Source organism: Acanthochromis polyacanthus, chromosome 13 (genome assembly GCF_021347895.1).
Source record: "Acanthochromis polyacanthus isolate Apoly-LR-REF ecotype Palm Island chromosome 13, KAUST_Apoly_ChrSc, whole genome shotgun sequence".
NCBI classification, from domain to species: domain Eukaryota; kingdom Metazoa; phylum Chordata; class Actinopteri; family Pomacentridae; genus Acanthochromis; species Acanthochromis polyacanthus.
In genome coordinates, this window is record NC_067125.1 from 35,809,926 (window position 1) to 35,954,104 (window position 144,179).

A 144,179-nucleotide genomic window follows, 5' to 3' on the forward strand; every position below is an offset into this window, starting at 1 on the left:
TGGAGTTTTGACACATTGAAGTGCTGTTTGGATGCAGATGTTTGGTGTTAATCGGCTTAATGCAAGGAGCTGATTCCATTTTAGAGCTCATTTGGTGCAACTTTTAAAATAAAGTCTAATCCAGTTTCATCCTCTGTCAAATGGCACCTTTACAGATTTGAAGCATTTTGACTCCATCTCCTGGACAAGAACATTAACAGCAAGCACCAAAGGCAGTAAACAGGAGATTCAAGGATTAGTTTGACATTTTGTCATATATATCTATTCTATTTCTGGCTCAGACTTAAATAATCAGACGTAGAAGAAATGCTCAGTGCCTTTACCTAGCATAGAAACAAAACTTTAACACTACTGTAGCTGCTAAAGATAACTAAACTTTTAACCACTTTACCAGACATGGACAGTAACAGGATACATATTACAGCTTTATGTACTTAGGACACGTGTCAAACTCAAGGCCCGCGGGCCATATCCGGCCCGTAATACAATTATAACCGCCCCGCGAGATCATTTTACATTGATTTATTATTATTGTTATTAATGGCCCGACGATATGAAGCGCTGATAACACACAAACTACAGATCCCAGAATGGAGCGCAACAGCTGCCTTGCCAAATGATCGGTTACCTGGGAACATTTCCCTATTGTAACGTCAAAGCTAGCCTTTAACAATGGCGAAAAGAATTCTGAAAATCATTTCTGAAATCAGGCATCTAAACTTATACAGAAAATCACTGAAGACCTAATTTACTAATCATTGGAACAGACGAGTAGAAACAAGGTTTAAGAAAAAAGACATCTTTAATTTTTTAGGTATCCTCCACACACGCCTCTCATCGCAGCTGTCTGGGGAGTATTTACAGTGATACTGAAGCTTTTCTCTCAATTCCTGAATTATGTCAGACTCTCCTGTGTCACAGGAAATAAACCAGAACTGAAATAAATAAGCATTAGTCCAACATGACTTCACGTTTTTGCGCCACTTCCACCTTCGTGTTGCTCCCAGGTGGAAATAAAAGCAGAAACTGCAGAAATTCTCCCGGCTGTGCAGTCAGGACTGAAAATAGTGACTCAGACTCCCACAACCATCTGGAGAAGCTTGACAGTTCAACATACTGAATTTTTCAGTCTCAGACGGTCACTCCTTCTCTGTGAGATGTGGCTCCAGCAGTTTCTTGATGTGCAGCTCCTCCACCAGTTGGTCCACACAGACCTTAAACACAGGCTCAGGCTCCTGAGAGACAGAACGAATCACAGTCACAGTGTTATTAATACAAAGAGAAACAGCAGCTCAACTGCTTTGTTTCTAACTAAGCAAAACACCAGAACTCATGGCTGGTCATTTTTACTTAAAAGGGTTCAATGTTTCCAATAATGAGGTAAAAATATGAGAAAATAATCTGTGAACTAAAAACTCAGGCTTCAGACTGCTCTGTGTTTTCAACGATTTTTTACTTTGGCAATGAGCTGGCATCACAAACTTCTTAACACAGGCATAGCATGCCAATGACTACGTTTATATGCCATCAATATTCGGGCTAAGGTCAATATTCCGGTTTCTGAAACATTTGGAATAACCCGTTTACATGCCTAAACAGACAGTTACTCCTGTTGTGTGGCGCTGTGCTGACGTTGTGTGGCGCTGTGCTGACGTTGTGTGGCGCTGTGCTGACGTTGTGTGGGTTTCGCCATGTCTGTTTACCTCTCCTTGAGTATTTCCGGTGGATCGCGCACCAGACGCCACATACAAGTAGTTGCCGTACTCAAAAGACCAAGATTCCTTTCGGATGAAACATGCGCAGAAAGCAAATGAATGTTTCTTTCTATGGGGATATTCCGATGTGCGTTTATACGACGAGATATTCGGGTTAGAAAAGGAGTAACCCAGGGGTCTTATTCGGGTTTTTAAAAACCGGAATATGAGCATATTCGGGTTTCTGCGGGTGTTTACATGGCCGTACGCAACCGGGTTATTGCTAATATTCCGGTTAAGAAAGGGTTTTTGACTGCATATAAACGTAGCCAATGAAGTACAGGAAGTAGAGCTCTGAAGACACTAAGTGTTGCCGTTCTGCAGGCTGGCTAATCAAAGTAGACTTTTAGAGGGGCAGATCTTCAACAGACAGGCACTAAAACAGCTAGTTTCAGACAGAGAATGAAGTGATGGGCGATGAGCGATGTCAAACTCATTTCAGTCCAGGGGCCACAAAGAGGGCCGCACTAGTAAAATCACAGCAAAATAACCTATAAAGCACCACAACTCCATTTTTTCCCTTTGTCTTAGCTAAAAAAAAGCACATTCCGAAAATGTTCACATTTAATGAATTATAGTTTTTGAAAACATTCTGATCATCCTGAAATTTCTTCAGAAAAACACGTTAAACTTCAACAGCAGTTAATCATTTACATGTGCATTGCAACATACAGCGCACAGTTTATCTACAAAGGTACAAAACATTCAGTCACAGCTATCTGGAACTGAACAATCTAGTATTTTACTTTATGATCAAAACAACTTGTCAAGGTCTACAAAATAAATTATTTAAAATTTACAGTTAATGTCTTCTCTCTAATTTCTACCCTTTGCAATGTCGTCCCACACAATGGACCATTTGGCGGACTGGTTTTGGCCTGCGGGCCTTATGTTTGCCACCCCTGGGCTACATAAAGGGCTGGTATTATACAAATAAGGATTATTAGGTATTACAACTGTACTGTAAATATGATGTCATGTTTAAATGTCAGAACGTCTAAGATCATCACGAAAACGACCCGTTACCTTGTGCTCCAGCTGCCTCTGTTTCTCCACAGCCTCCTCCAGACTCAGACCCACCCACTCTGCCTCCTCCTCTGGGACCTCAAACTGCTGCTCAGACAGAAGGAAATAAAACAAACACCGCATTTGGTTTTCAGTTACAAAACCTTCCGAACACATTTAGGACTCTGACTAGACTCAAACCCATGTGACCCACCTTGTATTTGTCGTAGATCTTTTCTCTTTTGTCGGGGTCGTCGGGGTAAAGATCTGTGTTTCTTCGTGCCAGGCGAAGCAGCATGGCCCTCTTCAGGTCCATCCCCAGCTTGGACTGCAGGTCTTCCTTTGGTGTCTAAGAGAAGTTCGACATAAGAGTCACATGGAAGCTCAATCAGGAGAAGGAACTTCACTGTACCATGTAGTTTTCTCTTACTTTAAGGATATAGGAGTCGAAGCCAAAGGCAGCGTCGATGAGGTTCATAGTACGAGCTGTGACTGTGATGGTGAACTTGTGGTCCAGGATTTCGCTGTACAGCTGTCTCTTGAACAGCTGTGGTTTCCAGGTCTTCCGCAGACGGGTGGACATCTGCACAGAGACACAGTTTAAACCTCAGTTACTATTAGAAAGATAATCTGTGGAGTGACATCTGGAGAACAAAAAGTTGAAGTCTTCTGACCCAGGCGCTCCACAAAGTTTGGAAATAAGCACAGATGACAATCAGAACCACATAAAGCTGGTGATTCTTGGGTGGCAATTTTTTAAAGATAGTGTTTGAATGTCAAACCGTCGTCTTTCAATAACAGGAAAAAAACTGTATATGTGACAACCATTTGAGTGTGAGAAACACTGACAACTTGATCCTAAATGAAGAGAAGGATTTTGGAGCTTAATGTTAGTCTAGTGGATAGAATTGGAGCAGGTTTTAAATGTCAGAAAGCACTTAGGTTATCTTAAGAGCTAAATAATTTCACATCATTAGTCAAATACGGTGAGAATTTTAACATTTTGAGGTAGTGTGACTTTAGAAAAAAACACAGTGAAGATTTTCTTTTTTATGAAAACAAAACCAACTTTGAAAGTCTCATCTTGTACTACTTTGCTGTTCGGATTTTTTTTTTTTATTGAAATCAAGATACATTTTTTTAATGACCTTTCTGCTTTTCTGGATCCTTCTGGCTGGATATAAGCCATGTAGGTTTTTACAAAACCGAGCCACTTGGACACTCAGTAAAACAAATGAATAGTGGCACTGTATAAATGAAAAGCTACATGACCACTGCCACATCCTTCATAATAATTTCTTTGAGTAATCTGTGTAAAAATTATCCATCCATCCATTCTCTATACACCGCTTTATCCTCACTAGGGTCGCGGGGGGTGCTGGAGCCTATCCCAGCTGACTCAGGCGAAGGCAGGGGACACCCTGGACAGGTCACCAGTCTGTCGCAGGGCTACATATACAGACAAACAATCACACTCACGTTCACACCTACGAACAATTTAGAGTAACCAATTAACCTCAGCATATTTTTGGACTGTGGGAGGAAGCCGGAGTGCCTGGAGAAAACCCACGCATGCACAGGGAGAACATGCAAACTCCATGCAGAAAGATCCCAGGCCCAGGCTGGGATTTGAACCGGGGATCTTCTTGCTGCAAGGCGAAAGTGCTAACCACTACCCCACTGTGCAGCGTTGTAAAAATGATATTAACAGAAATTGTTCAAAGGGGAAATCAAGACCATAACTTTCTGTGGTAACATCAAGACAGAAAATCATCTTCCTGCCGACTCACTTTGTCATCTTTGGCGTATCTGTAGCCTGATATCCAGCCTTCTCCTCCCCACAGGCCATCCTGGGAGTGTGGAGGGTAGTAAACGGGGATCGGGACATCCTGCACCCGTTCCTTCAGCCCTGTCTTCGGGTTGGCTCGGTACTGGACTCCCAGAGGCCTCCAGTGGACGGGTGTGGGCTCTTTCTGCTCGAGGGACTTGAGGTAGTGTTGAGGGAGACGAGCGTAGATGCCCTGCTTCAGTTTCAGGGCATCCCAGATTTTGGGTGGGTACTTATGGAGAGGCATTTTTTAACAGGCAAATCTGAAAGAAATAAGAGGAACAAGACAAAATATGATCACTTAGTGTATAAAAACTGGAAAATAAACATCATAATGTTTAATTGTTGGCTTTGTGCATTTTTGAGTAAGTGTTTTTCTACAATATAGGATAAAATTATTTTGCGAAAAATGGAAAAATCACTTTAGGGTTCCTCAACATGGTGATTGACTGGAGCACCTGGACCAGTTCCCCTGTTTGCCCATTTGGTATATCAGTGTTAACATTTACATTTTTCTGTCTCTAGACTGATAGTTTTGGCACTAATAAAGTCTATAAAAACGATTCCAATAGACTCAGGTAGCCTTTGATAGACTGAATAGCAGACACGACCAATCATTAATATCTAACGTGACGAGGACAGTTAAAGTCTGCCAACAGATTATCTGACACTATAACTGAGTTTACAGCTCTGGTTGCTTTAACAACAAACCTTTTCAAATTGATCAATATTAATTAACAGAAATGATCTCAGAAGTGCAACTGCATAACTTTCATACCGTTAGCAGGACACTCACTAACGCAGGCTAACAACGGAGCTTCACGGTTGTTTATTTGCATGAAGAAGGCTTCTACAAATCTGATAGACCATCAGTAATGTGTTCAAAAGTCCCTACCGGGAATTAAGAAAACCGTGACCTCCACCAAACACAAAGTTGAGTTTTAAAGTCCACGTTATTCCAAATTCAGGCAGGCAAGGACACCGTGCATCCTCCGGTACACAAGCTGGTTTCCGGGTTTTTCGGCCCGCCTATATTGACGAAGAAGCTGATTGGATGGCGGGCGAGCGCTTCTCTCAAATAATTGGGTTATGCGTACTGTCAATCAATATTTTTCTTCCGGGCAAGGTGGATGTAGTTTCACAATAATCCTGAATATCGGGCAGTAAATTCAAATTTATTTACTTTTTATGTACTACTATCTATCTATCTATCTATCTATCTATCTATCTATCTATCTATCTATCTATCTATCTATCTATCTATCTATGTTATAACTGTAGATACAAATATGTACGACCAGAATTTGAACTTCAATCACACAGTTGCTAAACATGAGTACCTGCATCAAAAATATGCACATCATTTCTTTATAATAAACGTGAGTATAGGTGATATCTGTGCTCGGAGCGCATTTTTTATTACATTAAAACATGAAATGTAATGACATTAGGCCGTCTCAAAAGTAGTTTACAACTTACATTTGTATAACAAATATTTATTATTGCAATAATTGCTCAGTGTGCACTAAGTCTGTTCTTTTTTAATTAATAAGAATTCATCTAAGGCTTCATGTTCTCTAATCTGTCATTCTGTTGCATTTGTTGATGTTTCAGGCTCATGCTGTGGTGTCATTTCAGTATTGATTTACTTTGGCAGATATGTTAAAGTAAAAAATTTGGTAATGTAACAGCACTTCAGAACTGAAAGTCAGTTCTTGCCATTCAAATTCTTCTTTTTCTCGGTACAATTATTTAAGTTGAGCAATTCCAAATTTTGCACGTAAATTTAATTTGGTAACGGTACTGCTGCTGCAATGCTTTTATTGTGAAGGTCAGAGTTTGACAGGAAGATATTTTAATTGTTGAAACGGAAATAACGAAACTGCGTTGTTTTCCGTAACCTCAGCACAAAAGCACATGAAGGGAGTACAGTAACAATACTTCATATACGCATTTTAATATCATGCTAAACTCCGAACGACAATCAGTCGCCCGAAAGGTGGAATTGAACCACTCTGCCGCTAAGCAGCTACAGGTTTGAAGCCTGCACCCCGGACCACCGAGGCTCATCCGGGCACTTCTAATGAGGGCTCTCGGGAGGATAAATACCTCAGACTAGCGACATGCACCTGACTCATGGTGTTCTCTGAGCACTGTGATTTGTCTGAATTGATCAGAGACAGATCGTGTATACTAAATGCAACTGTAAATAACAAGTTTTATCTTATATTTCCGCCTAATAAACATGAAATAGAGACATTTATCCGAGTCTACGCTGCGTTATGCAAATTAGTCGCATTCTCATTGGCTGCCTGAAAATACAAAGGTGAACCAACGTCGCGTCATGACAGGCGACAGACACAGTTCAAGTAGAAATCAACTCAAAAGCAGAAACCGTAGACTGCATTTTTTATACTGTATAGCGCAGAAACACAGGTGTAACTGATGCCAGAAAACTATTCTTCAGGATGTAACCATTTAGGCCATTTGAACCATGTCTTTCTTTGTATATGTATCGTAATATAAATGTGAAACTTCATGATTACATAAGCTGAAATATTTGAAAATCTTAAAACATGAGGAAGGTCTATGTGTGAACTGTACAAGAGAGCTTTGATAAGATTGCTTTGCACACTATTAAAAGTAATTTTAGGATGCAAATTCCCTCCACTTACTGAGAGGCATGAGGAAAAAATTCAAATTGATTCCTTTTAGTAACTTTTTCATAATGCCACCCAGTTTTTCTTAATAGATTTTCAAGTGCAATAACATAATGACAACACTGGTTTTCTCAAAATATTATTTCAAGTACTATAACTTATCTTTTTAACTTTTATGTACAATTATGCACACTATGCATGATCCTATAATTTTGGTTCAATTATCTATCATGATATACACGGCCCATCCAAAAAACAAAAACGTTGGACACTTAAACATTTCATTAGACCACCTTTAGCTCTGAGAAAGACACATATTCACTATGGCATCATTTTGATAAGCTTCTGCGAAGTCACAGCATTTCTTTTTGTCCAGAGATCTATTAACTTTCTGCCCAGATCTTATGTTGATGATGCAAGAGTTGGACCTCTGCACAAAGTCTTCTCCAGATTTTTCTGTTTAGCCTCACTGATCAGTGGCTTTCTTAGAGCTACACAGCTGTTTAGTCCCAATCCCTTGAGTTCCCTTTGCATTGCGCTTGTGGAAATGCTCTTACTTTCACTATTAAACATAGCCTTGAGCTCTACTGTTGATTTCCTACAATCAACTAAAGAGTTTGTTCCGACCACATTTCCTCCTCCAAGATGATGGTTCATTACTATCCTTCAGCTTTAATAATACGTTGGACAGTTCTTAACCTGATTTTAGTAGTTTCAGAAATCTCCTTAGAGGTTTTCTTTGCTTGATGTAGGCCGATAATTTGACCATTCTGAGACAGATTAACATCCTTTTCATGACCACAGGATACGTCTTCCAACATGATTGTTTAATAAATAAGAAGCGACTCACTGCATCAGCTAGGGTTAAACAAGTTGTTGCTGGTGAAACATATTCATTACTGCAGTAATTATCCAATGGACGGCTCTTACCTATTTGCTTATTTAAATCAAAGTGACAACTTTTTTTTAGACAGGCAGCGTATCTACACATGTGAAAGGTGTACGTAATCTAATATTATCATTATTTTCACTTTTTAATGAAAAATGCTAAGAACAGTTACCTAATATTTTTAAAAAAAATGAGTGGCCCATTTAATATTATCATATCACTAGGTCATTACTAATAATGTGTAAGTATGTATTAATTCATATACTATTGTGTTGAAGAATCTATGATAATGTGTCTTTTTTATTATTAGCAACACTTCTGCTTCACCTTATAGGCTCATTAGACACACATCAGTGTTGTCATATATTCTTGTTCAGTTCAAACTTTGCTGAGAATGCAGAGTTTCTACTGTAAATGAAGCAACACAATAAAATAAAGACTTAATTTTCACATATTTTTACTTGACATTGCACACAAATGTTTGGAGTAGCACCTTGGTAATGTCACAAAACTAGAAAAATGCTTAAAAAGAGATACAATGAGTTAGTTCCCCCCAACTTTCTCCATCTTCATCTTCGCATTCACATAGATCTGATATTTTATTCACTTTTTCTGCCCCATACTCTGGCAGCCAAAGGTCCAAACTCATGGGATTTATGGCATAATGGTGGCCCTATTGGTACTTAACATAGCAACAGTACAGCAAAGACAGTACAGCAAAACACAAATCTTGGTCAAAATATCATTGCTTTAGATAGGGGGCCACAACCTTTGGCTGCCAGACTAGCAGAGTGATTTCTTTGGTTGAAACTGACAGTCAGAGGAAGGTGTTCTCGATGACCAGAGTCTGAGGCTCTTCCCTTGTTTCCCCAGACGGTGGTGCTAGAAGGTTCCTGGTCTCCTCCTTCAGCAGAGAGCAGCACATACTCCCAGCACAGGCCTTTCCACAGGCGAGGCTGCAGGCCAGGGGAGGAGGCGGGGAGGGGTCCTCTCTGTGGATAACGAGGGAGGCATCACTGCTGCCGCCTGCAGAAAAACCAGAGCAGGAGGCAAACTCTGGCTGAACGGTGCAGCAAGTCACTCCAACACTCTGAAGCACTTTAGTGACCCCCGACAGCAGATCAGCACACCTGGACACATGTGGAATTATTCTGCATTAATGAAATGTGGAGCAGAACAAAACATATCAATGATAACTAGTTGATAAAACACCTAAAATCTAAATGTATAATTCAAAATTGTTCTAAATGTGGTGATTTAACCCTCCTGTTGTCGTCAGTCACCAAAAAATATTGATTTTTTGTCTGAAAAAAATCCCAAAAATTCAACAAAAAATTCCCCAAATTTCTGAAAATTTGCAACATGTTTAGGAAGAAAATTCCAATAATTCCTTAAAAATTTCCTTTGAAAGTTTTATTTTAGCACTTTCTCCTTGCAGCAAGAAGATCCCCGGTTCAAATCCCGGCCTGAGCCCGGGATCTTTCTGCATGGAGTTTGCATATTCTCCCTGTACATGCATGGGTTTTCTCCGGATACTCCGGCTTCCTCCCACAGTCCAAAAACATGCTGAGGTTAACTGATTACTCTAAATTGCCCGTAGGTGTGAATGTGAGTGTGATTGTGTGTCTGTATATGTAGCCCTGTGACAGACTGGTGACCTGTCCAGGGTGTCCCCTGCCTTCACCCGAGTCAGCTGAGATAGACTCCAGCACCCCCCATGACCCTAGTGAGGATAAAGCGGTGTATAGAGAATGGATGGAAGCTTTATTTTTAAAAAATCCCCCAAATGTGGCAAGAAAATTCTTGTAAATATTTTTTAAAGATTAGTAAAAATCTTCCCAAAAAATCCTAAAAATATCTAAAGTGATTACATATATATCAGTAAAACTTCTCATATTTTCTTAAAGAACATTCACCAAAAAAATCGACCAAAATCCAGCAAATTTTGCTGGATTTTGCTTCAGGACCACTAAGCAGATATTGTATTTTTTTGTTAAGGATATACAGTGTGTGTGTGTGTGTGTGTGTGTGTGTGTGTGTGTGTGTGTGTGTGTGTGTGTGTGTGTGTGTGTGTGTGTGTGTGTGTGTGTGTGTGTGTGTGTGTGTGTGTGTGTGTGTGTGGCTCTGTGTGTTCAGCGAAGTGTGACTGAATGTGTGACGTTGACAGCTAGTAAGAATTTAAGTATTCCTCTGCTAAGAACTTGACATTCTCAAACAGTAGACGGCAAATTCTCGCCTGAAGTAGTTCATACTGTCTTTTGAGAGGCGATTGTTGAAATGTAGGTGAGAGTGATAGATAGATCATGGACATATCTTGCTTTTAGAGAATCTCTGCTGTCTTTTTAGATCTTGCTGGATTTTGGTTGATTTTTTTGGTGAATGTTCTTAAGAAACATTTTTTAACCCACCAAAAAATGTTCAAAGATTTCCCCAAAATGTTGAAAATGTGGATATCAGAAGTTTCACTGTGGAAACATATTTTTTTTCCACATTTTCAAACTTTAATGCGGGTAAATTTTGACCCACAGGATGAGACGAGGGTTAAATGGAAAGACTCAAAGATGCTGTGGTGCAGTCAGACCATTCTGCACATTTAGCACAATAGAATAGTCTGACTTTGTAACACTAATTGACTGTAAATTCTCAGGAACACCAATGCAGAGACAAACTTGTTCTCTTCACCTGTGTGCAGGAAGCCCAGCGTAGCAGTGCACATGGACAGAAGCCACCAGGAGGGACTCGGTCAGCTGCCAGATGTGGAGGTCGTGCACAGCCTGCACTCCAGGAACACTCGCAATCTTCCGTCCAAGATCAGACACACAAATCTGTGGAGGTGAGGCCTGTAGCAGCAGCAGTCCATAGCGATACACCTGCAGAGATTTACCAATGGAACAATGGCACCATCAATATGGGTCTGGATTCGAATTTCCTTGTAATTCCTGGGTTTAACTCAACATTTGGTCTTGAAACATAAAATAACCAGACAGCGCCTGACCTGTGGCAGAGTTGTGGCAAGCAGTGTGATCACAGCCAGCAGAGAGAGGCCCGGATCCAGGTAAACCAGGACGTTACAAGCTCCAGAGCTGTGCAGGAACCGTGGGGCAATCAGCAGCATCACCAGGCTGTTGATCAGAGCCAGAAGAGACGTAAAAAGTCCCCGAATGGCGAAAACGAACGACGGGAGGCAGACTGGCCGCTGTCTGCTTGCTTCAGGTCTCTCAGTGTGACGTGATGACTTGCAGGTTGGGGAGGTTTTAGATGCATTTTGACTGTCTGGAATGGGTGAAAACAGCAAAATGTGAATGTTACAGGAGTATTAGCATGTGTGAGATCAGGGCTGATAGGAAATAAAACGACTTGAAAAACCATTGCATGTACCATCATTTTTTAAACAGAGCCCTCAAAAAGCATTTCATGTGAAGTTGAAACAAAATGCGTTAAATCATGATCAAATAATTGATAAAAATAGATTTTTCATAGTGATATTTATGCACAAAATCACATGCAACTGCTGTAGGCTGATAAACAATACCATTATTTTATTGCCCATTTAGTGCTTCCTCAAGTGACAAAAAGTTCTCTGAGACACAAACAGTATTCGTTTTGATGGAAAGGTCATTCTTGGAAGTAGCAAAACAAGTTATTTTGGTAAATGTTATGGAGCTCCAAATGAGATTATATCTTCTTCAGCAGATCAAATTTCCCAGTTATGGATTGCAGTCTTTAGTATGTACACCCCCTGTCAAAAGTTTTGAGACGGGTTCTAATTTATTTGAATGAGAACGTGTCTAAAACCTTTTGACAGGGGGTGTACATAACTTATCAATATATAAGCTCAGCGTTTGCAATTTCAAGACAAACTTTATCTACCATGGAAGATTGTGTGGTGTGCAGAGCAGCAATTAAGGGATTTTGTGGAGATTCTTTTAACAGCATTTTGGATTTGACACCTGCAGATACACACTTTGCTGGACACAAACAGAAAATGAGATTTTGCAGCAAAACCAAGATGTAAAAAAAAACACCTGTGCATTAAACAAATGTTATTTTTTACGTGTCTCTTATCTAAGGGATACTGAGGAGATAAAACGGCACACTCTCTCTTACCAATGTGTCCCCAGCAGATGTTGTATTTCTGTCTCTCCGTGACGTCTGTTGAAGAACTCTCACACTTGAAAGCCTTCAGATCTTCAGCGCCGCTCCCTTCTTCACAGTCATGCAGGTGGACTTCAGGTTGTTGATGTGGAGTTTGGAAGTCGGTGTCAGGAGCTCTGGAGGGTCCTGGATTACAGAGGACAAACGCCCCACTGTGGAGCGAGTCGTCCACAGCAGACAGGACTAGCGATTGGCCGATGTCTTGGGATTCCTCCCGGCCTATGGATTCCTCTTCAGCCAAGGCTGTGGGAGTCGAACAGAGGAATGAAAAACAAACATGGATGCTGTTTGATCTTCCTTACAGCTGAATATACACTGAGCAGCTACATTATAAAACATCAGTAAGAGCAATATCATCATCTGGACATCATACTAATGTGTCAAACATTACTTTTACATAATGTTAATATAATAGCATTCTTTCACACTAGCGAGCTTACACTTTTTATTCCATCTTATACTGGACATAATTTTGATGGAAACAGGATATTTGGTGATAATAAATCCCATGTGAAACTTTTTCTATTCTGTACCTTGTAATCATGCTTGTACCTTGTTAGCATGTTCATATGATGTTTTTTCTGTGCTTCACATGAGACAACAATGTACTGATGATCGTCTCAAATACACGGCTTCAGTCCTCCAAGGTTTCACACGTAACAAATCTGAAGCATCAATCCTGTCAACTTGCAGGTTTGAGCTTTCAGTGTCACAGTTTTTCTTCAGAATTTGCTGAAGAAAAATTGCTCCATTATCACAATTTTCCATTGAGTAGTGCAGAGTAGTTTTACAGTTTGAGGTGAGCTGGTGTGCTCAGGCTGCAGCAAGTGTCGGAGGAGTAGTGGAGAAAGATTAAGGGACTTCATGCACTAAAACAAGTAACTGTGTGGAGTTATATTTACGTCATTTTAAGGCGGGATTATTTTTGCAGAAAAAAACTTCTAAATGTAACTTTGACAAACAGAAATCAGTTTGAGGGACTTTAATATACAATAATAATTATAAAAAAAAATAAGTTTTGTAAGGTGTTGGAAAGTCCACATTCTAGAGACCAAGATTAAAGTAACATTTGTTATTGACATTAAAACATTTAATGAGTTGTCAGCTATTGTATGTTAGGTTAAACTCAACAGAATCCTGGTCTGAGTCTGAAACTGGGTGTCCAAGTTGAAAAGCAGAGGATTTAGGATCCCTCATATCTGGTATAACATCAGCTTAGTTTAGCATCAACACTGATAACAGTTTGTTTTTGGATGTAACTAATGATGTATAGTGTGTTAATTAATGGACTTAAGAGCAGCTGATTGGTGGACTTTGTTATCTTTGGACTACGTCAGGCTGTTCCCCCTATTTCTAGTCTTCAGGCTAAGCTAAGCTAACACGTTTACCATACTGTTCAATCAAGTCACTGTTTTTTGGAGACACTTTTAAGACAACAAAGTACAAAATTAGCCCAGATAAGTTTAAATATTGCTACAGTTTTATTTATGGGGAGATTTTCCTGTGCAGTTTACATATTAGGGATCATAACCCCACAAAAATTTATAAAATCCAACTTTACCAGATTATAATACATATTAAGGCCCTACAGCACAATTATTATGGAGACTAACATACGTAGAATCTAGCAGAAATATTAAGGCTAAGACCCTACAGCATAATTACTCATAAATATTAGCCAATAATGCATCTTTCTTGTAAAAACAGAGTGCTCCACACATCTTCCAGCAAAATACAGCAGAAACAGGTGCTCCTCAGTTCAAGGACAGCATTTTCCCAGAGTACAAAAATGAGGCTTTTATTGTGGAAACAGTAATAGTTTGCAATAAAAATAAAAAGCTGTGAGTTTAGCAGTGTCCTCCACTTCGCTTTTGCACTCTGGGAAATGTATCAATCTTCTCATCTTAACTCTACAAGATTAGTGTGCTTCTGATGATATCAAACTGTTTCTTCAATATCAAATTAATGTTATAAACCTAATTAGAATAGTGAATTGGTTTTGAATTCATATGACTTCCATTTGACTTCTTTATTTAGGGCGCATGCTCACCCAACTGGAAATTAAAAAAGCAGCTGTGTGCAGGGGAAAAAACACTCCTCCTTTAAGCTCTCTTTTCCGTGTTTTTGTACACCGTCCACCACTCTTCATACACTTTACCTTCGTGGTTCACTTGAATGTGAGATTTAGTCTCCAGCTGCCTGCTGCCTACCAGCCTCTCATCCTGCAGCTGATCCCAGTTCAGCCAAAACACCAGCATCTTGTGGAACAAACTGGCAGCTCCGACCACCACCAGCAGCAGGGGGCGCTGCACTGGGTGTGGGTCCAGACAGAAGTTGACGATTTCCATTAGGTAGGACGTACACAGAGAGGCCAGCAGGAGGGCGGAGATGAAAGCCCCCACAGCCAGGATCCTGCTGCTGGGGTAGGACAGACCACAGGCTGGAGCTCCTGGAGGGGAGGTGTGGTTGACCAGTGTAGCTGCCTCATGTTTGCTCTGATCTGGGATGGTTGATGCTTCGGTGTTGGTCTGGATGGCAGCTGGAGATGTGATGGATGAATCTGGTGAAGAGGAAGAAACAGGTGGAGGAGATGCAGAGGAGTCCAGCGAGGAGATCAGAGATTTGATTGCGGTCTGATGGAGAGGAAGAGCCATGTGCATGAGGAGGAAGAGCGTGTGGAAACCATCTACCAGGGTGATGAGGGATTTACACAGCTGACTGATGGCGACCTCACACATCAGCAGCAGCACGGTCCCTCCCAGCATGCACCAGTGTAGCAGCCTCATACCTGCAACTGAGAGCGCAGAGCTGCACTAAGACACATTCAGACACACAGAATCACCTGTTCTCACAACATTCATGTCACGTGTATTTAAAAGAGGAAAGAAAATACACTACTCAGGTATGATCTGACCTAATAAATCCTGTGTATTTTCTCTGATATGTCTCTCTTTAGAGACATTTTCTTTGATGAGAAGTTGTCAACAACTTCAACAACAGTTTCTTGACTTTCTTTTGACTTTCTTGTTATTACACTGCCTGTTAGTGGCGTACTGTGTGAACACTATCCTCTATTGCTTCAGGTTTGAGGGGCATTGTAGATTTATCTTATCTTATCTTATACAACTGTTCCATTTATAAGGCGCTGTGGAAACATGGGTTTTATCTACGATTACCTTAGTGTTCTGGTCTCTCAATTGTCAATGTTTTTAAATGTTTTTTTTTTAAAAATTAAATAGTGATTTCTTGTATCAGGTGATGTGGTCATGTGACCTGGTTTCAGCCCTTATCAGGCACACCTGTGCCCTATTGCTGTATTATGCTCTGACGAAGGCTGTGTAGTGGCCGAAACGCATAAACTGCCGTCCATGACTTATTAAAGGACTTTTAGGAACTCAGAGTGCCTCGGACTTCTCTTCTTTTTGCTGTTTGAATGGATTTTTCCACTAGATCCTGAAGAGCACCCATTATACCTCTATCTATCCACTGATGCACTCATCTTTTGCCTGTTTTTATCGCTAAAACATTTATTTGGAACAACTGTAAGCTGTTGTTGTTGTACTCTGCGCTTATTTCAACCATTTGAAATTAACCTGTTGTCAGTGAAAGCTGAAGATTCTGATCCTTAAAGTCAAACTGAAAGTGAAAAGCTCTGAAAAGTGCACAGTGACGTACTTCGGCAATGAGTTGTTTTCATATAAAATTCTCTCCTTATGTACACTTTGTTGTGAGATGTTGCAAATGCATCTGTTGCATTGGAGGTCAGGATATTAGCAACATCAGCACACACTACTCACACATACCAGTGATTAGTAATAGTGCACCCTGAGCATGCCTCCTTCACCCTGCAGAATACAATGTGCACTTAAATGGACCAGTAAGTATAAATCTATCATGTACATTGTTCTGAGTTAAGCCCTCTTGCATAATGAATGCTCTTGTGAGGATACTTAAGACTTCTACTTGTAAAATAACTTTTCTACTCTGTGGTTTTCGTACCTCAACCAGCATATAAGCCTCAAAAAGCTTTGCACAATCAGCACAAATGCAACAAATGTAGTCAAAAGTTGAATTACCCAACAGAAGTGGAAGGCCCCGGGCCAGCAATCAAAGGCAAGTTGGATTCCTGGCTATGATCTATGCGCCAAAATCAGAAAAATGTCATTCATCGTCGTGCTCACCATCTCTCCCTCTCTCTGTCCCACCACACTCCTCCTCTGCTCTAATCACAGTCATGTGAGTCGGGCAGGGGGGTGGCTGGTATCGTCCTCTCCTCAGTTATCCCTGTTTGCATTCCCTCCTCGGCTCGTTGGTGGGACGTTCACACAGCCCGCCCACCCTCCGTACACTCCCCCCAGAAGATCAAGTGAAGCTAATTTGCACTAATTAAATCCCCATAGTGTTGTCGGGATTACATAACCAGATCACATCAGAAGGTGAGACGTTCTGAGCTCTATTAGCCCTCAAAGCATTTCGGATGTCTGCTTCTAGTTGAATATTAAAGATGCTTTACAGACGGACTCACCAGAGGAGAACAGTCTACTATACAGTTATCTATCTATATCTTAGTAATATTTTTATCTCTGCGGTATGCTCTAGACACAAGCTACTGATGTTTGGATTAGAGCAGTAAATCAGAATAAACAGTAAAAAGAGAAAACACTATCTGACTGATGTTAAACAAATCTAATTAACTTTTGTACTTTATCCTGCTGACTTGTGCTAACCACGTTATCATGTCATTTACTGCAGGGGTTGGCAGCCAGTTTCGTTTGTGGGTTAATTTTTAACACTTCATTGGGGGGAGGGCAAATGTTTTCCAGGTAAGGTGGAGACGCCAGCAGTGTATGTTCTCATTTGTGACTTGGTTTAATTCTTTAATTGAGGGGCTTAGAAGCATAGTGGTCTAACCCACAAACAATCCAAACTGGGTTTTATATATTTTCTGGACTATTTCAAGGTCTAGATTTTAGTAACAAACTGGTCTAACCCACACAGCCCAAATAAAGCATTACAGTGGTGTTTCAAATGTCAGAACATTCTTGAAAACACAAAACTTTGAACCCATTTTTCTCAAAATTCCAGAAAGTGGGTTAGTCCACTCTCCTATTCTAGGATTGCATGATGAGTTACAGCAGTGAGCTTGGATGTCTTTTGCTGTGTTGCTCTATACAGATACAGAGTAGGTTGAAATAGATGCTACATAAGCCATTTGTGATTTAAAAAAATATATTGTTAAACCCAGATTTACATGATCAGTTGATGCTAAGGTAAAAACATCTCTAAATGTCAAAATGTCTTTCCCTTCTGATTCATGGTTCTTTCGTTAAAACGTCATCTGATTGAACTGTAGGGAAATTATGCAGGACATCCAGGATTTTTTCCATTATCTTGGGTTCAGTGGTAAATTTTCCAAGCTAGTATTTGCTTATCAGCAGACACTGTATTCACAATTTAATGCACAATTATAAATCTTGCTGTGTAAACACTGAATAACGTTTGCCACACTCCAAACAAGGGTGTAGCCACAGTGTAGAATATCATGACAGATTTTAGTCAAATCAACTTATCTTTTCTACTTTACAGAATGTAAATATATGAGTTTTACTAATTTTGAGTTAGCTGTACCAGTAAAGTATTTTTAAAGTTTTATTTTCATACCACTTTAAAAGTTCAAAACATAATGCCTTATAATTTGAGGCATTTTGACTCAGATGAATAAATGAATGGATGAGAGCTCTCTCAATTCAATACATTTAGTTTAGAAAAAGCAAAATTTAAACTTGAACTGACTAGAAACCTTGAAGAAACTGTGCGATCGTAACCTGTAAATCTCAAGGTAAATTACCCTGCTTTTTTTTTGTCTATTTTACTTTTATGAAATATAATTCACAAAATTAACATTTTACTGTATTGAAGGAGACTTGAAAGTAGTGATTAAAACCATAAATTCATTAGAAAAATGTTCAGTCATGTAACAAATCAAGTGAGAAGTAGAGTCATTTTCTCATTTGCTTCTATGAAATCCAGTTCTTTTTGCAACCAGAGGAGCTGCCCCCTGCTGGCCATTAGAAAGACTGCAGCTTTAGAACATGTTGCATCACTTATCAGGCCCACTGGCCATGTCCATCATTACATACAGTCTATTGACAGAACTAGGGTAGTTGTTTCCTCATTTACATTAAACTAAGCCAGCTGTCTCCCAGCTTTAGCTTTATAGTAGATTATTATTGTCATTATGTTTTGATGTCACTGTTATTAGCGTTATTAGCTTTTGAAACTCTGTGGATGTGGTGCACCCTTTCTGTCCCCCTCTCATGATGGGTTGGATGATGCTGCCATCCCGTCAGCCCTGCTCTTGTGTGCAGGGGTTTGTTTCACTCCACTGACTGCAAACCAACAGGCCAGATAGGGGCTGACAACTCAGATAAATCCCTACTGTTCCACAAGCATGCCAGCACATTCCTGAGGCGCAGCTAAGCCCAAGGAAAGACCCAACGAGGAAACATTTGATCAGTTGCCACTGTCCGTAAAACAGAAAGAGGGGCCACAGTCCTGGCAGCATAGTTAAACCTTCAGCACCCACAAAGCTGCCTGTAAAACTGTGTGTTCTTTCCCATGGGAGTATTACTTTAAATTGACTATCTACCCGACACTTTAAGGCAATCTGATAACACAACATTGATATTTTATTGTCAAATAAAGCTGTTTACACATTCAGCAGACATGGAGCAACCCCGTGGTTGGGTCTCTGTTAACTCCTGACCAAAAATATGTTGCTTTTTACCTGCTAAGTGCCCCGTCATTTTTACCAGCTATAATATGTCAGAAGTGAGTACACCCCCTTAAGTTGACAAGTACAAAGTTTCGTTATATGAACAGTCAAAAACAAATACTTCAGAAAGACAATATTGAAAATACCTGAAAAACCTTGAAACACAAACTCAATGTAACACAAACTAAAACTTATCACTGAAATAAAAATAGATTGAATACAGCTGTAATTACCCATCAGTCTAACTGCAAGACAACGGTTATAAAATGATCTGTCAACATCAGAACATTTACTCAGTTTTGTACCTATTTGTTATTCTGCATCATGGCTCCAGATAGAAAAGAACCGTCAGAAAATTTAAAAATCTGACCATGAAACTTCACAAAGATGGAAAAGGATGCTTTAAGATTAATAACCAACTAAACATTAGTCACAACTCAGTTGCAGCAGTAATCAGAAGCTATGGATTGAGCCACAGTAGCACTAATCAGAGTCACAGATGGCGTCCTGAAATGAAGCCATGGGAAGTGCACTGCTTGCACAATCTAGCTATGAAAAACAAATGGCCAAATGTTTCACATAGGGGTTATCATTGCAAATCAGAGTTTCTGTGGTGGCACAGAAGGACGCTACATTACATCTACCTCCATGCACCGCAGCCGAGACAAGTATTAGTATTCAGTAATAAACTGCAAGACTAAATTTTGTTTAAGAACATCAAGACAAGCCTGATGATTGTTGGTAATAAATTTTTAGTCAGATGTGGCCAAGACAAATGTATTTTGCTTTTTTGAGGCACACTTCACATGAACTTGGCCAGGATCACCACAGTGAGTGGATAATGAATAAAGTGGACACATTAAGTATTAAAAAAACAAACAAAACAAACAAGATTTGACTCTTTGTAATGAAAGATGTGCAGACTTTAGTTGCGTTGAGTTCCTGCTGTGTGGCCTGAAGTGAATCTAAACCGTGAGTTTTTAGTTTTATACAAGAGGAAATAAACTAAAGTTCAACTTAGAAATGACATAATTACTGAGAAGTGATATGATTTTGAATCATTTGACATTTAAATAACACTGGACAAGGATACACATGCTGTCGTATAATGGAGAACACCACTGCACCACGGTGTTGTTATGTCAGACAAATAGGCTGAAATATGAGACAATCTAGATACAAATCTGTTTTTTGGTATCTGGATGTATTTAAAACATCAACAGCCTGGCTTTGTAATTTCATTTCAGATCGCTGCAAGATATCTTGCAAAGTTATAATTTCAAAATTCACTGTGAACACTGTTTCTAGAGTCAAAATTATTGCCACATTAAAAGTTGTAGATAATCTCTTAATTTAAAACCCACAACTGCTGGACAATAAATATGTTACTTTGACAGATAGCTTCAGTTATTATCAATACCACTGACTTTATTATAGATGAAACAGTTGACTCGCCATTTAACTTTAGTCAGCTGTATTTTTTGTTTCTATGGCATACTTGAACACGCTTTAATTTTAGAACTCTTTCACCAGTGTCTTGCCAACTAATGTTTTCCTTTTCTGCCTATCTGTATTGTATTTATTTTTGTGTAAGTCACTCCTTAATGTTGTTTCTTCTGAGCAGCTGCTGCTGTTATCCCGAGAATTTCATTTGCCCAGTTTGATCCACTGATCCTCTGTGTGGATGAGAAATAAATTCCTTTAAACCTTCCTTCACCAGGGCACGATGCAGTCTATAGCCAGTCAGTATTTAACCAAAATATTCATGGAAAAACATACCTGATCCTGCTCCAGTGGGATTCTTCACTGAGAATAGTTTCTTTTTTACCTTAGAGGGAGGAAATTAAACATCTGTGGAGCAATTTCACAAGAAGAAAACTGATGGATTCTTCAGCCTCTTGCCCTGAGGCGCACAATCACATGTTTCATACCAATGTGGAGCAAGACGGTCCTCAGGCGCTTCACCGGCCATATGATTAGTCAGGAAAACAGAAAACAAGAGGGAGACACAAAACTAGGAAATGTTGAATTTCACCCAGAGTTTCACAGGATCCTCAGAGATGCAGCAAAACCAAAACTGTTGGTCCGATTGGATGGATTGGTCCGAATTCTGTTTGGTACGTCTGTTTTGTAAATTTTTTCCCAACTGCATAATGAGCAGTGAAAATAAGATCTGATCATACAGCCAGTCCACAAAGAAAACATCCACCCTATAAAAATCAACCAAATGTGAAATAAAACCTCCCTGTTCAAACTTAGAAGACGTCAAAACTAAGAAGTACACCATGTAACCACCACTGTTGTTTCTCTACTTTACAGCCACAGACACTTAATGTTTACTCTGTGACAGTTTCTGACAGAGTTCCGTTTGGGAGGTGAGACACCTGATTTCAGGGTGTCCCCACCTGCCAAAGCCCATGTTAACACTTGGTTATGTATGAAGTAACTTCCATAGATAGTTAAGATCAGAAAAACATGATGCTTCAACACAAAGAAAAGCTTTTGTCTGTGAAATAACTAGGTAGTTTAGTCATTTCTGGCCTCTAAAAAACATGATCATGAACCAAACAAGAGACAATGTGTACTGGACCAACCCTGTGTGAGAGTTTTTTAGAAATGAAAAAAAAAAAAATAACAAGACGTTTTACCAAACTTGGACCGCCTGGCGACAAAGATGACCCCTGTGACCTTGAAACGGAGGTCAAGGTCACCAAATGCGAACTTGACCTGTGTCTTATTATGGTACACCTGTGTACCAAATATGGTGAGGCCACATCAATATTTGATCGAGTTATCGCACGGAAACCAAATTGTTACAGACAAACAAGCATCCAACCAACCAACCAAGACCATGCAGCTCAAAACAATACCTTCCGGAAAACGCAGTTTTGCGGGGCGGTAAAAATGTGTTTTGGTCCTTCACAGCACTTTGATATGGTTGGGATGTGTAGTACTGAAAGTGACTCATAAAAATAAACATTTCTACTAAAATTAAGCAGTAATTATCTCCCTTCAAAAAATAACCTTAACCTTAGCGTTTCAGGCTAACTTACGCTACATCATAATAATAACCGCCGACTTTTTCTCACGTTACTGTACAGGGTGGATTAGTGGCATGTGGAATTCCCACAGTAACACATACAGAGGCGAGCTCCCACCCTGTACTCCACACCCTCACCCCTGGAGAGCCTCCTCACCCCGAGGAGGGTTCAGACGAGCAGAGAGCCTCAGGAGGAACTTCAAGAATCAGAGTCCCCGTCACTCTGCGAAGTGCCTCATACTGATCTCAATCAATGTGTAATTCAGTCATAGAGTGACTGTTTGTCTCAGTTTTATGCTCATTTTTAAAGGTCTTAAACACAATAAACTATTCCAGATCATAGGTGGGAAACAAAAGCAGGGATTTAGAGGAACATCTGGAACATGAACATGATTCTGGGTCACACAAGGATGTTTTTCTGCTTTAGTAAAGCTCAGTCTGAGGCCACAGGCTGGGAACACCTGGGGACACTTCATGAATAAAACATGCAGCTGTTGTGCATTTCTAAGCCATTCTAGTGTCATGGCTCAGTCATAAAATATTAGTTTTTTTGACACTTTTCTCCAGATCGAAATATCTCAACAGCTATTGAATGGATTGCAAGGAAATTTTGTCCTGACTTTGGTGATGTTTGGACTTTATGTTAACATAAAGTTAACAAACTGAACTAAAATGATAGACATTATTACAACACTGAGGATATTTGATGAAAAAATAACCAAAAAATAGCATAAATATTTAGAGCACAATGAGAGATAAAGACTTAAATGCGGAAACAGAATCAGAATTTAAATGAGCGCTGCAACTACGCAATCACAGGAATTATCTCAAACACATATTTTGAATAAAATTTTCCGTAGCATTCACAGAAACTTGGACGCTTTTTTCAAGAAAATATGGCAAATTATGTGGAAGTATCTGAAAACCAGTCAAGTATGGAAGCCTCACATTAGAGGGTTAAAAAAGACCATTTTCAATATAAACAGCATTATAATGAATATAGTGCTGCATTTAAATGAATATTTTATTCAGTTTAAGTTCTACAAACATGTTAATGATGTGGAAGTTCTTAATTCCTCGACATGGGACAATTTGTTTTTGTTTTCCAGTATTCTAACTGCCCGAAACAACCAAAATAAACCAAAATTAACACATAAAGCGAAGCAAAGAACAAAGGAAAGTCTGAGAAATACGTGTTGTGCCAGAAAAAAAAAAAGTTCTATTCCTAGTTTTCTATTGTCAGGTTGCATACCACTGGTGTAAAGTCATGAAGATACTGAAGTTTTATGCATAATTCAAAAGAAAATGTTTTTTTTTTTTTGTATTTCGAGTAAAATCTGAACAGTATTTCTCAGTATTTGAATGCAGTTTGAATAAAAAATGTGACTTTTTGAAGGGTCCACCCTTCACAGTTTTAGTCCGTGAGGAGCCAACTGTCAGCATCAAAAACACAACTTCTCTGATGCCCAATTGTCACAATATGATTGGCATTGTGTGCCAATAGACCTTTTCTCAGTGTCTGTGTGTTAAGTATTGCAATCACAATAGCTGTAATTATCTTTTTTTGAACAAATAGTGGAGATAAAAGTATGATTTTAACACCCGTGTACCGCTTAGTATTGAATTAACCAATTCTGTCTTTATATGTGCAGCTTTTTAGATTCTGATCTGCGAGATCTTTTCACAGAGGTAATCCAAACTTACTTAAACTTTTCCTGTTATTCATGCATTCATGTACAGTTTTCAGACATTCTGAAGCCCCAAACTGAGTAACTTCATTGAAACATTCAGTCTTTAGTCATTACATGCATTTAATTGAGAGGAACAAATTTCGCCATACATATCTTTGTGATTACCAGCACATTTCAATTAAGTTAACATATTATTAAAAATTTCTAAAAATTAAAGCATTACAAACAGTGGGGGCAAACTATCTGTTGGGTGGAGAAGAGCAGGAGGGTGGAACGCTGCTCCGTTCAGAAGAAAACACACCTGCCTGTATCTGCTTCAGGGAAGGAAAAAAGAAACCAAAGCAGGGAAAACCAGCTCTCTCTTCACAGACACACATGAAGCTGACATTTCATGTAAAGTTTTGCTGTCTTGCTCTGAAAATTAAAACAGGATGTTGTTCAGACTGTGATCTCCTTTAGGTCTGTAGGAAAACACCAGCGCCCCCTTGTGGCCACACCTTCACCCAGCAGAGTAGCTTAACACAACAAGGAGTATCGACGAGGACTCTTATGTTTGCTGCTTTCCTTGCGTTTGCTTTCACTTCTGCACCCCGACTGCTATCAATAGTCAACCAGTCAAGCATATTTAGCATTATAGATTACCCGCCCCCTCCCAAAAAACAAAACTAAATATTTGCTCTAGTCTGGATTTGAAATATACATCAGAAAATGAGGGTCAACTTTAAAAGCAGCCCCTAAACAAACAAAACAAAAAAGATAAAAGGAGGAGGGGGTGCAGATGAAATGAGGAAAAATAAATCAGAGAAGGCTCATATAGCTATAAAATAAATACAAAATAACTGATTTTTCAAAGCAGCAAAAGAAAAATAAAGACTGAATGTGAAGAGGTGAGACTGAAGGCAACATGAATGAGGAGCAGAGAGGTGAGACGGCACAAAGTACCAGCAGAAAACAGAGAGACGGGAGGAAACAGAGGGGAGATGACGGCACAGATCAGGCTGCTTCTCTTCAGAGAGGTTCACACGACGATGACCGGTCGAACAAAACAATAGCGGAGTCTCGAGCTGCAGAGAATCAAGGAAAAACAACTTTTCGTTAAACCGTAAGAAACTCAACCAAAAGCAGACGTGTTGCTTTCCGACAAGTTCCAGCGTGGAGCAAATAACAGCCTTTCAAAAAGCCTTCTTGCCGCAGCGGAGGCAAGTGGGCTGCAGCTCCTCCACGTCAGATCAGAACCAAAAGAGGGTTTGGGGGGATTCCTGAGGGGCCAAAGTGAGCAGAGGACGAGAAAACAAAGAGGAGGGAGGTCACTTTGGCAGAGGTCCCTTAGAGTTTGTTGTATCCAGGGGGGGGAAACGACGGAGGAGAGTGGGGGGGGACACAGACGTAAAATGTTCACATTTAAACAGACACGGTAAGATCTTCAGTTTCCTGGGATATAAAAGCCTTTCATCAGCGACCTACGCCCACCTCAAGAGTTTAAAGCCAGCAGGTGTGCTCAGCAGGGTCCACCAAAGTTCATTTCTCATCATCACCGTTATGTCTTTGTGTAGGTGCGTTAGGAAAAAACTTTATTTGCTAGATTTTTCCCCCGACTAACAGTGGAAATCTACAGAAGAGAGCACATAGGGGCTGTGAGAAAAGGTCTGTGTTCTGTCTTTGGTTAGTGTTTCATCCTCTTCTCTCTCACAGGCAGTTTGAGTGTAAAGACTGCAGATTGACAAAAATGTAGTGACAACAGGGTGATTTTATTTCTCTCTTTCCCCCCATTTTCAATGTGCATATGTGTGTGTTTCAGTGGTTGATGTAGTGTGGATGTAGAGGGTTCCATATTTGTCACGGTCGAGCTCCACGGGTTGATTCTGTCCTTCCCGTCTCTTCCATAATTAGCTCGTGTTTTCATGTATAGAGTCTCGACTGTAACACTGGACCTTCTGTCCTTTATGGAAAGGTTGTGTTGGTGGTTGAGTCAAACAAAAACATCGTAGGGCAGCCGGGCGTGTTGTAGAGCCTGACAAACTATCCGAGTGCTGTTTTCACCTGTCCTCAAAGTCCCTGTGGAGGCAGAGGAGATGAGATAAATTAGTCCTGGATGTAGCAGAGAACAATCTTTAAACCAAATTTAATGTCAGATCTAACCATCCATAGATAAATAAGTCATGTGGCATTAATATTTGAGGAGACTTTAAGGCACAAAACCACGGACTTTTGATGCACAATTGGTAAAAGGTACAAGGGACATAAAAAGAAAATGTAAAATTCAAATTACAGCACTCTCTAATGACAGTCATAAAGCATCTTAGTCAGAAACATTGTCTCTCTATTAAACTCTTCTTTAAAAGCCACTATGATTGAAGAAGTACAACTAAAAGACTACATCTCTAGCTTTAGAAATTCTCCATTTTCTTCAAGGGAAACACCTTTGCTCCATCAGTCTGTGCACAATGTGTGTTAATTCATGCTTCCTCATTTCCTCTCTCCTCCCGTAAAAATGCAATCATGGAGGATCCTCCAGATGTGTAAAGACGCCTTGAGGAAAGAGGAAGCTTCTGTACTAGTTTATAGAGCGATGAAGCACATGTCTCCTTGTGGCTCTTCCTTGTATCCCTTTCTCACATCCTTGTTGGGAGGAGATGACATACAAGGAAGAAGAAACACAATTAAGAGCCACAAGACAGAATGTTAGCATAAAGAAAAACACCCAGTGCGATGTCAGGAGTCATTACAGCACTTCTGTAAGAGTTCATGCAACTTTTCCTGCAAATACAAGGGTTGACAAAAGAAGTGCATGCACAGCGTGTGCATGGACGTGCACAATGCAGATGTGAAGTGAGATCAGGAAACACAAAGTGTAAAAATATGCCGACTCGATACCAGTTTATACAGATTTCCTACAATATTATTTTGAAATAAAAATCAAGCGTGAGCTCAGCTGAAGCGTCTCTAATAATGACTCACACATTGAAACTGCATATGCACAACTAGACAGCATGGTAGGCTAACCATGAAAAGGCAGTCTGTTGGTAACCTTTAAAACAATAATGACTCACAATCGGTATGTGTGTTTGTTTTCGCTGCCTTTTTGTTGGACCCAAATTTGGTCATCTCACGGTTTCAAGTTCCAAGATTAGCTGCCTGATGATGGCTGTATTACAGCTCCCTGGAAATGAACCTCCACATATTGGTGAGTTTAGTGTTACAGCAGCAGATAAAAGGCCAGAGAGCTACAAGTAGTTCTAAAAAGGGGACACTTTATGCCTTTTGTGATTATCTAGCCTTTTTATTCAGCTATATATGGTCAAAGCTTGGAAACTGAAGCTGAATGCATGTTGAAGTTCTCCCTGCAAGTGAAGAGCTGTAAAAAGCAGACATTCTGTAGCCTTTGTTCCTAACTTTGTGCAATCTTCACCTGCAGATTGGATTCAGACTCAAACACATAGAGCTATATTTAAGAAGTTGACATTTTGAGTTTAAAAAAATGGGACAAAAAAAGGTTTAAACACAAACTAACCTTAAGGGTGACATAAAGGACAAGTATAAGAAGAAGTTATGCCAGCAGACATCTAAAACAGACCTGGAAAGGCCCAAGATATACCCTCTTTTAATTCGGCTTAATACTGTTTTTCTATTTTCCTACTAACATGTAAATAAATAAGAAAGATAAGGATGTGGTCTATAGGCCAGTGGGGTGTTGTCAAAGGACAGAAAGCAGTGGCAGTATAAGATGGAAGAAGGGGTTCATATTGGATATTTAAGGGTTTATTCGACTGCATTTTTATTCAGATCTACTTGTTCCGCGTGAGAACAGACACAAAGAAGCAAAATTCAAAGAGGTCAGGAGGGGACTTTTTAGATAAATGTTTACTTCACCACCTCATGGTGCGTCTCTCCCCGTCTCCAGACTGGCTTCTAGCAGCAGCTCCTCCAGCTCCTGTCCACAGCTCACACTCACTACACAAAGGACACAAATTACACCTTAGCAAACAGGCTGTGTCTTTATCTAAATAAACATCAATTGTCAGTGATTACAGGGACTCACCGTGCTCCATCACGCAGCTGCCGGGCTTGGGGCTTTCAGCGTCGAGAAGGTGGAGGGAGAACTCAGACTTCAGGCCGTTGGGCAGAGCTGAACTCACCACCTCCCCCTCCAGAGGCTCGGCAAAACACTCGCCCTCGTCTGCAGAGCTCTCATCAGCCGACTCCTCCTCCTCTACCTCTGGGTCGAGACTCTTTGAGGCCTCTTCTGCTCCAGGGTTTGAATCCTGTGCTCCATCCTGAGTGACAGATGGTGCCTGCTGATCAGTTTGGACACTGACAACAGGCTCTGCTTCTTGCTCGTCTGCCTCTGTTTGCTGCTTTGGCCTTGGTTCCTCTTGGCTCAGCTCCTCTTCCTCTGTTAAACTGGGTTTTTCATTTTCTAAGCTCACTGGTGCTTCCTGCTTCTCCTGCTGTGGCTCCTCTGTTTGGTTTGGTGACTCCTCTGACGCAGACGCTAAGTCATTCTGTAGCTGTTCAAGTGCAGATGTTAATAGTTGTTGCTGTGTAGCTAAACTACTCTGGGGTTGATTTAGTTCATCTGAGTGTTTACACTGTGGGGGCATCACCTGTCTACCATTTTCTACATGACCCCCCTCCTCCTGTCCTTCCACGTTTGCTTCTACTAAAGCAGGCTCTGGCTGGGAGCTTTTAAGGACCTCTGTTACCCCTTCAGTGACCTGAAATGCTACAGCCTGCACTGGTGAGGAATTTGAAGGTAGGGCAGGTGCTTGTAGACTTGGATCTGTCACATCTGGGTCTAAAGATCTGGCTGACACATCCTCTACAGGTTGAGGTTTAGACTGTGGCTCTAGTTTGTGGGTCTGTGCAGTATTTAGTGTGGACTCTACAGGTGCTACAGGACTCTGATCTGTCATTTTACAGTCTGTTGACAGAACAGGTGAACTCTCCTCTGCGTCCTCTTGTGTCTGTTGTGTTTCTGTAAGTGTTTGAGATGTGGGTGGAGGCTGTGTCTGCCGAGTCACTGGTGGGTTCACGTCTGCAGGCTTCTCTGAGGCTTCTTTAGTCTGGCGGCCAGCTGCAGGTGCACTCGTCTGGAACTGCTGCTCAGGCGGACTCTCCACTCGGGTCACCATAAAAATCTTGTGACCCCTACCCGGGCTTGAGACGGATATACAGCGTCCGGGAGATGGAGGGGTGCCGGGGGGAACTGGAGATTCTGTGACAGTGATGCCTGAAATGACACTCGTTCCTGCAGCAGGTGAGGCAGGCGGGGGTGAAGACGTACATGAGGCACTGAGGGGCGACTGTGCAACACCTGCCTGGGTTTGAGGAGCGGTCTGGTTTGAAGGAGTGGAGGGGTTTGAAGTGGAAGAAGACTTTGTTACCACTTCAGCTTCCTCCTCATCTTCAGTGTCGGAGTCTGACTCCAGGACTTGAGGAACGCTCGTCTCTGAACTCGCTCCCGACTGGCTGCTTGTCTGTCCTTCATCTCCTGTTGTTTCACCTCCTTCTCCTCCCTCTTTATCCACTCTTTCCTCTGATGCTGCTTCTTGCTCCTCTTCTTCTTCCCTGGTCCCATCTTCTGTGGCGATTTCAGCCATGGAGGCCGACTGTCTCATCTTCTGCTCGGTTTCCTCCTTTTCCTTGGCCAGGATGAAATTTCTTTTGCAGCCATTCTGGATCTCAGCCAGCAGGGCGCGCTGCGTCTCAATGAAGCTCTTCACCTGAGAGACAAAACAATACGTGTCAAACACGCAACATGAACAATATCAGACTGACAGTATCTTCCCTCTTTCCCAAATGTTCTTTAAAAGCAAAGAGTGGGGGTGCCTTGCTGGCCTCAGGGTGAAGAAGACCTTTGATGTCACTCCCCATCTGTCTCCCTTCACTACCTGTCATCGCTCCACTGTCAGCTATCTAATTAAAATATCACTAAAACAAGGCAGCAGTAAGGTGTTATTCTGTGTTGTCAACAAATGAATAAATAATAAATAAAATACTGCTAACACTTTCTGCCTTCTCTACCCAGTATGCAGCTCTTTAGAGACAACGTTCTGTACATATATTTTAAACATGCTTAGTAATTCCCTGGAACAACTGGGTGCTACAGTTTTTAGTAAATTTTATGGGGTTTCTGGGGTTTCATTTAAACTCTGGATTTGGTATTCTAGTATTTACAGACGCAGAATGATGTGCATAAGACTGTCTGCACAGTCAGTACAGTTATCTAATGCAACAGTGTGGCTCAATGATTTGTTTTTAATCATTTTTTTGGGCAACAATAGAGGTTTTTGGCACCGCACAATAAACCACATCAGGCTTTGACTACGCAGAAACTAGTTTTTCATATATTCAAGTCATTGTGGGTTTTGGCATTTTTCAAGTGATTTGTTGACAACAGGAGAATTTGTATATCGTCAAACAACACACTTATGGAGACAAACAAACGGAGCATGAACTGAAACATATGCATAATTTTGCCTCTTTCGTCAATCCCCTTCCCCATGTCTTGGTCCTATGCTTACAGTTTCTTTCTTGGGTTCCCGGTCGAGGTCGAGGCGCAGCAGAGAGGTGTTGACCTTCAGGGCGAGCGACAGGGCCATCAGGCCACCTGTCTTGATCTCATTCTCTCGGAGGTCCAGACGCAGAAGCCTGGGGCTTTCTGCAATAAATTCAGCCACAGCAACAGCTCCTGCAGCAGAAATTGACAGAAAGAAGCAGCAGTCAGAAATGCCAAAATCCAATAAAAAAAATTGCTGTGGAGGCACAGACACACACACTAATTCTCACCTTCGCATGACAGCTTGGTGGAAGCAAGACCCAGTCTGAGCACGGAGCGGTTGGCAATCAGTCCGTCTTTCAGCTTGTGGACGCCTTCGTTTCCAACTGAATTATGGCCGAGGTTCAGAGTCTCCAGACTCTGGGTGCATGGCTGAGAGAAACAATGTACAGATTAGTTATAAAAAAAATCATAAAAACGTATTAATAAAAACATACTGTGTAGAATAACTTGTGAATGATTTCTGGTCTGTGGTTTCCTTATTATCATTCTGAATATAGTGTGTGCTAACTCTGTTGTAGAGATGCTGTACATTAACCCAGCAAACTCTTATTCCCCTGTGTTAGAAAATGTAATAAAATATCGTATACTGCATTTACTTTTTCGTCCAGCATGCATCATTTAGCTGTATTAATGGATCTCACAGTTACTCTATAAAAGCCACATAGTATTTCAAATACAGTTTGTTTTTAATGTTTACAGTATGTGTTTATGAAGAAGCTTTTGCATTTAAAGTATGTACAAATTTTTCTTCTTGTGCGTTTATTAACAATAGTTTTAATATTATAAGATTATAAGTTGGATACAGATTGTATTTCCTTGCAGGCCACAGTTTAAAACCTAATAATAAGCTGACTTAAGACTTCTGATCACCCCCCTTCTGTTAGCGACTGCTAAAATGTTGCTGCAGCTACATCTAAATCATGCAAAATTTTTCATTTCTGTGTCAGAAATTTCCAGTTCTCTATTAGTTTTGCCACTGTGCAGGCTTTCTCTCCTCATATTGATTCCTGTTTAATGCCCAGTGTTACTATGTCATTGCATTTTGGCAATGGGACATTGTGGTTTTTTCCAGGGTTATGAACTGGCAGCCAGCACAGTTCTGGAAGTTTCGTTATTATTATTGGTGGTTTTAGGGCATTTTTGTGCCCTGCAACATCTAACGAGCCTCAGCGGAAACACGCTCAGACAGATTCTCTTGGAAGAGCTCAAAATAACAGTATTAAATAAGCCAAAAGGAAACCATCATGCCTTCTAAATATAAATGAACCACTGTGCTATAATTCTTCATAATTAACAACATGTGAGCGTCTGCTGGCCTAGTGAACTTTCATTCCACTCTATGTCCTGATGATTATTTTTATATCCATTTTATTGTTAAAAATGTGCATATCGTATAGCTTGACAGACATTCCACTCTCTATGCGAGTCTTTTTGCACTAAGGGTTTGCACAAATATGTCTTTTTTTCTTGGCTACTCCTTGACTGACGCATTTGATGACTTATGCACACACAATTACGTGTTACTCTATTTTGGAGTGATACATTCTATAAAAAAAGGCACTTTTGTTGACAAATCTTCACTTTATGAAAAGGTTTCTAAAAAATTTAGTCATCTATTGTTAAAAAAGAGTGAATAAAGTGGATTTCACGGCTCATTTTAAGCTTCAATGTATCACTGTTCATGTTGATCAAAGGGGAGTCTGAGGACATCGCACTGAGTCAACAAAATTCAGACCTCATAAACCACCATCAATAAAATTGGAATAAGGCGATCAAGGAGCATGTTATTGATGCAAACACTGTTATGTATGACTTTTGTAAAACATTTAGTGGTGCCATTATTATGACTAAACCACAAAATGAGATTTGATGACTAAAAACATCAGAAAATGGTTTATCTTCCTCTGACAAGGGAGAGAATGTAATGACTCAGGAGAGTCTAAATGCAAACATTGGAGTAATAAAACAATAAACTGATGTCCCTCAAGGAAAACTGAGTGCCAGAGATAATGACGCTATCACTCAGTGACAGAAATGCGACCAGTGACTTCAGCAGAGGATTATCTCCTGTAGACAGCTGTGAAATCAAACAAAGCTAAATTGTGAGAATTTTGTTTGACCAGAACCTGAGCTCACATCTGTTCGCTCAGCGGGATATGACAGCTCAAAATGTCAGGTACACTAATGAGGAGCGTACGTGGAAACGTCGAGTCAAATCGGACGTCAGAGCAGCTATTTACACGGCACACGAATCCCTCACCCACACACCCCTCGCTCCCAGCGTTACACAAAGTAACTGGATAGCAGCGTCTCGAACAAAATGCAAATATGAGTCATCCATCTGGCTAGGTGACAATAAACGCAAAGTTCTCAGTCTTGCTTGCTCTTAATATGATTCTCCAGGCATCAAGGAGGTTGAAATGCGGCCAACGTTTATGTTCTAATCAAGTCTTGAGGCGATACTGTAATCCTCACTGCCTCTGGATGATCATTCGTCATTACTCCAGCTAAGGTGACATTTTTTCATGGGGAAATTCTACAGATCAGTAAACAAACAAACAAACCAACAAACAAACAGTCATGCCCAGTGACTAAGCTAGACTTAAAATGCGGACACGTGGAAGTGGGCTAAGCTTCAGCTGTCAAACATGAGTAAGACCGAGATGTAACACAGCAGATTTCTATTTTGATCTCTTCTCTTGGAGAGTAATGAGGAGAAAATTGAATTCTGCATCCCTGCGCTGTTAAACACACAGTCAGTGTTTTCCTCTTAAACCCACTGGTGAGTGTGTGTGTGTGAGTGTGCAGACTGGTTTTATTGTCCCTCAGCGGGTGTTTGTGTTCATGTACCAGTGCAGCAGCGAGGTAGCCCATGCCGTTGTGTGTGAGCTGGTTGTTCCATAGCACCAAAGTGACGAGGCCTTTCCTCTGCTCTTTTAGTCCTTCACACACGTAGGCCAGACCTGTGATGACACAAAAAACACGCAACAGGCAGAGCTATTATTCATGTGGTTATATAAAAATATCTGTTGTAATAAACATCATGTATACTAAAATAAAACATCTAATTTTAGGAAGCTTGGTACATTACCAACAGCTACGTTGCAATCGTCCTTTCCTATTACAAAAAGTATTTTTTAAATTAGTCGTAGTCACAGTAGGACCTCGTTTCCTGCTGACTGCAGTCTGAAGTGTTACCTTTCAGGAGGAAATGCAACGTATTCACATGGATGAGCACATAAAATCTAGCTGCAACACAAACTTCTACTCGAGAATAACCAACAAGCTAAATTTACGAGTATTACATACATTTAACGTTTAACACCAACATCACATTTTGTGTATTTGATCTGTCTTAAGTGCTCCAGTCTAAATCTGTTCAGAAAGCCAAAATAAGCTTAGTGTTGTATTAGTGCACCCATAAGTGAAGTTTAAATATTTCAAAAAATTAAACAGAGAAAGTGACAGTTAAGGCGATGTCATAATCTGTCACAGGTCACACATCATTAAGTTGGGGATGTGTTTAAAACCTGTCCGCCAGCTTTTAAATAAAGAGAGGTGTTGTGAAAATATCAGATTAGGCCCAGTTGTTTTACTGGTTTGTACCAGGAAGCAAGCTACAATTCCTTCTGTACAGCATTTGCATATGTGCAATGCATTTCCCATTTTATTTTCCTATTTGTTTAGCTCCACATTTGTATTATTGCTTGTTATACAATTTCTAATTATATGATTAGATGCTGAATTTGTGGCTTACTTTCACTGAGGTTACGCAACTTTCCCGTGGGGAACAATAAACTTTCGTCTGATTTTGTGAAAATACACCGAGGTGTTCGAATAACGAGCCAATCTCTTCAGCAAAATAATTCAGCTTGAGAAAATAAAGGCAGCAAACAATTATGCGGCTGTATTGCGGTGCTACTGCTCTCAATCACTGTTGTGTACCAGAGTCTAGGATGTGGTTGTTGCGCAGGTCCAGGATCTGAATGTTGTAGTTGAACTTGAGCAAGTTGCCAAGTTGAGCTGAGTCTTGCAGGCCGTTGAGCTTGTTGTCTGCCAGGTACAACTCGCGCAGGTTCATATTCATCTTCAGAGCCGTAGCTGAGAGGAGAAATCAACGACAAAAGCAAAATGAGTCGTGAATGGTTGAAGATTCTGTGTTAAAAGTTTCACTGAAGTCGGGGCTTGGAAAGAAAAAAAAAAAACAAAACCAAAAACCTCCTCTTCCCTTTGTACATCCTTTTCTATCACCCCGCGGGCATTTTGCCTGTCTTACCCAGTAACATGAGCGGTCTGCCAGACAGGCCAGCGTTTTCCAGGTGGAGGACTGCCAGGCTGCCACTGATCCTGAGCGCTCGTGCTACAAAAGGAGCCGAGTGGTCCAGCAGAGGAGTGTTACGGGCATCAAGATACTGCAGAGAGCTCGTCTGAGGGGGAAACACCAAGTGAGGTACAAATTATTTGATATGCACAAGCTAAAGCTGAAATCAATCTTTGTAGGTGACTTTTGAATAAGGTGACAGACACACTCGGTGTCCCCTACGTTGGAGTTGGACGCCTTTGATCTAATTCTCAGTGTAATACCAGCGCTTATGGTTGCATCAGAGTCAAAACATTATATATTATCCTCAAATGAGCAAACGTGAGGATGACAAAGTGTGTGCTCACTGAAACCCAGAAAAAGGATATGACAAACAGTTTTTTTTTTGTCTGCTTAACCTTTTAAGCCCATCGGTCGGTTTTGGAGGTTTGCCGTTTTATTTAAAAACACCGAAACGACAGCATTCTTCAAAGGAAGGAACTGAAAAAAGGGAAAGTTTTTCCACTTTCCACTTTTTGTTAGTCCTCGTATCAATCATGTGTGATTTATTTTGCTGGGAAAGACAGTCAATTCTACGTTTAAAAAAAAATCTATATATTTAATCAAAATCCCTATATTCTGCACATCTCAATTTAAAATATGCAAAAAAATTAACCTTTTGCAATTAACCAATTGTGTAACAAACATGACATTCTGTGCTCATCTCAACCAGGAAGCCGTGACTGAGTCATTTGACTCCATGTTTCTTTTTAATTTTTGTAAAATGCACAATCAAGGAAAGATTTTTTTTAATGGTTTCTTGCATTATAACTGTGTCACACTGCACAGAACATTTTAGTTTTCTCTCTGCTTCTGGCCACGGTTGTGCAGTTTCCATGAAGGTGAATGACTTTATCTCAAAGTGAAAAATGAACCCATTGTGAGGAAAAATGTGACCGGAGCAAATAAACATCCAGAAACCATTTGGGGTTAAAAGGGTTAATCCAAGTCCTCATCTAAGGAATTCAAGGACATGCACTTGTCAAAGCTTGAGTTAAATAAGATGCATTTGCTTTGCTGCAGTCAGCACAGACTTTTTATTGACGCTACGACACAAGCAATCTCCAAGCTGCAATATGTGTGTGGTGTCTCCAGGCAGGTCTTCATTAATCACCAGTCATTCAAAGCTCGGGGAATGCCTTCTGGTACAAACATCGATCAGGTGACAAATCAGCTGTTCACATGGTCAGAGTTATGATTACAGTAGGACTCATTTTACACACAGTCATCGCATCGACACAAACTGTGATTAAGAATGCGTTGCTTTTCCCTGTAGGAGGAAGTAATGACCCACATCTAAACTAATAAGCAGGCCACAATACTAATGATAAAGACTGCAAAGTAATTTGTGGCTCTGGAAACAGATTAAGGTTGGTCACGGCGTTGCACTGCTGGGACACCACATTAAACTTCAGCTAAGACAAATATAGATAAATTCCACAATCTAGTGAGCCAATACACAAGAAATAACGTTTTTCATTAAATGTTAATTCACCTACGTTGGTTTAGGATATGTATGCCTTTAATGTATTTTCTCACAGTTTCAATATTTTACAGACAAAAAAAATAAACAAAACTTGCTGTGGAAAACCTGTTTTGAGTGATGTCCCTTTTCCTCTCACACACATTCAACAGCTGCTCCATATGGTTTCCACATTATGTATTCTCCCTCATATATTGAATGATGCGTGATACAGGATAAGAACGTGTTTTGATAGCCATTTTTTGTATTCTTAACAGTAATAAGTTCGGGCTGACGTCAAAGAACGAGCAAGCAGAGGGCGACCCTTATGTTTGAGCACCGGCAGAAAACGGCAGTGTTGCATGATGCTAAAGATAGAAGACAACAAACAGTGCAAAGATCCTTTGTTTTTTCCCGCTGGGCACAAAAACAACAATTACAAAAGTAGAGAAAAGACATTAAGACAAACCGGCTACAGTTTGACTTTGAGGCTGTAGACGTTCCTCACTAAAAACAACAGAAACACTCAGACCAGATGACCGAGTTTTCTGAGGAACGAAATCTTCCAACAATGCTGTCACTTAGTTAATTCTGTCATTATTTAACCTGTTACTTCTTTAGTATTATTATTTTGACTGGCTCCTACTTTAGCAGATACCAAACTGACAAAAACTCAGTCTAGTTGCTGATGGCATTTCAATGTTATATATATATTTTTTATTTTTGTGTTTATTATTTCTTTTGAATAAGTTTATCTAACATTAGAATATTGTTCTGTTCTTAGGTGTGTTGCAGCACTTTTTATTCACTTTACTTCTCTGAGTTTAACACTGCTTCTTATTGTTTGTCATATTTATGTCATTAATTAAATTGCACTGAGCTGTGCATCACTTTGTAGGTGTGATTATGTGTTCAATTATCTTATAGTTTACTTTGTGGTGTTGTAGTTTTTATTTTAACCCTCTGAACTTCAGAAAACCATCAGTGGGTTATCATAGAAAGAAATTGTATAGCCAAGACCAATCATGGAAATTTTAATTTGCTGCCAGTCCTTGGTATAACTTTGCCTGGAAAATCGATTAAAAATGTAAATGGTAAAATATTTATTTTATATAGAGCCCCTATTTTTTTTCTCATTTTTGCAAGAACCAGTGGGCATTTTTTTGTGATATGATTATTCAGAAAAATTCAACCTTCATTTTTCCCCTCTTTGTTTTTTTGATTTATGGCATTATAACGCTGTTAAACTGCACAGAAAGACGTGTTCTTCTACCCATTACTGTGACAGGATCAAATAATGACAGAAGCATAATTTTGTAAATGTAATGACACAAAAATAATAATTACTGCAATATGTTGATGTTACATACAAAACTTATGCAAAATAAATAGTATATGCTATAAAAAAAGTTGCGACACTGATCAGCCGACAGTAGCAGAGCTAACTTTTTGTCAGGTCAAACTGTGGTCGGTTTGTTATAAAGTCTTTTCTCTACTTCTCTGCTTTTAACATCTCAAAACCACTGTGAAAAGAATTATCATTTTAAAGTGTTGTCTCGTATTTTTGTAGATCCATAAATAAATTAAATCCAATCTTAGTCCCACCCTCTCCCTTTTCTGTGTTTGCTGTTATGAGCCAGTGCATGGGAGGATGATGCCTCACCTTTCTCATCATGTGAGCGGCAGCCTGCCATCCTCGTGTGCCGATGTGCTTGTTGAAGGAGATGTTGAGATGTGTTGCTGACTCATAGTACTCGATCATGTCAAAGAGGGCTGATGCACCCTGAGGAGCACACAGAGAGAAACGGCAGCCGAAGAAATATATTAAAAATTACAAGCTTTAAAAGCAAAAATCCAAGTTTACACAAATATCACAATTGGTTACAGTGTCAAAAGCCTGATGTTACAAGGTACAGCCTGGAGCAGCTGTGGTTGCCACGGTAACAGTCCCTCAGGACAGGTGAGAACCGCTGAGGTGTTTCCATGAGGGCCTCAGGTGTGAGTAGAGATACTACAGCTGGACGGACAAGTTCAAGTGTTTCTGCCACTGTTTAGTGTTGCAAAAAGACATTTAAGGTTCTGCAGGATTCTCAATAACAGGGAACGCTTTTACATTCTGGATGAGAAACAGAATTAGGGCAGTTGAGCTGCAACCAGTGTTTGAGGAAGTACTCAGATCATTTATTTACCAATACTGTAACGTATAACACATTCATTGCAAGCCAAAATTCTGCATTCATAATGATTTACAAATAAGGAAAAAAGGTTATTAGCAAAATGTACCGGTTAGACAATAAATAACACCTGACTAATTATTCATGCAGATTCATCAGTGTGTAAGCAGGAACTAGTTTTCTACCTTGTGACCAGGGGTATTTTAATCCAGTGGTTCCCAACTCAAGACTCTGAAAACTTTACTTTTTGTGTGAAATTCAGTTTACTTCATCTGTTTGGTCAGAAAATATTGAATTAAATAAGTGTCTGACCAGTTAAGAAAGGAAATATCTCTTTAGTAGGCGAGCTAACAACGCAGAGACATCTAAAAAAAAACTGCTAACAGCCACTACCTGACACTGCAACTATTTAATAAATGTTGTGGAGTAACATATTTCCCTCTGAAGTGTAGTGGTATAGAAACAGAAAACATTCATACAAAGTAGAAGCACTGTTACTAAAACCAAACTTAAACACTTCAGCAAACCACCACTGGCTACAACTGAAGGATATTGTTACTATATATTAAATTTCTTTTTTGGTTCTGAAAAAATCTTTTATTCTTTTAAATATTTATTTTAAATTCACATAGTAAAGAAAAGCAACAAGTGTTCACACTTAAGACGCAGGCTAATGCAAACACGTGTGCTTGTGAAGCATAGTTAAAAAAAACAAAAACAAAGGCAAAAGCTCGTTGATCATCAACAGGTGACCGGGTTGTTCAGTTGTAATTTCAGATGTATTCTAGAGGTAATATGATGACTTTCACATTTACTCAAGGCTGAAAAACGGTGCAAAATTATCAGTGCTGTGTGAACTGTAGGGCACAAAACCATGTGAAACGAAGAACAGATGCAGCACTAAAATATAATATCAGGTGACGCAGGATAAGGTCAAAATGCGCTCATGTGATTAGACTGTTCTAATCTCATTTTGCTTTTTGGTGGAGGTGTGGGTGAGCGTCTCTTGCATTTATTACTGATAAACTGACTACATAAAGGTGTTGATGACACTGGAGTGGAGGTAGAGGGCTGTTATTTAGCAGTTCCATATTTTAAAAATTTGCCTTCAAAACATACCAAATATTAGCATATCTTAGCAGCAAAGCATGCCACTGGCTCTTACGTGTGGATTCTGTATTTCTTGTTTCTTTCACTCAGTAACAATTACAAGCAAAAAATCACGGATGGATTAGCTTCTGTGCAGCCAGCTTTAGGATGTGATCCAGATTAAAATATGAGTGCATGAATTTTTCCTCCTCTAAGGCTACTGCACAGTGTATCTTAACCTTTGCCCTCTGTGTGAGTCTACACTAGAAGACATTACTGAGTATACACTAGTGTGTTTATCTACAGGGAGGGGGAAGATGAGTCACATTTAGTGCAATAAAATCCAGCTTGTGATAGCGCTCCCCATGCCAGCTCCTCCGCACGCCTCTTAAAACATCTCTCTGAAACTATTTTTCTCCTTTCATCTTCCCATATCATTCCCAACAAGACGCCACAACTGCAGAGGAGTCTCTGCCAAATCAAGCCATCCATCGTAATCTCTCACACCCACTTCGAAAACGAACCCATCCTCCATCCTTTTCCATTCGTTTTCTGTCCCACCATCTTCTCATCTCAACCAGTGACACTTCCTCCATTTTTTCTCCTTTCAGACTCTCATTTAATCTGAGCCCAAGGCGAGACACTTGTCTGACTGAAATGCTGCTGCTCTCTGGTGACTCAGTCACTGACTCATTCAGCCACTTCATTCACATTTCCGGGGAAGTGCTCCACGTTGGCTGAAAAAAGTGCATACGTGACTCTGCATTTGTTTTTATTTCCTAATATTACAATCTGTTTTTTTCTGTATACATAACAGAGTTGATTAAATCCAGTGCATCTTGTTTTGTGCACAAATAACGAAACCTATGACTTATGGATTTAAGGTTTTTATGCTTTTAGACAATAACTTTAACTGTAACGAGGCTGGATCTCCTCTTTTAGTTGAGCTCTAGTGTTTTTTCAGCACTGTGTGAAAATCACAGGGGATTAAGGAGGCCTTTAAATTCCCTTGTATTAATGGACATGAAACACCATGATCTTTATCTCTGCTTATTTTTGCCATCACTTGAAATATAATCCATTGCTGCTGTCAGGTGACACTTCACTTTGATTGATGTTTGAAACTGTGTCTGATTGTTTCAGGGCAGCTGGAATTACACAATAAAATGTTCCGGCAGGCAACTCTGTAAAATCTGTTCCATTTAAGAGTGGAATTTGTGAGCTGACCTAAATGTGGTGAGGTGTTTGTCACGGTTGCCAACTCACATGGCTGAAACTACTGTATAGCCTTCAGGCAATACGAGAGAACGCCCTACACAGAACAACATTCAATCACAGGACTGACACTATCAAGACCCATTTACAAGTGGTTTTATGTAATTTTTATTTAAATAACAATAATAACAATATGACCCACAGGTCTCTGCATTTATATCCAATAATAAAATGTGTTCTTGTCACCCTAGTTGGACCCACATTGACTTGTCAATGAGCATGGTGCATCCCAGGTTATCTGAAGCAACGTCATGAATGGGTGTCTTTAACAGTCTGAACTCTGAGCAGTTTCTAGCTCCTGTTAAAGTTTTACTTTTTATTACAATATAAAGTCCTGCACCTCAATGGAAGCAGCACAACCATGGCCAGATGTAGAGAGAACTCAAAATATCCTCTGCGCAGTTGAAAAAAGTGGCAATACAATTAAACAGAAACAAGACGACATGGTCATCAATATCCCCCGCCACATGTGACGTCTACGAGTCTACATCCAAAATAGTGATCAAGGGCCATAACTCTGTTAAATATTATCGCACAGGTCTCATTTTCGAACTTGATCAAGGTGTCCATGGTGTGAAGCTACACACTAAATTTCGTAATCCTAGCTGTAATAGTTTCCGAGAAAAGCTGTCCCCTTCATGTCGGACGGACGGACGGAAGCACGGACGGACGGAAGCACGGAAGCACAGACGGACGGACGGACGGACGGACGGACGGACGGACGGACGGACGGACGGACGGACGGACGGACGGACGGACGGACGGACGGACGGACGGACGGACGGAAGCACGGATGGAGGCCAAACCTATATCCCCCTTTTCCACTTCGTGGAGGCGGGGATAATAAAAAGAAAAATAAGGTTGAATACCTTTGAACATTTATTTATCAAAAAACTGAAAAAAACAGATCCATATATACAATTTTTTTTCAAGTGCTAACAGGTGTTACATATACTGGAATAAATGGTGGCTCTCCATACTACTCAGATTTCTAATTTGTTGTCACATTTCTCTCCTATGTGCTCTGTGCAAACAGTCTGCAGCTCAGCTTAAAAGTCGCTGAACTTTTTCACATCACTGTTGGTCAGTGACTAAAGAGTTCTTAGTTGGCAAGAAGAACTATATTTTCTACTTTTTTCAGAATCTGGTTGCTGCACATAATTTAGTGGTTATGAGAGAATATTCTGATATTAAGCGTAGATTAGGCAAGTTTTTCCAACAGAATTGCATCATTTCTGATTAGTTGAAGGACTGCTATAAAGTTGAAAGTCAAGTGATTATTTCTGTTTTTACAGCTTCTTAGCCCGTTAAAGGATGTAATTTTGGTGATTTTCATAAAACACGCCTTTTCAACCTGTTGGCAGGTTTGGTGGTTGGAAAGGCATAGTTAGTTTGTAAATTGCTTTTTTGTGAGGCAAAACTTGCAAACTACTGTTGTGATTTATGTTTTTTGCGTTATTTTGCGGCTGACCTGCTTAAACTACAAAAGGTAGAGTCGGGCAGACATTTAAACTAGCTGGTAAGATTATTTTCTAAGGTACTGATTGCATTTACATCTGCTGAGATCAAATCACAACAGGTACCTTGTCTGACTTATCAAATCATGTGCATGGCCATCCTTAATAACGTGCATGATATAAACAAATGGGGACCGATTTTTAAAGATAACTATAGCTTTAATTCCTCTTTCCGGTGATTAAAAAATAAAAAAATTACATACTTAACCGATAGTCTGGAAATAAAGAGAAAGCTGCCCAAAAATTCTCAAGTCTACAAGAGTCTCTGAGGACAGAACAGGATGATAATTAAAAAGTCTTTCCAAGTGTGCTGAAAAACATCAGGAGAGTGAGATTTAAATTATTTCTGTGGTTAAAGTGAAAGTGCTGGCATGGCTTTGCCAGACAGGAATAAAATGAAAAAAATGAGCAGTAACTAAAGTTAACCTTACAATCCTTAAAAACCTTATCATGAGTGACTGTGGCTGAAGGCAGAGCTTGTGTGCTCTGTGTGATGCAGCACTGTACAGAATATTTGGAGCTCTGTGTGACAGGAAGTGGTCAGAACCAGTGTCCCTGAGCTCCACACTGCAGCCCTGTCTGTCTGTGCATGTGTGCAGCCCAAACATCTCTAATGGTGTTTACACAAGTGGACATCTGGGGTAATCAGAAAAGCCATGACAAACACTCCATATCCTGCCAGTGCAGGATTAGTGGGAAAGATGATCATAGTGTGACTGAATGTAGAAAGCAACAATGACAGAAGGTCAATAATGACAAAGAGGCAGGAGGACTTAAAAACATCTTACATCTTCATCCAGGTTGGTCTGCTCCAGGTCTATCACTTTAAACTGGACCCTTTTCAAAATCTCCTCCAGAGACTCGCATGCTTTGTAGTCCAGCTTCTCACCTGAAGACCAGCACACACATTTGGTCAATCAATGATTAGCTGCAGTGCATACATGCTGCTGAAAACATTTGTAAAACCTACCTTCCAATATGACATTCTCGGCTACTACAGATTCCCACAAGCAGAATGCATAGTATCGTGTGTGACTGTTGTGGTGGTTTTTGGTGCTTACCTTTTAGATCCAGGCATTCATTCCGCTGTGTCAGGTCTTTCAGTTCCTGCAGAAACAAAAAGAAGGAACGTCAGGACTTGACTTCTCCACTGAGGCAAACTTTTCACATGTTGAAATTTGCACATCACACAGGAGGCATTTCAACAAATCAGTGCTGGAGATAAAACACAGATGTTGCGCAAAACTAAGAAACGTTTTCTGCAAAGAAATTTATCAGCAGCACACATTAGCTGAAGGCACTGCTGGGATATTTCTCTACTAGTGAGTTTCATGAAGCACTGAAGGCGATTGCTGAGTGAGCCCTAATGATGGCAACTTTAATTGGAGCAGTATATTACATCAAGGACTACGCCATTTCTAAGACCAGTTTTTCAGTGTGAGTGGGACACTGATGGAAAGCTGAGAAACCAGCCTTGATAACATGTTAGCGATGCATTAGTTTGCAAAAACTGCTGTTAAAGCGGTTGTCTACAGTTCTTCAACTAACACCTCACCGTGGCTGCTTTTATCATTATCACTGATGAAGCTCTGCTAAACCACTGAACTATGGCATTCCACTAAAGCTGCTGCACAAGAAAATACTTCCCTTAGTTAGACTGACAGAAAACTTTTAATACAAAGCAGAGGCAGAATAAAATGTTTGGTTTGCATTAGCAGTGACATAGCACAGCTCAGATACAGCTCAACGTGTTTGGCGGGCTGAAGAAAGGTTCTGTAATCAGAAGTATGAGCACAAATGTAGGAGTGAAACTAAACTTAAAACCACAAAAATTCATTTTGAAACTACAAAAGTACGTAGAGATGGACTTCAATATTTCTTCATTCCAGTGCTAGAAGCAGTACATTTGAGGGCGGGGATTATGCTGTGAGTCTGTGTAAAGCAGAGGTAATGCATGTGTTCATGGCTAAGCAATTCTCAGGATCATTAACTCTCTGAACCCCCAAACCCACCAGCAGGGTTGAAGGACATGCTGTTTTTGAAAAAAAAGCATCAACATTTCACCACTTATCAGAGCCAGAAACTGTGAAAACAGGTAGAATTACACAATTTTCAACTTTTTTTTCTAGTCATTAATCTAATCATGTGACCAACATTGAAGTGACAAAAATTCAGTGACTTTTTTATCCTAAATGGGTGAGACTGCAGGCCAAAGTAGCTACGAGACAAGAATGAAAACTAAGTATAATATAAAGGAATATAGTAAAACACACTGACATGAGCATGAAAACACCTGAGATGCTGCTGAAATGTGCTTTGAACACTCAAATGGTGAGCACATGTCATGTAGGAGCTACTGAACCTGATGTTAATGTGTGTGCATTCGCTTTGGCCATCATTTATTCTGTGATGTACTCCACAGCATCACTGATCGGAAGGTGAGAAACTATTTCACCTCTTGCCCCGATAACACACCCAACCACCCACACAAACAAGAAAACAGAGAGTGGTGCCCACAAAACTATGTACCAGCAAATCCCTCTCTCTAGTTGACTGCCCAGCCCATTCAGCATGAACTCCATAACCCCTGCCCTCCTGCCATTACTTATGTGTGTGTGGCTGAATGATGATGTTGGTTCAGTTGTGAGTTCATGGCCTGTTGTATGACTCAATAGGTCCCATAAACATAAGTATTGTTGTAAATGTCACATCTAAAAAGCTGTATTGTCACAATGCAGACTGCAGGAAACAATATCACACTAAATTGTGCAGGAAGAGATAATTACATTAAAAATGTCAACAAATTCTGAATAGGTTTTGTAAAATGTGGATAATTTATGCCACATAACTAGATGTTCTTTAGCATCCATAAGGTTTTGACTGTGTAAACAGAAACAAATACACATTTGGGTCAATTTAACAGCAAGTCAATCTTCACCTACAATTACCGTGAGCACCTGTCAGTGAGAATGATTTTATCAGTTTAAATTCCTCACTGGCAGAGCTGCCAGAATCCAAAATAGTACATGACGCACAGTGTGCCTCTGCATGAGTGGTGGTATGGGTGCGTGTGTGTTGTGGGTGGACAACATTAAGCTAGAGCTTCATTTTCTGATCTCGTTCATTAAATGCTGCAGTGATCTATGGTTCTAGCATGTTACATGTACGCTATATATTTGTACTGCACACCACAGAGCCATGTAGCCTAAGGACCGTCTGCAAACCCAATTTACTATTAGCCTGAAAACAAGGAAGAAAAACGACATGAGTTTTCATATGGGAAAAGACAGATGGTGATGTATGAGAAAACCCTCCTGTGGCCTCCACCTCCGCTCGAGAACAAGGCAGGTACAAGGTCCTTGTTAACGTGCAACTGGTTGCACCATGTCAGAAAAAAAACCAAAACAAAAACAGTCAAGCTATGTCAGCCAAAATTAGTGCTCTTCTAAAACTCCGATGCATGTGTGTTGTATATTGCTTTTTAAAGTTTAAAAATCTGAAGTTTACTATCAGAAAGTGTACAACGCGGACTCGTAACAAACAGTGATAGCAGTTTTACGATTACTACATCCATGCAACTTCTATTTTCTGTGATTAACACCATATTCAGGTTGCTAATGAGCAAAAACACTACAGTTTATGTATGGCTTCCATTATCTAGACGCTGCAGTGGCTATTTTAACTGTCTACATCAAGTGACCTCAAAATGCATCAAAATCAGAGTAGAAATACTCACAAATGTTCCAGGCATGTGACATTTCAACACTTTATATCACTTCAGAATACAGTTAAGTGGTCACAAAGGGATTTATGTGATAATGCGAGTAGAGGGTTTATCTCCTTAACTGGGACGAGGTGTAGAAGTGCATGTGGTTGGTGCAGTAAAAGATTTAGCAGAGAATTTACTGTATGTTCTTTGCAATTTGTGACAGTCTCATCCCTGATGTACATTATCAGACCACAGGGAAAGCATGTTTCTGCATATTCAGAAAAAGCAAGCGTTCTCACAGGCTGCGTGTGAGACATTGCATAATAGGGAAACCACTCGTCCCTGGGGGAATAGCAGCAGCAGAAATGTGACACAAGGCTACCAAGTGTTCAGGTTTTAAGACTTTGGTGGGAGTTACTGCGGAACAGGCATTCAACACGCAGCTGCTAAATAGTGACCCTTATAAACTCACAGACACACAAACAACTGGGCTAGAAATGTACATAACCTGTAGGGCCGCTGGCAAAGCGCCACGTGTACAATCCAGTTGGACTTACCGGTAATAAAGAAAGCATTTAGAGTGAAAGAGGAAAAAAAAACAGTAACTGTCTGAGCACTTCTTGCTGTAACTAGTCCCTCTCACTGACCAGCCATTTGGTCTGTTTATGTGGCTGGTTACTGCAAGGATGACTAAGCAGAAATGAGAGGACCAACAGACTACAGTGGTAGGGAGGGATGGAGAGAGGCCAGACGTCACAAACATGAGTAATCACAAAAAAGCAGGACACAGCGGGTGGACAGAGTGGAGAAGGTGAGGCACCTCTGCAGTGACGAGAAATCGCAGTTTAGTCAACTGCCAGTGGAAATGTACCCAAACCATGAGACTAAATGAAGCTTACAGCAGCAGCTTTGCACAGTGATGCGCATTTCCACAAGTAGCCGAGATGTTAACCCAACCTCTTTCTGTCAGCTGACCAGGCATGTGGGGATTTCTTTGCAGGGCCTTTTGAGTCACGCTTCCATCTGAGTCTCACTTCCCTTCAACATCATCACTTGCAAACTCGTGAATCTGCAGGTACAAATGTGCAAAGCTCGAGTGGAGAGGCCCAGTGAAGGGTTTATGGTGTGTGCTCAGCAGTAGTGACATAGCAAACAGGAGAAAGTGCTAATGTGTCCATGCTGCAAGGCCTAGCACTGCCAACTCCTTCGTTCCATCAGTCTGGCTGGAGAGAAACTGGTTTGGTTACAGCGGGTTCAAACACAAATACAAGGCAGGAAACAGGCTTCCATATGTTTGCACATACACCGTTACAAAATATCAGAGTTATCACATCAGCCATTATAATTTCCAGTGATGGCTGGAGGCCTTTAAGCCAAAGAAAATTCCATGTCCATATTAGAAAGAGGGTTGTATTTTAACAGGAGTCTGAGACTTCAATGTGAAACAAATTGCTCTATATCATATTGTTAGTGGTCATTTTATTGCGAGAAGAGTAGTGGGAATCGTGCCCCCCACCTGGCAAACAGCGGAAATATTGTCCGTCTTTGCTAAAAACCAACAATTACATGGTCAGTTTTACTGTCTTGTGACAGGACAAATTCATGCTTCGCCTCTCAGGCCACAAAAAACAAGAATGTGCCCTGAAATCATTGCAGAAAGGTCTCCTTAGTCTGACTGTATGCATGTACCATTGTCTAGTATCTTTCCAGCATCTTTAAGCCTGAGTCATAAATGGGCAGTAATAGGAGGACATGTTTTGTTTTGCTTACCCATTCATTCATGTTTCCTCTACTTTCTGCCCCGAAACACATCTGACATTCAGTAGAAACAACTATCACATATGGCAGCATTTGAACATGTTGTCTATACCAACACAGTCATGCATGTGCATCAATTCACTTACAAAGGCACGAGGTCGGTAGAAATACAGAAACAAACAGCCCTGAGGCTTCCACCACTGGATTTGATGAAGTGCTTATATAGAGGGATTACGGGGCACATGACTCTGCTGGCTAGCCCACAAGAGACGGCAGGAAAAAAAAAAGACATGAATAACTCGCCGGCCTCTCGGGAATAACAACCACCCTTAGGAAAAGGGAACAAGGCCCACCTCTACTGGATACTATCACATCACTAGTCCAGAGTCATGCCATGGTGCATCATGCCATGCCCTCAAACCACATTAACAAGCTTCTGAAGAGTTTTCATGACCAGAAGAAAAGGCTCTGGATGTAATTCTTGGAACGAAATTTTGTTCAGCCTCATGAACAGGAAACTACGCACCTACAAAGGGCCTTTGGGTGGAGCTACTGGGACTTCCTAACTGTTCACAGGCTGCCTGCTCAGCTCTTACTTGGACAGTGAAGTCTAGAGTTGCCATAACTTGATTAATTTCATTTGTTGTATTTGTCCTAAAGCCTTCATACACATCTACAGTATCACTCGTAATATTCTAACCTGTTTTAATCAATACCACAGCTTGATGCTGCCAAATTAATATATTACATCACAGCCACATTTAACAATTATTCTAATTATTTATTAATTTGTAAATTATTGAGCTGATTAACTGTTTCATCAGTTGGTCTATAAAATATCAAAAACTGCCCATAAAGCTGATGTCTTCAGATTGTTGTTGAAAATATGTAAGACTTTGTCAAACCCTAACATTTAAGGAGCTGGGACCAGTCTCTTTTCATATAAAAATAAAAAAGCTAAACAAAACAAAGAATGTAATTTACAAAATTGTTCCTAATCAATATGCTGACACTGTGGATTGTTTTACAGAAAGTGAAAATGTAAAAACATGACCTCTGGTTTTATTGTATGTGAAAGAAACATAATTTGATTTAGTCTCTATGGATGGAAGCTAGAGAGGGTTTTGCTGGGGGGTGTCCAGGAAAACCTGCAGGGTTAGTACAAATGTTTGAGCTCTTTATGCTCTCCCTGTAAAGCCTTTGCGGTCAAAAAGCAGTTGTTGGCCACTTTATGGCAGCAATGCAAATGCAAGGACGGTAGTAGAGATAAATTGGACACATCGAATTACAGCAAAAGGGGAAAAATAATCAGGAGCTCAGCATGCTGGGGTTGTGACTGCTTTCAACTCTGACAACAGATTTAGGAGCTAATTATGGCGTTCAACTAGAAGTGGGAAATAAAATAATTTCAAGTAAAAATCTGCCTCCTCATTCATTAAAGCTTCTACTTGAAATTTCTTCCAATTTATACTTTCAAAAGTTTCAAGTCCATACTGGCCCTGCCATTCAGCACCTTTCCTCTGACACTGTATCACATTACAGCATCTTCCTTTCCTAACAAACACGAACTGAATTACAAATTACGTCAAACTATGTGTGCGTTCATCTGCGTCTTTATGTGTTTGTGTTAAGTTGGGCCTTACCTGTATCTGTTTGAGCACTTTGGGTATAGGTTTGCAGTTGAGTTTCTGACAGGCTTGCTTGTAGGAAGAGAGGATCTCCTCCACAGTCACATTCTGAGCTGCAAAACACAAACAAATTCAGAAAGTTAGGATTCATGTTATTGGTGTGGTTCTTTTTTTATTTATATTTGTCTTTCTCTAGTATCAAAATACACATACTCAAGCATAGAAAACAATCACACCAAATGAATATTGAGATGAATGAAAAGGTCACCAAACATGTCTTGCTCATGTTATTTTCTGCATCCGTACGTAGCAACAATGTGTTGATAATCTTTTTTGTGTTTGTACTTATTTACTTTCAACAAAATACAGCTGCACAGCTAACACTTGCATGCCTTAAAGCCAGTAATCCAATTTAACTATGTGTGACAGCATAAGTCATAAGCATGACAGATTTCTTTTGATGGTTTCTTATAATTGTATAATATGTCGGGTCGACTGGGACAAGATCAAGGCAGCCTCCCTTCATCTCCAGCAACACTGAAGTTCAAACACACCACTTTAAGAGGTGTGTGCAGTTAGAACATGACCTTAAAATACATGTAAAATGCAAAAGTGGCTGCGTTAACATAGCTTTCTGGCATACGTCATCATATCATTAAGTGATGTGTATTAATTTTGAAAGCTTTACAGTTCACTCACAGGTCATACTTAGTTATGACGTTAGTATAACCAAGTGCTACGGTGGTTCTGTGAGCCACCAGTGAACTCAAACAAATACGGCATCTGGAACAGATATATACAGCTGTGAAACATTGCTGAATCAGTCCTAATGCTGTTCCTGCAGATCAACTCAGGATATCCCTCAATGACAAAAACTTAGCCCTATAATGAAGCGAAGGACTGGGACACACTTCCAAAGTATTCTTGTCTTATGTGACCCGTTTGTGTTTTTGCCTTGGGGAGCACTCTCCTGACAGACAGGATCAGAAATTGTAACCCCTTTACGGGCTCCCCTACTTAAGGCAGCAAAAAGGAAGTATTGTTCTTGGTTTGTGTGTGGGTCAGCCGCCGCTGCCATCCCAGACTGTTGCGGGGCTAACTCCAGTCAGATGACTGGGCAACATTCAAACCCACTGTTCTGGTTGAGAGACTCAGCTTAGAGATGAAGTGAGACACTCAAGCAGAGAAAGACAGAGACAAATAATGGCAGAAGCAAAGATAGATAAACAGGGAATATATGCAGGAGTTTGCATAGTTCAGGTCATAAAAGAGTTACTCTACCACACACAGGTTGCTCTGTGTGTGAAGCTGACTTTCACTGCACTCAGCATTTTGATTTCTCCCACCTAGGTGAGAACTTGTCTGCTTCACTGTTCAGTGCTTCCATCATCGGTCTCCATCTCCCACAGTGCTCCTCATGGGTATAGCTCACATTCTCATGTTCATCACTCTCCCCTGATATCAGCTACAGGGCACAGGGCATTACTAAGCCTGGAGTGAACCAGAACCTGCAGCATGTATAGTCAATACTAACACTGAAACTTACCACTAGAGACCAATGCTACAGCAAGTCTGAAGTGCTGTGTATGAGTCAAAATAAAAGAGCAAGCCAATACCGCATGAGTAGAATGAGAATGGCCACAACACATATTTTCTTTGTTTTCAGATCCAGACTAAACAGTCTCTAGAACAAAAACCTGTCTGGACACTGATCCTGCAGCAAGCCCTGCGTCCGTACAATATATACATGTACATACACACACACTAAAAAAAGTTGACTGGATGAGGATATGCAAATGCATGAAGCTCTGTGTGCACAAAGACAAAAACATGCCTGAGTACTCCCTGTGTGGACTGTGTGTTCACGTCCTCTTTGGCTGCTCTGCTAGTCTTTAGACATTAAGAAAACAACAGTACAATTACATTTATTGCAAGCTTGAAATGCTTGGGAGTGATATAGAGAAGCCTAGTTAAATCACTTCTGGCATTAATATAACAAGGAAAGGATGAGTGATAATTACAAAAGTGTACCTCTGTTTGTTTTGGCTCTGTTTTTATGACACTGAGGAATGTATGTTTCTTTTTATGCTGTTAATTTTGAGCTACTCCATGCAATGCTTCACTGAAATTAGGAACATGTTTAAAATTCATGCTACCTTTCTCTCACTTCTAGTCTTTGAAGGACAAATATGAATCACTGATGCAGCAACAAAGATAAGAGTCTTCATCTGGCTTCAGACCCATGAATGCTGGACCACATGATCAACACAGTGGTTTCACTACCAGGAATCAAATCCTGGGCCTTTGAGGTGGAGGATGGGAGCATCAGTAATGTTTAACTCATGCGTCCGTAACAAATTTCTTCACTCTAATTACTGCTCTGCAATACAGCCAACAACCACACGCTGTGCAAAGCCTGCTGTTAAAAACAGAGCAGAGTGCATGCTTGCATGAGGATGGCCTTTCATTACCATCAAGTCCTCACTTCAGGCACCATCAATATTCCATCCAAACCTTCATATTCCTGAGAGGTTGTGGAGAAGCTCACATGCACAGTGCTAATTAGTCTGCTGTAATGCGTTAATGGCACTGTATTCCTGCTTTTAAATGTGAAGTGTATCTATAAACAGTTTTGTGCATATACATTTATGAATTCTGTTTCAAGATGAAACTGTAAATGTGAAAATGAATGCAAATAATGTAATACTACCATGACTAAAGTCATGTCAATCCAAAGGCAGGAATTTTCCAGAAATGACAAAAAAGGTGTCAGATTTAATTAAACCAAATGAAATCATCAAAAATGTACTTTACATCATTTAAGGTTTAGGTGTATCCAAACACAAAAACAGCACAGTGCTGCGGTGCTGGATGGACACATTCCTGTGTGGAATTTGAATGTTCTACCTTTACCTGCTCGAGTTTCCACACCATAGTACGAAGACATCCATTTTAGGCTAACTGTGTGTGTGTTTTTTTTAAACATTGGTTGTAGATGTGAGTGACAGGATGCATGGTTGTCAGTTTCTTTTTTTGCCAATGTGTGCCCGGCTTTTCACGCAGTCAGCTGGTATAGCTGATGGGTGGAAAAATAACAGTGTTTCCCCTCCTACATGACCGACGAGGCGGGCCGCCTCGCTGGTATAGGCCATCGCCTCATTACAATTTTGCCGACATTGCCGCCTCACTGGTCCGCACCAAAAAAAAAAAAGTAATGTTAAATATTAGAAAGCATTGACACATAAGTCCGGTATATTCACCGCTGAAATCAACAAGTCAGAATGGCAGCCTTTTCTCGCCGTGGGTGAAGACAGCAAGGCACATCCCTGTTGGTCGGTAACACTCAGTTCTCGTATGACATCCCGCGCGTTCGTATTTCAAATGTCGGTCGTTCCGATTTGCGAACAACGAGCATAGCTGACAAGAAGCGGCAGCGCTCCATCGTTTCGTTTTTCGGGGCTAAAAGCAGGTGTGTATCACAGACATATGTCAAATTAAGTATCAAAACTATCGCATGTCATCAAAATAAAGTGAGCAACGCAGTGTAGGCATCGATCTCGCTTCCTTTACTGAGTTTGCTTACTGTTTTGTTGTCCGCGGCGATACGAATTGACAGTGACTGCAAAAATGGCTCCAGTTAAAACATTTAGGCTCCACAAAACCCGTTCTCACCAACGAGACAAATGATTTCAACGGAATATAAAGTTCCTAGTTTCTTTTGATAAAATGATTTATAGAGTGCCCGAAATTATATCATTCAATGGCAAAACAAATTCTGTGTTCAAATTCTAGATCTGTGTTCAAAAAGGTAACGGTTTTGAAAACTGAACTAACTCCTTCAGAAAACCAGTTGTTAACCCAGAGTTGAAGTTTTCTTTCACATTTTTAAGTAAAATGAAGGTCATGACATAACCTTTTTATTATAAATAAAAATGAAGTGGGAATTTGGTACCTAACATGTAGTTGTTTTTAGAAAAAAGTAAAAGTCACCACTTGATTCCAGATTCAGTCCTTTGTCGTCTTTTTCAAATTTGTACTAAGAACTGATGTGGCATTTTGGAATGGCTTGTGGAAATCTGACCAGAATATAATAGACTGGACTAGATGACATGTTTTGATCGCAAGGACAAGTGGGTTTATATTTGTCATATTTTCTCCCTATCACTAATTTTTAGAAAAGAAACATGAAAATTTTATTTAATTTAGTTTTTGGAAATGGCTACAAATACAACAAAATGTGCTCCAAATTGTGCCAGAATGCCCCATTTTGCATCTTGCTTTTCAAAATTTTTGCCATGTGAAGCTTTGTGTCCATACAGATGCAGAAAATATAATTTGGGCTTTCCAAACACAGCTTCAAACAGATGAGAAACAGCATAAAGTGCAGATATATACTACAGTATTGGCTCAGCCTTTTCACAAAATAAGTTACATAAATGTGAGCCAGATGTAAAGCAAATACCTTTTTATACATAAACATACCATTTTGCAATATAAATAAGATGTAAAAGTTTTCAATCCTATGATTAAAAACACCTGTAATCTGAATGAAGAGAAAAGACAGCACATGCACCAACATTTATATACCTGTGTAGAAATGCAGACACATTACTAGATAAGAATGAGGACTTTACAGAGACTGTTGTCAAGCAAAGAAGTGGCACACAAAGGACACAAACTAGGTTTCTTCTTAAGTCAAAATTGTGATGTTTTCTTTTTTGGTACCACATCTCCTTTTGCTCTTTAACCATGGTATGTAATAACTTGCTGTGATGGTTTCAAGGTGAATCTCTCCATCATCCATGTCAGCTGCCGGGTTTTTACTAATGCTGTTCAATTGTATCCTGAAAATCAGTAGTAATTAAATGCCCCTCTTAATGAGCACACTTTGGCAGGATGCGTCTTTACTTGACTCAATTAATCCTGATTTCTGTTTGTGCTTCGCAGACAAAAAGAAAGCAAACAAAAAACCTGGACACAGCTCTGTGGATTTAACCTAAATGCTACTCCTACCGGTGTGTAAGGGAGCAATCTTGTAAATTTGTACAGTACAGTGTGTGCGTTCCAGTGAACACTATGTCCTTGGACAGTCGAAGTGTTATTGTGTAGAGTCGCGGTGGAGCAAGTGTGTGTGTAAATGTTTCCTGAGGGAAGGTGGGGTTTGGGGGTGGCGAAGGTCCCATGCTTACTACACAGTATTTTCACACAGAGTTCATTCATTAGGGAAAGAGAGAGGATGACAGAGATGGAGAGAAAAACAACAAGGGCCTATTTGTTTTCATGAAAAATAACCGATCACTACTGTACACAATAGCAAAGAAAGCTGTGCAAGTAGGCTTGGGCTGAACACCTCACAAGAAAACAAATACATTGTGATTACATGAAAATAAACAGTGGAAAAAAGAAAGAGAAACAAAGACAGAGCAAAAAAGAAGCAGAGCTACTTAAGAGTCAAATGCTGGTGTTAAACTCAGAGATGCAAGCTTCAGCCCTGCAGGATCATTAAGAGCTGAGCTACAGCTGTTTGCCTGCGTTTCTGCTTGCTCTGTCTTTGTTTTATTGCACTCCCTCCAGTGCTGCTGGTACATGTATGGAGGGAGTGGCAATGAGGAGGTACGCAGAAAGGGGGCAGAGGGAGGGGAAGTGACTGTTCCAAACAACATCACTGCAAACCAGGTTAAGAGCCGATGATATGCAGAATATGGTGGCCCCCAAGGACAAAGCACACACACACACAAGAAACAAATGCACAAACAGGAAACATGTTCCTAATATAGAAATGCAACATATATGAAAGCACATACAATAAAAAAGGAAACTAAAGGAAGTGCTCCAGGATGTTCTTGGGAGGGCAACAGGCTTGATTTAGATACACAGGAACATTACAGACAGAAAAGCTCAAAGCATTAACAATTTTTATCCTTACAAAAAAAAAATCAAGATATTTTCAGAAGTTGAAATATGTGGGGGCTGAACTCAATGAACCAGTGGCTATGTGCCGTCTGGAACTCTGCTGTGTGTCATTGTCCTGCTCTCTTGCTCAATATTTCTTGACTATCTCCACAGCACTATCTGAATAAAAGCAAAAACGCCAAAGAAAATGGTATGTGTCCAGTTTATCCAAATAGAGCCTACGGTGCAATCTGCTCCAGTGCTTTTGGAGATGGAATGATCAATCTGCCGGGTGAGGCAGCTAACATCTCGTTCCCAGAGATGACAGATGAGGGGCGAGACATTTAGCTGTCTTGACATTTCAGGTGTGCAGACAACAGGAGATGGGGAACCATCTCTGCTCACTGAGCGAATCTACTAAACGACACAATCAAGCAACAAATCCTTTTCTCCTCATTATTATTGTTGGCCTTCATCCACAAAGCAGCAACAACACCACACACTAAATCACAGGCTGCTGCCACCGTTGAGTTTGTGGGTAAAATGAAAAAAAAAACACAACAACAGCACCTAGCTTGCTGACTCAGATAAACAGAGGTAAATGAGGTGCTGCAGACTTTATGGCTAAGAATGATGTTGCACTGTTGACCACGATACTGCTGGTGCAGATTTAGCCTTCACTAGAGCAAATGTTTTGAACAATATCACCAACAGTAGGCTGGGGGAAAGCAACGTCCTCCAAACAATAACATCAAAAAGCATGCTATACAGAAATTGTTCACAGATGGTGTTTACAGGCTGACAAGTGAGTTAAGCTGACCAACACTATGCTGCTCAAGCTCTGAAACTATTTTCCTCATTTCTAACCTTCACACAGACCCGTACTTTGAGTCATGATTTAATCTGCTCTAAAGGCAGTCAATAATCATTTAGGTTTTTGACAAAATCAAAGTGAAATCAATGCCACTGATTGAATATTCTTTCTGATATAGACCAATAGATTTAGTAGTTTTCTCATGGTTTATGAGTTGTAGCACCAGAAATGTTAAAAAAAAAAAAAAAAAAGACTTGGTGGCAAATCAAACCAGTGTAAAAACATGTTTATGCATTTTCACCAACTAAATGTAGTTTGCACTATTGTAACTGCACAGTTTTGTTTAGTAATATTACAAATATAAGACTCAACAGGTTTTCATATAATAGTTCATTCCCTAAGCTCTGAATCTATACCGGTCACAGAGAATATAATTAGGAAAAGAAGTGGTGAAAGAGTGGTGTTTCTCAGAGGTGCCATCCAGGGAAAATCATTTTTATTGTACTTTATGGATGTTATAAGAGGACTTGTAAAATATACCTGTTAAGATACAAAACCATTCACTTCTGCCATTCATCAAGGAATTTAAAGATTTACCTTTAAGTTCTTCAATGAACTGCACCTGTTTCAGCCAACTACTGCAGCTTATAACCGAGACTAGTGTCAAAGTACTTTAAAGTACAATGAAACTGACAGCTGCTTCATGCTAGCTCATCCTCACCAAAAAAAGAAAAGAAAAAAAAGCTGGAATCAACTGACTAAATCGATTTTATATTCAAAGTCCTCATGGTTTCAATTGCTGAAGTGTAACTCATTAATAAGTGTGCTAGAGGCCAGTTAAGAAATTATTGCTCCATTAATAAGATTAAAAGACTGATGTCTGCAGAGTGGCTGCTGGTTGACAGATGTGATTGACAGTTTGCTCGCCTACTGTTCCCCCTGCCTCCTGCCTCCTGCTTGTCTCAGACTTTAGTTTGTCTCCAGACATGCAGCCCCACTGTGTTTGGGAGTAAGAAGTTTGACCATCAAGACCCTTGGTGGACGCCGTCACACAGATTTTTGGTAACTTTAATGTTTGACTACGACTTGCTAAAGTGGCTAATGGTAGCTCAGCTGCATGTGTGTTAGAGAACACAGCCAGCTGGGTTGGTATCTTGGGGCGAGGAAAAATTGCAGGCAGCAGGGGAGGTACACCTGCCATAAATTATAAATCAATTACTTAACCTGCATGACTGGCAGAGCTGCAACAAGTACGGGCACATATGTTTAGAGGAGAGTGCTGTACTCAGGAGTAATTCAAAGCTTTCACTGTTCAGTCATCAAAACCTGCTACTTCACTTCCACACCTTAACCCTTTAAGCTTCAGTCAATTCCAGCCGTTTTCAGTACAAAAAAATCGCTAATATTCTATTTTTAAATAAAAAAAATTACGAAAAATACAGGGAATATTGGACGCACATCATGAGGTGCATTTCCTTGAAAACGACCGATTCGTGGATTTTATACCGACTTCAGGACATGTTTTGGACAAAATAGTTTACTGGCTTGTGTTGTATGTAAAAGGTTGGCTTATGGCCGTTTTTTGTGGAATCTTTTTTTCTGTGTGTAATAATAAACCCGGAAATGTGAGTTGCGCTGTGTGCGTTGAAGCTGTGTATAGAGAACGGATGGATGAATATTTGTTTTTGTCGGACAAATGTGTTTTTCTCACCCGCTGTGGTAATCACATCTGAAAGTGGTTTATACCGGCGGATTCATGAGAATCTAAGCTTTCCATCGGCGTATAGTGTTTGTATAATCGTGTTTGCAGCCGTCGGACATTCTTGAAATTCCTATGCAAATTAGTAGGTGTACCGCCGGCGGTACACCTACGACGCACTGAAGCGTAAAGGGTTAACTGTCATGCTATAAGATGAGAGCTGACAATTTTCTGAGCAGGTACTGCAAACAATACATGTGAGGTGAAAGCCAGCAAGAGGAATTATTTTGCCTCAAGTGGCAAACACCTTTCAGCATACTGCAATTCGATGCAACATCCATTCACGTCTTTCCAGCTGCCTTACCAGTTTCACGTTCTGGTTTGAGATAGCTGGAGGCATCCCAGCATGCACTGGGCAATGGGCAGGTTCCTTCTGGAAAGATTACCAAGGAAGACGCCAATATATGTTGTCAGACGTGCTTGGCCAGCTGTGTGATGACAAGGGAACCTCCTCACAGGCCCTTTTTTCCTCCCCATTCTTGACAGTTTTTCCTCACTTTTCATGTGAACAACTAAGTGCAAGATTATAAATGTCCTCCGGGAAACAAACCTCACTCGTCAGTACGATAGCTCGGTCTTTGAGTGTGACTGCTGGGATCAGGTATAAATACTTGACATGTTCATCATCATACAAACTACTTCTTCTTCAAGCATAACTGGGCTCTTACTCTGGTGACCCATAAGCAACACACTTTTTGTATCTGCACCAATTCATTTATTTGATTGATTGATTTTCTTTATTTTTTGGGTCATGCACACAAGCATGCCCAACCCTCATGGGTTAACAAGACACCAATGTACTTGCACTGCAGCAGTACATCCAAAACACACAATGTTCTGCTGCTCAGTCCTAAAACAAACTATGTTGCCTTTTATCCCAGACCTGGCGAAGAAATTCTGCCATGAAAAAGGTTCCTCTTCTAAAACATAACTCTAATTTTTCATGGCCACCCAACCAAAAGAATTCAAAATAAACAGAAGACATCTTACTGAAAAGTACTTCACATACAGGACAGTAAAACACAAAATGAACCTCATTTTCAACTTCACCTCAATCACACAGCAAACAAAGTCTGTCCTTTTATGGAGCAGCATTAAACCTGCCAGTCTCTAAAGCTCATGCTAATGTTCCTTAGCGTAACTGTGCACACAGGGATCTCCATCTTTCACTTATTTATTTACTTGTATGTTAGTTATTCTTTTGTTTAAAAAGTGCTTTTCTTTTAAACTTGCTGTTATTAATTTTCCAAGTTGCATTTTCATTTTAAATGTAGTTTTAATGTTTTTTTTAATGATTCTCTATAATTCAAGTCAAAGTCCACACAAAGCTATCTGAACTTAATATTCTTTTTCATTTCTGTTATTCTCACTTTCCCAAGTGATGTGAATTTGACTAATGAAAACATATCTACTTGACAAGTGTAAAACGTAACAGAAGCAATCAGCTATTAAGTAACTTCAAATGAGGTGTTTATTTCCAATCACCTACAGTAATGCTGCCAGCTCCTCAAATCAATTTAACATTGTGTCATTTTTTATTTTCCATTTACGCTGCCTAACAAGCTTCTGGCATGAACGGTAGCCCCTCATCAAAAATGGTGCATCGTTACTAAACGCAGCAGATAAAATACCAGACATTTCTTCTCCTTTGTAGTTGCAAAAAATTACAGCATTGCTGCAGTCAAAGCCTCTACCACCGCCCACAAAAGGTCAGAGCAGATCGACCCACAGAGTGCCCACAGTGTGAGCGTGGGCTTTGGCACCAGACTCAGTCAGTTCTAGTCTTACTGGGACCAGTAAACAAACTGGTGTCTGAATACTTACTAAGCAATTACTATTATCATGACCTGCTATTATATCAAATCTCTTATACTAATGTCATTTTAGGATCATTTATAGCCCCTGATACAATGATAATATAATAAGCAATAATGAGCTTTTAATTTGTGAGTCGCTCTGTTAACAAAAACTAAAATAATAAATAATTGGCACAGGGATATAGAGAGTCTTTCATTCCTTTCCTGGTTTCCTGTTGAAAATAGATGCAGTGTGACCAGAAACGTAGTCGCAGCAAAATGTGTATCAGGATGATTGATTTTTGTTATTATTTTTTGGGATAAGTCACAGTGAAAAATCAGCCTCTGCAACCAAGTCTTGTAATGGTAGGACACATCCTGCTGTTCATTTGGGCATTGTGTTGGCTAAAATGTTGTGTTCATATAATGTATGATAAGTTGATAATATAATCACCATGACAGGCCTTGCATACTGCAAAAAATCCATGAAAACTACTTACAAGGCCTATCCAATTGCTGAAAAAGCAAGTTAAGTGTGACTCGGTTTCCCTACATGTCACAGTCTATGCACCCTCCTCATATTTGAAGCTTCGTATCTTCATCACTCATTCCTATTCTTCTTGTAACTGATGTGAAACAAAGCACGAGCACACCGTCTACAGATGGTGTGCTTTCTCCCTTCACTCCAGCAACAAGGAGGCAACAAGCAAAGACAAGTGTTCGCTTGTGTGCAGAGAAAGAGGCGACAGTATTTGTAAAGATAGACAGCCAACAGAGATCTGGCACAAAGAGAGGATTCCACTCAACATGCATTGACCCACATAAGGTCTTGAAATTCATCTGTATGACATGCCTGCTCGGACTGGGTTCACAGCACGCTCTATATGTCGAGGGCTTTAGGAAAACTTTGGCTGCGACTTGGAATGTGGTGAACACTGCAGATATACAGCTGACCTGCCGTCTGTGCACATCTGGAGCTGCATGGATAGCTGGCTGAGAGTAATATTAGGTTATGTAACAGTAAACGAGCATAGGACAGAGATCAGAAAAGGTTGTCGGTGCGTTAACCGACTTTCAAGGTACTTATATTTGGACCAGTTGTTAGGTAGCAGCGAAAATTACCCTGCAAAAACTCAAATCTACATCTCTTGAGGAGATTTAGCAAGTGTAATATCTCTGGAAAGTGGCTGCCACCTCGAGCTGATCATTCAGATGTCATTTAATATGACTGAAAGGTAACAGCCGAGAAACTAGTGTTTACACAGGACATGGTTTGAGAGGAAATGATTCCCAGCCAGCTTGTAAAAAAAGCTGTGCCAGTGGAGAAGATTGGTTACAGAGCTTGAAACACATGGAGGCCATGTGTCCAACTAGCAGAGCTTAGAAGAATTCACACCCTTCGCTAACATCTTCAGTAGTCTTTAGGTGAACTTTTGCCTCATTGACTCAGTCCAATCAAGTGTAGGAGTGCTTTGCATAGTCAGTCAGTTAGATGTTGTACCATTTGCACACTACTGCCGGTGGATAAAAATCTAATGCTAATGTGGTTGCAAATCATTTTCCCACCTTAACACATGCAGATAAATATATACCTGAAAATACTAATATGGATGCATTTTGATTTCACAGTAGCTTACTATGGATGCTGTCTGTGAAACCATGAGCATCCCATATACTTTCAGGTGACGGGGCTTTCACATGACAACAGCGATGTATGAAGTAACATGGCAAGCCTTCAGGCAAACTTCCAGAGATGGGTGCAAATGTTGAGCTTGTACACAAGTGCTGCCAGCTCCTACTTAACATGCAAGTGCCAGTGTTCAAAATAGCCCCCCTCTCCCAGTCTCCAGTCCCTCTCCTTGCCATTTCACACCGCTGTGCCGTGGATGGTGGCAACAGCGTCATTCACACATGACAGCTGGCTGCATGGTTCGTCAGAGGTGGGGCAAAAAGACAAGGCCTGTGGTACTGCTGCTGTGTGCTTGTAGAAGTCTGTGTGACGAGAGGGTGACAGGAGGCGAAACACACAAAAGAGATAAAAGTCTGAATTTGAGCTGCCTTCTGCTTAAACGGTGAGCCAAAAGGTTTAAAACGTCGCCTAAATCGTACTATACCAGCACAGGTCTGCACAGGAGCAGAAGATCACAAATGAGCACAGTAAATTTGACAGCTTCTAATGGTGTGGCTCAACATAATGCCACGACTAAGCAGCAGTGTGATTATGCAGAAACACTGGAATTTATTCCAAATAACTGTGTGCTGATCAATAATTAACAGAGCGCGCTCACGGCAGACTGACAGCGAATATGAAAGACAATTACAACACCTGTAAAGCACAGGCTTCATACAAAACACACATACTCCTCACAATGTTAGAGCTCAGATTTCAGATCATTGTAAAACAGACCTCCACTGTGTTAGATTTGTCTGTTCATCACTGCAGAAAAAGCAACACAGCATATCTATGTGGATGTCATGCTTACACACTATCGCTGTCTACAATAGTATTTAATAGTAGCCAATCTCTTGATACTTGTACGCTGCTGGTTTAAAAAAAACAAAAAACAGAGCAGCCATTTTAAAATATCTCCCACATGAAACCAAGCCTGTGTTTGAGAGAGAGAAAGCTGCCGGACCAGATGGAGAGTGACATTATGAGCGAACAACAGTTGTATGCGCTATTTTTAAATACTGGAGCATTTTGAGCGACATGCAGACAGCGTGTAGGTAATAATCTGTCGCCTCCTCACAAGTGAGAAGAGCAGGTATGGGAGGGAAGAGCAAGGAATTCCTGTTTGACGAAGACAGAGATCCTACGCAGACTTTTGGACCGGAGAAACAGTCACGAGACACCAGCCAAACGATGCCAAATTTCACTGAGAATGATGCGTCTTTTCTACCATCTACAATGAATTGCCAACCTTCCTCATGAAATTATTGTGGTTTAGGGCCTGCAGCACAGACACACACAAAATTAAAGGGACAGTTCAGCACAAAACAAACACAGACAAATGCACAATTTCTTTCCCAAACTTACGAGATGAGCAAAGAAGCATATGTAGATTAGACAGGCAAGAATGCATAATAGATGACTGTACAGGTAGCCCAGAGGCGTGATAATGTCAGCAGGTGTTATCACAGACATATCAGTATCAGTGTCGTCGGTTGGGGGAAAAAAAGCAAAAACTTTGAAACAGCGTCGTCATGACAGTTTATTTAGGAGACACCTATGTTGGCATTACTTTGCAACATTGGAGAAAAGCTGTTTAACGTCTGAGCAAATTCCACTTTGCTGCTAGATCAAGTTTTGCTTTGTTTAAATTCTGATCGTTCATTTGTACTGCCACAGACTATAGAGCTGCATTCATAAGTACAGTCATTGTCCATTCTAAGACAACTATAATATATATTTAAAAACTCAACTTAAGTCATCAGTTCTAAACCCAAGGCATGTGACTGTTAGAGGACACAAAGCAGGAAAAGTGCATAGCTCTGTTACCAACAGGATGAAAAAGTATCTTAGCACACAAAAAAATGTAAGAAAACAAGTACGTCAGAGAAAACAAACAATAATTATCAAATGTATTATGCTCTGATCAGATGACTTTCTCTGTTGGTCTAGAAAATCCAGTACGGGTCTGCTGCTCGTGCAAACTGAACTAACATCTAGGTTTTCAGGGCCTTTGTCCATGCTCTCCACTGAAAGCTTTGCTTATCAGTTTGTAACTTGGTCCACAGCCACAACAAATAACATTTCATGGGTCACAGAGCCTCTAAGAGCCTGGTGCCAAGTGGGCCTTGGGTCTGATGACACGAGACGGAGCTGCATGCAGGCCAAAGAGTTTGGTTGCTTGTATGATAAACAGTTCCTAATTCAAAGGTATTTTGTGTACAATGCAAGTAGTAGACTTCAACTTACTTTCACACAAAGATGAAAGACAATAAAGCTGTAAGAACTTCTTTTTTATAATACTCACTGTAGTAATCTATTTTTCTTCTATGGTTACTGTGAAAAACTTTCCTGTATTGAAACTTAACAAAAACTCTGCCTGACTGAGTGTTTGCAGTGATTGGTAAGTTTGACAAAATAAATGACTTCCCACATACTGCGGGTGTGATTCTGCACTTTTGTAATTACATGCATTGCTGACAGGAGAACAGGCTGCACCTACACTGATCTGGCCAGTCAGGTAGGAGGAAAACTAGGGGAGGAGAAGCAGAGGGAGGAGGGGAAGCTATGCAGCCTGTTGGGAAGTTTAGGAATCTCAGGATATGATGCAGTATTTGCCCAGGCCTGGAGGGAAAGAACAACCGTCCCTCAAGTCTCGACTATGAGGCAAAGGGGAGGGAAAAAGAGAGAATATTATCTAACTCAGAAAAAAATTACATTAACATACTTCACTACGTTTGAGAGCATGTGTACAAAATTGAGCTCTTCAGCAAAAATACTACAAGGGTAGCTTCAAGAGCTGCTGCTTGTCAGTATTTTTTTATTATTATTATTTCTAGTCACATAAATTGCATGCTAGCTGATACAACAGAAGTGGACTTCAATTTTGGGAGATGAGCATGCCAAGAAAGCAATGGAAATATGACACCCCAGCTGGTTACTATTGTTCCCCCAGAGAGTGCTCCCTCCTGAGCTCCAGGTGTTTATTTTAAATGGCAAAATACATCACTCCTCCTCTGGCAGCTATTAACCCTAGGATTACTTTCTTTGCAAATATTCAACACAAATCTAACATATTCCTTCTTCTGCTCGTACCACAGTAACTGTATATGGATGAAGCTCTAGGCTCTGTGAGCTCATTTCACTGTTATGTTTCTGACAGATGAAATAAGACAGGCACCCAGCGAACCTGACACTAGATCGGCAGATAAAGGGCCTGGATGGATCGGGGATCTATTGTGGCACTGTGCTCATCCCTAACGAAGCCTGAGGAGCTTTCCGTGAGATTCGGACAGTTTCGCAAAATGGTTGGCAGAAGCAGGACTAACAAAAGATACCCAGGTGAATTTCAAAGCTATATGAAGTTTATTATTGCCACAGCAGTAATTTCATGACTTTCAGAAGCATGAAACTAGAAGGTATTTGGACCACAAGAGCAAGTATTTATTAAACTTCTAATATTATCAGGCTTGGATTTCTGCCATCATATTTTTCCAATATTAAACGTATGTGTGCCAACAGTTTTGTGCCTATTTTCACAAGAGATCATTTCAATCGGTAATAAATGGGTTGCACTTGCAGCACATTTTTGTTTATTCACCGATTCAGACAAACACTTGCACGCTAATTTTGGTGGAGCTGCCCTGTGACCTGCTTGTCTAACACTGAGGGTTGGTTCAGTGTCTGGCCTCTGACATGCAAAGAGGAGGAGCCAGGAATTGAACCGCCAACCCTGCAATTAGGGAACAACCCACTCTGCCACCTGAGCCACAGTGAAATTACACAGTAGGCTATTTTAACCATTAACTGCATTAGTTTGATAAAAATCAGATGTTTGAATAATCTGGCAGCACATTGAATTTTTTAAAGCATCATTGAGCAGTCAGAATTCATGCAACTTATATGTCATTCTAGATCAACATTAGTCACAAATCTGTGTTGGTGGGAGCCACTCAGAGAATACATACATGGAAGACAACTGGAGGGAGAGCGAGGTGTTCGACCTCATCAGTATTTGGAGTGACACTTCTGAACAAACAAACCTCGAGGGGTCGTATCACATCCGTCTGTGTTTGAAAGCACATCAAAACTAAATCTGACTGCTCCTCCACTTTTTCTGCTGGCCTCCAGTGCATATTAACTTATAAACTGTAAACACTGACATCATTGGCTTCCATGTTTAATTAACTGCAACCGTGTGCTACATGTGACTAGAGATGAACTATCTAGGAAAATTCCCTGAGCACAATTTCTCTGACAGATATTACAATTTTATTTCAATACAAGTTTCAGTTCAGTATTCACTGTGCAATATAATGAAAACGTGACGGAGCATTACCATGTGAGATACCATCAAAAGCGTGAATGTCAAGGAGGAATGTGGAAAACCAGTGACATGATAGTCAGATATGCTGCACAAAGCATAACATAAAGTGCAGCCTGTGTTATTTGACTGGTTGCATAAAATGATGACTGCACTATGCGATTCAAATGTCTAACACTGAACAATAACAATGAGGATGGTAGGAATGTGTTAAATGCTTCAAAACATAAAGATGACAAACAAGATTACTTCAACACAGGGCTGAAAGTATGAAATATTTTCATTATTGATTATTAATCATTATACTTTCTGCAAAAAAATTGTCATGTATAATTAGTAAAAAAATATATCACACTAACTTCATATCTGTTATTGTCCAGTGAGCAGGGAAAAACCCAGAGACAGTCAGTCTACAATCAAGCAGGACAAAGAAAGCCATAAGACTGCCATATTTGGAATATCTGGCATTTTTTAGGATTAGTATGCCATCAAAGCAGTTTTTACTTGAGTTTCTCTTAACTGTTGTACATCATTCTACCTCTATTAATTGCTCTTATATCATATAAACAGATCAAAGTTTGAGAGTTTGAATTCCTGCAGTGCAAATTATTCTATCAGTAACATCGGGCTGAAAATATGTCTCGATGCATTTAAAACGTGAACATTCTCCATCATGTGAGTAACTCCACTGACATCCACTACCAGTCTGCTGCTCTGTCAAAAGCACAATCAGTTGGACTTTTGGAACTTAAATAAACAACCAGATAAATGTGCTTGATAAACAATCTAAACCCACACCACTGTCAGCTATATACTTCACTGTGCATCATGTGTTTCACAAGGGCCCAGAAAACGTGGCCAACCTAGCTGGACTTTGCCCTCCTGACTGAAGATATTTCATGCCTAACTTACAGTCAGACTGGCTGCCTGGCATGTGTGCTGCAAAGGTGCTGTAACTGATACTGAAAGTATTTTGAAAGGCAACAGTCACAGAAATTGACACAATAAAGATGTAAAAGTATTTTGGTGGTTTAGAGAAGCATGCTGCTACATTGTGTGATCAGATGAACGGCAGAAAACGATTATCTGAGCGAGCGACTGATCATTTGCAACTGGGGTGTTGACAGAACAATGGAAATTAAGCTGAAAATGAGACAGCATTGTTCATGCATATTAACCTTGTTGCTTCTCTCTACTCCCCATCCCCCATCTGGAAATCTCGCATCACTGACCTCTGCCTTCGTCTGGCCTACATTTTTGGTTATATATGCCAAGAAAAACAGCAGGACTCTCAATGTCCTACCCTTAATGCCGCACAGGTCAGACCACACTGAGACTGTAAGGCCGGCACTATACTTAACACAGTTTGTCATCTTCTCAAACTGAAGTCAGTCTGTATAACTATGTAGACTGCTGCCATAGTGCTGCGAGCAAACCCCAGCTTTCACAGTCGGACTGTAGGCCTGCTTATTAAATGGTGTGCATTGTCCACACTAGTTGAGGGTGTGTGTGACTCACGGTCAGATCATGATCACACACGACTTTTCCAGCTCCTCCAAAAAACACAAATAAAGATTTAAACATGAAGCTACTGAAAACCGAAGCTGAGTAACTATGCTTCAGAGCGAGAGTGCAAAACCTAAACACACATGCACACAGTAAAAGCAAATAAGACCTGCTAACAGCCAATCAAACCGACACTGTAAGGCCTGAATCAGTAGCAAGAACAAAAAAAATAATAACAACAGCAATAAAAACGGGCAAGAAATGCTTTCATTTGATGTAAAAACTGCATTTCATTGTATTTGTAGTGAATGCAAGACAGTAAAGCTGAAATTGATCTAAAATAGAAGAACAGAAATGCACTAAAATGAAAGGGGAAAACACGCACACACACAAAAAAACCCACTAATCAATACCTAAATACAGTTAGCACTTCATCTGGACTGGCAGAAAACAGTCTTGCTTTAACATACATTTCATTCATGCACTATGATTGAATACTGTCTACTGCTTTCTAAGTGTCTGTATGCATCTGTGGGTAATTTTCCTACATATCAGTATTCCTCTCATATCCAACTGTCTGGTTTAATTCATGCTGCTGTCGTACTAAATCCACCTCTGGGGGATCAATAAAGTTCTATCTTTACTTACATAAATGCCATTTGTTGTAAAACATACACATATTAGTTGGGGGATTATGGGTAAAGGAGTAACTTTATATTTCAATGAAACCTTAAAGATTGAGTTTCTTATAGCAACACAGCAAAGGCAGTGCTGCATCCTCCATAAGTTTCTCTCAACATGTTTTCAATGAACAAACAGGAACCTACAGTGGAAAATGGCACACCTCAAGGAGTGCTGGGATTCACTCACAATACTGCACACAATACGACACAGCACAGGCCTGGGCCTACATATAGTTGTACTTTGGAAAAAAAAACCCAGACAAAGCTTTTATTTAAAGTATTTGTCTATTTGATCCCTTGTTTGAAAAAGGGGCGGGGGCACAGGTGCTGCCTGAGGCCTAAACAGATGGTAGTTTGACCCTGCAAGAGATGACAAGCTCTGAAGAAAGACACAAAAGAACATTCCTCTCAAAGACATCGACACACCTCGCCTGGCATCCACCAATCATGTTTACACTCCACATGAAATCAGCACCATTACAGGTCACATTTCTAAAACCAATCCCAATAGTAAACTGCTTTTTAGATGGGGAGTGCGGCAAAAAAAATGCAGTTAAAATCCCTGAGAGAATAAATTCTGGTAAGCCGCTGTGCACCAACATGTTCATACATGCACAACAGAAAATTAGAATTAGAAAATCATTCACACATACAGACATGCAGAAACAAACAAGCATTACCATGTCTCCAGGGGTCCTTTGGCTCCACTGCTCCAGAGACAATATCCTCATCTGAGGGAAATGTCACCTTTTTGCCACTTGGTTTGTGTTTATCGTCCTCCTCCTGCACCGAGGGATACAGTCCAGCTTGGTCTGTGACAAAAGCTTCTGTGCCGCTCGTCTGGTTTGCATCTGACTGGCTTTCAGTCGTGCTGCCCGCTGGGACATCCTGAGGAGTGGACTTGGAGTCTAAAGTATTATCTGAGAATGATCTAACATTTGCAGATTCACCCTCTAACACCCCACTCTCATCAAGACTCAGATCCACACCTATGTCCATGTCCCCACCATCTTCTCCTTCCTCCACAACAAGCGTTGCAGGATCACTCTCCTTTTCTTCCTTCATTTTTTCCTCCCCAATGTTACCCTTGTGCTGGTCATCATTAGAAAAGATCAAGTCAGTGGGGTTCACTATGGCAGGTGTGTTTTGGGCACTGCTCTGTCTATTTCCATTGACTTCATCAATTTCCAGTGTGTCTTGTGGCTGCTGGTTGTCCTCCTCAGCAGCCTGGAGGTTGTCAGTGAGCTGAGGCATCAGGTAGGTCTCAGAGGCCTCTGTGGGAACAATGTTTTGTTTTTCTGTGTTACCGTCCATCATCAGTTCAGAGATCCGGGGGGTGACCCCGTCTGTGTTGTTGGTGGTGATGCGATCATCGTCCACATTGCTTTTTGTCTTGACATTGCATAAATCGAGACACGGCTCTTCGATATTCATATTTTCATTTCCAGTGAAACTCAGTCTTAAATTGTGCCACACAGCTGGGTTAAACAGTGACTAGGAACCAACTGACATGGATAAGCCTGTCTCTGCCTGCTGCCTTTACAATATATGCAAACAAAAGCGTATCTTGGACCTTCAGTAATCAAATTATATTTAAGTGCAATGAAAAGGTTATTCTGATATTCTCGCTGGATTCTTGTATTGGGGTTAATTTGAATTATAGTTTTCAAACCCTAGATTACAGATGACTTTGGTGCATGGAAAACCGGCTAATAAAAGTGCAATTTCACACAAATATCAATGCTAGAAATATGTGATATATGTATGAACTATATATTCATTAAGTAATTCTCTGAATGTCGCACTAAGGAACTTTGCTCAACTACCACCGGGCAGGTAACCAGCTCTGGAAAATTTCTGTCAACTGTGTCCTATTGCTCCCGGTGGGAAGCGACGAAAGGCTCCCGGTCGTCAGCACATTGCCAGCAGTATTTACGAGGACCAGGACAATCAATTGAAAGGAATAAGTCACTCAGGGTGCCTCCATTACACTAGCAAAGTGAGCTTACTGTCCGACACCGAACCGATTCATCTGCTTGAAATAAAGCGAGCTAACGTTTGCTAGCTTGCTAAAGTTGTTGTCCAACAATGACGTCCAGGCCCGTGTGCGGTCGCATGTCTGCTTCTTTAAGCGAGCTCGTCTGTTTCTCCGCGACAAAGTCCATTCTTCCGTGTCCAGAAAAGAAATATTCCGCTCTTGTCTCACCCTCTGTCGTGCTGCAACTCGGCTCACATCACAAGCCTCGACCAGCGGCGGCGAGAAAAAAATCAGGCGTCACACTCCGAGCAATGAGCATGTTTCTGTGGCTAACGTTAGCGCTAGGGAGCCGCGCCGGGACAACCCGTGCATGTACTAACAGTACTAATTGTTAGGAGATTATATGTAGGATATTCCGACCGCCCGGATCTAGCAGACGTGTCTCTCTCCTCGGGAGAAGTCAGCTGGACCTGTTTTTGTCTAGCGTTGCCCCTCGCTAGCTTGTTGAAGTCCAAAACTGTTTGTTGTTCACACGTCCTACGTCAGCACGTCGTTCCCACACGGGGCTGCGTTCAACACATGCAATGTTGTTACAAAAGGCTGCAAAAAGGGCGATATTTCAAAGGTTTACACGAATATGTTGTTTTATCTTACTGCTGATCTACAAAGTGGGTGTTGTGTAATTCTTCCTCTTCAAAATGAAATATCTGAGTCGATTATACTGCACACACAAATCTGATTTTCTTTTATCCAGTTGTAGTCATTACTTGAAAACAGTAACAAGGGTCAAGGTTGCCATTAAGACAGGTTTTTTTTTTTTTTTTAAGTGACTGTTTGCCTTAGTGAAAACCCAAAGTCAAATAGTCTGGCCACAGTCAACCTCATTAAGGCACATTAAAGAAAAATATATGCAGCATAAAATGTTTTTAGTTCTTAACAGAGAATAAGTATTTGCTGTTTTAACACAGCATCTCTACAACAGAATGAACATCAAGAAAATAGGCACGTACTACATTGCAAATGATAATAGGCAGATTGAGTGGGGCTATAGACCAGCTATCGTTAGCAAGGAGTTGCACATTTCACACATAGTTAATGATTGTTGATGCTGTGTTTTGTAATGTTGTCCACTCTTCCTGAATGGCTCAGTAAAGTTGGTGGACATTTTGGAGAACAGAATCATAGTCAGGCATCCATCCAAAGGATTATGTGGCAGATTGTCGCACCATGCTCTCTGAAATTATTTCTTTGATGGCAGACAGTGGAGCTGGACTTTCAAGTGCCTGGCTACATTTATGATTTTGTGCAGCCTTTCACAACCAACAAGCATTTGTTGGCTGTAGTGGTTTTTGAACTCTTGATGTTTGGCAGCTGTTCTAAAATTTTAAATAATTATTCTTCTACTAGGCATGACAAGGTAGATGCCAGCTTTCACAGTCCAATTATACCTGCTAAATTTTTGATTCACATGAAGTTAGAACTTCCAATTCCCTTGCAATCTGCAGCTATGGAGTTGCTGAAGAAGTGCTTGGGCCTTTTCTCCCCTCCACTTCTTACTGTGAACAGAAGGTTCTTGTGGGTGATGTTTTGACTTACATTTAAGATTTTAGAGTATAAACAATTCAGTACAAACTTCAGTGGCATAGTGGCCCTTCCTAACTAAGGTCACTCTGGGTCAGACCCCCCAATAAAAATGTAATCTTGGGACTTCCAATGGCTAAAGATCCATAGGTCTTTTGACCTGTACTCACAACTTGCAGTCACAAAAGCAAACCCAGTTTTTGCAGTAAAGATTGCTTTTAAAAACAGAAATTTAAAGGGAAATTAATAGCAAGCAGGAAATTAAGCAAATTTCCTACAATGAGAAATTTGCCCTCTTTCTAGCTGCTACCAAGATGCAGCCAAGTGTCAAGACAAGCATATTTGGAAAATAGAAACCTCTTTATTACGACAGAAAATTTGACAAACCGGTAACATTCACAATTAAAACTCTTGAGACTCAACATCCTTTGCAGAACCGTCATCCCTGGGGCCTTTGGTCTTCTTGGGGAGAAGGCTGGCATGGATATTTGGGAGGACACCGCCCTCTGATATCGTGATCCCTGCCAGCAGTATGTTGAGCTCCTCATCGTTTTTCACCGCCAACAAGATGTGACGAGGAGCGATGCGCTGCTTCTTGTTGACACGGGCAGCATTTCCTGCCAGTTCTATGACTTCAGCGCAGAGGTACTCCAGGACCGCTGCGAGGTAAACTCCAGCGCCGGTGCCAACTCGCTCTGCATAGTTGCCTTTTTTCAGCAACCTCTGGATTCGGCCCACTGGGAAAGTGACCCCGGCTCTGACAGACCGGGATACTTTAGCTGTTGGCTTAGGTGCAGCTTTCTTCCCTCGGCCAGACATTTTCAGACTAAGAACAGAGAAATAAAATGCAGTAGGGACAGTGGTCCTGCTGTTTGAAACAAAGGCTCAATCTGTGGCCTTGATGTTAAATAGTTTCTGGGAGCATGACATGTTGAAACATTAGACCCAACAACAACAACATATTATGCTCAATTCAGCAATAAATAAACTTAGAGTATTCCACTTCACACAAGCCTTTATTAAGCAGCTAAACACTCACCTGGACTCTGCACGTCTTTCAACTGGAGGCAGCAGCTACACACTGAAACACAGAACACTGCTTTTATATGAGTCCAGCAGTGATTTAGTGATGAACTACACCTGTTTCCTTTGCTGCACCTGAAAGATCTGACAAGTCTGGATGTTGTGAAGGAGAAGCAGCCAGAACTTAAACAAGCTTACCTCTAATTTGTTAAAAATAAATAAATAAATTAAGCTTCAGTAGCACTGAATCAAGTTTGATTGCTCTCAGAAAAGAAACTGCTCTTAAATGGTCCTTCAGAAGTGTCATTACTAATTGAAGAATCTCCTTAGACAGAGGATGGTTCTTGACATACCTTTAAGTGGGTATCTTTTGTGCTGAAGGATCTTCATTTTTACTGACATTATTTGTTTCTTTGTTTTTTTGGCAGGTAATAGCATAAAAGTAGAGCTGCCACAAATGAGTATTTTCATTACTGTTTAATCTACGGGTTATTTTTTTCAAATTAATCATTAGAAAATAAGGGTGCCCAGGTAGCTCAACAGGTTGAGTGGGTGACCCATAAACTGGGGTTACAGCTCCCATGAAGCGGTCATGGGTTTCGATTTGATGCCTGTGGCCCTTTGCTGTAGGTCATTTCCCCATTCTTCTCCCCACTTTCCTGTCTTCCTCTCACTATGACTGTTAAATAAAGGCCAAAAAATATTTTAAGACAAGACTGAGCAATGCCCATTGTTACGTTGACAGAGTTTGATAAATAGCCAACAACTTTGTTCATGTGCTTCTTTCTCAGAATGGCTCCTGTGAATTGGATTTTAAAAAAAATACAACAACTCAAAGACACATTGAAAAATTAGAAATGATCTAAGAGTCATTTGAAAGAGATTTTCAGTCATCCTTAAAATGGTTTGTGAAAATTAAAGTTCTTTGGAGCACAAGCTATAGTGAAGGCTTATTTTTTTTGGTGCAGTCAGTTTATAGCATCCTTTTTAGTTCCAGTTTGCGCCTTTATTATTCAGAATGTGTGCAACCTCCCAATCAATGAATGATTAGAACTCCAAATTGCAATTTTAAAGAATATAAGCAAACACTGTAGATATACATATTAGAATGAGTGTTACATAACTGAAAATGTGAAATACTGCATTTGATGCAAAAACACCTTTGGGGTCCTTGCACTTTTCTAATGTTTTATACTCATATTTAACATATGAGTCTGAATTGTTACTCATTCCTTGTACACACATTCCAAACCCCTTATACAAGATCAAGTATTTCAGAAAGTGTTTTGTGTACATGTGAGAGCAGCTCAGAAAAACATCTACAGCAGATGGCAGCATAGACCTCGGATTCAAATTTCAGCCAGCAGCAGTCTGTCTTTATCATGTTTTTTCTGAACCAGCGAGGCCTTTTTAATGATGAAACGCTTATAAATCTGCACTTAGTGGTGTCATGAGCCTTCACTTTATGATCAGGTGCTTGCAGTGGCTGTTTCCCGCGGAGCCTGATGTGCTTACTAACTAGCTGCTTGGGGGAGTGATGACTCATCTCCCACTACTGCGTGTACAAAACAGGATCAAATGCTTTCTTATAACACTGTGAGAAACAGACAGAGATTAACAAGGCTTGCTGAGGTATAAAGATCTCAAAGGCAACTCATGACCAATCTAAGTAGCCTTGAGATGTTTTTAAATCAGAATTTGTTGAAGCTGCGTGCGTACTTGTTTGAGATCTCATTTTAGGGTGAAAACTGTGTGGAAACAAAGGACACTTTCTAGCTTTTTTGTGCCGTTTTCAACCTTCAGTAGCTGTTTTACTTTTACCTATAGCATTGTTGTTGTTTTTTTTTAAAATCATATCCATGGTGCTTTTACCCTTTTTAGCCACAAAACTGTATGTCAAGTGATCCAACCACTTCTATAGAAGTGAATAAGCTTTATCTTCTTCATCTTCAAGGATCATGTGCTGTGGATGAAAGTTATACAAAAACCCAACCTAATAGGTTGACTGTGATCTGTTTTGTCAAACTACTGATCAGTTTGTTGACTGGAAAGAATGCTTTTTGCTTAAGTAGAATATTTGTACTTTTGGAGAACATATGGACAGTCAAGCCTGAAATTATTCATACCCCTAACAAATTTTAACTTAAAGTTATTTGTAAATGTAAATAAAAGCAGAGAAATTATTATTTCCCCACAATGATGCCTCTAGTACATCATCTTATCTTTTGGGAAACGTGTGTCATTTCCAATCATTAAAAGCTTCCTGGTTGAATAAAATAACTAAGAATAATTCTGGGCTTGACTGTACATGGATTGTTATTGCACTGTGACTATTATAAAGATTTAAGATGAACTGTTTTCCGTCTGATAAAGACTGGGAAAGAATGTGTTTTAACTTCAGTAAATGAGGTTTTATTTAAGCTAGGGAGGAACATCTTTTATTATCACACTGGAGAGTGACCCCAACTGTGTGTTTCCTGTTTCCTTTTGCTTTAATGCAACATTTTATGGCCCTGTCATTGTCACTATCCTCACTGTCAAATTTGAAGGCATCCAGCTTCATCCTTTATACCGTTTGCCTTCTACCCCATGTGTTGACAATGAGAGATGGAGGAGTAAAAGAGAGAGAGACATTTTGACTGTTCGGATTCACTTTAAAGCATGGCAAAGGGCCAATCGCAAAGCAGCGGGAAGACAAATTAAGCAGGGACCTTCCCAGCAGGTCGTCCTTGGACAGATTGGATGCGATTCTGTTTAACCTCTCAACATCGTCCCGACACGAGGAGGACAGGACGGGACTCAAAAGCTGTCACAGAGCAGCTCTCGATACATATCTCTACAGCCTGACATTCAAGTATGTTAAACATAAAGCCAACACTCACATTGAACCGGTTCCTCACACAATTTCTTCGCATGCAGCTGAGGTCAGATCAGTGTATAGGACTGTAAGCTGTGGTTTTTCATCATGTGAGTTGTCATCATTGAGACAAGCCATTTGTTTTCATGCTGTTCTCCTGGGGATCTCTGTCTGGATAAAGGGTAAAGGCCCTCAGTATTTATTAGCAACAGTAGCTACTAACACTGAAGTTTGCAGTCTGCTGCCGAGTGAAGAGAGGACATGAAAGAATAAGAGGAGGAAGCTAAGAAACGAGCCAAACATACCGTTAAAGTCAGAGATTGAAGGCAAAACCAGACACCAAAGGTCCTAACAAGATTCCTAATTTAAATAACACAGATTATCTCTTGCTTTTATTTCCTTTTCATAAAGATGATAGCTGACTGTACAGGTATGTCTCTGTCTTTTCAGCAGGCAGGTGGACAGGTAAACAGCGAGAGCAGCCTGACTCTCTTTAGCGGACACACGGAGGCCTCTTTCTCTTTTCCCAGGGCAGCAATAAATCTGTAGATGTGGCTTTTAGGAGGATTGCACTGTTACTCTGACTTCTAGTTTTTCCCCTTTCCTCAGCTTTATGGAGATATCAGCGTCAGCGTGCAGGAGTCTGTGCCTGATCTTTGGAAAGCAATTAACCTCCTACAACAAACTCAAAGGGTCAACGATTTCTTTCATACGTGCAGTACACTCTTAGGATTGCAGAAGTTCTTCCACATGGAACTAGAGGCGTGAATGCTTGAATTACTGCCAATTTGCAAAGGCCAGTAACCCCACAGACAATGACCAAATCTTTAGAAACTGTTCATTGCAAGTGTTCACCTCTTTCAACACATAATAGCCTATTCATCAACAAGCACTTTTCTCTCATTCATAAATTGCCAGATGATAGCGACAATAGCATCATACTGTAGCTTGACAGCAGAATAAAGGTGCTGAATGCGTCTGGCCTTTCTTGTAGTCTGAAGTTAATAAAGAGACAATTAATGTGAAGTGTCCACACTAACTGGACAGTGAGTCATTCGCTGAGTGGATCCACTTTAATTATGAAACCTTATGGACACACACAGTGCAGCCGGGTGTCCAGAGGTCCCAGGATCCTTCGGCACTTAAAGTCTGTCGCCTCCTGAAATAAAAAATGCCTGTGAGGCTGTGATTGTTTTTCCATGACTGCTACAGCAACAGTCTGGGCTCACTCCCATTAAATAATAGAGAAACCGCTTTGAGAGACAAAGTTATTTCCTGAGTGAAATCTTGCACATTCTGTGTTTGGGTGATTTATATGCGAATTTTCATTCATATGAACATTAATCTCATTGATCTGAAGCAGATTTTGGAAGTAAAACTCTTGATGTGAAGACTGATGCTGCTTTCACTAGTTGAGCATGAAGACTGGAAACATGAGACAACAGCCTGTCAAGATCGAACCGAAGGTGCTGGTTGGCAGATTTTGGTGCCCTTTGAGAGACTCTGCAGTTGTTTCCTGCTCTTCCCAGTTTTATGCAAGGCTAAGTTTTCATATATACTGCACAAATATAACAGAAGTATCACTCATCTCAGCAAGAAAGCAAATAGCTGGAGTTCCAAAAATGAACAAAGCACGGGAAGAAAAATCATATCTTGATAGTTGTACTTCATACAGGAATTTGCAGTATTGTTTAACAAACATGCTTTGCTCTATTAATTTACCAGACAGACCATAAACATTTAATAGATCGCATTTGTAGTGTTCAATTTAACTGATGGTGTTCGTCCAGGTAGAACATTTGAGAGAAGTTACTTGACTGGTGTATGCATGTTGTAGAAACATTGCCATATCCACAGAGAATAAATGTGCTGCATCCATTGTAACAGCACAGTCAGTCACTATTTGGAGAATACCAATGCTGAGCTGCACAGTGGAGTAGTGGTTAGCACTTTTGCCTTGCAGCAAGAAGATCCTGGTTCGAATCCCGGGGTGGGCCTGGGATCTTTCTGCATGGAGTTCGCATGTTCTCCCTGTCCCTGCCTCCGCTCCGGCTTCCTCCCACAGTCCAAAAATATGCTGAGGTTAATTGATCATTCTAAATTGTCCGTAGGTGTGAATGTGAGTGTGATTGTTTGTCTGTATATGTAGCCCTGTGACAGACTGGTGACCTGTCCAGGGTGTCCCTGCCTTCACCCGAGTCAGCTGGGATAGACTCCAGCACCCTCCACGACCCTAATGAGGATAAAGCGGTGTATAGAGAATGGATGGATGTTCCACTGGCTGGTAAAAACTCATCTGAAAATCTTCTTCAAATGGGCAAACTCCCAGAATCCATCATGACTGACTTTATCGTTCTTGTACCAGGATGAGTTGTTCCAGAAGCTTCTTTGCATTCTGACTGGATGCTAAACATTTTTGGTGATCAGAGGAAGCAAGAGTCACTTCAAGTGCTGGTGAGTGGTGATAACCAGAAACCACCACTTGATAGTTAAGTGTGACGACTCAGTGGGAGCAAGTGGGAGAAAGTAGGGCAAGAACTGGTTCATTTTGCTGCAATTACCTGACAGCAGTTACTGTGAAGATTCAGCTTAATATAAAATGTGATCTAGTAATGGACAACATAACATGTCATATGTAACATAGAAGTAATTCACATGAACACATCCATAGTTGCAATCCAATTACACAATTTTGAAACTGGTCAGTGTCTATAATGAGACCTTTAAATTAAGTGATCTTAATGTTTATGGTTTTTATCTTACACTCTATTATTGCTGCTTTTACTGTCCTGCCAAGTGAGAGCTTAAATGACCCCGAATTGCAATTTTGTGTACAAAATGCCATAACTATATTTGCACATAAAAAGAAAAAAAAGTTGTCCTAATTAGTCAAAATTGTGGCAGAAAAAAAAAATCTAAATTCTGACATAAAATATTTATTTTATCACATAAAATGTTACAATTATGACTCTGTAAATCAATTTTGGCATAGCTGAATAGAATAGAACTTTCTGTTTGCATGGGTACATTACATTACAGGTACACTGGAATGCTTTGTGCATTTCTCAAAGTAAGCATTCTTTTTCAGAAAAAGCTATAAAATAAAATTAAGAGCAGCAGCAAAGGAGACGCTACATACAACTATGCATTCTAAGAATAAAATAAATATTATAAAAAGTACTCTGTATAAAGATATGAAAGGAAATAATGCCCTAAGGAGGTTTTTATGTCATAATTTGACATGAATAATACAATACTGACAGATTGAACCAAAATATCTAAAAGAAATAAACGGAAAACAACAAACAAAAACTTGGGACCATCATATTCATGACCAGTAACAGGAAAAATTGTACTTTGTAGAAATAGTAGGAGATGGAATAAAAAGGCCTCATAAACACCTCATATTCTTGTTAGTGTCACCTCGAGGGATCTGAACCAGCCTGAAGGAAGTCAAGGAGCAGGAAAGCTTTCTTCTACCATCCTCTTTTCTCCACCTTCTCCTCATTGTGTGTCATCTTTTATCCTCCTCAGGTCCTAAGCCTGCGGTGATGGCTACCACATGTCCATACCGGTTCCCCAATAAAAACCATTTTACTTTTTAAACATTATAAAAACAGAGGATGGATCTAGGGAGGTATAAAATTGGGGTAGGATTTGATCTGGCATTAAGCACCTGTGTGTGGGGATTGACCAGAAGAGGACTGCAAATCCACTGCCACGTCATTAGAAGAAGGGGGAAGAGTGAAGGACAAAGAGATTTTTCCATCGTCCACCCAGCCACCCATCCGTCCATCCCACCTGTGCAAAACTCCCATTCCTCCCTACTTTTAATTCCTCCATCTGTTTTTCTCTCTTTCCTCTCTGCCTCTTTTTCTTGTCAGCCATAACTTGTTTTGGCTCTCTTTCACACTATTCTCCACTGTATAACTCTCTTTTTAAAATGTAATTCTCTTCCTGTCCTCTCTCTCTCTCTCTGCTTCTTACAACCTTGGTACCTCATCATCCAACACACACACACACACACACACACACACACACACACACACACACACACACCCACACACACACACACACACACACACACACACACACACACACGCACGCACACACACACACACACACACATAGAGGCAGTCACACACTTCATTTCTTTAAATATTCATTTCCGTCTGTCTGTGATGTGTTTAGTGCAGTTTCCCGTTCCCAGCCCTCCCGCTTCCCTGAGAACCGCCATGTAGGAAGTGGCGTCCTGGCAGTGGTTCCTCCTGCCCCTCTGACTGGTCACATTCCCACCTTATAGAGGCTGGAAAGAGATGGAAAGAGAGCGATGGACCTCTGCCATAGAGCTTACTGTCCATTTAATGGATTCTGTTACAGAAATTGTTCTTGCAATAGCCTTTTCCCAGACAATATTGTCGTCTTTACTGGACGACCTGCACATTTGTGTCCGCTAATAAACTCAGCATATTACTCTATTTCACAGCTGGAGGTTTCTCAGAATTTCTCTAATTCTTTTGACAGAAACTATTCCCAGGTTGTCACTCAGGAAGCTACGGCATGTCTTCCCTAACATAAACATGGGAACTTCTACAGTGTCTACAGTTTGTTTCACTCTGGAAAATATCTATATATTTTGTCTGGCCTGCTGAGGAACACGTACTTGCAACTTTTTGGTCACAACCTTTACATTTCCAGAGTCTCTGCGGTGGTCTGAAGCCGACAATGTGCTGCTGAGAGGTCAGAGGGTAAACACCATTTCGGTCTGTGCAACTGCTTGTTCAGTTTTAACCCTCTGAACTCCAAATAGTTTCTGAGCATTTTTTTTTTTTGCTCCTGTCACATTATTACTCACTGTGGGCTCATTTCAAACTGCAATATAAAACACTACACCTCTGTGAAAACAGCACTACCTTGGCTAGAAGTAGAGAGAACTCAAAAATCTATTCTGTGAAGTACAACAAACTTATGTTGTCATCAATCACAGAAAAAGAAAAAAGTTAATTCTTTATGATTAAATAACTTTACAAACCTGAAATCAACATATGCAACATTTTGCCAAAGGGTGTAACCAGTACGAGGAATTAAAAATCTTCATGTTATAAACATTTTTACTTTGCACATGATTAATTCTATTCTATATTAGTCTCCTCTTCACTTGGTGTGAACACAGCCTGCAGTTTAGCAGGAAAGTCCCTGAATTTAAAGAAGCAAATTTCCCCCATAGAATCCGGTTACTGCAAATGGTTATGTTTTGGCAATGTTTCATTTGAGCCATGTAGAATATAATCTAGATGAAATATCATACATTTAAGCTTGGGTTTAGATAAATTTCCCAATGGAAATGAATACGTTAATGTTATACAACTAATGCTGTGAGACTGGGATGTTCAAGGAGCACCTTAAAGTTACAAATTCTGAGTGTTTTCTGTTATTTTCAGATTTTCTAAAGATAACACACTTTTTAAACTTGCTAGTGGATTTTGATGGGGGTTGAAGTGAAATCCATTTGTAAAGTACTTTTCAGAACCCAGAAACTTTCACAGGTAGCATCCCCAGCTGTCTCTTTTACTTATTTTTTGGAGCAGTTTATAATAAAAGTGGCTGGTGCAGTGCAATAGGCTAAAACAGCATTTTCTGCGTTTTGAACTCCAGTTTTATAAGTGATAAATGGTACTAATTTATGGTGCAACTCCGACGAAGGCTGAAATAAAGAAGTAAAAATATTCACTTGTTTTTAAGTCCCATTAGCAAATCTAACATTTGCACTGATTCCATCAATTCGATTAATTTTGCCATTTTAAATGCTGTGTGGAGATGGAGATCGTAAAGCTTTTGGAATATCCTTTGCTGCCATCTGAGCCACATGGTGCCTCAGGTCTGTGCCTCTGATATAAAGATGCTGCGGGTTCTGGACGCCCTGCTGACAGCTCAAGGCTTTTCTCAGGCTTCTGTTTGTTTGCTTGCATGCCTGTGTATGTTTGCATGTTTTTGAGGAAAGAGCAGATGCTCTCGAACTATCTTCAGGCTTGGTTTTCTCATTTCAGCCGCAACCAGACATGTGATTTATGTTATTGTGCTGTCGACACGACTGGAAGACGGATGGAGAGACGGAGCCAGGTGTGAGGGCCACAGGACAGAGCAGAGTGTTGATTGCTCAGTTGTGTCTTGGCAGGAACCTGACATGTTCCCTGCTGCTTTGGACTCCATCACTGCTGACTCACAATGCCAATGTAAATGCAGTAATACACAATATTTATGCTTATGTTGAAATGAATGGCTCAGTGAAATGTGCCTTCTGAAAAATAAGTGCAATGTGCTTTTTATCTTAAAATAAATTGAGATGTCATTGGAAAGAAAGGCACAATCACCTCATGTCTTTATCATTATTATCCCCCGCCTCCACGAAGTGGAAAAGGGGGATATAGGTTTGGCCTCCGTCCGTCCGTCCGTCCGTCCGTCCGTCCGTCCGTCCGTCCGTCCGTCCGTGATGAAGGGGACAGCTTTTCTCAGAAACTACTACAGCTAGGATTATGAAATTTAGTGTGTAGCTTCACACCATGGACACCTTGATCACATTCGAAAATGAGACCTGTGCGATAATATTTAACAGAGTTATGGCCCTTGATCACTATTTTGGATATAGACTCATAGACATCACATGTGGCGGGGGATATTGATGACCATGTCATCTTGTTGTATATATATATATAGTATTTAAGCCTTAGGCCCTCATGAATGAGAGCAGTAAGAACTCTATTTAAAGGATATTCAAAATATAAACACAGTAGCGGCACCTGTAAGATAATCTATAAGAAGAAAACGAAAGAAAAAAAGGAAAAATTGTGAAAAATATGGACTATTTTCTATAATCAAAAAGCCACTAAGGTGCTGCTATACTGAGAAAAATAACGATGCTTTCAGTCCTAGTTTGTGCGAGATCAAATTGAGATTTATTGTACACATTGATTCAGCTCAGCTCTTTGACCTGCATCCACTGGAAACAGAGGTCTGTACTAGCATGTCAGATTACAGAGGTAGTTTAAGGTTTAAGTCTGCGTTTTCAGATCTACAGCAATGGTTCACTTCTTACAGTGGTAACTTGTGCTACACACCTAACTGGCTCTGGAGCAGGTTATGTTCAAGATAATAGATCAAAAGTTTTACACCAGTATTGACCAGTTAATTCTCTTGGATAATGCCATCACTACTTGTTAAAGATCACATGCTCATGGTGCACAGATAATGTGTCCAAGCCTTTTTCTTTCCCTGAAAAGCATATATGAGATCTTTAGTAGAAACTCTAGTCATCGTCCCTTTATTATTTTCCTGTTGATGAGAAAATTCAAAGACTTATCATCATTCCATAGGCCTTTGTGTAGTGATATGTTCATAAAACAGGGGATGTTTAAAACACCAAATCCTTGTTAAATTTATTGACCAATTAGAATTATTTTTTATGCTTGCTCTTTACTTGCCTCCAAATCTCTTTAGCACCACCAGGTTTGCAAATGAAAGAATCTCGGGCCAAAACTGACCTCCAGGCTAAAAGAATATTAAACATCTGAGCAACACATTTACCTCAATATACATCTGTCATTATATTTAGATCTACTCATACTATAATGATGGAACAGTGATTTTGACAAGTCTGTTAAATTTATGCATTCACACAGTCTGCAGTTTTTTTTTGCCAGCTTTCCTTCCTGCTTTGTTGCAGCTCTATTGCTTTTAGCCTGTATTATGCATTAAAATTCCTCATATTGGCTTAAGATTGAAGTTTGTTCTTTTCATGATGTGTCCATAGTTGTGTCTGGTCGGCTTGTATCAACTCTGCGCTTGTCATGTGAGCTTATTCACAGCTAGAGTCACAAACTTTGGGTGGACTTAATGAGTTGATAACCAGCCTCATGTAACCGTTTAACGTGGCTGCAGCTTAACCACTGAAGCTAGATAATAAAACATATCCTGGATTTGTTGAACTTGCTTTGTAAGACAGGCCTCCTCACCTTAGAGAGAAAAAACACAACAAAGCAAAACAACATTGACTTTCTTAAATACAATCTTCTATTATCCAAACAAGGAGGTGCCACTTGCTCTTTGGAGAACAAAAACAAAACAAAAACAACTGAAATCTAGACATAAAATAAAATTTCTAAAATGACTCCTACAATGACAAAATGTAATCAGACAGAAAATGAAATAAAATTGTCAGCATCTTTTTTCCAGGCTGCACAGTGACGTAGCGGTTTTGCCTTGCAGCAAGAAGATCCCCGGTTCAAATACCGGGGTGGGCCTGGGATCTTTCTGCTTGGAGTTTGCATGTTCTCCCTGTGCATGCGTGGGTTTTCTCCGGGTACTCCGGCTTCCTCCCACAGTTCAAAAATATGCTGAGGTTAATTGGTGACTCTAAATTGTCCGTAGGTGTGAATGTGAGTGTGATTGTTTGTCTGTATATGTAGCTCTGTGACAGACTGGCAACCTGTCCAGGGTGTCCCCTGCCTTCACCTGAGTCAGCTGGGATAGGCTCCAGCACCCCCTCCAACCCTAGTGAGGATAAAGCGGTGTATAGAGGATGGACGGAGTATCTTTTTTCCAGTCTTTATGCCTTGATTGTATTTTTTTTTTTTAAAGAATTGAACCAGGAACTAACTGCTTGAAGACATTTGCACCAATAAGCTCCTCTACCAGGTCACTCAGTTGTCAGACATGTTCAACTCAGTGTTTAATTACACTTTAGTCCTCCCAGCTGTTGAACTACATGTATTTGGCCAACTTAATTACCAGAGATTCATTCTGCGCCACAGCTGTGGCTGTTTCAAGCATTTTATTGTCTTTCACTGACATTTGAATAGCCTCACAGTCGACTGACTTTTATTGAACTTAATACAAGCAGCAGCATTTTGCAGTTGCACAATAGTTTCCTCCGCCAAGGAGGTCATGCAATCGGGTCCGTTTATTTATTTGTCTGTCTGTGCGCGTGTCTGTGGACAGGATTTCTCGGTAACTACCTGTCGGATCTTCATGAAATTTTCACCAGAGGTGGCTCTTGGCCCAGGGAAGATGCCATTCAAATTTTGTGTTGATCCGGTTAAGGATCTGGATTCTGGATCCGGATTTATATTTTCCAACTTCGTATCATCTTCCCTTGGCGGAGGTCAGAAATTTCGGATTGCTCTTGTTCTAATGTGTTTTCTGTGACTATGACTGGTTTTCTTAATATTCTCTCTACTTCACTGCACTGTACATGTGGATCTAATGGATATACTCACACTTCCTCCTGCTGTTCTTACCATTGTTGGTGATTTAATGGAGTCAACCCTCCCAGCCTTTGGTTCCTGAACAGCTTCCTAAATAAATTAATTCAAATGGAGTGTGAAGGATGTTTATAAGACATGGTTTTAGTGTTTCCATGCTGTGAAAAAACCACAATCAGGATGTCGCCCTCTCTCCAAATAAAACAACACTATTTTATGTTAAGAAAAGAAAAAAAAATGAAACTGTTTTCACTCATTTCTATTGCCAGGCATCTTCAAAACAAGCAGAATATGGACACCTGCTATAGCGCTCATTGTTATTAGAACAGGCTTTGTTGATGTCCCGCTAGCGCTCTGATGGAAATGCTCCATGGCCTCTTGGCTGGCTTCTCTTCTCTTCCTTCCTACTAGCTGCTGTCGCAATCTGCCAAATGTGCGGTACATAGCATCCCCATACACACCGTCTCTCTCTCACACACACCTGATCCTGACTCAGACCAAGTTTTGGGAATCTGCAAGACCATGTGGCGGCTTGTTTTTATCTAAAGAGGGTACTTGCTTCCAGTAAACCTCTGATCGCAGCTGGACATCTGGTTGATGGTGAAATTGTCTGTAAAAGCTGGATTTTGAATTAAAGTTAAGTTGGGTTTTAGTCCAGCCACAGAAAGGCAGACATTAAAACAGGGAGGGGAAATACAACTGCTAAAGAAATAAGAGGAGCCGTATAGCAGGCCATGAAGAATATTGTGTTTCAACAAAAACATTATTTTTAGAGTGGCCAGCCACAAACAGCCGGTCGTACCTGGAAACCATGAATGGATTAAGAGGAACTGGATACAAACATGGCTCACTTGAGTGAAAAGAGTTTGTCAGACAGGAGACCTAAAATTGTTCCAGCTTCCGGATTTGCTTTCATGTTGTGTGGTTTGTTACTACACTGAATGTTGTAGTGTTTATGAACGTGAAATCTTCGTGTATTAAAAAATCATTATAGGAAATACAAACCAACAGATTTCCAGACGTCTCCCTAAAAATGTCGCTCTATGGATTAAATGCTTCTCAGACTTTTTGGATTGCAATTCCTTGAGTCACCACTGAAACTGGCAGCAAGCCTGTGTCCAGCTCTCTTAGATGATGCTCATGTCCTCATTTTAAACCATGAAGTGAAAATGATCGCTGGTTGGATTGTCTTACAGTTGTTGCATAAATGAGCTCCTTCAAACAAGCTTGAAAACACCACCAACAAATATTAGATATACTTGTGTTGGTTCATCACTTCAACACTCAATGTGCAAAAACTACAATAACTAAATCTGTGTAATAACAAATATAAAACCATTACTACAATATACTTGCATTTTTTTTTGTTTAAAACAAAGCACATTTTATGCTTATAGTTTTTCTGCTAGATATTGTTTGTACTTCTTATATTTCTAAGACTTTGAATGGGGCCAACTGTATTGCAAGCAATTTCCAATCGGGGATCATTTCTGAGTCTGGTTCTGGTGCAAATAGGAGGCAAAGGCTCGGTCGTAGAGTTACAAGGTTGACATACGACTGATTAGACGTCATCAAAAAGCAAAAGTGGATGCCATTGTTTCCAAAAATCTTCACATCTTTCTACACAACACCGCAAATGTTTATTTTTATGAATCTAAAACTGCTTTTGTATGTAGACAAAAGGACAAAATCTGATTTATTAAACTAGGTTTGAAATTTTTTTAGCTATGTGTGGACAAAACACTTCTCATGTCATTTTTTTTTGAGCCTCCCCGTCTCATCTGTCCTCCATCCACCCGGCTGCGACCTGGAAATCAGTCATTGCATGGCATTGTGACAGTTTCTGAAATGCTATGCATTCTGAGAATGGAAAAGGTATGTAGGAGGAGCTATGAGGGAAAATGCACAGGCCCATATAAAAGAGGCATTGAACACAAATGGGATATATAGACCATTCTGATAACAGGAATGATAGCATCTGCCACTGTTTATTTGTATAGTATTTTTATGGATGTATCCTTCATACTTCACTGCATGTGTTATAAAAATGGATGACATCTGTCACATTAAGCCACATAATAAATTTAATTATAAGTAAATATATACAGACCATAAAATACAGCAGTTGGCTCTAGCAGGAAAAATTGCACTGGATCTGTGCCACACGTCATATTTAAATGACCTTCCTTTAAACCACACTTCATGTTAAATACCCGTTTCCTCGAGTCTCTTCCTCGCCTCATTTGCTCCATCTGTGGTGGGAGGAGCAGAGTTAAGGAAAGGAATTGAGGATGTAACAAACTGAGAAACCCCGTAACCCTAGTGAGGATAAAGCGGTGTATAGAGAATGGATGGATGGACAAACTGAGAAATGAGAAGGGGAAAGATCACAAAACCCTGTACCTTGTTGTGTGTCAAGTTTTATGATCTGGCATAAAACAACTACAGTGTAACATGATAACTGGGCAAAAATGGTAAACATCCAGCATTTTCTAAATGCAGAATGCACCAAGTTCAGACAAACATGTGATATCTGAACTTGATAAGTTTAACTCAGGAGAACATGGTATATTTATTTGCATTTGGGCCAAAATCATTTGATAACTAATCATTTCAGTTTTGACAGTTACATAAATGTTATGTTTCCTCACAGATGATAACATTACAAAACAGTGAAATCTGTAATATATATTAAAGCACAAAACCATACTGACACCAGTAGAACCAAATTCTGTGTGTAATGTTTGGCAGCATGACTTACAAGCTGATTGAACTTCCCACATTTATTGACCTCTTTCTCCCAAGTTCTTAATTTTTTTGTCATACTTTTAAAAAAAAACAAAAAAAAAACTTTGAGTTATCTTTTTAGCCTATGTCCACTTACATTTTAAGGCAGGAGGGGAGCTTACATTTTTAAGCTGAAACCACATAAAAGAACTTGGAGAGTAATCCATCCATTATCTATACACCAGAGGGTTGCGGCTGGGCTGGAGTCTGTCCCAGCTGACTTGGGAACACCCTGGACAGGTTGTCAGTCTGACACATGTCTACATATACAGACAAGAAATCACACTCACACCTACGGGTAATTTAGAATAATCAGTTAACCTCAGCATATTTTTGGACTTCTGCAAACTCTATGCAGAAAGAACACAGAAACATGGAGACGTGGGGATCTTCTAGCTGCAAGGTGAAAGTGCTAACTAAGCCACGGTGCAGCAGATTTAGAGTAATGTTACTGTAAATTAAACATCCAGTATATATATATATTTTTTAAACCTGTCAGCAGTACCTTACAGATGCTGCACACAGAAAGAAATCTGTTTGACATTTTTAAAAATCGTTTCACAGATTTTTTTTTTATTACTGAAATACACAGAATGACTAAAATGACCAATGTAAAATAATAAACCCTCTAACTGTGAACAATCACTAATTAAGGACATTACATGAATATATATTTTTACATTGAAAGACATTCACATATTCGTCATAATTAGACTGATGCTTCCATTTCATTAAGTGAAAATGAATTTGATGAAACTGTTACACATTCAATAATATGAACATAATTAGTGACAGTTGAAAGAAAAATAACTATTGTATTGGAATATCTATCATTTAATATTAGAAAGCCAATTTTTAAAAAAAAAATTGTTAAGATCAGTTGACCATATTTATTGGTGTGTGATCTACTGAAATGGTGGGTTTTTTTTTGTTCTTTTACATATTTTCAATCATTGCTGTGCAGATGACTTCATTTATGACACCCTGGCTTACTTTTTATCAGGTGTCTGTATTTGTATATTATAAAGAGGAGAACTGTAGCATTATCCCACCATTAAAAGTTTTCTTCTTTAAACAGGAACCCCTTTATAAGACCTGCAGGGCTTGTCATCACTGAATTGCTTTTTTTGGAAGTGTTTACACTTTACAAAGTTGCTGGGTGTGCCAGTGAAGCTTTCTTGAGATATCATGCAGTTAATTTAGGAATACATTAGGTCCAAATTTGTGGTTTTGGACAGACATTCCTGTGGTCCCTCAAGAGTCTCAGCTCATCTCTTCATTATCAGACCAAGTAATTGAGTCCGCACCAGCCCACCAGAGGAGATTAGAGGGTCTATATCAGTCTTTCCATCGCTTTGTCTTGATTCTGTTCCCACCCTTCCTCCCTTTGGAGTTTCAGCGAGTGCTGCTGGAAACAAGCTCCCAGCTACAGGGGGAAGGAACAGAGGAAACGCTTTCCCTCCAAACCTGGCTATTGCTTTCTTCCCAATGGGTACATAATGGTGATGTGAACAGAATGAGGAGGTTTGCTGGTCCTTACTTTCACTCGCAGGTATGGATGGTCTTGAAGTGGGTGTTTAATGTAACGCACATTATCAAGCCTTAAAAAGCAACCCTCTGGGAGGATGGGAGTGTTGATGGCTGAGTGCTGCATAGTAAAAAACAAACAAAAAAAATACACACACACAAAACCTCCATAATATGCTATGAATTCTTCATGACGGTCCATTTGATTTTTCAAATGAGTTTGTTAAAAACCATAGGTCCCAATTCATCAACCTGCAACATGACAGCTTCTTCCCCCCCACTCCACATCAGCAAGATGGCATATCTAATAAAACTACTACAATGGACCATTACTTTAATGATTTTCTGGCCTAAAGGATAGACTTAATTAGAAAAGTGTATCCAGAGGAAGGATCATGTTAAGCTGACTAAACGGTATCCTGGACCTTCACCTCACTTATTCTTCAACAGTAAATGAAATTTGCCCAGTCTTCATTAAAATGCAGATATTGAAATTTGCACTGTACATGAGGATTTTAAGACATTTCATCCACGCTGGGATAAAAACTGAACTTCATGAAAGGGTTTCTGAATCTGGAAACAAACAGCCTCCAGTCAAGGTCCATCTTCTCACTGATTCAGATAACAATCAACAAAATCAAGACAAGGAAGTTGCCAACTGTGGCCTCCTGAGTCAAAGCCATGTGCTTTGTTGACCTGCAATTTACATAACTACCTTCTTATAAAAGGGTCCCTGCAGTTCCACCAAACTTCTTGTCAGACTGTGCAACTGTCAGCTTGTGTCTGACAATTTCTGGACCTTCTCAAAAGTAACAACCAGACATCCAGTTTAAGCAAGGATTGGCCACTGGTGTGCAGAAGTGAGCCAACTATAAACCAATCTCTCAGCCTCACTTTTGTCAGTCTTCACACTTCCACTACTTCTGAACACAAGTTTACTGCAATGAAAGTGTTACAGGAATAAAGCATGCCTTTTTTACATTTAAAAAAAAAAAATTATGTCACATTGTAAACACTTAAGCCTTCAGATGTGTTTGACGTGTGATACAGCCAGTTTACTAAATCATACCTGCCATGGCCTTAACATACAATGTAACATCTGAAAGACAGTCATTTGTACAGGTTCTTGTCTGAAATACTAAGCTGACTCACTGGATGTAGATTGCCAGAACAAGCTTACAACTGGCTATGCATTTCATGTGGTTTTTTCCTGATATCTTTGTGTTACTGCTTTTAAAATCCCCCTCACAAAAGGAAACAAAAACAACAACCTCTGAGCAGCAACCCACTACACTGAAACACTGCCAAGGACTTGGATTGTGCATTAAGGAAGCCTTGCTAGTTTATTTTAATGGCAGTTCTCACCTCCCTGCATGCAAATGTTCACCCAAAACAATCACTGCACACTCATCATGTTGCACCCTCTGCCTAATGACTGTGATTGGTTTAAAGAAATACAAAAGAGCCAAAGTGTTTCTCTCCCCCCCATGTACAGCAGAAAGATAAGATGTCAGAACATTCTGCACTGCAGAATAGTCTGGGTGAGAGGCAATTACAAACAAATCACTAGGACACATGATGGAAAACCAAGGATCTTGTTACGGGGGGCTCTGGAGAACCCAGGCACAGACAAAGAAACTGGTAGCTAAGTGATTAATTGAAGGGGTTTTATTAAACAAGAATCCAAACTAATACATAAACAGAGAAGCTGAACAAAAACCCAACTACACTAAATTCTACAAACTAACTCAAGGAATGCAAGAATAGTCTACGAAACAAAACAGCTTTAACACAACAGAGCTAAGGAGAGGCACTCACACTATGGGGGAACTGACAACCAAGGGTGGAGACAGGCTGGGGAAAATCCAAAAGCTGACAGGAGCACAACAGAGTCCAGGAGGGGGGAGAGCAGAAGAGTCTATGCACTGAAGAAATCCAGAAGTGGCAGGCTTAGTGGGGAACAGCATCTATGATCCCACAGCAACTGAGTGAATGAGCAGGGTTTAAGTAGTGAGCAGGAGATCTTGCGGGCAGGTGAGCTGATTACTGCAGGTGACTCACACTGCAGTGATCAGCTGAGTGTGGACAGGTGAGCATGGAGAGCAAGACACAGGGACAAGAGAAACAAGAGGGAGAGGTAACAGACAGATCAAAACAGAATAAACAGATACAGTAAGAGCAGGAGGGAAAATGAAAGACAGAATCAGGACCTGGAGCAGGGATCATAACAGATCTAGCTTCAAGATAGTTTTTTAAGCTTTTGCCCTTCATCGCATTTATTCATAATTACACTATAGTTTGTTATTAAGTATTTAGTCTATATTGTGTTTGCTATCAACTGTGTGTGTTAATTAAAGTTATGTTAAACTGAACTGAAGATATTTGGTTTCAATTTTGTGCAAAGAGCAGCACAATATTTGCCACTCAACATGCCTATATCGCATCACTTTATATACAATGCTAGTAGCAGATTGCCATGTTTTAGAGATGCAAACGGTGTGTTTGTAACTAAACTGGTTGCTACAAATTGTAGACTGATATATTTTTCGGGCCTGAATATGACTCTGCTTTTATATAGCAATTTTTAGACAGAAGTTCAATTTTCATCCATCTCTCCTTTTAAGTAGTCAAAGTGCAACAATTTTAGAGATTCAGGAGTGGCGCATTAATATAACGACAAAGGAGACTGGACAAAATGCGTTTGAACAAATCAGTAATTCCTTCTGTTTTCTGGTGAGACAAAGTTACATTCAAGAGCTCAAAACTGGAACTGTGTTTCCATTTTTGAATTACAGATGAGCTCTCTGGCACAATCTCAAAAGCAAATCAAGCCTCACGGACAAATTTGAAAAAAAGAGAACAGATAAAACAATACACCACCATCACCTTTATTCTTAAACTAAAAGGCCAGTGACAGAAAAACTGGGGTGAGGTTGGAGGACGGGGAGGTGAAGAGCAGAGGTGGAGGAAAGAAAATGTGAGATCTGGCTCAGATCTGTGGGGGAAGCGGTAGCTCGGGCCGGACGAGTTCACAGATGTTTTAAAGTGCTAATCTAATCTTTATGCCAGGCCTTCCCTCTCCTCTCTCTTTTTCTTTCCCCTCTCTCTCTGTCTCATGTTTTTTTTCTTTTCCTCCTTTTGCTTTTTCTGGAGGGAGGTTGGAGAGGCTCCAGCCTGTGTTAATGCATCTCAGGAGCATCATGTACTGCTGCTGCTCGGTGATGGGCCCGAGTTATTCATGCTCCTGTTATCAACCCCTGTTTTCAGACTCAGACACATGTGCAATTGCAATGAAGGAATCTGGAGCTGAGAAAGAGTATAATGAAAAATAACCTTGCATAAAGCTGCTCATGAGAACGGATGAAAGGGAACTAAAAAAGCAAGAGGATGGATTGTTGTTCCTTTTTTAAGAATATCACCCATGTTGATAATTCATCAAGCTCAATGATCTTCCTGTTTTACACTCTGACACCTTATTGGTCAGCAGAGTTCGCCTGTCATTTAAGCTCTGCCAAAAGTGTGTTTCAATGGTGTTATATGGCTCTGACACAGGCTGAAAGGAGATTACATTGACCTCTCATGTTAGTGAAACCAATAAATTTTAGGCCCCACTTTGAGTTTTAACTCATTTCCTCCTCTTGTCACTCTCTTCCTCGATTTTCCTGTTTGCTTTTCCTGCCTTCCTCCCTCTTGTTGCCTGATAGGAGGGAGTCTTTGTGTCAGACAGCAACTACGCTGAAATACGCCGACAGCTCCCTCAGATTCAGCGGATGTACTTTCACAGGAGTTAATCTCGCCACACAGAATTTAACAGCAAACCCAAATCCTGTGGTTTAAGCCTCCCGAGAAACAAAGAGGAACTGCCAGCGAAAATCCCCCCAGGTCACAAAACCTGGAACTGTGGCCAGAGATTAGAGGCAAGTGTCGAAGCGTGAGAAGAAATCAAGCACTAATATTTCATCTGCATGGTGACAATCACACATAGGTTAGGAGATTATATCCAGATTATATTCTGAGTGAAGTAAAAGGGAATTAGGGAACATGATTTCTGGTTGCTATCTGTTTCCTGTGTTATCAGGTCATGATCCTGCTGACTCCCGCTTGCCAACCACGTAGCACTTTGAATGTGCAAGTCATAAAATACACCACGATGAGTCCAACCTGGCAACCGCTTCAGAACCTCCAATCACTCACATCCTTCTGCCGGACTCTCTCCTTCGCCTCCCGCTCTCCTCTCTCTCTCCCTTTTCCTCTGTGTGCTGCTAAACATCTGGAGAAGAGCGTTATCCTCGGAGTAAACACACCAACAGCTGTCAACCAGCTTCTGCCTTTCCCCCTCGCAAGCTCCTCTCTTCCTTCATTGCTTGATTCCTCCTCGTGTTTCTCCCTCCTTTTCTTCACGGCCTCCTGTTTCAGCCATTCTGTCCCCTCCTCTCTGTTTGTTCCTTGTCTGTTGGCTCATCAGCGAGTAAACATCGGTGATGGATGCGTTCATTGCTGCTGCTGTTTCCCCTGCTGTTCTGGGCCTTGTGATCCGTGTGATAGAGGACACTGAGGACGCAGACTGAGTGATGGTTTCAGTTAATGGCAGATTTTTCTGACTGTGCTGGAATAGTTTCTTGGGAGTTTGAGAGGGGAAAAAAACACAAATATTAAAGGATCAATTCAATTTTATGTAACTCTGAGCCCTAATTTTGTAGTTTAGGCTTAGATTTTGGTTGGTAATAATCATGTTGTAGTCAAAGAATTGATAGCAGGGAGCTGGGAAAATAGAAACATTGTTAAAAAGAAGCATGATGAGGCTAAAAACAGCCACACAATGCAACATGTTTTAAACAAATCCATAGAGACCTGCTTCACAAAGTGAATAAGCATGCAGTATGTATATTGTAGCAGGGTTTCATTCAAATAACACTGTAAACATCCATCACAATGTACAGACAGATTTCCTGGCTAAGATTTGAACTCCTGACCTCCTCAGAATTTGCTAATTTAATTTGTACAATACCTTCAGTATATTTAATAAAGCTGTGCAGGATTTTAACTTCATACTACAAATTACAGGCCCTCAAAGTACAAAGTAACAGGTCAAAAATTCAGGCCTTGTAATACGCAGATGTTTTTTTTTCCAAGCATTTTTGATTCCTCGTAATTTTGTAATATAAAGGAGATAGCTTCATGAAACTATCAAGGATGAAAGTCACATTTGAGCTCTGTTTGAATCGACTCCAGAAGTCCCAATTTAAAAACCAAAATCTCATTTTTGTTTCACATGAGGTTCTCAAAAAGCAACTTTGAGCATCAGTACCATGGGATATGTCATGATTTCAATAACAAAACTGCAGCAGTTTAATGCCCTGAATGTGTTATCTGTTTACAGAACACTGTATAAAGTGCATTTTGGGTAAACTTCCAAGCATCATAATACTATTTGAGATAGGCGGTTGGTCAGAAAAAGGTTTGATTTTTAAATATATTCTGATACCAGTTTCCTCCTCAGGCATATTTCTTTCTGTGTCAAAAACACCTTTGAAATATTTTCATATTTTAACATCTTTTGGAATGTCGTTCATGGCTGGAGAAACATTGGCATTCACATGTTTTATATAACAGCACATCCAGTGTACCAATGCTTGTTTCTATTACTGTACATTAAACTGGGAAAACTACAATCTATTTATGTATAGAAAAAAAATCTGCTAAGTAATAACAAGATTTGACTTTGTGACACCGAGAGTTTATGTAAAATTGATCTAGCTGCCGTATTTTTTTTTACAGAGCTTAACTGTGTTTTTCAGCAAATGCCACATGTCTATCTCCTGTATGCATGGAGTTTCTACAGTGCTGGAAAAATAACTATACCAACTTCCTCACTTGTTCTATTTTGCAGTGTGATGTGGGATAAGTGCCAACATATCAGGTTGGCTTTTAGTTTTCCCTCCAATTCAAGTGGTTTCAATAATGAGGCCAGACACTTGACTTGCTCACAATGTGTCTGATCATCGTGTTTCTTCCCCTGCTGGAACCCATCGCTCTTGTCTTGAGTGTTCAGATTTCAGTGATTACTTTCTTGAGTGCGCTTTTTGTTGCAAGGAACTGGATACAACATTTGAAGTTGGCTGCTTCAGGGGAGAATTAAGAAGTAAACATTGTGAGGGAGAGACCACACAGAGTCCAGATATCTGTCTCCATCCTCAGCATCTGAGCATAGAAACTTCTCCTCCTCTTCTGAACATCAGCAGTGTATTTCCCTGAATGCATGGCCTGAGTGTTGAAAGCAAACCATAGGCAGTGAGAGAAGGTAGAAAGGAGGGAAGGAATGAATGCTATTTCCATTCAAGCAAAGACAGCGTCCGCATTATGAGACACCTGTAAAAACATCATTCTTCATCCTTCAGCTGTGAGGGAATAGAAGGAGGGAAGATGGAGACGAGAAAAAGAACTAAACGAAGACAGAAGCATACAAAAGCAGAGGAATAAAAAAGTAAATCTGCATAGCATTCAGATTGTTTAAACAGCTTTTGACTGAGATGTCATCCGGCATTTGCACACATTTTCGGCTAGAAACCACTGACAAAGATGAATCTGGGAGCACAGCTGGACCTCATGCAACCTCTGCATCACTCCAGAGTTGGAGAAAGAAAGACAGACAGACAGACAGACGACCGACCTCAGGGGTCAGTGTTCTGGCTCGTGACTCGCCTGCTTCCGGTTTTGCCTTCCTCGACGTGCTGCACCTGCTTCACTCTGCAACCCAGAGGTCTATTTTTGCTCGTTCGGTTCCAGCATGAGTCTGTCTTTGAAGCTTGAAGGTGAAACCCAAAACCTTTGCTATCTGTTTTATGCGTTCCAGACTGAAACCACCAACTCAGCAGCAGCCATGCACAACTGGAAGAGACATCCACATCTGCTGCGGTGATTTGGGACACTATCATTTTATTGTGTGACACACTATATGTATCAAACTGCAATTTAGTGTACTTAAGGGGTTAGCATGATTGAAAACTGTTTCTGATGTCCAAAAGGGAATCTTTTGCAGCCATTAAGGGTCTGTGACCCCGGCAGTATAAGTGATGCCCTGGATCTTGTGCTGCTGGTATATCACTGTCATCTTGGTTTTTATTTATTACAGCTGTTTAAAAAACCTGCAGGCAAACATGTATCTGTACCAAACCACAGTTCCACAAAAAGAACTAATGTTTCTATATGCTAAAAAATTAGAGCCACACAGGACAACAGAGGCCAGCAGAGTTTCCAAATTTCTCAGCTTTTGAGTGTAAATATGGATTTTGTATTTTTGTAATCACACAAATTCAATTCAGTCGTCATATTTAAATATAAAAAACCGGAAAAGCTGCTTCTAGAAATCCAAACTGTGCTTCAGACTCATATCTTTAAATGTTTCATATGTGCAGTGGGTGGCCTGCACAGTTGATTCAGCAGTTTCTGTGGAGCAGGCAGGCCATGAGCAGGCTGTCAATCTGCAGAAGGACACAAGGGACCAACCAGGCTGCCTCCGTCTGTGGCTCCCCTCAGCTCTGTCAGCGTGGGTGGGAAGAATGGCAGGCCAGTCCTCATCAACTGTGTCTACAATCAGCCTGCACTGCAGTGAACCAGGAACCAGTCCACATGCCTGTATATGATGATTACTGGTATATGATTCCAAATAACTGGGATGTGCTCCAAAGTCCAACTGCAGCACAGCTTGCTGACACATTCTAAAGTCAGTTTTTATGTCCTCGTCGTTGTTACTGTCAATTTTTCAGTGACCTGATATGTACAGGCTGTTTGGCTTTTAGGACTCAAATTTCCAAATTGGTCCGTTTTATGACAAATGCATGAGGCAGCATTAAAAGTGTTTGCGTTTGTCTGTTAGAATTATTCTTTGATTATTGCAGGGAAGGCTTTAATACAGATCTTTCAAAAAATACATTTACACAGTGTGAGGAACCATTCTGGACACTCCCGGCTCCTGAAGTAAAATTCCCATAATTGTTTTCCATAGACAATATAGACAGTGAATTTCTTGGCGTGGATGGATGTTAAAACTCTCCTGGTTGAATCATCAGTAAATACCTTTGACAACTTCAAACTCAGAGATTCATTGATAAAAATCCAGTCTAGATATAAATACGATTAAAAATGAACTACATCTCCCAAAATGCCCTTTGGCAAGAGTCACAGAGATTAAAATCCTGTTATGTGAAATTACATCACCACGTGGAAGCTGAAGATTAGAAAAAAAACCCCGATGTGGTGAGAAATGCTTTGAAATCTACTATGCAAGAAAAGAGAATTTGCAGAAGATATTTTTAACAATAACATTCACATAGAAAATGTAGGAAAGTTCACTATTTCTTAAAAAGCTAATCCCCTGCTGCACTACTTTTGTTAATAATCCTCTGGATGCAATTATCTAATAACCCTGAAGGCCACATTGACTCCTTGTGAGAAGAACTCTCTGTAATGTGAGGCTTTTCCACTCCCTCCTCCTTATCTGGGAAATATCAAAGATAAATCCAGACACCTGGTCTGAAGCGCGGCCATGTGTCCATGCTGTCATGTCACTTGGAATAACCCTCCGCTGCTCCTCTGTAGGCCTCTGCATGATTTATAGACTGAAGGAAGGTGTTGCTTCGGGTTGGCTGGGTCAAGGCCGATGCTGCCGAGGCTCAAACAAACTGCACCCACCTGACAAGATAAGTCGGGTCATATCCTGTCTCTGTGCTCTACGGCGTCACCTTCACGGATTCACAACCAGAGCACCTGTGAGAGGAAGAGGAGAGGAAGAAAATGGGCTCCAGAGATGGGGGTAACATAAACCCATGGTAGAGGTCAAGATGTGGTGAACTGGCTGTGCCTCTTTGTTCCACTGCATGAATTCACCCTAAAACACAAGAAGTAAATTTATGGGTTATTCCATCTGATATCTATGTAAGAGCCTTCTGTTCCATAACCTGTGGTTTGCTTGAAACTTTTTACTCGTGAACTATTGATAGTTAAGCTCGTACTCTCTGAGATTTGTTTTTTAATTGCCCATCAACCAACTTTTAGCACATTTTTCACATATTAAAATTTAAGACTGAAACTAAATGACAATAGTTTAGGAGCTATTAAAGATAAAAGGCTGAAGTTTATAAATAACCTCTGATTACAGGTCAGTTGAAATGCGAAAAAAAATTTAAACCACCATGATTTAATTAGTGATATTTTCTGAACCATTATGTAGTTGCATGTACCAGTAATACAAAATTAAATATAAATATATATGTAGAATGCTTGTGTATCTCACAAAATAATGTTATTTTGATTATCTTTTATAACAGACTGAGCAGGTTCACAAAATAGGTGACTTCTACAATATCCATTTATTTTGTTATTCTGTGCTCAAAGATGTTTTTTTCCCCATATTTTGTCCCACCGATAATTCTTGACGATTTGATCTACTTGTCCAGTATTGGGGATTTGAAATTAACGGTATGATGAGAAATAACAATGGACATTTCAAGCTTGATTCTTTAATCGTTTCCAAGATATTGTCATTCAAACATAACTTCAAAATTCAATGTGCAAAAAAGCATGCTGAAAATGTGTTAATTAGCTTTTTTTTAAAACTTTTTTTAAATCCAAAAAAGGAATATATCAAGCTAAAATTTCATAAATATCTTCACAAATATCTATATCTTGTGCTATATAAAATTCTGGCAAATCAGCGATGGTCAAGCCATGGTGATTTAAGATAGAATTGCCATCATATGTATAATCATCAGCATCCACATTCACTTTATTAATAGCCATTCCTCTCCCTTCATCATTTGGACAAATGGACTGTTTAAGACCTGTTTCTAATCTAGCACTTGGAAAACTAAGGAGGAGAAGATGAGTCACACTGAAAGAAGAAAAGGCTGGCAAGTAAAAACATTGTAGGGACAAGCAGGTGATTGACAAATAGAGTGAGATAAAAGCGGAGAGAGAAAGAAGGATGAAAGTGATCGACGAGTCAGGAGAGGTAGAATAAAGGATCGGTTATAGGTGAAAGAGTGAGTCGGGGCCATGAAGGAAGAAGGCCAGAGGTTATCTCTGAACCCCAAAGTGAGCGATGAAGTGTTACAGCACATGAGATGAAATGTACTGGCGTTAATCCAGAGCGTTATCTGCTGGAGCGCCGTATAGGGCAGCAGAGGCACATACCATCTGTGAATAGCATATGACACAGCTTATGTGCACATCTTTAGCTGCCCCTTTGCTTTCTTCTCTTTGCTCTGCTTTTCTCTTCACACCCACACACCTACCTGTGCACTGCTGACAGGTGCTGAGAGCTAAGATATGCAGGGGAAGGAAAGGGAGTTCCAGCTGTATTCTGTGGACCGTTACCACCAAAAGCACAGCAGCAGGACTGTTTCACACCAGATTTACATGTGCAACGTGGTGCAGAGTAACCGGCAGTGCAGCACAGACATCTGGACACTCATTTGTGGTCTCTATTAATACATCTGTTGTCACAGGGCTGTGAATATATTCTGCATATTTGAAGGTGTTAATGCAGGCATCTGCATTAGTGCTTATCAGGGTAGTAAGTGTGAATGGTTTAAATGTGCTTTGAAAAGCTGTGGACTTCCCTTTTGTGGAGATAATCTTCTGAACAACAAGAAAGTAAAGAATACAGTTTAAGGAAGAGCTTGGATTATTATTATGTGATCAGGAGGAACTTTGCAGACAAATCAATTGGGAGATCTGAGCACAGGCAAAATGGATGGAAGTAAGACATCCATCCATACATTATCTTTACACCGCTTAATCCTCATTAGGGTCGTGGGGGAATGCCAACTGAAAACAGATGGAATTTACTTTCCAAAAATTTCAGATGGATGCCTGCACACTGTCTACCTTGTTGTTTTGATCGGGCCTTAATATATATTGAAGTAAAGTAGTATTTCATATAATTTTTGTAGGGTTTGATCATTTGATGTTCGGTTACTTTCATAATGCTGTAACTCCACAATAAATCAAGATTCCCCACATACTATACAAAGGGACAAATTAAAAACCATTATTGTGCTAAATGACAGCTTAGATCAGTAAAACACAAGGATGTGAATGCTTAAAACCCTCTAAGGTTAAACTTTCAGGCTGCACACATAGATCAACTTGCAATTACATTTAACAAATCTGGGGGAGATGGTGTAAATCTTGCACCAGGTCGTCTCCAAGGTGAACAGCCTCTGACATGTTAGATCAAGGCAGGTAAAGGAAGTTGGCAAGTCAGATCTGTAACTTTGGGATAATTTAACATAACGAAAAGAAAAACAACATAAAAATAAATCACATCAATAATTAATTTCATTAAACCTTCCTCCCAATACAATATTTAAACAAAGTCACTAGCTCAGCATCCAGAATTCATGTGGCATTAATTCTATTCTACATATATAAATGAACACAGATAACAGGACAATATTCACACACATCACAGACTGTCTTAAACTGGATAAGGCTCTCCATTGGATTAATGTTTGATCAAAGAGGGAACATGCAGAACACAGTCAGTTAAATGTACATAACTTCATGCTATTTGCATATCATATTATGGTCACCACCACCACGTGTTTTGGTAATGGTGAGGGGACATGTTCGATCCCACAGAAAAGCAATGAGGAGATCTGATGGTGAGCATCAATGAAATGCAGGGCTATGGGACAATCCTGATCATTCCACGTTATTGTGTTTTTGTAGCCTAGCCGCACTTGACCCATGTTCTGAAGACACAAGGGTCTAGGCACGCTCGACAGGGAGGGAGGTGGGCTAAAAGGTTGTCTATCAAATAACTCTGCAGCAACTGGGTAGGTATACAACCAATCGGCGCAACAAATAGGCTCCGAGAGCGCCGGAAATCAGAGGATGCGGTAGTTCGGTGAAGCCTTATTTATACAGTCAATGGGTGAAGCTCAAGTATATTACAGACATGTTAACAGAAAGATTATTCAGAGTCTGTGCTAATGGAGCTCAACGACTGTTGTCGTTTTTGTTGTTGACGACCCTGGCAGAGAATTAAATTCGTTGCCATGGGTTGTCTAGCGCGGCGAGGCTAGCTGTTTCCGGTTGTTTCTGTCAGAATCGTCGCGCCTCTGTCGTCACTTAGTTACGCCCGCCTTCTGACTCTACACTTCATGGTGATTCGTCTGGCCAGTTTTAGGAGCATCCAACCTTGAGCCTTATGGAGGGTAACTAGACCCACTCTGGCAGAGAATTAAATTCGTTGCCGTGGGTTGTCTAGCACGGCTAGGCTAGTGTTTTTGTGCTTGCTGACCCTTTGATTAGTTTTTCTGGTTAGTTTTCCAACATATGCAAGCCCACAGGGGCAGCATAAACTATAGATCACAGGCATCAATGCACAACTGATAGTGCAGCTGATGGGAAATATTTAATGCGTATGAGGATGAGAAAAATGATTTGTTTTCACAGTGTCATTGCCCTGCCACAGTGGTAGCTTCAATTTGGAAGAGGAAAATTTTCCTTTTTCAAAAAAGACTAAAAAATGTGTCCAAAACTACACAAGACTGTACCAAAAAAGACTCAAAATTTGCATAAAATGACAACATTTTAAGATGAAAACAGAGAATTAGAGCTGCTATTGCCCTCTGATTGACTGTTTACCAAAGGAGTCATGTCAAAGAATAAAATCTGAATTTATTTCCATCAGTAAAACTGAGCTAAACACAAAATCTGTTTCTAAAGTTACTGTCTAACTTTAGAATTATTTTGACAGGATACCTCACAACACAGCTGCAAATCTCCTTTCAGTTTAAACTTATAAAAATGCAACTCTGTGTCAAAGAAATTATGATTCTATCCAAGTAACTTACAAAAGCAAATATGTTTTATGGCAAATGTAACTGCAACCAGATGGTGTTTTCACTTCATATTCATGTTCATTTTTATGTCAAAATGGAATCTTGTAGTAAAAAAACAACTTGTACTAATTGCAGCATTGTTTGCCTTTGTTGTGGTTATACGGAAAGGTTGTGGTCTTTTTTAAGACAGAGAATTGTTTGTCGTGACTTGAACCAAAACCACAATTTATTATTAACTTTAACCGAAGTTCTGTTGTTGCCAAATCCTAACCACAGACAGGAATCTGGATTTGAGCCCTGGTGTCTGGTGTCTGGTGTTCCTGGTGCTCTTGATACATCCATCATCCATCTCTGATCCCCTCCTGCTGACTCAACTGTAGTTCACAAACGCAGCTCTTAAACTCATTCAAAAAAAGCATTTTCCTCTCAATGTAGCAGCAGGGCAAAACAGAGAATCAGGAAATATTATATTTTGTTTTTCTCCGATAACTTTCATTGGGATGTTTTCTGCAACATCTCTGTTCACCACTTTGCACGATGACAATCAGCTACACTGCCACTTTTGTCAGAGCCCTACCTCACACAAACAATTCACACATGTGCCTTTACTGTGAAGCCAAACCACAGCCTGCCTTCATTCACCTGTAAACTGCAATTAGCTGAGCTATAAGGTGAGATCCAGTGTTAAACACAGCAAAGAGGAAACAGTGTGCTCACTTGAAAACAAGTTGCATTTGCATAAAAATTTCCAGGTAGTTGTTCTCAGTGAAACGTCTAAAGCACATCATAGTGGTTAAATATTTCTAACCCTCATCTCGAAACCAACCGCAGCCGACTTTTGCTAAGGAGTGAGCCAGACAAGTCATTGCTTCATAGTTGGGGCATCATTTGAGAAAATTACCATGAATACACATTAATTGCAACAGATGCACTATGTCATTAGCTGGAGCAATTATTACAAGCATAATTACAAAAAACATTACAGACAACCTTCTTTGTTTGCTCCCATACAAGCCCTACCTCTGACTGCACCATTGACTGCATATAAAGAGGGATGAATTGTCCATTGACATCACATGCAGGTCATAGGACAAGTTTCCATACTGTCCTATGACGATGCCCACCTGTCACTCAAAGCAGCCACACTCTAATTATGTGTAACTTTAACCATTAGGTGAGTTATATCAAAGTCCACCTTCTGTACAGTTGTCATGAAGAATTAAATAATCAAAAGAGACCAAAACCATTTTTTGTACCTAGTTATAAGCATGTTTATTTCTGCTGTAAAGTAAATTTTAACATGAGGGTCAGTAGGGATTAGCTCATTCTTGGAGCCAGCCTCAAGTGGCCATTTGAGGAACTGCAGTTCTTGGCAAGTCTTGATAACAGCCTGTTGTATCTCTGTTTCCTCCTGCTCTCCATGATCACTTATATTGATTCAAAGCAACCAACTGTACAATATAATTGTTCTTTTCTGTTTCTATTGCCATAAAACTTAACAAGAAAAATGTATTGTTTCATTTGGAAAGGAGAGCTGCAATGAAAAGAAACTATTACATTTCCAAATTTACATTGCTTTATGCAGATGTACTGTGAGCAGGCTCTTTTCTCAAACATGCAGAAATGCAGAGGTCAACAAAGCTGTGGAACTGATCTGACATCTGAAAGAATTTTGAATTTAAAAGAATGACCAAGTGTGTAAATTGTTGCTCCTCTGTCTCTTTCCTTCTGCTTCTGTCGGTGATATCTGGGATCAGAAGCATGAGTGTGCTGATCATGGGTGGTAGTGGGACTTAATTTGGTGGTTCACTAGTTTTGTCAATATCTGTGCAATAAAGAGAGGACATTTCCTCTTTTATTCATGCCTCACTCTCAAAGTCACAGCTGTTTCAAATAAGAATTACTAGAAACTCTTCAGCTGCTGTATGTCAAACTCAAAACTATGGATCTTTGTGGTACTTGATGGCTTCACAACTCTGAGTGCAATATGTGCAAGTGAAGCTTTTTGATACATTCGGTCCCCCAGAAAAGTCAACGTTTGATGCCAAAGAAGAGTCACTTGACAGTTGTGCTGTTTGCTCTGTTTATTAGAGGTATATTGTCAAACATTTTACAAGCTGTTGCTTTAATGTTTCCACTCGGAGAGAAAAATGCAACACTGAAAAACAATTACTAAGCTCAGCAGAGAACACTTTTAATGAAGCCCCTGTTTGAAAGGCACTAAAGTCCCAGTTTTAATATCAGTCTTCCTTTTTTTTTCTTGACACATGCAGACACAACTAGCAAAGACACTTGTTGTTACACACTTCAGTAGCTACAATACATAGAGCTTTCAATTGACTTGTTAGTTGAGCTTTTAAAAGGCAACACCGCTTACGTCTGCTATCATGTGTTGTACAACGAAATGTGTGCAATGATACGGTGGGAAGTAACACAGACTGTTAATTCAATACACTGAACACTTGTATGGACGTAAAGCTACCATAACTTACTTCATGTGGACGGCAGGCTTTCAGTTTGCTGTATGCTCTGTTGAGTGCAGGTATCTTAAATATTTTCAAGATTAAATACACCATATTGCTGCTATTTAAATACATAATGTGTCTTTTTAAGTTAGAATTGCCATTCAGTGGAATCATGTATAATCACAAGACAACCATCACCTGGATTTTCTTGACGTCTGCAAAAGAAATTTACAAAAAAAAAGTCTCTCTTTTTTTAAATAATAGTGATAGTAGTACATTCAAATAATAGCATAATAGTTCCTCAGCATTATTGTTGTGGTTTTAAATAACTCGTGATGTATGGGTGCTGGTACGGGACAAGTCTGTCATTATATTAGCTTTCATAAAAACAGATAAACCCTAACTCTTGGTTCAAAATACTGCAGAAACAACACTGTCACACAGAGTTTAGATGTCGTGCTGGTGCCATCGTCATATTGGTTACGCTGTCGATCATCAGTGAGTCCATCAGAAAGACACGGAATTGTGTAAACACTGCTCCAGGGCCTTTAATGTACACCCACAACTGACTGCTCAGAATGTTTACCATGTCAGCTGTCTGCCACAATAAGCTAAAGCACATGTGCACGTGTCTGTCAGACATCTTTGTTAGAGCTGGATGGGTGGCAAACATGAATACACTCCTGGAATTAAAGCATCTGATGTTAAAGCACTGGTTTCTCATGAGAGAACAAGCAGCCTGATGATGTATGCTGCTGCATCATCACTAAATGGGCAAAAAGTGAAAGTAATTTCTGGCAGTTTATCTGTGTCGACCATATTTCTGCTCACACTTCTTCCTCTGCCTTATTGTCTACTCATTTATCCTGTTTGTTTCTCTTACTTTTTATTTTATTTCTATGTCTGACCTCTTTTTGCCCCTGATAATGATGATTGAGCTGCTTAATTCATTCCCTTATCCCTCTTCTTTGCACTCATCCTTCTCATGCTGCTACATTTGTCTCCATCATCTGGCTACTACAGTTTCTTCTTCCCTTTTCATGCTTCTCTTTCTTCCTATTCCCGTGACGCTCCTCCGTCTTCGTGTGAGTGCCTCCTGGTCTGAGTTCTCCAGCCCACTAGCGGCAGCCACAGCCCTCCACCACCATGTCCTGGTAGTTCTTCAGCACCACTCGGTCTTGAGGGTCCAGGTAGAGCAGAGCGATGGGGCTGAGGGAGGTGGGGACGCAGCAGGCCCGGGGCACTGCTCCATTCACAGAGTTTACCAGAGTTTGCACCATGGCGTGGCTTGAGGAGTTCATGTGGTCGGCCAGAGGAAAGCGACACTCTCCCAGGCAGAAGAAGGCATCGTAGCCGCTGGGTGCAATGATCCACTTGTGCCAGCCCACATCGTTGAAGTCTACATAAAGAGGATGACGGCGGCATCTGTTACGGGAAAGACGTTTCAGTTTTGCGGCACGACCGCCGTTTCTTTTCACCCTTCCGCGTTCGCTCCAGCTGACCCCTCCTTTATCACCCCCCCAGCCAGTATACTCCATTTTTTTGCCCTTTCCCCATTCTTGGTCCCTATTGCGGCTCTTGCTGCTGTTCCTGGCCCTCGCTTTAGTCCCTTTTCTCCCCCTCATCCTCTGGCCATTACCAGGGGTTCTTCTGCCATGTTTGACTAAAGGCTCTCCGCGACCATCATGACTATAAGTCACCAGGAGGGGCCTTTCCTGGGCCCAGCTGTGATCGTCCTGCCCCACAGACCTACATACCCTCAGGTGTCCCTCTTTTTGTTTCTCCGCCTCACCTGCAGCAGAGAAGAGGCTCTTGTCTGGAAGTGAGGTGGTGTTGTTTTCAGGTTTGACCTCCAGGAGGAAGCCCAGGCTACCAGTCCCAGCCTGGGCCTTATGGAGGAGCTCTGCACTTAGGCTGAACGCCTCCCAGAGACCACTTGGTTTATGACTGTGGACGCCCGTGGAGAGTAACCTTGTGTCCAGCAGAGTGGGCTCAGGCTCCTCATGGTGCTCAGAGAGGTATAGGTTGAGTCTGTGGGGCCCGGGGCCCAGGGAGGCTCTGCCACTGCGGAGGAGGCGAAGCTCAGCGGAGAGCACCCTCTCATCCTGAGGGATGGAGGAGATATTGAAGGAGATGTGCACTCTTGTATGATCCTCTGCTATTGGACTGTCTCCAAGAGGCTCTAAAAGGGAAAAGAGACAAGGGTATATGGGAGCTGACTTTAGGCTTTATGTGACTGAAAATACATGCATTTGTCATTTTCCAGCTCTTTCTCAAATGATGTCAGAAGCTGGAACATTGTCAAACTATCTTACAATATCAGCAAATAACTTCATGTCCACATCCTTTGAAAAATGGGTTTTGGTAAAAGCTTCTTCTCTTGGATGTTTCACCTTCACTATACAGATTGATGCATGTTCAGAGTTTGACATTAGAAGGCCGTTTTCCGGTTGTTCTGCTGAAAGTGGAAAATTTCTGTGAGCTCACCTAAAAACTAAGTTAAACCATAAATCTATGAACATGATCTGACACATTACAGCTAGTTTAAAAGCCAATCTTTGTCCATTTTATAGCTTACAGAACTGTGATGTGGACACTTGAGGCAGAAAATAGTGATGCAGGAAACATGTCCAAACCTTACAGAGATATAAGATGAAAAATATTTTGGATATCCATAGGTTCTGGAGGCATTGATGTTGTTTTCCCAGGTAATTAAAGTTTTTAAAACTGAAATCCATATCAGACACATGTAAGTAGTATATTTCGCATATCTATCACACGACTGGAGGGGTGTGCAACTATGGAGTATAGCGAAGATTTTTCCCATTGCTTGGAGATGTTAAGCTCCCCAACTCAAATGAACCATTTTAGCATTTGTTTGTATCTAGACTCACTGATAATTCAACTTTAAGGGAGAAAAAGTGTTTGTACTTTGTTTTTATTATATCAGCACTGAGGATTGCGCACTAGCAAAATTGCTCACCCAAAGTTCATATATTTTGGTGTTGGTTGTTGATTAATTGCAAATTTCTTTGTAAATCTACACCTCCAAAGTAGAATATTAACCAATCAGCCTCTGCATTATCAGCTCTCTACCTGGCATTTCTTGTTGCGCAGCAGTTACGAAGCTCCTTTCTGCTGCTCCAGGAATAGCCTTTGAGATCATTTATACCTGATGTCACCCTCCTGATTAGATTAAAGCACTCTAGGTGTGCTTAGGTGTCACTTTCTCAGTTTAGAGCAAACAAACCTGACAAACAGGTGCCTCCAGTCTCATTATTGTGTTGATGACAAACTGCGGATTAGAAAATTTACTGCAGAGCTGCAAATTCTTCTCAAGAACTCTTCAGGTTAAGTTATTTCTTTCAAGAGCCGGTTGCCTTTGAATTGACGGCAATTTGAAGGCAACTGACAGCAGTCAAGAGGGACCCATGTTTGCCCCCTAAAAAGTTAACCCAGCCATCACCAGAAGGGCAAGACAAAGAGTCCAGAGTCAAAGACAAGAGTCATCTAAGCATGCTCTCAGATATGTTTTCAAAGAAGACTTCAGGCTTTACTCATCTTATCTAAGAGTAATAGATCCTATTTAGTGTTTAGATTGCCAAAAGATGAGTCACTCCAAACATCTGCTTCTGTCATCAATAGAATCTGCTGAAAGAAGTCAAGAGAAGGCACATGCAGCTTTCCTGAAACAAATATCCAAACACCTCAAACAGTTAATATTCAAATATTTTCATTGAAGTGCACAGAAATAGTTTGGTGTGTGGGTAAGCTCACCTCTGTGGTGAAAGCTGCGTACAGTGTTGGCCTGCTGGATGTGCTGGCTGGGGAAATTAAACAAAGGGTCCTCCACTAGATGGTACTGCTGCTGGTGGAAGCGGTAAAGATCCAGGAGGTACCGGGGCACAGGCACTCCAGGCCGAGGGTCAGGCTGAGACTGAAGGCCCAGCCGGCTCAACAGGAGAGTCTGGATGGTCTGGGCCAGGCTGGGATCCAGGAGGGACGGCAGGGCTGGCAGGGAGGAAGGCGTCGGGGACACCCTGCCATGATCGATCTCTCTGGTGTCTCCGCCCTGGCGACCAGACGAGGCTTGAGGTAGCAGCAGGACCATGAGGAGCAGGAGGTTAGCAGGGAACATGGTGGACCTGGAGGGGTTGAGGGAGGTGAGCAGAGATGATGTGGTGAGAAGAGGAAGATAAGAAGAAGAGAGGAAGGACGAAAAATAGAAGCAACCTAAAAATGAAAGCAGAAACCGCAGGTTGTGGAGCACTTTCTGTACCCTTTAAATTTTGCACAATTTGTGTTTTATGCAAACAGAAAAGTAAATCATATAACATAACGACACTGTATAAAGTATTGGCTGAAAAATCTGCAAAAGAGATAGCCACTACAAGATGCTCTTGGACTCTGTATATCATGCTTATGTCTTCTCCTTCCTGGACACACTAGTTTCTCATTAGTCTTCAGCCTTCATGTGGCATATGTTCAAGAACTTTACTGCCCACATATCCATATGAAGTTGTTTTCTTGTTGCTTCTGGCTGTAACATTACTACTTTGTTTTTTCTTTGTTAATTTATGGCAACCCTCTAACCCCCAAGGCCCATATATCTCATAAGACACCTAAGCAGAAGTAATTAAGCGGTCTCTATGTGTGATTTAGTCATGCTGCGTGTTTGTGTGTAAAAGAGATCACAGTGTTGTGTACCAGAAACATCTAGTATTAATCAAAGACAGTGGACTCCAGTGACATGTAATGGAGTTGTAGAGATTTTTTCTCTTCTCTCTTCCTTTTCAAATCACAGGAGAATACAACATTCTGTAGGTTTCCATAACTTTGTCTGTGTGAGTGAGTAAAGAAGACATCTTTTTTTAAATTTTATTTTAAGGCTTAATAAATTAATCCTTTCATTACAGGTACATTCAGGGCTTTTCTTAGTTTCAAATAATTCATTTTCATACAACATACTGTACAGGTCTGATTAAATGTTGCTTACACTGATACCGATATATAAAAAGGTGATTCTGTCATTTTGATGAGTCATTTGGCTGTGGGGAGTTTATGTGGTTGTTTGCATTTGGATCTCCAAAAACATTACAGTACAGCCACCATTAATCATTATTAATTACTATTGATTATGGACTTCTACAGGCCAAGATTTTAGCAGCTAATCTATGAGAATGTAACCATTTTCTACAGGAATGTGGGTGAAACAAGTCACAGCTGATGTTATTTGTTAATATGCAATATGCTGAAGTTCAGTTTAGGCTTTTGGTCTAAGTTGTGTTAAATCTAAATTTTGGTCTAAATTTTGCCGGTGTGTGCAAAGGTGTCTGCCACATGCACTGTAAAACCTGTGAAATGTAATGGTTTGTTTTACAATCATAAAATAAAAAGTTAGAAGACAGACTATCAGTTTGGTTTTAGTGGATTATGAGGAAAACATATAACGGTCTGTTCAGACATGCAGGCATTGATGTTGCTATTGGACATCAGTCTCAACTCTCCAAGCAGTACTTACATGCTCAAACTACGAAAGGACTCAGAGAGCACAGTACTTCGCCAAGGCTGTCCATTCCCACATATGGCATTGTCAGAAATGCAGTAATTTTTTATTTTTTTTTAGAAATGCAGCATTTGTTTGTTAGGTATTGATGATCAGAATTACACCAACATAGATGTACCCACAAACAAAATGACCTTGTGCTGAGCACAGGCATGTGTTATGCATGTGTATGTTATGTACGAATACTGAATCAAAGAATCACATGACCTAAATATGTGATTTAGGTCATGGAAACACCCCTGCATTTAATCAATTATTTCTTGTATCATTTCAGATAAGCTTGCAGCAGTTGATTTGCAGAAGGATCACAATCATGTGATCATCAGCAGGCGGCCTATGTAGTGTTCACTTGTAGTCATGTTTACAGTGTTGTCGTGCTGCTATCTTGCAATGATACAGAAACCTTTAACAAATCCATGGATCCAAACTACAAGCTGTATCATGCCAAAATCTAATTAATTGGTCCTTGTGTCATTTCTGACCTCCCTGAAAATTTCATCCAAATCCGTTAGTCCATTTTTGAGCAATGTTGCGAGCAAACAGACAAACCAACGCCAGTCATCACATAACTCCGCTGCTTTCCTTGGCAGAATAATTAGTCACTTCTGTGGTTTGCAGATCGAGTCCTGTTGAATCTGTGAGGAGTTTGCACCCATTTAGGACTGTTTGTTAATCTTTTTTGTGCTATGTGAAGTCCTTTATATATCTCTCCTTTTATCATTTTTATACCAACATCTGTTCTATTCAGCAGATGCTGAAATTTCTAAAACAAGATTATTTCCATGCTCATTAATTTGGACTGAAACCCCACAGATGTCACAACGATGCTCTTTTAGTTAAATCGGACTGTGCTGAGAGGGTTAAGCCCCTTTTAGCTGACTTAAAACAAGCCATCAGCATATCTCTCCTTATTGTCAGCGCGGGAACACGACCACAGACAGGGGTCACACAGTTACCACTTCGACCCGGCTAACACCCTGTACCTCATAGAGCAGGTGTTAATGACTGAGTGAGTAATTAGAAACCAGCAAGGTAACAGCCCCGTTGACCTGAAGAGGCATTAAAGGGTCAGTACAAAGGTGTGAAACCTGTTGGTCAGGTTGACACAAGACAATCTGAACTGCAAATGAACTCACACAATAGAGCACAATTAACTTGTGTGCCTTTGTTACCCTGGTTGACTGGACAAATGCCCCTTTTTGAAAGAAAGTCCTGTCGATTGGAGCACTTCAGGTTTGGTGTTGTCTCTTTCCCCGTTCGAGAGCTCACATATCTCCCTCACTCTCACCTCTATCTCTTTATCTCATCTCCCTAAGGGACAGAGAATCGATTAAGGCCTCAGCAGCGAGATAACAGAGGTGTTTATGACTGTGTAAACACATAATGACGCTGTAATGGCTTATAATCTCACCACGCTGTCAGAAAACGGGTTAAAGAGAGGTCACAGGTGTGAAGGTGTGTATATTTTTTATGCGTGTGCGATTGTGCGTTGTCCGTATGGTGCACAGGTCAAAGGACAGGCCTGGGAAAACAAGCCACCTCCAAGCGTGGGATCGTTGCTGGCTATCCATTAAACTCTTTCAGCCCCACCCAGGGGTTGTTTCACCTGAGGCAGCGCAGCAGAGGACAATTACAGATTAGAAACCCTGCTGCACAGCCTCTCCCATATATTGTGGAGGCTTGTAAAGTAGATTAAGGACAACAACACCACATGTCTCCTGTACTTTCCTCACCTACAAAACCACCCAGGTGACAAAGGTTAAATTGTCACACAGAAGGGTGTGTCTGATCTTGTGCATGGAAGAGAAACATACTGGCAAAGAGGCCACAAACACTGAATGGTTTGCCCTGCAAAACTTTGACATGTGCAGCCTCTCTCCTCTCCTTAGGTGTCTGTGTTATGACTAATTCTATCTAATTTAAACCAGGTTAAAAGGATCCAGGCCTAATTTAACATCTTTATGCGCAATGTGGGTCAGGTTGCCACCCACTCTGATGTTGACCTGTTGTTTTTACGATTACACCCTCCTTTTTTATCTCGGACTTTTTTTATTCATTTCCTCTCCAGCACGAATCCGGCTCAAACGTGGACTAATGAAAATGCTCAAAAAGAAGAAATTTGTATAATGAATGGGTCAGAGATAAGGTGAGATGAAGGTTTGGAGTTCAGCAGCAGTGTTTGGGCGTCTTTTCCCTGTGTGCAGGCATGCAGCTCAGCCTATTAGTCATATTAGATGTGACTTGACCTCCTGAGCAGACAGTAGCGTGACCCTGGCGTGCGGCAGGCGAGCGTCCCGTGCCTTTCTGAACTCACTGATTAAAACCTCTGGCGTCCGTCGCTCTCCGTGCCTCTCTTTTTATCTGTTTATTTCAAACTCTGCTCCCTTTCCCCTTCCTCCTTCCTCTTTGCATTCCTTGAACTTTGTCCTTTTGCTTTGTGCTCTGTGTTGTTATGCTGTACCCTCAATAACCGCTTTCTCTTTTCTCCAACTCCCAAGTCAATTTCGGTAACATTTTTCCTTTCTTTCTGCTAAAAATACCAAGTTTTGAGCTTTTCTGCATCACCTTCCCATTCACCTATCGCCCTCTCCCTGCCTTTCCATCTCCCCTATTAATGTTGCTCTCAAATGAATGGTGTTTTTGCGGAAGAGTGTGGCAGACTGTTGCCGGGCCAGGGGGCCAGAGTGTCACAGCAGCCGGCTGATTTATCCACCGCCACTGTCTTCATGTTACGCCTGGTCCCTCAACTTTCTCTTCCTGTTGTTCTTCCCGTGTTTCTTTTCCCAAATTCCTTCTCTCACTCTCCCTGATTCCCCCCTCCTCCTCCTTTCCAGCTCTCATTTTTCTATGCTCATTCTTTCAGAACATGATACGTGCAGCGTATGCGCCACAGGGTTCATTTTTGCTCTCTGAGCTTACTTAAGTACTTGTCAGACAGCCTCAGGAGCTCAAATATGATGTACAGTGTCCACAGACACACCTGAGAACACTTGTGCGGACGCTTCTGCATGTGCCACCGCTCTGTATTTCCACAGTGGCCCTCACACTATAAAGTGAGCATAGTCAAGTATAATTAACTGTGAAGTTATGACTACACCATACTTCCCATGCTTGACTAGTCATTAATGCATGACTTTGAGCTGTGGAGTTATATATAATGGGATGGGGGGGGTGAGGGGTGAAAAATGTCCAAAACAGTTGCGAGTGCAGTTGTGGTTCTGCTTCTGAGGCGTAACAGATGAAATCATTAGAACAATATTCCAGGTAGGCTGCTGTGTGGTTTTATTGGACTCCATTAGAACAGCACTCTAATTCATAGCAGCTGGACTGATTAGCTGGCTAATGACCCACACGTCAAACGTACACACACACATACACACACACACACACACACACACACACACACACACACACACACACACACACACGCACACAGACACACACACAGACCCTTACGTGTGTCCATACTAAACGCAGCACAGGATTTAAACACATGCCAGTTAGAGTGAGCATGTACGTGTAAATACATAGCAATATGTACGAGTGCGAAAGAACTGGCTTGTAAAAATGTGGGACAAGTTGGAAATAGATTTAGATGCATGCACACACACACACACACACACACACACACACACACACACACACACACACACACACACACACACACACACACACACACACTCACACAAACACATGTGCACACACCGGTTCAGTGTGTGCAGACATTGGTAGTGGTGTAGACCCAGTGCTTCTGCAAAAAGTATCACTTCCACACACGCTCAGACACTCACACACTGTGTTTTTGGCTTTAAACTCATTTGTGTGAGCAGAGCATCAGTAGGTCGTCATGTATTCACAACTCGTCTCTTTCATCCTCCTCTCTTCGGCCCGTGATGCTCGCAGGTCTCTATGCCACAAGTGCATTGTGGTTACCAGGAGGCCCCGCTGAGGCGCAACCCTGCAATAGCATCAGTGGAAACACTGACATATCTAAGCCATGACTGCTGGAAGCTCAGAGACTGCTCTCGTTGTGCGTCTGACAGCTACACCGATGTGAAATACAGAACAAAAACACACCTCTGCTTTTCACATTAAAGCCGCTGAGCGTCAACACTGAGGGCCAATTCATACTGTGCATGTTGCAGCGCTGGTGAGTTACGTTATGCTCTTTGAACTCATAATGGGCACATTATTCTCGGACAAGTTGCTTACCGGACAAGATTTTGATTGAGCAATACGGTGTGCCAGGAGTGTATGCCTGTGCAGGAGTGTGTGAGTGTGTGTGTATGTGCGATTTTCCCCAGAGTGACTAATGGTTTCAGCAGCACAGTTCCTGTGGCCTGTGGCTTGACAGACAGATGTGTATATATGTGTGTGTGTGAGAGAGAAGGATGTAATACTCACGTCCAGGTGTGGTGGGATGTATGCAGAGTCCATGGTTTATCCTTGAGCTCCAGTGTTACGATCCCTCGGCTCTCGCTCTCGCTCCTTTGGACAGAATGGACAAAGTGGACTGTTTACCTCTCTCTGTGTTTTTACCTCTCTCTCACAGCAGCCAGTGCACGTCTCTCCTATGTCTCCTATTTGAACTGAGTGTAGGTAAGGTTGCTTTCGCCATGTTTCCCCCCCCTCTCTGCTCCCTGTGCTCAGCTTCTCATCCTGTTCTCAGTGTCAGATAAGCAAACTCTCAAAAACATCCACCGGCTTCCCCTCTGCCTGCTTGCCTGCTTTGCCTGCCTGACCTCTGCTAGTAGCCAACTCCCTTTTCTCTGTCGCCTGCACTTCCACCACCGGTTGTTTGAAAAGGCTTGTAGAGCCGCTGGAAGCTGCAGGAGGAAAATGAGTTGTCTGTCTGTACTGTATCACCGGCAACAACTCCCTCTTGTTCCTAAACCTCCTTACTATGTCTCTCTCCTTTCCTCTCCACTCTGTTCCTCCCTTTTGTATCTCCTCCCCCTTTCCTCTCTCCCTCTTTCTTGCTCTCTCTCTCTCTCTCTCTCGCTCTCTCTCTCTGTCACACACACACACACACACACACACACACACACACACACACACACACACACACACACACACACACACACACACACACACACACACACACACACAGAGAGAGAGAGAGAGAGAGAGAAAGACACACTTTTTCCTTTATACTAAGTGTCCAGCTGGTAAACTCAGTTTAACTCTAATTGACTTTCCTGTCCACTCAGATCTTCTCAAACGGTGATGTCACTAAGACCGGCCTCAGTACATTTACAGGCTGTTATCTCCGTCTCACACACACACATAAAACACTCATTTGTAACACACACACACATATACACAAGAAACACACGTTTGTAACACACACATGCACTCAACCTGGTTGAGATAACCTCCGAGGTCAGCACACACATGCACATTTTACACATTTCCTCCTTTAACAAACTCACCTGCTGCGTTTCGTTGGCAGCATTTTACTTTTCGGCCAACACGCTTGCAGACAATCGGTCCCTCATTATAAATACGAGGCCCCATGACACTGAAACAGAGCAACCAGATTCAGTTACAAGACAAAGGTATGAATGGATGACTCATAAGAGCTGCCATGAAGTCACCACGGTTGAGTCTTGTGATTGGATGAAAGTAAACGTTGAGGTAGAAAAGAAAAAAAGGAAAAAGCAGGCTGTACTTCTCCACTACGGGTTGAGGCAAGGTGCATCTGTCCTTCCAGCGCAGGGCGGGTGGCGGGGTGAATTTGTATTCATGGGGTAGGCCCATGAGAAAACGTCTCTTTAGGATGCATCGTCTCACATATTAGATCTCATCTGGAGAATCACTTGCCCACGTCCCACTGCTCCTCCTCTTTGTCCCCTCCACTTGCTCTTCCAGTCCATTCTCGTGCAAACACAGAAAAAAAAAACTCCTCCACAGACCTCATTCATCCCAAAGCTGAGTAATTGTCCCAGTCCAGAGTAACTTTACACACAAACACACACTCCCGCTCCTCTTGCAACACACACACACTTGTGTTTAGGACTTGTTTCATTAGCAGTCTGATTGTTAACAGATTTAGGATTCTTCTCTTTGGAATGTGAGGGAAGGACTCACTTTATGTTTGGAATATATTAAATTGTTTGTACATTCGCATGTGTCCATTTCTGCTGTCAGCCGCTGGAACTGAAACATCTGACGACAGAACTGACCTTCCGGGGTTAACATCGCATTATCAAACGTCCTTCACCAGTTCTTGAGTAAAGCAGTGAAGTCCGGCTAAATCCACCTGATCTCTGACCTTCCCGAAGTGAAGGGGAGTTTAAGTGAAAACAGAATTTTGCTTTTGGGGTCAGTAGAGGTTCAAGTTTTTTGACCTTTTCTCAACCAATCTTCCAATGTCACTATATCAGTCAGTATATTGTGTCTCAGATTACCATTTTTTCATTGTAGTTTTGTTCTAAGTGTGTGTTAAATAAACATTTCAGGGCCCGATGACTCTCAATTGAATAAACCCTCATATTTGGCTTTATTTGTAGAGTTAGATGAACACATTCATACCATTCTTATGTCTGTACACTGCATATGAAGCAAGAGATGAGAGATGATTAGCTGAGTTAATCATATAATTTATAGTCACTGATCTGTTGTTTGCCAAGAAGCCTGCAACTGAAAACCACAAGTTACCCTTTTCACATTTACATTGAATATTTCTTTAAATATGAACAACGGTGGGCTGTCTGTTGACACTTGCATCCAGTTGTTGGTCTAAAGGACGATCACCTCCAGCCTCCAGTTTCATAGAGCTCAGGAATAACAAACAAAGTCAATATGTGCATGTCCCTCAGTGTTACTTGAATTTTTCCTTTAAGTGAGCTAGAAAGCTACAAATTTAATCCCACTCTGTTGTAGCTCACACTCATATTTTACACTAAGAAGGCTGAAAATAATCCTACTGTATCTCTTATTTCCCAAGTTTAAGAGTAAAGTCTCATCTAATACCTTGCGCCTCCTTATAAAAGTATTTCCATTTCAGGTATTGTCAGTTCTTAACGCTCCATCCACAAACCCCCTTTTTTTTCTTGTCCTTCCCTATCATTACAGGGGGGCGATGAAGATGAGAAGCCATGAAGGCCCTGAGCTACTAACCCTCCTGACATAACTCTACTTCATTTCATCCCACCTCTATTTCTACAATATCTGCCATTCCAATTAACTAATGTCTTTGCTGTTCTTAGTTGGTTAACTGACATTTTTTGTGATTTCAGATTGATTTCCGACCTTCTTTCCTTTACCGTCTTTAACTAAGTTTGGTATCAAGTGAAAATAAAACGGTAGATTTGCTGGATAATGATGATAATGATGTTGTTCATGGAAACCCATGAACATTGTTTCTGTCAAATGTTCCTTTTTGGTACATCGAAGGGATGTTTTAATTTGGTATTTGAGAGTAACGAAAAACACGATTAAAGCAGAATTTCACAAACTCTTGAAAGCACCACCAGGGAGAGCCTCTTAAACCTCACTGACCCACACAGATGGGCCAGTCATTACAAAGTTATGGTGAGCAGCCAAACATCAGAACTTTAATTTAAAGTCAAGTCTCCAAAGCTATCAAATATGTCAGGGTATATTCAGGGGAAAGATATATAAAAGATGCAGAAGACATCCAGGATATATCCAACTGATGAAACGCTGCAGCCCTGTGTTTGACTGTGGAATTAGCAGGTAAAGAATAGAAAGAATATCTACAGTGATAGTTTGAGACAGTGGGATAGCTTTTAAGATCATTTTTCAAGGACAACACAGGACTAAGACATGGAAAATTCGCTGGTATGAGTTGTATATTATTGGATAAATACACATTAAGGTTGCAGACACTGAAGCTCGGCCACAGCTCTGGCCTCACTAAGTGCCTTCTCCAAATGAGCAGTAATCCCAGCCTCCAGCTTTCCCATCCTCTGGAAAAGCTGTCGGCTGCCTGTCCCGCTGACTTCCGACGGGGGTGGAGAGAAACTTTTAAAGTAATACCTCACCGCCCTCTTAACAAGCCATCCATCCGTCCTGCATCCCAGCGTTTCCCACCTCCATACAGCTCCGTCCCTCCATGGACACAGAGAGTGAGGCCCCGTCAGGAGAGGAGGAGGAGGACGGTATTTTGATTTATTCCCTGTTCAACCACCGCTTTCGTTCTTTTTTCTCTTTCAGCAAATTGCCACATGTAATAACTCACTGATCGACACCGTCATCAGTCTTCGGGAAGGAGAGCAGTAAGCCTGGATAGAAAGGCGACAGGACCTCAAGGCACAGAGCAGTCGCAGCTGTAAACACACAACGGCACATGCTGATTCAAGTGTGTGTTTGTGTGTGGTAAGTATTTCCAAGCTGATAACAAGGGAATTTATGAGTCTCTTTACCATGTCAATAACTCGCCCAGCAATCCACACTATCAGCGTTAACCTAAACATCTGTTTCTCCAACTTTTCATGAAACTGACTGTTGATTACAACTCAAACATAAATGAGTACTAAAATAATGCTCATATTAAAATGAATGGTATCTATGTGTGCCAGTGCATCTGTAGCACCACGTTTATGTGTTAGAGTCATCTATCAGCACCGCAAATGTGATCTAGTTAAAGCTTCATGCAATAAGGAAAAAATGAATGAAACTGTCTTTATGTTGCTACCATAACACTTTAAAGGAAATAATAAGAGTTATTTTAAAGTGAGTACAAGAAAATGTTTTTTATGGGTCACAATTTAAACAAATCTCTAGAAAGCTCCAGTTAAATAACTGGTGAATTTTTCACGCAGGATAAAGTCAGGGTTAACATTGTAGATGAAATTGCGTGCAGACTCCACTCACAGGCAGAACTTGCAGACTACAAGTTTACTAAGTCATTGAAAACAATCCGATTGTTTGACAGACAAACCATCTGAACCGGCAACTGTGCTTTTTTAACTAAATGTGCACGTTGTGTGAGCTCACATTGCATGTAGGTTGGTAATCCTACATCCTTCCAGCTGTACATTTGATCGATACATGAACCCTCAAATAGCTTCTTCTTCTTCTGCATATGGATTTCCTGTAGACTACAAGCCTTGTGCACATTGGTGCCTTTCTCGGAAGGCCAGAACAGTTTTGTCCCATAAATCTAATAAGGTTTGTCCATTGATAACCTCAATAAAGTTAAATTTAAACAAGATGAGGGCTCAGCTTTAGGGCCAGAGCTGAGTTGACCTGGTCTCCATAGATTGTGTGCACAGAATAACTCCTCTGGAAGCACACTGACCTGTGGTGACTTTATGCTGAACTGTGGAAACCAAACCAGGAACTGCATCAAAATGCCAAAGTTTCATGCTAGATGTCCAGCCACTGAGTGTAAAGATGGATGGATCCTCCCTGATGTCACCTGTAGGTTTCCTGAACTGCAGTTTTGACATTTATTGTGGTTGCTCCACGGTGGTCCACAGGCTGTCCACCTGTCACTCGAAGCCGCCATTCCTTTAATTATTTACAACTTTACACTCCAATGTAATTTGTACTGTAAGTTGTATAAAAATTGACCTCCTTTAGCGTTGTAATGAATGGGCACATTCACAGAGATCAAACCTGTTTTTTTCACTAGGCTGTAAGCATGTTTCTGTAGCAAAGTTGGACATTTTAACATGGTAGTCTATGGGGATTGATTCACTTTTAAAGCCAACCTGAAGTGTCTGTTTGAAAATTCAATTTTTGGCACTTGCTCCATTTTTCAGGTCTGGAGATTACCACTGATATCCCATGACCCTTCAAAGTGTATGTGGAACAAGCCAAATCTGCACACTGTTCGCCCGGCTTAACAAATTAGAAAGAGCTGGATCCTTTTAGTTGGATGGGTAGGTACATATACTGAGGAGCTGATAAAGCACTTGAGACCAGTTGTGCAGATGGGCGGAGGTCAGTTGATGGGCACACTGGGGACTGCAGGTCAAAGAGAGAATAATGGCTCTGAAGTGAATGGAGTTGGTTAACAATGGACAGACTGACAACAATGCAAGGCACAAAAAGACGAGGTTGTGTTGCTGCCATGAAACCACCTTAATGTGAGGATCTGTGAATGTTTAATTATCTGTGACTAAATATAGTGAGATTTAAAGCTGTGCACTTTACTTCTAGTCAATATTTTTCCATCAACAATGGTCCAGCTCTTTGTTGGAGTTTTTCCTCTGAGTTAATAAATACTTGCTGCATCAGACAGCAGCACGACCCAGAAGAGCATCTCCAAAGCAAAACTACATGCATATATTCATGTGGCACGACAGCAGTAAATTCATTCTTATTCATGATCTGTGAACATAATTAATCCCCGACATAGAAACATGATGGATCACGATCTAACTCCAAGTCACATTCGTACTTTTCTTCGCCTCAGACAGGTGAGCTGTCACACAGAGTCACACTTTATAAGCTGCAGTTAAATCTTTTCTTACACAGTGACCATGCCCAGATTGAGTTCTGAAATTCATCACAGCTGTCAGGTGCTTTAAAATTTTGCGTTGGTAAATTAGATTATCATCACACATGGATAGAATTTTTACTATTTAAGAAATACTACACAAACTGGACTATTAGTCATTTGGACAGTTTGATAAGCAGCTATTTGTTTAGATTTAGTCTTTTGTTTATTCGTCCAATATTATATATTACATGTCACTTGCTGCACTCTGCAATCTTGCATGACAAATACCTTGAACGATGGCTCTCTCCATCATTGTCATGGGTTTGACTGAATGAAGCTGTGAGGAACATTAATGTAAAGTGACTGATGTCTGAATGACAGACTGCTGTTGCTCTAACAGATTGATGAAGCCAGCAAAGTTAAGTATCCCCTGTCTCGAAAAGGACCTATTCTGCCAGATATTTCGCTTAGGAGTTGAAGAAAACCGATATTTCCCTCATGTTTCACTTGTGCTGAGAAAAACAACTGCATCTCTAACTACACAACTCAACTACTGCGAGCATGTAGGCTTAGCTGTGTTGCAGATGACTCGGAAAGCAGTTCTAACAGCTAGACGATTATAAAAATGAAACCAGTGAAGTGACAGTGATAAACGTCACCCTTATGTGAAGTATTGTTTACAGAACTTATGGAAACAATGGAGCTTAATCACTCAGTCGTCTGAAGCCTTTTTCCAAAATCAAATTTTCCCGAGAAGAGCATGGAATGGAATGAGTCATGAGAGAAAAGCTTCACGGCCCCAAAAGTAAGCAAAGATTGATGTTCAAACACTTAATGTGATCGATGTCTCGGCAGGAAACAGCCTGAATGACAAACATGAAGAGCTGGAGAGTCATTTCTGTGATGACCTTACATTTACCTTGATATATAGGGACGTTTCATTGTTTTGCTCATACCTAATGCCTTTGATTTGCAACTTTGAAACTTTGCCGACTCAATAGGAAATGTGAAGCAGCATCAGACCAGGACTTTCAGCATTTTGACCCCATGGGCACTATGATATTGTGCCTTTCGTAAAGAAGAAAATGATGGAAGTACTGTGAGTCGACCCACTACATTAGGAATTATCTCTGTGGTGATACACATAAAACAGACACATCAGCACAAATCAAAATTTTGCCCTTATTTGTTTTCTGACTCACTCCTCTACTCCTAAATGCTAAAATCTAAAAATCCCTAAAGGACATATGTCAACCTGAAAACACTTTTTGTGTGGCATGATGTAATAAAAATCTCTGACAAACCTACATTAAGGCGTTATACTCGCTGTGGTGGATTACTTTATTGTATTTGCTTTTTAACACAGATTTTTTTCTGCTTCATATTTTCGTTAATGCTCTTTAACATTTCTACAAATGAAGGGCAGCAGGTGGTTTCTTCGAAAGGTTGGAAAATTATCTTTGATATCTCCGTATATACTGATGATACTGTACTATTCTGTAGTGGTGTAACTGCATGAATTGCACAAATCAAAAACACTAAAACAGGCAAAAACACTCCTTTAGCATGTGTGTTTTTTCTTGCTGCCTGCCGTGTTAGTGCCACCAAATTGCATTCTTTGACCCAACATAACACATGACTGGTTGTTTATAGAGGTTGATTCAACTGTACATCACTTATTTTCACTCTATCACTACCCTATGTTCTTTATGTTCATATATATATATATATATATATATAAATCACAGTATGTTATTGTTTTAACTGATTTGTCTTTCAACCTAACGAGAATTAAATAAAGACTAAGTTAAAATTGACCATTTCCTCCGTAAAAACGATACTCAAGCAGACTCAACAACAGTGCAATGACTGAACACAGCCAAACAAAGCAGTGTTTTATGTGTATTTTCAAACACTAGAGTTAATGGTACTGAGACGAGTAAAGCCTGATAACATATAAACACATACTGTATATGTGCTGGAGCTGATCCAGGAAGCATCAAGTGCATAAGTACGAGACACAACATGATGATAAAAGTGTTTAGATTGCTGCTTCGATGCTTCCAGTAAATACTTAGACATTCTTTACTGTTTTTAGATGTTGAGTGGGCTCTAGAGGGGAATGACATTGCAAGAAAAAGAAAAAAAGAAGTCGGATGATTTGTGAGTGTTGCGTGCTACGAAGGACAAATGGATGTCAGAACGAGAGGAGCAGAGAGAGGAGAGGGAGACAAAGATGAGATTTCATTAGATGTTCGCCACACAACCTGCATGAATGTGCTCACAGACAAGACACACACTGACAGACTACACACAGACACAGTCGCACAAACAGGGTCTGACTTTTTTCATTCACCGGAGAGGAATTCCAATGTGAGTTTTTGTAGTGATAAGGTTTCATTCTTTCGTCCTGAGGTCAGTGTATCTGGAGAGAGAGATGTGTGTGTGTGTGTGTGTGTGTGTGTGTGTGTGTGTGTGTGTTTCTCATGCCATCACCTTCTGCCCCCTCTTCAGACCACTGAGTCACTCATACCCATCACTCTCAGCCTCCACCAGTTCCTGAGAAAGAAGACAGGCTTAGCTACACATAAACCTGACATTTAAAGCTACTGTTCCAATTTTCTTGGACCTAAAAAGGCTCTAAAAGGAGCTCTAACGTAGTCTTTAAAGTTGGTTGAGAGCAACCAGGGTCTTGAAGTGCTTCAGCACTGCACTGATCATGATGAATAGCATGTTATCTGAAATAATACAGCATGTATCATTAACGACATGAGTAGTTTTTAAAGTACGGTGGCATTGCTTTAACCTTTCATACTTCTTCAATGTCTGCATATCATTTTGCTGAATCTTTATTATGGATTTTCTTTTTTTTATAATGCATCATAATGATAAGATTTGTAGATTTCTTTACTTTTTATTGATTTTACTTAATGTAACTCCTGATACTAAAAATCCATTTTGCTTTTATTTTTATTTACTGACCTTATTTGCTTATGAAACAAAACCTGGGATGGATAAAGAGCAGGTATACCACATAGTTTTACTGGTCCGAACTTTCAGAATTATTTCCAAATCATCTTGAGACAAATTCAACTGGTGCAATTCCGTTTAATTCACTGCAGTTATTTTGTTGAATATCCTTGAGATCACTTAGTGAGTGCGCAGGAATTCAGCTCAACAATGTCAGATTTTCATATATAATATGAATCATGAAGTAAAGCATAATTAATCTTAAATTGCACAGTCTTTCAGAGAATTTTACTTTTCAGAAGCAAAGTTACAAAATGCTTTACAATAACAACAGATATTGCAGGTAAATAAGATCCAAAATATAAAATACCACAAGATAAATAAATGAAATAGCTACAACAAATACCGAACAGTTAAGAATAAGCCAGATGACAAAAGTGATTCTTTGATTAAAAAGATGGAGTTCATATTTGAGGGGAAAGAAAAGCAAAGGCAAGGTCACTTCTGGTGACAAGTTGAATGTTAGCAGGGTCTTGCTGGAGGATCTGAGGCAACGATGAAGCTCATACGGAGTCATCAGATCACACGTATGGGCAAAAGGCTTTAAAAACAACCAGTTAGATCTTTAATCAGTTCTAAAACTCATGGATAGCCAGCTAGGATTTAAGTGATATGGTCACTCCTCTGGATGGGAGTTGCTGCTAACAAATTATATTGAGTTAAAAGCCTAAAGGAGACGAGAGCATGACTGACCTTTTTCGAAGCCTGCATACGACAGGAATTATCAGAGTCAGCTCTCTAAGTTGAGCAAATCAAGACCGCACCAGTTTGGACAACTGAATCAAAAATAGCATCCAGGTTGCAGGCTGCTTCATGAAATTCAGAAAATTCTTCAACATCCAGTTTTTCATTTCACTCAGGCAGGACACCATACAAGAGACAGTGGTGGTACCAGGCTTTAACAGGACATGCAAGTGGGTGTCATGTGTATAGGAATGGAAATCATGTTGAGACATGGTATGCAACAAGAGTAGCATTTATACAGTGAACATGAGGGGTCCCAAAATAGGCCCCTGTGGAATCCCACAGAAGACAGAAGCACAAAACGAGGAGAAATCTTCAAGCATTGCAGAGAAGTTTGACAGATGTGAGATGAAACCATCCAGAGCCACAAAATTCTTCAGACGGCTGAATACCACGGCAAACACAAACTGTCTATAAATGCAAATAAAATTAGGAATGAAAACCGAACGGAAAGAGGAAGTCTCACGACCACGATCCTCCTCCACACAACATTTAAAGACAAGGTCGTCGAAGAGGCAGAGATAGATCCGGTGTGTGTGTGTCTGTGTGTGTGACTGAGATAGAGAGAGAGAAAGACAGAGAGAGCATCCTATAAGCTGCCACGCATTCATTATCTTGCTCAAGGACAAACACCCACCCACTCACTCCAGAAACTACCACTACGGCTGTACAAATTCATTCAGTAATTCAGGGAGACTGAATCCAGGTTCACACACACACAAACATGCACAGACTGATAAACCGCTTAAAAACTACCTCTATTTATTGATGCAGAATGGAAAACAGTAGCCTTGTGGGTTCATCTAAGGTGATTTTCTCTTCTCTGTGTCGTCTTTTAACATGTTTTGAATTCAAATATTACACAAGGTAAGTTTTATGATGGTCCCTGTGGGTTGGGTACCCTTATGATTTATATTCATACTGTTCAAATGTGTTCTTCTGCATAATACACCACATGCAGTGATGATCAGTGTTTCATTTGCTAACAGTTACATTATTTCCAGCTGGAAAAAAACATAATCTTTCACCACACAGCACAAAAATATGAAAATGAGAGAGCTTTTGTCAAGTTTTCAAATGTAATAAGTTTCTAAAATTTTACTTTTGTTCAGTAAATATTGGTTAAATGACTATAATAAATAAAATAAAAATCGCTGTTGTTTCAGTTATAGATTTGTAAGAGACTGACAGATTTAAAAAAATATATCCGAACTGCAAATTGATTGAAATGTTTTGATTTCACTCAAATCAATGTCAGGCCAAAATTCCTAAAAGGATGACATCCATAAGATCTCAGACACAGTAAGTAATACATACATGCAGGAGTAGGAGTACAAACAAATGTAGATGTGATAAAATACAGCTATAGGCTAATTGGTCAGACAACATGTAAGTATAGACAATAAATTATTCAATTTTTTTGGACCCTAGAGCAGCAAAACTAAATGGGATGCACCCATTGAGCACACACAACACCCAGCTACATAAATACAACATTAAAAACATACATATACAGTAAAACGACAGACAACCAGCTACTTACACTGTGCAGCTAACTGCATTTTTCCTACTGGAATTTAGGAGGAAGACAGCAGATTGTATAAAGAAGTATCAAAATCTACTGGTTTAAATGGAAGCCTTAGGAAAGCACCAGATGGTTGAAAGTGAAAGTGTTGATATGAAGGACGAGAACAATCAGACAGGACGGATCCTGCTTTCTTATACAACTGTTTGTTGCAAAGCTCCTGCAAAGTTTTCTATGCAGTGCCAGTTGTTCTGCTGCAGACATTACCCACCTTATTGAGTGCGTTTTCATGTTTGACCTTGAGAGATTGATACCAGCAGATAAAAGAGAAAGTGAGCACAGACTCAATAAAAGATCGATAAAACATTGTCGTGCTGTCATTCTGGAACTTAAAGAGTTTCCGAGACGAAAGAGATACTGGAGGCTTTTCTTAACACCATCTCATACCAGAAATTAAAATAATTTTTAAAAAAATGCCCCTATAACTGTTGTTAATGAATGAAAATGAACACGAAAACTTTAATCCGATGTACTGTACAGCGTAAGTACGTTTTTTAAATGAACAATGGCCAGTTTGAAGCTTGTGTAGTAATGCATCAAATTTAATTAGGATTACATAATCAGATGACAAAAAATAAGCAACTACAGTCATTCCAGATTTCATATGAAAATATGTGCAAATAGATTATTCTTACTGTCAAAAAATACTTGATTACATTTGTTCGTGTTTTTAAAATGTAACAGTTTTGATCTAATGTAAAATTATGGCTAGAAAATATAATTTAACGATTGAACATGACTGCATTGTTATGAGATGGTTAGCTGTGAGAATATTGCTATTTATTTTTGTTTTTGGACAGTGCAGTACACCTGTAGATTTCCATGCTAGCATGTTTTTGTTAGAGTAATTTAATTTGACCTATTCTAAATGCCAAATATGTTCTACTGTTTATAAAGTAAACACTTAAACAGCCGAGTCACCACTTTTGTTGTTAGTGACTCAACTAATATTTGTTTTTATTTTGTAATAATAATTTATGGATAGTGAAGTTTTCATGCTCTTCTGGTTTACACTGAAGATGGACGAGGAACATTTTGAGTAAATGCTCCTCTTGTGTTACAACAACAAAGTCTTCAATGTGGCCTTTGACTGAAAAGCAACAAAAACCTACACTAAAGAAACAGCGTCCCACGCGTGGAATGCACACTGGACACCTGCAGCTTCTGCCAGTACTGTTTTTATAAAATGAATTTTAATTAATCAGCTTTTAGTGCTATAGTTTAATACGCAAAATATTTTTTATTTGTTTGTTGTTGTTTTTTTGCATAGAAAGTATTTAGGATAAAAGCAAAAAACAAATATTTTAGAACTAAAAATGTAGTGACTGATTTTTTAGCATCATCAATATTTTAATGTTTGATTTTGAAGCAAACTGAATATTTTTTAATCTAATTAATTATGTTATTTATTACCAAAATCGGTGTGGTTTTACTGCCTAAATGTTGAATGTTTAAAAGTTATGCCTCACCATATGAGCTAGTCAAGCATCTGCAAAGCACTTTAAATGACATGAACCTGAATAAAAGGGACTATGAAAACAAAGTTGGACTGAAATGATTTGAGATCACTTTAACCTTTTGAACCCAAAAAGCTTCCAGCAGGTGTAAAGGTGTGTTTTTTCTTTTTAAAAATCATCAAAAGTTAATGTCTTCTCTGTAATTTTGTCCACTTTACAAAGTCGTCCACGGGCTGAATTCAATCCTCTGGAAGGCCGGTTTTGGTCTGTGGGCCGCATGTTTGACACCCCTGATATAACCCATTACATATAGCATTTTAACTGTCTCATGCTGCACAGAAGATCTTCTAGCCATGGTTGCACTATTTCTACAGAGGTTCAGGACTTTATACTGCAGTGAAAAATGAGCCTTTGGTGAGTAAAAATGTGTTGAAAGCAGAATTCAGAAGGCCAGCATGCCTACTGATAAGCTGTGCTCTTTTCTGTGCCTCTATTCAGCTTTCTCTGTGATTTGTAGTCTATAGTGAGACTGCAAAACAGCAACTATTAAAACATGCAAATTCAACAGACAGACAGATGTAAGGAGAGGATGTTTGCGGATGTGTCCTGCAGTTTGTTCATCACGTTGGGCCTCCTTTCGAACAGCGTCCATGTCTGGGAAAACGGATAGAGTACATGTGTCTGTGCGTGCTCACATGCTGCCACGTAATTACAGCACATACAGTATATTACAGGTTTGTATATGCATACGTGTGTGTGTGTGGTCAGTAATAACAGGAAGCTGGCCCTTCATGTTGACACAAACCTGCCCGGGCGATTGGTCATTTGGAATAAATAAACAAACACACGAGTGACCCACTCAACCCGCAAGCAGCAGAGTTCTCCATGAGACTAAAAATAAGGAACGCTGGAGCGCTCCACGCAGTCAAACCCAAACAGGAACACCTGCGGCTCGCCCCGCAGCCCGGCCCCGTCGCCATAACAACCAGCTGCATTGCATGCAAACAGTTTACAGTAAGATAAGGATGGGTGGGAGAGATTTTACAGATGCCAGAGGGCTCAAGTGACGATAGCGGACGAGCTGCAGCTGAACCAAATCACAGGCTATAGAATTAAAAGACAGCAGAGATTGGACTGAAGTCAAGAAAAGTAGAGAAAAGTGACCGTAAGAAAATGATTTTTTTTAAAGAGAGAGAGAGACTCAGTCTGGCGTGTGGTTTGAGTGGGAGTTGGTACTAGTTTTAGAATCAACAGGTGGCTCTGGAGCACCAAGACCACAAGGCTGACAGAAGGAATGTATGTGAACAACACTGTGGTGAACCGTAGTATAGTCTCAAGTGTGGGCTTTGGTGAAGTGAGGAATGTGGTTCAATATGAGTGTAAAGAATTATAGTATCCTAACGTGAGCTCTTTTGGTTTGATTTACACAAGCAACTGACATTTGCTACACTTTGGCCTCTTAATAGCAATCTTTCAATCAAGTTTTCTCAACATGTTGCTCATAATCTGACTCCCTGGGTTCAGACTGCAGGAAGAATGCTGCCATTTCACATAGCTTTCTCCATCCCTTCCACCATCTACATGTTATTATTTTCAAAATCCTCTTCACCATGAAAAACAGCAACAAAACGTCCAGGCAGCAACTTACCACACTGAAAGTTTAAAGGTGTGCAGAAGGTTTGGATTTGGCAATAAATCAGCACTGCTACTATTTTCATTAAATTCCCTGTTTTAATGACAGTGCTCGCCTCTTTGCAGTGACCCCATCTCCATTTTGAATGAATTTCATCAGTGCATTCTAAGAATTGAGACTGGTTTGAAGAAATACAGACACACTAGAGTTCCCTATAGTAGAATATTGATGAGGGGCAGTCAGACCATTCTCTACAACACTATGTTAGCACTAGAGAATAGTCTGATTATGTGAGACTAAGGGATGGACAACTTGTATCTGTTTGTAGCTTTTCTAAATCTGAAAGCACAGAAGCACAAATATAAAGAGTTGATTCAACTGGAAGTTTATTCAGTCTAATGCAAAATGCGGAGATTAACATTCTCATTTGATTAACTTGTCACCTGTGGTAGCAACAATGGCCAGAGCGGTGGACTAAGAAGCAAGTCTGACATAGGCAGGTTTTCTTTGTTTAAGCTGGCTCTACAAAACCTAAAACCCCAGTCAGAGATAATGGTCATCACAGTTTACATTACATTAACACAGGTTTTCTTCACCAAGGTCTGTACACACTCACATAAAAAGGAATGTTTGATGCGTCATTCTGCACAAAATGGATCAATCATGTGCGATCTACTTCAGTTGAGAAGATTATTTTTAAATGGAAAGCTATTAAGAACAGAAACATTTATATTATTGTTAATGCAGCTGTTTATTTCTAATGTGACAGCTGTGCGGTAATTTCTTCAACTTTAAACTTCATTCATTTAAGAATGACACTCAATTGCACTGAAGTCTGAGGTTACAAAATTAAGGAAATATGTATGAAAGTCATTTTAGTTTTTGGCAAAAAGTGAAATTAATGTCACTGACTGAATATTCTGCATGATAAATACCAATAGACTAATTTATTGTCTAATCTGTGTTCTATTACCTGCAATACCAGCAATGGAAAATGGACTTGGCAGCAAATCAAGGCCTATCACAAAAACATATGTATGCATTTTCTGCATCACAAACTAAACACACAGTAGATTACCTGCACAGCTTTGTTTAACGGTATTACTAACATACAGCTCATCGGATTTTCCTCAGCTGAGAGTCTGTATCGCTCATAGATAAAATTGTCAGCAAAAGAATAAGTGGAAGTGTTTTACAGCTGATATCCCAAACTCTAAACATAACCATCTCCGGAGCGGGTGAACTGTGCTGCATCACTTACTGTGGTGTCTAGCAGCTTAAAAAAAGAACCTCCTTTGTGACACTGAAACTCCGACTGGTCAGTTAAATCTGTTAAAACTTGCTATTGAAAGTCACCATTTCAGTGACAAAACCCAGTGACTGGCTTTAGAAGAAAAATGAAATCAGAGTGATGTCAGAGAGCTGCGACTTGAAAAATGACTGGTACACCAGTGTTAAAACAATAAATATAATCACATAACAACAATACATACAGGGCATTCTCAGGACTCTTTGTTGTAAAGTCAACACCAGTGTTTGGGAGAAAAACTCAAAAATTCCCCCTTGAGTAAGCGCTCACTTGGCATCTGTGGGGTGGAAAAACTCCCTTTTAACAAGAAGAAACCTCAGACAAAACCAGGCTCAGGCAGGGCAGCCATCAGCCTCGACCGGCTGGGGAGAGAATAAAAGCAGGACCACTGAGAAACCGTAAACACTGGGCAGGTTGGCGAGTCCAGTGACTGCAGGTCAGAAACATGTAGCTTCATAGCGACGGACGTCTGCAGATAAATACAGGGAGAGGAAAGACAAAGCACAAAGTGTGGAGGAGAGAACACATGGTTAATGGAATGCGAAAGTGGCATATAAATACATGGCGAGGGAAAGACAGGAAAGTAGAGGAGAGCTGCTCAGTGCATGATGGGAAATCCCCTGCAGTCTTGGCCTGTAGCAGTGTAACAGATGGATGGTTCAGGGGAACTTGAGCAGCCCTAACTATAAGCTTTATCATAAAGGAAAGTGTGAAGCATGATCTTAAAAGTAGAAAAGGTGTTAGCTCCTTAAAACCAAAGTGGGAGCTGATTCCACGGCAAAGGAGCCACAAAACTGAAGGCTTTACTTCCAGTTCTACTTCTCCAGAAAACTTAAAGTAAATCTGCAGTCTGAATGCTGCTCTATTGGGATAATATGGTACTCACGTCTGTAAGATTCGATAAAGCTTGGTCATCAAGGTATTTGTATGTAAGGAGAAGGGTTTTAGCATCTATTTTTGATTTTAAAGGGAGTTAGTAAAGAGAAGCCGACATTTGGATCAACAGTTTTTAAGGGAGTTACTGACCACTTTTAAGTTTAAACCGTGTCATTCAAGGCGTGTATACTCGACAAGTCCTTCAGCTCAAAGCTGCAGGGGAGAAATCACCCACAAAATGATTAAATACTGTGCACGTTTAAAGCTCAAACTGTGCTCCGCAGCTGACGGAGTTTTCTCAGTTGTCTTGGAGATTAATCTGTTGACATGCAAGCTCAGTATTTGTTACTATATAAACCATAGCAACCATAGTGTAAGCTTAAAAGGTACGCATAAAATTCATTCTTGACCTTTAAACTCCATCCACTAATTGTGGACCATACCATAGCAGACATGTCATTAGTCTAGTATTTGGAGCTCAGGAGAAGGCCTGCCAATGGAGCTTGATGAATGAACTTTGATACTCAGTGCCTGGAAACAAGTTAAATAGGAGTGTGTGCAATGCTTTGATTGTGTGGCAGATGGTGCCCACCACATGCGCTCCACATTACAGATGATAGTTCGATCCTGAGGGAAGCTTTGTTTTAATTTGGGATGTGTTGTCCAGCACTGTTAGCGAGCTCTTCTGGGAGGTGAAAATGCCCTCAAACAGCTGCAGCATCTGCTCATATTTCTCCCTGAGACGGTGCGATAAAACACAAGTCTCCTCTCATACATAAAATAAAAATGTAGCCTCACAATTCATGACAGCAGGACAGACCATCTGCATCTGGAGTCTCTGTGTGCGATGACATGACTCGAAATACATTTTGTCTTCTGCACATGTCTGCATTCAAATACACATGTACGCAGTGCACATGTGTGAGGACATGTGTTTGTTCTCTGGTGAAGGAGTACACGCCTGTCTGCGTTTGTGTATTTCCCATGAAGAACATACTGTACATATGTGAGAGTGTTATTTATGCATCTCCTCTGTGTCTCTGAGTGTGTCGGCTCCAGATGCATTGGGGTCAGAGCAGGGCTGGCTGCCCCAATCCCCCCCCCCCTCCAGGGTACAGATGTGTCCAGGTGTGGCCTGCGGTGTCACGCCATGCAGCCCAGACTCTCCTTAGACCTTGAAGCAGGTCATGAGGTCAGACATATTTTCAGATTCTGTCCATTTCAGAAGAACGACATGGGGAATAGAAATTTCAAACACAAAGTTTCAAGGAAATTGATTTGCCCTGTTGATGTACTGCTCTGTGGTAGTTTGTTCTAGAATGAATGAAAGTCTCTGGCTTGAATAAAGTAATCAAGTGATTCATCTCTCTGTTACTATCTTTGGCAGGATATGGCTGCCTCTGCAGCCCGTACAGCTGTGTCCGTTGATATCTTCAGCAAGGAGAACAGGACCGAGCTTAAGGACGGAGATCTGGCAATTTTACAACAGGAAAAGGGCACTCAAGTCTTACATTCTCTGGCACAGCGAATGGCGGGAGAGAGTGAAAGAGACAGGAGGCCTGAGAGATAGAGACAGACAGAGAAATGGAGGGTTGAACAAGATTTTATGTAAAGATTGTAAAGATGTGAAAGAGATGGAGGTACAAGGAGAGATTAGTGTTTGCTAACTGTAAGTATTTGGGGTTTGTGGAATCACAAGACTGTGGCGGGAATGTAAAGAGAACGGGAAGAAGGAAGATGTGCTCCACTTGTTATCTAACCTCCCTGTTTACTCAGATTCCTACTCGCAGATAGCATCAGCAAATAAGCTGTGGCCAAGTCAACGTGCTGTTAGACCGAGTCAAAACTGACCTTTTGCCTCTGTGAACACACACACACACACACACACACACACACACACACACACACACACACACACACACACACACACACACACACACACACACACACACACACACACACACACACACAAGCACAATCCTACTGTTCTCTACATTCTGCTCAGTTAACATGTTAATAAACACCGAACATTGGTGGGGTCAAAGAAAAACAAGAGCCTGGCCCATGAAGCTTAGCTCACATTTTGTTTTGTATGTAAAGATGACAAACATGTTGTGTCTAATTTCTACATTTCACACTTTTCCAAAATGACAAACACACACACATGGTGGTATCTAAGCATGCAGACAGTTCACCTACTGAAGGAATATTAAAGCTGCTCACAGCATTTTGAGTGGATTATGTAGAGTGACTGAGAGGCTGATTCTGTTTTTTTTTTTTTTTTTACATTTACATAGGAATAGCACTGCAAGAAGTTGGAACTTTATGTTCTTCTGACCTTTTCCAAGGACTACATTCAGATCAACATTTGTATCTCCAGTTAATTTTGTTGCACCTGATAAACTGGAAAGACTCACTCACCATTAAAACACTGATTTTGGTTACTTCAGCATACTGTGGCGCACCAGACTTTAACCTAAGCAGTAGTCTAACCGCAATTACAGCATTTGATAACAACACACAGACATGGTAGCAAATAAGAATTTCAAAAACTGTCATTAATACACAGCTGGTGTTTTTGCAGATTTATACAAAATGAACACAGCCATTGAACCTATATGAGCAGAACCTCCTCCAACCAGCTGAGGAGCAGTAAACCTCTGAGGAGGTCATGTTGTATCTGGAGCCTCCACAACTCTGACGTTTTGTTCCTGCACGTCTCACAGACACTGGGTCAGACTGAAATCTGGGGAATGTAGAAACTAGGATGACAAATTGAAGTCTTTGTCTTCCTCAAACTATTCCTGAACAAATTCATGTATTGTGGCAGGAAACACACTAAAAGAAGTCTATCAGTACTATTGTCATATTGATGCTTTCTTGGCCACAGTGGACAGGGTTTAGTCTAAAAACTCGGCTACATAGATCCACATGCAGCAAGATGCAATGCACTGTATGCTGTGACATCATTTCTTCTGTCATTTTGAGACAGTTCATCTTTGTTTTCCTTGCGTTGGAATAACTCTTGCATTTACACCTTCCCATTTTTCACACATCAACTATAATAATTGACTATTACCACATCCTTTAAATGCACTGTTGTTCCTATTTCTATTTTGCTCATCAGCATAAATTGTGAGAAGCGGAACTGTTATATGTTTGTAGTTTCTAGTGATAGTGGGCTGCTACTGAATGAAGTCTGCTATTGTGAAATATGGGTGAATAAACCCTTTAAACTCACTAACACTAGACGCTATGAATATGACAGTGAGGTAACCGTGGGGCGTAAGCTACTTTTCTTTTCCCTGTTTCTGCATTGAATGAATGGTGGGACTATATTATAACTCTACAATGGTTGTTTGATGAAGCAAGAAAAAGGTGTTGAGCTTTGATATTAGTCTGCAGGCGTCACTGTATCTTCCACAACCAGCACGTCCCTCATTCATATTCCACCTCTCCCTCGGTTTCGTTATTCCTCTCTCGGTGCGATGGAGTGGTGTGACAGTAGAGAGCAGACAATGTCGGGTTACCCTGGTAATTTGGGAAGGAGGACGGAAGAATCGTGGACGTGCAGAGTCCCTCCTCCCTGTGCGGCGAGAGTCCCACTGATGATTCACCAACCTGCATGATGAAGGTTGGTGACCCCAATTTGAGTAAGGCGGGAGGAGGAGGAGCGGGAGAAGAAGGCGGACGAGGGAAGGGGGATAATAAGGAGGAGGGAATGGCGATGCCTACGTCAGTGGCACTTGCTAATAGGCAGATGTCCTTGTCCCTGACACAAGTAAATCATGTCTCTTGGGTGGGGGGGGGAGAAAAAAAAAGAACAAGAGGAAGGGAGGAAACAAGTAAGGCAGATATTGAGATTGCCGTCTGGAAGGAGCGAGAGGTTAGGTTGGACGTGAGTGCGTGTCTAAGTGAAATTATAAGCAATTAGTTCAGCTTTTGAGCCCGCCGTAGAAATGCTGTTTTGATGAAGACAGAAAACAAGACGGACGGAAGCCGGAGAAGGTGAAATGACTCAGTCAAAGTGTTTTAAGCTGTTTCGGTTGAGTGGGCTGAGTTGTATTAAAAGGCAGAGTAGGGAAGCAAGTGATCTGCAGAGATGGAAGAGCAGAAGAAGAAAGAAAAAGCAAAGAAATTGAAAGGTAGAGTGTTCCAAGTAATCACATCTTTTACTAAAGTAGGAGCACTTTGCTGTTATAATGCTCAAATGGTTGTAAATTCATAAGTAATGGAATAAATTAAACTAGTCATTAGAATGGCTACACAGTGGATCGGTGGTTAGCGCCTTCGCGTCCCGGCCTTCCTGGAATCTTTCTGTATGGAGTTTACATGTTCTCTCTGCACATGTGTGGGTTTTCTCCGGGTACTCCGGCTTCCTCCCACAGTCCAAAAACATGCTGAAGTTAATTGATTACTCTAAATCGTCCATAGATGTGAATGTGAGTGTGATTGTGTGTCTCTATATGTAGCCCTGTGACAGACTGGTGACCTGTCCAGGGTGTCCTCTGCCTTCACCCATGTCAGCTGGGATAGGCTCCAGACCCCCCATGACCCTAGTGAAGATATATGATAACATATAAATATATATATAAATAGATTTTTTTTCAATGCATCATTTTCTGTATCCTCTTGAGAGTCAGTAACTTAAATATTTCCTATACTGTGAGTTTAATCCAGAGCAATATATTGTGCTTTATACGTTTATCATGTGTTTTGTATGTAAAATATACATAATTGTTTGAAACACCACAAAATTCCTGTTACATACCATACTTGATGGTCCCGCAGCCTCAGCTAATGACTACAGGAAGATAAACTTTCACAAGTATGTGATCTTCCCCTGAATATACCAGACAGCCGCCCCCTCTGCCAGCAAAGCTTCCGCTCTACAAGCACCGTCATTCAGCCGCCCTCACAAACACCACAAGCACAAGCATATCTTCAGTAGCAACATAGTCTCTCAAGGTCACGAAAACACATTTCTATAGGAATTTCTGCTGGCAGGGGTGCTACCTCCATTTTTCTCCCCATAAGATGCTGATAATAAAAATACGATCCCTTCTGGGAGTGGGCACACACGGCTGAAGTCAGGATTGGGTCTGCGCCTGCAACCGGCTCCAACGGGAAACCGCTTCTCAAATACTGCAGGAGCACTTCCTATTTTTGTCTAATTAAAGGAGTGAAATGGAAACTGCTTCAACAGCAGGTCCTGGATGACCAGTTTATGTGAAACCTGTGGTTCAAATCATGTTTGAGAAGTACGGCAGGAAGTAATTTGATGTCGAAAACTATTGACTGGTCATTCAACAGATGTAGTGAGTTTAAAATAGAACTTAGTACAGGAAAAGCAGCTGAATTATGTAGAACAGTAACAGAACTGACAAGAAAGAATGTATATGTATAAATTGCATATACACACAAAAAAAGATTTGGGCGAAACAGTTTGCATCAGTTTATTATTGTCTTGATCATCTTACACTGTCAAGACAATACTCCTAAAAAGCAAAATTTCTGAAAAAAATGAAGTTATGTAGCCAATGTCATTTTGCTACCTCAATTTCAATTTAGTTTTAAATCAACTAACATAAAAAAGTGAATTTAAATTACACACTTCATTGAGTTGATGCAAATACCAACATTACTGTGTCAAATCAGTCCATGAAAATCATGATGAAACATATATGGTTTATCTAAACCTTTCAATATATATCTTGCAAAAATGCACTTAATTAAATGATGGGACTATGCTCCTTGAAATACTTTTTAGAGTGTAGACTTTGTAAATATATATCTATGTAGGACATATTTAATTAAAAACAGGTATTTTCAAGGCACTGTATAACAAAATAGAAACTCTGTGAGGCTGACTTAGCCTTTTCCTCTCCATTTATAGATGTTATCATGCTCACATTTCATTATTAGGACCAAACACAAGGGCAGTAGATGCTGATATGAATTTAAAAACTTTAAAATGATGATGCCGTGTGCTAGATTTAAAGTGACAAGCTCACAAAAGTTAATACACTTTATCCTGGAGGAAACGTGAATGGGTGCACCCAAAGATTGTTGTCTTTACAAAAATCACAAAAAAATGACACAATTTATCAGAACTACAAACTATTTAAGGGAACCGAGTGAGCGGAGTTTAAACTTTTCAGTTATTCTTGAAGGTATCATACAGTTCAGGAGTCAAGTCTTTGTCTAACCAAGCGTAAAATAATGAGGCATCACCAAAATGTCATTATTTTCATGTCTCATTTAAAAATTCTCCATAAACTTTTACCAGATCCTCTAAAAAAAAAAAAGTAAATCTGTGCTTCTCTGAGTGACCAAGAAGACCAAAATGAACAAAACTTAAAACTCTGGAAGCCATTTCAGGTGAACTGCAGTGTGTGTATAAACACAGCAAAACGGAGACAGCAAGTAAAAAAAAATACTGGAGCAATAAAATAAATGCAACAATAAAAACAGCCTTTTAAAACCATTTTTAGAGGACATTATGTTGCAGTAAAGAAACGGCCACGGTGAGTAAAAGCAGGATAGGAACAAAAAAAAAAACAAGAGACAAAAAACACTCCCACAAACTCCTTGGGGTTCAGAGGGTAAAACCAATACATCCCACAATAGTGTACATATTTTTCCGAAAACCACAAAACCGAACCTAATTGTGACAACTGAGGAAATGTCAGGACCTCTGAAATCAGTGCAACACATTCTCTGGGAATCATGGTGTCTGCATTAAGTTTCACTGCTTATCATCTGATGTCTGACATTTGCATGTGTGAAGCACAAAATCTCAATATTCACAAACCAGTCAGCATGGCTGCCTCTGATTGGTCAAGCTGAGCCTGGGAATCTGTCCAATCAGCGCTGACATCAGTGGGTCTTCGGCATCACAGACAGTAATTAGCAGCATCTTCCTGTGTTTACTCCTGTGGGATAGGGAGGGACCACGACGGAGTCTACAGACTTATAGATAAATGAAGATAACTTTAATCTCCCTCTAATTAGTGCTTCCCTTCTCCTCCCACCTTCTCATATGTCTTCCTGTCTACACTTGAATTGTATATGAGCGTCTCACTTTCCATTTGATGTTGTGGAAACATCTTGATCTTGCACAAAGCTCCCATGTGTTTAATACTTTGACCTTTAATGGTAGAATGTGGATTAAGTGACTTCACAGGGTTGCAAGTTTTAGTATTTGAGAAATGAGCCCAACTGGCAGCCTCACGCAAAAGAAAACCACCTGAATATGCTGTTGTGTCCAAATTATATTCACCCTAAATATAAATAAAACGGAATGTTTCATAGCCGCAGGCTTTGTTTGTGTTTTGGGCCCAGGCTGCTGCTCAGCGGGCTCCAGCTGGCATCCTCCACTGCTGGCCTCTTTATCTCGCTGGCCACTTGAGTTGGGGAAGTGAGGCTGCCACACAGCGCCTGGACTTCACAATCGCTGGAGCTCCTCCAACATTCCCCCCCGGTGGCAACTCAAACAAGCCTGGGGACTGAATGTGACTCAGCCATTCCTTTCATGTCTGCTTGTCTGGCTGCTTTGACAACACGTCCAGCGAGCACTTAACAGTAAATATCACCAGCTGTACCTGGAAGAATGTATTCATCAGGGACTCTACTGTACATCTGATAATAATAAAAAGGACTAAAGCTCCAAAAACACTTCCTCATTCAGTCACTACCCCATTTAATGCACACATTACAGTTTAGACTATTGTAAAATGATGACCTCATTGATGTTTCAGACACTTATGTACCATGGATCTTTGGGGTCATCTCTGCCAACTGTAAACTTACATGATTAACCGTAACATTCATAACAGTCATTGCATTGTGTCATTGTTCCACTGTGAGATTCCTTCTGAGGGCATTATATGGTGCATAAGCTAAAAAGTGTGGACACTTGAAGAAAAAAGTAAATGCATCTAGAAACATGTAAGCATCTCTATGAGACAGTGCAGCAGGTCTCTGAGTAAAACACTACCATCAATCATGATAACATCAACTCCACAATGTTTGCTTTCTGCTGCAGGTACTGAACGTCATAAAGCAAAGTGCTGGACAAACTTCAACCAAATTCATTGGGATACTGTACCAAGGACCAGTGGATGTCTCTACTAAGTGTTACATTTCATCCCCCCAGTGTCTCAGACAAATTAAATGAAATAAGGTTGTTCACGGGTGAAACTAACAAAAAAACTGCACAAACAAACAGAAAAACGGGGTTCTGTGGTCTAAAAGAGGATAGGGTGTGGTTAAATAGCACTATCCCCCACTCAATCTGCCAAGGTGGTAGGAAAAAAACTAAAACCCTTTAAAAGAAAAACAAAAGCAAAGAAGAGCTGGGTTCTGTGAACTGACAAGACAAAGACAAATAGGTTTCCAGCCAACTGATGGTGTCAAACCTTCCAGACCGCCTTATAGCCCCACCCAGCTGATTGGCAACAGCACACAGCTGAGCTCAGTCTCACAGGTGCAGCAGATTGAGCCTGATCTGAGAGCCAGGCTGTGAACTTCCCAAGTCCAGAACACTAAGGCTGCACAATACTGGAATAATAGCATTCTGGTATTTTGTTTTTCAACACTGTGAGATGAAAAAATACAGGGATTGTGACCAGATGAGTTAAAATAGTCTGTTTAAAAGGATTAATTACTGGTCTTATTTTTAGTCAAAATGTCTCCTCCCACTTGATTTAAGATAAATTCACTAAACAAAAGACATTTCAGCAAGATGGAGGGACTTGTTTAAAGACAATGCATCTTAAATATCTTGTTAAATCAAACAATCTTAAAATTACCTTGGTTTAACCCTCGTGTCATCCTGTGGGTCAAATTGACCTGTTTTAAAATTTTAAAATGCGGAAAAAGAAAATATATTTTCACAGTGAAAACGTTCACATTTTCAATTTTTTGGGGGAAATTTTTGAACATTATTTGGCGGAAAAAAGAAATGTTAAAAAAAATGCTTCTTTAAGAACATTCAGAAAAAAACAAAATGATTTTTTCTGGAAATTCGCTCGATTTTGGTAGATTTTTTCCCAAATGTTCTTAAAGAAAATATTAGAACTTTTATTGATATATATGGAATCACTTTGGATATTTTTAGGATTTTTTGGAAGATTTTTATTCACTTTTTGAAAATATTTACAATTTTTAGATTTTTTTTATTTTAATTTTTATTTCTTGCCAATTTGGAGATTTAAAAAAAAAATCATAATGGAAATTTAAGATTTAAGGGAAAGATTTAATTGAATTAAAATATTAAATTAAATTCAAATTAAATCTTAGACTTAGATTTTTTGCTGAATTTTTGGATTTTTTTTCAAACAAGGCAACAATATTTTTGGTGCCGTAAATCAGGACAACAAGCTTGACAATCCTGGTAAAATATAGCTTAAAATAAGTTTTTTCCAGCTAATTTTAAGATCTCAATATTCTAAATATCATATCTTATTTCAAGAAATCTTACCAAGCCATTTTTTACTTGTTCTATTAGCTGAGTTTTTCACTTATTTCAAGGTAAAAGTTCTTTGAAATAAGTTTTTTTCTTGTTTTGAGAGGGGCATTTTTTCCAGTGTGACTAATGAATCGACGATGCCTTTTGTGTACACCTGCTGCTAAAAGTAAAAGAAGGGAAAATAGCTTTAAAATAAGCAAAATGAGACACGTCTGCAAAAATACTTAAACAAGAAGTCAAAAAGAAACCAATTATCAGCGAGTGAGTGAGTCAGCGAGGCTTCACTGCTCAAATTCATGAATTCATTCAACCTTCTTGTGGTCTTGAAGCCACAGCTCAGTGGCAAAGTTTGTTAATCATCGTCACCTTGTGTGCTAACAGGCGTCCGATCAGCCTGATACCGGAGCTGATGCTTGTTCGAATGAATGTCATCAAGTGAATCATCGCCTCCTCTCCTGTTCGTAATGAAACACGCTAAAAATACTCGCTCGTGAGGTCACTGCCCAATTATTTTTGTCTGCTGGCAGGAGTTTGGAGCAAGAGGGGTGATGAAGTGGTTTTCGCGAGTTATCAGACACTTGCCAGGAAGTGAGAGAGGGCCACAAACAGGAAGCAGCGGAATGTGCTTCCTGTCGGCCGGTGTGTCTTCTGCAGATTCATCGTGCCATCGCGACTGACGCGTTGACACACCAGCACATTGCAAACACACAAGCACACTAAGAGGCAGGAATGTTTTTCCACTGAAATCAGGGAGAAGCAGACTTTCAGGAAAGACAAACAGTAAGAGAAGATAACATTGAGACAGTTTGTCCCTGCGCACTGCTGCAAATTAGGAAACATGAATCTAACTCCAGCTCTTCAGAAGAAACCATTATGGAAAATTGGCTTTTATAAGTCATATATTCACACTAATTTTTCCTACATTAGTCACAGAATTTATCTCAGTTTTGTTTATCAACAAATGAAGCACTGAGAATTACAGAATCCCCCATAATAAAAACTGTCAATAGTTTAACATTTCTGCCAGTTCAGGTCACCTTCATCTTTGCGGGAGACACAACACCAAGACAAAGCTACAACAACCGCCATATTTAGTAAAAAGAAAATATGTTGACAAATGTTTCAATGGTGATTTTGCAGACAGCAGTTAAAAACAACAAACCAAACTTCTTATTTTATCTTGTGAAGTAAATGCTTATGGAGTTAGTAAGGATGTATATTTAGATTTTTTTTTAATCTGAAGAACCTGGTTTCATTTTTGAACACCATCATGACACATAGAAAAGTGCATCTTCAAGACAAAACTAAATCCGTGAAGAACCTCAACTACAGCGTGTTAAATGAGATGCCATCAAGTGATAAATGTAAATTAAACATGAAGAACAGACACACTTCACAAAAACCTGAAACTTTGACCCTTACTCAAAGACGGGGTTTTTTTGGTCTTAAAAATGTTCTTAAAAGTATGAACAAATCTGGAAAAGCGGTCGAGCTACATTTGGTGATAACATTATTAAAACATTATGCAATTAGTATATAGTTTTTAGCAGGAAGTTCTTTTAATTTATTGATTCCAAAAGTGTTACCATAAAGTAGGATAATGTCCTTAAAAACATTTTAACTTTTGGAGTTTTGTTGTTAAAATGTTTTGATAACATTGTTTGAACGTTATGTCACATATCCTCAAGTGTTTCCACTGCAAATGTTCCTGTGGAAAAGTAGGATAACATTCCTTTAAAACATTCTAAAAATGTTTGCTAATAACTTTCTTAAAACGTTTAGTGTTAAAACATCATGCCCCGACATCGTTAAAACATTTTCTGAATATTATGTTGAGAATGTTCTTTGTTTGTTGTCATGTAACACTGAAAACATTTCATAAAGGACCATTTTATACTCCTCAGAACACTCCAGGCAAAATGTTCTACCTTGATCAACACATTACATTGCAGGAACATTTAATAAGAATCATTCTGTCATCTCGAGGCATCCTCAAAACAGTTTTTGAATGTTGCAGTGAGAACGCTCTTTTTTTTTGTTATCCTGTAATGTAATCTGTCATACTACACCCTCTGTCAAAAGTTTTAGGACACTTTCTCATTCAAATAAAGTAGAACCTGTCCTACAACTTTCGACAGGGGGTGTATCTACCAAATTTGGTACACATATGCAGCACATCAGGCTGAACAAAAAAGTCAGTGACAGCCACATTCCAAACCCAACAGGAAGTGAGCTATTTTACGTTGAATGTCAGATTTTGTCCATTTTTCATTTTTTTCTAGAGCCAACTCCTCCGAGGGGGAAACTCCAATTCACCTCAAATTCGACCAGTACAGGAGGCCTTAATGAGCAAAAGTTATTAAAATCTTTTTCCAAAGTCAAAGGGCGTGTCCGTGGCATCCTCTGGAATTTTGATCCTTCGCCATGAAATTTCAAATGCTGTGTAAATGCCCTGAACATGCTCCAATCTGCCTGAAACTTTACATGTATGATCACAGTCCTGCCCTGATCGCATCCATATGATGGAATACACCCCCTGTCAAATGTTGTAGGACAGGTTCTACTTTATTTGAATGAGAAAGTGTCCTAAAACTTTTGACATGGAGTGTATATCCCCAAAACATCCTCTCAGTGTTGCAGCTAAAACGTTACGTCCTCGTAAACGTTTAATCTTACAGGAACATAATTTGAAGTTTAAAACATCCCTAAAACATTCTATGAACATTAGATTAAAACTTTCGTTTAAAATATTGTTCGTACTTTTAGAGAACGTTAGCCAATCTTGTGATAGCTGGGTATATATGTATGTCTTCATCAACTGCTTTGTGTGGTTTTTAAAACAAAAATTATATTTTAATTTAATATGTTCAAAGGTGGAATAAATCCTTTACTTAAAACAATCAAAAATACAAAACACAAAAACATTAGATACATCTTAGAATATTATTCAAGCCATAGTATAGAAGTATTATCAGCAAAACGTGTCTAAAAATACTCTTTTATAGGGAAGTGATTAATGTGAATGCTTTATTTTCATGTTTCAATATTTCAAACATGGTAATAAGGAAGAACTGTCAGCACTAGGAGCTAATTTAACTACTTTATATACTGTCAGGCAGTGTGAGATTAACAAGTCATCAAATTTTACGACATATGTGTACATATGCCGTATCTGTGCATCTGCAAAGTAACTTAAGTGAAGTGTGAAGTGGCAGAAAATGAAAATGCACGTGTTTATGTATGATGTGTGCTCCAGTCATTAGGGACAGTCATCACAGAGGTGAGAGTGAGAACTGAGGGAGTTGAGGGCTTCTGGTCGTAGAACAGCATGCCTGTGCTTATGAAATTAACAATGTTTGTCCTTGAGGGCTTCCTGATTGAATCACACAGGCCCGGTGACGTCATGCGAGGTTTAAGTCATATTTTGGATTAGGGAGGGGGAGAGAGAGAGGGGGAGGGATGAGTCACTGCCTCACTGATGACTGTCTCCACTGAGTGGTCAGATAATTCAGGTACAAAAAGAGACACAGGCACAGCACGACCGCCTAATGGCACTCAAATAAAATGACTTATTGGGAACTCGCAAAATACACCTTTTAGGAAGATTAAATAGTATTGATGCCCCTCTCCTCTGTCCTCCTCCTCCTCCTCCTCCACATGAGGCTGGTGCTAAACAATGATGAATCTCGCCTCTCTGTATTGTATTTACAGCCACGCATTTAAATAACTGATGCCTTCACTGCCTTCATATGTGGCCTCACTGTTGGCAAACCTTTCAGAAAAATGATCCATCTAATATCTCGACATGCTTGATTTAATTTGGCGCCCTGCTTCGTAAATGTCTTCAATTCCTTCAGCTCTCATTCAGTATCAACCACTTCAAACACTGAAGCCCTGCATTCACTTATACTGAACGTGACTTCCTGAGCACCGAGTCTGAACCTCGACTAATTAAAACAGCTTCAACAACACTACTTATGGAAAGGTCAG

General features: G+C 40.3%; 5 protein-coding genes, 1 long non-coding RNA gene and 1 other non-coding gene across 8 annotated transcripts; 1 reads left to right on the forward strand and 6 right to left on the reverse strand.

The window, feature by feature from the left end:
* Positions 1-783: 783 nt before the first annotated feature.
* Positions 784-5,605, reverse strand: mrpl28 (mitochondrial ribosomal protein L28). The gene is made up of 6 exons (XM_022220980.2): positions 5,483-5,605; positions 4,550-4,850; positions 3,190-3,342; positions 2,974-3,108; positions 2,781-2,867; positions 784-1,235 (listed from the first exon to the last, which is right to left on the reverse strand). The coding sequence occupies exons 2-6, from the start codon at positions 4,832-4,834 to the stop codon at positions 1,140-1,142; spliced, it is 756 nt and encodes a 251-aa protein (XP_022076672.2). The 5' UTR covers positions 4,835-4,850; positions 5,483-5,605; the 3' UTR covers positions 784-1,139.
* A 790-nt stretch (positions 5,606-6,395) lies between these two features.
* Positions 6,396-10,967, forward strand: LOC127536809 (uncharacterized). Its single transcript, XR_007946010.1, has 3 exons — positions 6,396-6,622; positions 9,010-9,203; positions 10,829-10,967. It is a non-coding gene; the product is annotated as an uncharacterized LOC127536809 (long non-coding RNA).
* On the reverse strand, positions 6,577-6,663 carry trnastop-uca (transfer RNA opal suppressor (anticodon UCA)). The gene has a single exon. It is a non-coding gene; the product is annotated as a tRNA-Sec (tRNA).
* Positions 8,577-16,595, reverse strand: LOC110970664 (zinc transporter 1). Of its 2 annotated transcripts, none has more exons than XM_051958103.1 (6): positions 16,473-16,595; positions 14,450-15,085; positions 12,244-12,534; positions 11,132-11,409; positions 10,819-11,006; positions 8,577-9,266 (listed from the first exon to the last, which is right to left on the reverse strand). In XM_051958103.1, the coding sequence occupies exons 1-6, from the start codon at positions 16,525-16,527 to the stop codon at positions 8,954-8,956; spliced, it is 1,761 nt and encodes a 586-aa protein (XP_051814063.1). In that variant the 5' UTR covers positions 16,528-16,595; the 3' UTR covers positions 8,577-8,953. The 2 variants fall into 2 exon arrangements, with proteins under 2 accessions (XP_051814063.1, XP_022076664.1); XM_022220972.2 differs by having other exon boundaries at positions 16,368-16,562.
* Positions 16,596-23,899: 7,304 nt separating this feature from the next.
* Positions 23,900-70,303, reverse strand: ppp1r37 (protein phosphatase 1, regulatory subunit 37). Its single transcript, XM_022220962.2, has 13 exons — positions 68,455-70,303; positions 49,347-49,444; positions 43,298-43,343; positions 43,025-43,125; positions 37,845-37,964; positions 34,636-34,786; positions 34,305-34,460; positions 33,210-33,322; positions 30,587-30,728; positions 30,322-30,488; positions 27,837-29,520; positions 27,671-27,748; positions 23,900-25,852 (listed from the first exon to the last, which is right to left on the reverse strand). The coding sequence occupies exons 1-12, from the start codon at positions 69,206-69,208 to the stop codon at positions 27,672-27,674; spliced, it is 3,609 nt and encodes a 1,202-aa protein (XP_022076654.2). The 5' UTR covers positions 69,209-70,303; the 3' UTR covers positions 23,900-25,852; position 27,671.
* A 1,432-nt stretch (positions 70,304-71,735) lies between these two features.
* Positions 71,736-72,152, reverse strand: LOC110970504 (histone H2A-like). The gene has a single exon (XM_022220796.1). The coding sequence runs from the start codon at positions 72,150-72,152 to the stop codon at positions 71,736-71,738; it is 417 nt and encodes a 138-aa protein (XP_022076488.1).
* Positions 72,153-103,701: 31,549 nt separating this feature from the next.
* On the reverse strand, positions 103,702-115,223 carry bmp16 (bone morphogenetic protein 16). The gene is made up of 4 exons (XM_022220950.2): positions 115,099-115,223; positions 114,071-114,154; positions 107,878-108,245; positions 103,702-106,282 (listed from the first exon to the last, which is right to left on the reverse strand). The coding sequence occupies exons 1-4, from the start codon at positions 115,119-115,121 to the stop codon at positions 105,219-105,221; spliced, it is 1,539 nt and encodes a 512-aa protein (XP_022076642.2). The 5' UTR covers positions 115,122-115,223; the 3' UTR covers positions 103,702-105,218.
* Between the last annotated feature and the right edge of the window lie 28,956 nt (positions 115,224-144,179).

What these genes read in the sequence shown, in the direction of transcription:
- bmp16 (XM_022220950.2), bottom strand. Translation starts at nt 115,121, where the DNA reads ATGCTGCCAACGAAACGCAGCAG. An exon ending in CTGCCAACGAAACGCAGCAG is followed by an intron (nt 114,155 to 115,098) that starts GTGAGTTTGTTA and finishes TTCTGTCCAAAG; the next exon opens with GAGCGAGAGCGAGAGCCGAG. An exon ending in ACGCAGCTTTCACCACAGAG is followed by an intron (nt 106,283 to 107,877) that starts GTGAGCTTACCC and finishes TTTCCCTTTTAG; the next exon opens with AGCCTCTTGGAGACAGTCCA.
- LOC110970664 (XM_051958103.1), bottom strand. Translation starts at nt 16,527, where the DNA reads ATGACTGTGATTAGAGCAGAGGAGGAGTGTGGTGGGACAGAGAGAGGG. An exon ending in CATCTGCTGGGGACACATTG is followed by an intron (nt 11,410 to 12,243) that starts GTAAGAGAGAGT and finishes CACCCATTCCAG; the next exon opens with ACAGTCAAAATGCATCTAAA. An exon ending in GCTGGGCTTCCTGCACACAG is followed by an intron (nt 9,267 to 10,818) that starts GTGAAGAGAACA and finishes ACATGTGTCCAG; the next exon opens with GTGTGCTGATCTGCTGTCGG.
- LOC110970504 (XM_022220796.1), bottom strand. Translation starts at nt 72,152, where the DNA reads ATGTCTGGCCGAGGGAAGAAAGCTGCACCTAAGCCAACAGCTAAAGTA.
- ppp1r37 (XM_022220962.2), bottom strand. Translation starts at nt 69,208, where the DNA reads ATGAATATCGAAGAGCCGTGTCTCGATTTATGCAATGTCAAGACAAAA. An exon ending in AAGTGCTCAAACAGATACAG is followed by an intron (nt 43,344 to 49,346) that starts GTAAGGCCCAAC and finishes TTGTTTCTGCAG; the next exon opens with GAACTGAAAGACCTGACACA. An exon ending in CAGCTGCGTGATGGAGCACG is followed by an intron (nt 27,749 to 27,836) that starts GTGAGTCCCTGT and finishes TCCTTTGTGTAG; the next exon opens with TGAGTGTGAGCTGTGGACAG.
- mrpl28 (XM_022220980.2), bottom strand. Translation starts at nt 4,834, where the DNA reads ATGCCTCTCCATAAGTACCCACCCAAAATCTGGGATGCCCTGAAACTG. An exon ending in TCGACTCCTATATCCTTAAA is followed by an intron (nt 3,109 to 3,189) that starts GTAAGAGAAAAC and finishes AACTTCTCTTAG; the next exon opens with ACACCAAAGGAAGACCTGCA. An exon ending in AGAGGCAGCTGGAGCACAAG is followed by an intron (nt 1,236 to 2,780) that starts GTAACGGGTCGT and finishes TCTGTCTCTCAG; the next exon opens with GAGCCTGAGCCTGTGTTTAA.